The sequence below is a fragment of the Monodelphis domestica genome, chromosome 5, assembly GCF_027887165.1.
Source record: "Monodelphis domestica isolate mMonDom1 chromosome 5, mMonDom1.pri, whole genome shotgun sequence".
In the NCBI taxonomy this organism is placed as follows: Eukaryota; Metazoa; Chordata; class Mammalia; order Didelphimorphia; family Didelphidae; genus Monodelphis; species Monodelphis domestica.
In genome coordinates, this window is record NC_077231.1 from 312,171,871 (window position 1) to 312,313,240 (window position 141,370).

The following is a 141,370-nucleotide window of genomic DNA, read 5'->3' on the forward strand; positions in this document are numbered from 1 at the left end:
CCCGGTCCCTCAGTTTCTCCCTGGGCAAGTAAGAGGGCCTGGTCCTCCCCCACGAGTACCCCGCCCCTCAAGTCCCGCACCCACATTCCACCCTCTTTCCTAGATTCCTGCCCTCCCACCGCGGTCTGGGGCTCTCCCTCTCCCCTCCAGAGGCCCTTCTAGGGCCCGCCTGGGGCCCCCAGCGTCCCCCTCTCCCAACACAGCTGTCTCTCCCGCCCACTCCAGCTGCGGGGCGGGAGTAAAGTTTCCCACCCCGCCCCAACTCCTTCTTGGGTCCGCCCCCCACGCCCTGTGGGGCCCAGATAAAAACCTGTGGCTCTCGGCTTCCCCTTTCCTCTCCAGTCCGTCCCCCACCAGGAGGAAGGATCCCAGAGCCGTGAGCCTAGGCGGGGAAGGCGGTCCGGGGACTCCAGGAGGCATCCCCTCCGGCTCCTCCTGGACGCTGCACCTTTGTTCCTCTGGGGCTCTTCCCCGGAAGGGCTCGGGATCCCCGGGAAGCGGCTCGGACGCTCCCCACTCCTCCGCCTCTGAGGAACTCCGGATCCGCAGCTGCCCAGCTGGTAACCCCGGCCCCCCACCCTCGCCGCCCCCGGCCCGACTCTGGCTTCTCCTCCTCTTGGAATATCCCTCTGCCCCACCTCCCCACTAGGTAAAGGCGGGGAGGCTTGCAGCGGGGCTCAGGAAGTCCGCTGGGACTGCTAGAATGCAAGGCGGGAAAGGCTGAGCCCAGGCCCTGGAACTGTCACTGGGGGGAGACGGAGCCACTGGCCCGACCAAGCCCTACGGAATGGGTGCTGAACTGCTTCTCTTTAGCGCTGAGACCTGTGGGGGGGATACTCAGGTGACGTCATGTAGTAACGGGCTCAGCCTCGTGCCTGGCACATGGGGAGGCGCCTAATAATTGCTTCTAACCTTTCCCTTCGCCGCCCTTAAAACAAACAACAAACAAAGGAGAAGCGGGTTTCCTTGGGGATCTCCTCCACCCTTTCCCTTGACTCCTGGACACTTAGTCACTTCTCCATTGCTCCAGCCAGGTCAGATTTGGTGTCTTGAGGATTTGGGCCCCGCCCCCCCTTCCCAGTTTTCCAGCTGATGAGCCTCAGCAGGCAGCCCTTCTGCTGCTGTCAATGAGGATGCTTGACTAGATGAGCCAAAAGGTGAAAGCCGGGCTTCTGGAGTGGAAAGCACTAGCCATAGAGGAGAAGGACCTGAGCCAGGATAGGAGCTGCCCAGGAGACACTTCCTCCTGCCTAGCTAGCAGTTTCCTTATCTGTAAACTGAAGAATTTGGTCCCTTGACCAATTAGCATTTATTTAGCGCCTACTGAGTGCCAGTCACTGTGCTAAGGTCTGAGAATACAAAGAAAGCTCCCTAGAGGAGCTCACAGTCTAACACACTGTATGGGAACACCTGTAGAAGCAAGAGAAGGCACCAGAATTGAAGGGGTAGGTGACCTGTATGTGTGTCACAGGCAGGACTAGAACCCAGCCCTTGCTGATGGTTCAGGTCAGAACTCCAAACTTCCAAATACAAAGGAGGGAAACTGAGGCAGCAGAGGCTTGTAACACAGTGTAAATGATCAGAAAAGCAGTTGATGTCATTAGTAAAGAGTTCCAGATTTGGAGTCTGGGTGGGTTAGATTTGAACTCCTGCTCTGCCATTTCTGTGGCATCAACTAAGTCACTTCCTAGTTCTTTGATCTATAAAGGAAGATATTGGTATAGATTGCATGAGTGATCCCATTCAAAACATCCCACCTAGAACACCCCCCCCACACACACTTTCCTTTTAGAAATATAATTTCAGTCCCAGTGTCCATTGTTGTAGGACTCTCTCCTTATTGGTGGAGACCCCTCCTAAGCACTTTGCAGATAAGAAAACTGAGGCTCAAAGGGTAAAATGATTTGTTCAAGGTCACAAAGGTAGAAAATGGCAAAGGGGCATCTAGGTAGCACAGTAGATACACCAAGCCTGGAGTCAAGAGATCCTGGGCTTAAATCTGGCTTCAGATACTTCCAAACTGTGTGACCAAGTCTAAATCTGAAGGGAAGGGTCAAAAAAAAAAAGAGGAGGAGGAGGAAAAGAAGAAGAAGATGATAAATGGGATTAGAACTCCTTCCTTTTGACTCCAGATCCAACATTCTTTCTACTGTACTGGTCCTGCCTCGTATACAGTCAAAATTCTCTGATCCTTTTATTTATTTATTTTTCTTCTTTCCAGTTCTAAATCTATGATCTTGTGACCTTGAGACCAGACACTTAATCTTTCTGGATCTCCTTCCCCCTATAAAAAAAGGGGGCTGGATAAGCTGTCTTTCCTAAAAGACCCTGTGACCTGCCTGGGGCTGGAGCTCCTACCTCGGTCTCCAGCCTAGGACTGGGCTTACTTGAAGAAGCTTCCAGACTTCCTTCTCTAGTCCTTGGGCACTCACGAGACTCTCATCTCTTTTCATTTTTAATCATCTCTGGCTTGCTTCCTGTCTTCAGCTTTGCTGTCTCTGCCCTTGTCTCCTTCTCAGGCTGACTTCTAGTTTAGGGGAATTATTTTGTTTTCACTCTACACCGGTTTTTGTTTTCCACTTTTTCTTCTTCTTAAGAATCAACTTGGCTTAACCGCCTCTCCTCCAGATCTGACATTAGCAGTGTCAGGGCTAGAAGGAGGGTGAGATGGAGGGTGAAAGGATGGCTTTGGGAGTGCAGCTGTCCAGCAGACATGTTGACAACTTTGACTTGCCTTCCAGAGAACTGGAGAAGACTGCCCACCGAAAGGTCCGAGGTCTGGGGCTGGAAGGGACCTATCCAAGCTCCCCCACTCATTTTCTAGAGGAAGAAACTGAGAAGCAACCTAAGGCTACACAGCAAGTAAGTTCCAAGGCTGGGAATTGGTACCCGTGTCTTCTAACTCCAACATCCAGCCCATTCTTTCTCTGCTGTCCCATGCATCTTCCCTAAGACAGAGTGCTACCCTTGATATAATATTCCAATGTTTGCAAAGGGTTCCCCCCAAAACTACCATAGCATCCTTCTCTACCAAGAGCTAGAGTGGGATGGGAAAGCAATAATGGCTGTGGAGGGAAGAGCATCAAATTGGAGTCTATAAAGTGGGGACAATTAGAATTTCTTTTCTTTCTTCTTTTTAATCCCTTACCTTCTGTCCTAGAATCAATACTGTGTACTGATTCTAAGGCAGAAGAGTGGTAAAGACTAGGCAATGGGAGTTAAGTGACTTGTCCAGGGCCACACAGGTAGGAAGTGTCTGAGGACAGATTTGAACCCAGGCCCTCCTGTCTCTAGGCCTGGTTCTCAATCCATTGAGCCATCCAGCAGGCCCCCCTCACCCTTCAGTTAGAATTTCTTAACTTATCTCTCCAGGTTGATATAAAGAAGGCATCTTATTTTATTTTTTAAACCCTTAGCTTCTTTCTTAGAATCAATACTGTGTTGTTCCAAGGCAGAAGATTGCCGCCAAGGCAGTGGGGGTTAAGTGACTTGCCCAGGGTACACAACTAAGAAGTACCTGAGGCTGGATTTGAACCTAGGACCTCCCATCTCCAGGGCTAGCCCTATCTATTAAGCCACCCAGCTGCCCCCAAAGGGTCTCTTCTAATGGGACTACTATAGGTCATAGATTTAGAACTGGAAAGGACCCATGGAAGCCATTGAGTCCAATCTCCACATTTTACGGCTGAGAAATGGAGACTCAAAAGTGATGTGATGAGGTTGTATTTGAACTCAGATCTTCCTGAGTACAAGGTCAACTTTCTTGTCTTCCTCTCAAACCTGGAAAGTGATTTGTAAAAGTGAGCTGTTAGTGTAGACAGGAACACTGAGGCAGCAGACAATAAAAGCAGAGTGTAAACCAAAAATTAGGAAGCTGATGTAGATGTAGAGTGATTGTTGCTGTTCAGTCATGTCTGACTCTTCATGACGAGATGGACCATGGCTATTCATGGGGTTTTCTTGGCAAGGGTATTGGCGTGGTTTGCCATTTCCTTCTCCAGTGGATCCTTTTGTCAGGTAATCAGAGTTAAGTAAGTGACTTACTTAAGGTCACATAGCTAGGAAGTTGTCTGGATTAGATTTGACCTCAGGTCTTCCTGACTCCAGAGCAGGGGCTCTATACTACTATCTACTACTATCCACTTAGCTGCTTCCTTGTCAGGTAGAGGTTAAGTGACTTGTCCAAGGTCATCCAGTTAGGAAGTATCTGAGGCTGGATTTGAACCTAGGTCTTCCTGATTCCAGACATGGTGTTCTTTCCACTGAGCCACAGTTGGCTGGCTCTATAGAACAAAGTCACATTTTCCACTTATTCCTGTTGTGACTTGAATTTGTTGACAAATTCTGGAGCTATAAAACAAGGGAGAACATTGAACTAGAAGACCTCCAAGGCAATTCTTGCTCAAAAGTCATAGTCCTGAACCTGCCGCTTACTATCCACATGACCTTGGACAAGTCACACCCCTCATTTGTTTTGGACCTAAAGTTCCTTTCAGCTCTTAACCTTGGTGCTTTGGCTTGGGAAGTGGTTTTCTCACTTCTTCCTTATGCTATATAGTGTATTGGCTTCATTTTCCTGATGAGGAAACTGGAACTTAGTGTCTAAAACACATTTTTTGGTTCTGGCTTGGTGCTTCTTCCTCTCCATTCAGCTTCTGAAAGGAAATCATTGACTTTGGAGAAAATAGCTTCATCTGACATTTTCCAGGATTGTGCATTGATGTCTGTTTCCCAATTGCCTGGCTCTTCACAGGCAGCAAAATATTTGCTTATATTGGGTAAGCAATGAGACCACAGGGGCAAAAATACTTTTGGAGAGGAGTTGAAGGAAAGAAAGAGGCTAAAGGCACTGTTCCGGGTATTAATATTTTATTGTTTTGCCCACAACTTATTTCTCTTGCTGAACTACAAAACTAACTAAAAACACCCCTAGGCTGTAAGATGCTAGTATCTCTAGACTCTTTCCTCTGTTGTCTCTTGCATAATAGCTAGGATTGGCTAGATAATGGGCACGAAGGAGAATGCATTCCACTGTCTCCTTTCCTTCCTGAGTCATCTCCTGGCCTCCCATGCCCTGGGGGTCACACCTGTCATTTCCCTTACCTTCCTGAAGTTTACTCTATTATAAAGTCCAGGGTGCATATCTGATTAGACCTAGCTTTCCCTCTTTGGGCTATTTCAAACTGCATTATGACATGGTTGCTTTCTCTCTAGGTTTCCAAGGCTTGCAATTCACCATCTGTTATTTCTTTTGGTTCAGAATTATTCCCAATGACTTGGTTCCCCTTACTACTTACTTTCTACTTTCTGAATGAATAAACTTTTATTAATGGCCCACTATATGCTTGGCATTGTGCTAAGTGCCCAGGATACAAAGATCAAGTGAAACAATCCTTGCCTTCTAGTAGCTTACAATCTAATGGAAGATTGTCAGAAAAGTAGTGGGAACATTAGATGTTCCACTTTTAGTGGAAAGAGACCATAAATGGATGAGTAGTTGCTGTCTTCCCCCCCCCTCTCCCCCATCATTTTTGTGGTTACTGTTATCTTCACTTTACAGTTGAGGAAACTGAGTCAAACTGAGTTTAAGGCACACAGGGTCACACAGTTAATATTTGAGACTTTCTCTCTTGTCCTTTCTCTCTTTCATATTTGAGACTTTCTCTCTTGTCCTTTCTCTCTTTCATCAGAATACAGAGAGGGAATGTGTACAAAAGATATTGTGAATGTAGGAACTATAAGATTTGGCATCAGATTGGCAGTGTGGGGTAAAAGTGAGTGTGGAGTCAAGGAGGACTCCTAGCTTGTGAATCTGGAGCCTAGGAGAATGAGGATGCCCAGGATGCTCTCCCAGTCAACCTACTCAAAGAAACAATCACATCCCCAAGGCTACGTATGTTCTTTCTGCCTCCTGACAGAGGCAGCTGATGGCACAGTAGACTCTTTCTCTACAAGAAAGCAAAAGTCATCCACTTCTCTTTTTGTCAAATGTGAGATCAGACAAAGTGTTAATAGTTCCCTTTGGATTTCCCTTTTCAAATCCTCCTTCTCCTGATGGGAAGAAATCAAATCGTCTCTGATGTTTGAGTCCAAACCACATGGGGTGTGTGTGTGTGTGTGTGTGTGTGTGATAGTTTATTTTTAGATAGTAATTCAAATGGTAAATCCAAAACCAATGACTTGGTTTTGTGTAAATTATTTAATTTGAACACATTTCTACTTGGATTAAAATGTAAGGAAAACAATAGGATCTGATGGTATCTTGATTTTTAAAACCCCATCCTTATTTTATGAATGGGGAAACTGAGACCCAGAGAGACTATGTAAAAGTCCAAGGTCAATGGGGATTCAAGCTCCTTCAATTTAGTGACTTGACCATCCTACCTTGCTGCCTCCCTTCCCCCTTATCCTTGGTGTGTGGGGGGAGAAAATTTACATAAACTATGCAGAATGCCTCATTTCTTTCTCTTATCAACTAAAAACAGCCTCTCTGGAATGGAAAGGACAAGTAGGGACACATTTTTCTCACAGCCCAAGGCTTTATGACTTATACTTCTTCTAAGGTCCCCATATGGGAACCAAAAAAAGGATGGCTCATTTTTCAAAATCCCAAGAGACAGACTTGTTTGGGGTAAGTAGCTTTGGGCGATTGAGAGATTGGGGTTTACTATTAAGAAATAAAATTTCCTTTGTCAGATGAGGAAATCTCAATTGCCTCCCCCTGCTTGCCCTTCGATTTCTTGTTTTGTGCTTTGTTTGTGACACTTTCATTTTTTCTGGCTCACTTTCTGACAATAGAAGGAAATATCTTTCCCACCCTCCCACAAATAGGGAAACTGAGGCACTCAGAAAGAAAGTTGACCTGTCAGAGGCAGAATGGGCTGCCATAGCTCCTAATCTGTTGGTGTTACTCTTGTTTTCACAAGACTTGGCATTTCATTGAGATGAAGTGGGAACTCCCCCAGGGGGGGGGGGGTTTCCTCTACCACCCTTTTCTGGTCTTCTGACTTCTAGTGTTAGATGGCTTGAAGCATGGAGAGGTTGTGACTTGTTCCTCTGAGTCAGAGGCAAAACTCAAACCCAGGTCCTCTTGATTCTGAGATTTATTCTGCCCATTATGCCATGATGCTCCTCTTCAACCCCACACTGCACTGATATGCTAAACTATGGTGCTTCCCAATGAATCTCAGAATTCCAGGAGCATAGGAGATCTCAGGTCATCTCTGGACTGGCTCTGCAATTCTCTCAACTACGCCTCTGCCAGAGGTTATTCAGTAGCTCCTATCACTCAGAACTCATTTTAGCAACTTTCTCCTTAAACCAAGCTGTTTGCTTTTATACACTTTCCCCCATTGTTCCTAGTTCTGCCCTCTGGGGCCAAGCTGCACAAGGCTGATCTTTCTTCTGCAGGACAGCCCTTCAGCTTTTAGACTCTTCTTCCTTCTTCAGGATTTTCTCCAGGATAAACATCCCTAGTTCCTTTACTCGAACCTCCAAGAGCATAAACTCCAGTTCATCCAGCCCTTTTTAGGTGGGCTCCATGTTATCTAAGTACTGTTCCAAGATGTGGCACTCAGAAGCCAGAGGGATGAATTGCAAATACAATAGCCAGTGGTTTTACTTTCCATTTTATTTGCTCTCCCCTCCTGCTGCCTGTCTCTTTCTCTCCCTCCCTCCTTCTCTGTCTCTGTCTATCTTTATTCCTGCTCCCCCCCCCCCCCATCCCCTGTAGTCACAGTCAGAATGTTCCCTCTTCTCTCTCCTGGGATAATAACTCATATAAGAGCTGACTGCTTCTATCATATGTGGCCAGGACAAGCCAGTGGTACATGAGGGAGAAATAACAGTTCAATTCAGAGAGAAATGGGGATCAGTTCAACCCCTGGCATTGATCCAGCTCAAGCCAAATTTTGGAAGCTTCTCTGATGCCAAGAGTAAGAGGGGGGTACTGTGCAGTGTAATCTGTGGCCAGGGAGGGCAGCCTCTCCAGATGAGGCATACAAGAAGCCCCTGGGGCTTTCTCCATTCCTTATTTGCTGATGTAAAGAGGGATTCCTCCTTCTAGGTGAGTCTTCAGGATGTTCGCCAAGGCCACCAGGAATTTTCTCAGGGACACTGACCCAGGAGGGGACTTGATCCCAGTGTCAAGCCTGAATGACTCAGACAAGTCACAGCTTCTGAGTCTGGTGGTGAAGAAAAAGAAGTTTTGGTGTTGGCAGAGACCCAAGTACCAGTTTTTATCAGCCACCATCAATGACATCCTGACCGAAGATCAGTTTCTGAACCCAGGTAAGGCCCTTGCTGGGCGTTTCCATGATGCTTTTCAAGGATATGCCTCAGCCACAGGGATGGCGACATTCCTAGAGGAGAGGTCGAGGTCCAAAGGGAAGGGAAAGCCTTCAGCCAGCAGCTGTGTGGCTCTTTGGCCAGTCACCAGCCTCCTGTGCCTCCATAATGTATTTAGAAAGGACCTTCTCTGCAGAGGCTGGCCAAGGCTCCAAGGGAGGTACCCAGATCAGGAATCAGATGCTGCCTCTGCCCTCAGGGAGTGAGAAGAAGCCTTTTCATTCCTCAGTGAGGCAAGAGCAGCCACATCATCTCCTAAATTGGATTTTTTAATGCTAAGAAATATACACACATGCATATATATGCACATCTATGTAGATATATAAATATGCATGCATTGTTTATACGAATACATAAACAGTTTTTCTTTTATTTCATTCTCTAGGACAGGGGTTCTTAAATGTTTCTATGTCATAGACGCCCTGTGGAAGGGCCTGATGAAGCCAATGGATCTCTCTCAGAATCATGTTTTTAAATGTATAAAATATGTAAGATTACAAAAAATATCAACTATGTTGAAATATAAGTATTAAAAACATTTTTTTTAAGTTCATGGCCCCCAGGTTAAGAACCTCTGATTTGGGGACTTGCCTCATTCATTTTTTTTTAACCCTTTCCTTCTGTTTCAGAAACAACTTGCCCAGGGTCATACAGCTAGGAAGTGTCTGCTGCCAAATTTGAACCTAAGACCTCCTTTCTCCAGGCCTGGTTCTCAATTCCTCCCTTCCTCCCTCCCTCCCTTCCTCCCTCCCTTCCTCCCTCCCTCTCTCCATTCCTTCCTCCCTCCCTCCCTCCCTCCCTCCCTCCCTCCCTCCCTCCCTTCCTTCCTTCCTTCCTTCCTTCCTTCCTTCCTTCCTTCCTTCCTTCCTTCCTTCCTTCCTTCCTTCCTTCCTTCCTTCCTTCCTTCCTTCCTTCCTTCCTTCCTTCCTTCCTTCCTTCCTTCCTTCCTTCCTTCCTTCCTTCCTTCCTTCCTTCCTTCCTTCCTTCCTTCCTTCCTTCCTTCCTTCCTTCCTTCCTTCCTTCTTTCCTTCCCTCCTTCCTCCCTTCCCCCCTTCCCCCCTTCCCCCCTTCCTCCCTTCCTCCCTTCCTCCCTTCCTCCCTCCTTCCTTCCCCCCTCCTTCCTTCCCTCCTTCCTTCCCTCCTTCCTTCCCTCCTTCCTTCCCTCCTTCCCTCCTTCCCTCCTTCCTTCCTTCCTTCCTTCCTTCCTTCCTTCCTTCCTTCCTTCCTTCCTTCCTTCCTTCCTTCCTTCCTTCCTTCCTTCCTTCCTTCCTTCCTTCCTCCCTTCCTCCCTTCCTCCCTCCCTTCCTCCCTCCCTTCCTCCCTCCCTTCCTTCCTTCCTTCCTTCCTTCCTTCCTTCCTTCCTTCCTTCCTTCCTTCCTTCCTTCCTTCCTTCCTTCCTTCCTTCCTTCCTTCCTTCCTTCCTTCCTTCCTTCCTTCCTTCCTTCCTTCCTTCCTTCCTTCCTTCCTTCCTTCCTTCCTCCCTTCCTTCCTTCCTTCCTTCCTTCCTTCCTTCCTTCCTTCCTTCCTTCCTTCCTTCCTTCCTTCCTTCCTCCCTCCCTTCCTCCCTCCCTTCCTTCCTCCCTTTCTCCCTCCCTTTCTCCCTCCCTTCCTCCCTTCCTCCCTTCCTCCCTTCCTTCCTTCCTTCCCTCCTTCCTTCCTTCCTTCCTTCCTTAATCTGGGGGAGGAAGAACTGATTTCTGGAGGCCACACAAGCACATGCTAGCTCCCTATCTTTTTGAGCAAGGGAACCAAAGGTACCAAGAGAGAGGCTGCATGGTGCCATGTACACAGGACTAGACCAGTAGTGCTGTAACATGGAGTTCAAATCTGGCTCTGCTACTTTCTACCTATGTGACTTTGGGCAAGTCAGTTCCCCTCCTGGGCCTCAGTTTCCCATCTGTAAAATGAAGGGATTGAACCCAAATGTCTACAAAGATATCTTTTCACCTTGAATTCTTTGAGCTTATGACTTCTCCAGGCTCACGCCAGCAGGTGTCTCCTTGTTACATATCCAAATCTAGTCCTCTAGTGTTCTAGGTTCTAATCTGGGGGGAAGGAGGAGGTCCCCTTTGTGTTCAGTAGAAAGTTTTTTGGCCATGATTTGTTGCCTGCCAGTCATTGCTCAGTGATCTTGGGCATGTCACTTTTTGTCTCCTCATCTGTCAAAGAGGCAGCTGGACTAGTCTGGGCCCTTCCATTCTAATCTCTTGTCCTATGCCTTTAGGCTGCTTACTCCAGGCTTTTCTGGGTTCACTTGGCATATTTGTATCAGGGACATCCGGGAAGGAAGTTAAGACATGGAGCCCCGGATGCCAAAGAGGTCGGCTTCTTCTTTGACTCATATTTCTTAGAGCCAAGGACACACCAGGCACTCTGCACAGTGTGAGCTTATCCTCTAGCCACACGTCTCTCACACTTTGGCCTGGTCGGTCTGTTCGTCCACCCGTACAGACTTCATGCACATTTGTCATTTGTGCTCTAAGGCTGGGGCCACATCTTGTCTTTTCTTATGTCTGGAAAGCTGAAAGATGCTGGCAGAGGCACAATGAGACATCTCCAGCTCTTGATCCCCTGAGAAAGTCTTCTCAGAGGAGGAGAGATGGGAGAAAAGAGAAGGGAGACTGGCTCATGTGGAGGCTGCTTGAAGCCAGTGGAATTAACTGAGAAACAAGAGATGGTCTCTAGAACTAGAGGATGGAACTGAGTGATGAGGCCAGAATGAGAGACCAAGGAAGCTGTGGGCAGTGAGGCGTGGGAGATTTGGAATGGGAATGCCTGGCTTTGTGTTCTGATTCAATCACATATTACATGTCCAAGGCTATACTTCTCCAGGACTTGGTTTCCCCAATGTATAAAAAGAGAGGGCTGAGTTAGAGGACATGTGGTCCCTTTGAGCTCTAATGTATATGGTCCTGTATCAGACTCTTCCAGGAGGTAGCCAGAAGATCTCTGGGTCTTGGAAATTCCACTTAGTTTCATGCAAACCAACACTGGTGCTTTGTGGAAGTGGTTTGATCTTGGTCTGAGAGCTCATTTTCTTAACTGCAGTAAAGAGAAGTTAGGGAAGATGTGGTAGATGATGCAGGCAGGACTCCTAGGACCAGAAATGTTCCTCACATCCAGGAAGGAGCTTCATCCTGCTGCAAAATGCTACCAAGTGTCAACAGAAGCTGCAAAGGGATTGATCTTCTTCTGCCTGGCCCCAGAAGACAGAGCTAGAAGAAATGGCTGGAAACTGGGAAAGAGGCTAGTTTGGGGCTTAGTGTTAGGAATCATTTCTGAATGAGCTTTCCCAAGATGGAATGGGCTGTCTATGGAGGGAGCAAGTAAGTCCCCCCCGCACTGGGAGCCTTCAAGCAGAAGGTAGATGGCTATTTGTCTATGAGTTGGAAGGAATTCTATCCCTAACCCTCCTAGTACCCAGAGCCACTGAGTGAAGGGAGGGGATCTGTCCCATTTCTACCAGAGAGACTGACACCTCCACCAAAAACAAAGGCTCTTCTATCTTAAGAGACCACTACTTAGAGGGTAGCTAGGTGGTGCAGTGGATAAAACATTGGGTTTGGAATCAGGAAGACTCATATTCCTGAAGTCTAATCTGTCCTCAGACATGCACTAGCTGTGTGTCCCTGGGTGATTCACTTAACCATCTTTGCCTCAGTTTCCTCATATATTAAATGAACTGGAGAAGGAAATGGCAAACTGCCTCAATATCTTTGCCAAGAAAACCTCCATTAGGACACAATTGAAACAGTTGAACAAGAGAGGAGAAGCGATTTGCTCAAGAACATATTGCTAACAAGCAGCCAAGTTGGGATGGGATTTGAACCCTGGTCCTTTGCTTAGAAACAGCACCCTTTCCACTCTGTCCTGCCTCCACTCCTTTGCCTCAGGAGCAGTTCAGCTGATGACCACTTGAGTAGAGGCAGGATATTGATATCATGCCTGATAATCTATGCCTGAGATGACCAGAGAGCCTTCTTTAGGGCCCAGAGAGCTCCAGAGAGCTGCCCTGGGCACATGGGGAGAAGATTGGGAGAGGAGGAGCAAGACAGGGACGTGGCTTTTCTCCAAGCTGAGTTTCCTGCAGGAGTGAAGGCTCAGCAGGGCTTATCACCCAGATTGGTGGAGATAAGAGATGGGCTCAGGGGCAGAGGTCTGGCAGATACAGATCTGGAGCATATTCCTCCCTGGTGAGGTGTTTGTGAAAGTCAGGAGGAAGATGGCCTCCCTGTGATCCCAGCAGGAGCTAGCTAGTGCCTTCCTTTCTCCCTCACCTATTCCCTGGTATTTTTTCTAGACTCTTAGAAGAATCAGTCAGCCAGCATTTATCCACAATTCCCATTTTGAGCTGGAAGCCATCGTAGAGGCCTCATTTTACAAGGAGGAGGCTTAGGCAGGCAGCCAGCCTGTGTGAAGTGCCCCGTGTGTGCCAGGTGCTACATATCCGCAGCACTCTGGGAATTCAGAGAGAAAATGAAACTGTTCCTGCCCTCAGGGAGCTTACCCTCCAGGGGGAGACGCAGGGATGTCAAGATGAGCTCACACGTACATGGGACGTTTCCTAAATATGATCTTGTTTGAACTTCATTAAGAGGTCAGTCTTGTTAGTACCCCCATTTTATAGAAGAAACTGAGGCCGGCAGAAGTTGGGGACTTGACAGAATTACCCAGCAAGTAAATGTTTGAGGCAGGATTTAAATTTGGGTCTTCCTGACTCTAGCCCCTCTCTCCACTGAGGAACCTCCCACCATATTCCTATGTAGGCTATGTACTAGCAGCTGAAGGAATTGGAGAAGGCTTCTTCCCATTGGAGGTGGTGCTTGAGAAGGGCTCCCTTGCTCCTCTTCTTACCACCCATTTTACTCTGCCAATCCACCATCTTGCTGTCTGCCTGGGGCTCCTGTTCACAGGTGGCTGTACAGAACTGATGGGCATCATGGAATCCTGCTGATCTGATCCCCAGAATTAACCTTCCTTCATCTCTCCTGGGCCCTCCCTGCAGCCACACTCTTTTACACTTCCCCAGCTGATTCCTATCTATCCCAAAGGCTGCTAGTCCTGGTGCCGAAGCTCTGAAGAAGCGCTTTGGAGAAATGCCAGGCGGCTGTCTTTGACCAACACCATTTCTCCTCCCCTTCCCAAAGCCAGCTGTAGCACTTGGGAGGAATCTTGAAGGGAGGAAAGGATTTTAAGAGGCAGAGATGGGGGGAGAATGTATTCTGGGTGAGGCGTGTGTGGGCACCAACCTGTGCCAAGACAAGGAAACGGGATGGAAGGTGGCAAACATCTAGAGGATGGCCCAGCAGCATGAGGTTCCAGGGTGTCAGGCAATGATCCTTCCTTTCTCCCTGACACCTTCCCTGGAAGTCTTCTACCTAGACCCTCTCCACCTCCCCCACAGAAGATTAGCACCCGGACTACCTGGCAGGTATCTGGATGTCCATCGAGGTAGATAAAAGGAGAAGCGATGGGGCTGGTTCTTTTTAGTCCCAAAGACTCAGCTGATGGGCATCTATGTGGATCCCAGGCTTTTATCCACTTCAAGGCTCTTCCTGCCATTGGAAGGAGGGAATAAGTTAAAAGAATGACCAAGTGCTTGCTGCGTGCCGAGAAGCATGTTCCTGAAGCACTGGGTGATCCTTTCTTTCCTTCTAGTTGTGCTTGAGTCCGACTTTGTCAAGTATGAGGGGAAGTTTGAAGACATGGTGAAGGGCACCATTGAGACCGCCTTGGGGAGGATCACCCTGAATGCTGGAGGAACCGGCCTGGTAGAAAGCCAGTCTTCCTTTGGGACGCTGCAGAAGCAGGAAGTGGACCTACATCAACTCCTCCGGGAGTCTGTGGATAGGTAGGTGAGGAGGAATACCCTGGTGTGGGGGGAAGGAGGGGTCCCCAAGCCTCATCAGAGACCCGGCATTCACACTAACCTGCTGCTTGCTACTTGCGAGACCTTGCACAAGTTGGTTAGCTTTCCCACTCCTCAGTTTCTCCTTCTGTCAGTCTAGCAGGTTGGGCTGATTAGATGATAGCTGAAGTCTCTGCCAGCTCTAGGTCTGTGGAGATAATTTGGGAGTTACCCGAGTAAGAGCTCACGTTTTCATTGTGGGTTTTTTTTTCTGTTAGAATCTTAGGGTTGGGACCTCAAAGGTCGTCTAATTCAACCTTTATTAGAGTAAGAATTTTCTCTACCATCTATCTGGCAAGCAAGCTGTCATTCATTCAGTCTTCAAAGACATTCAGTGATGGGGAGCTCACTACCTCCTGTGGTTATCTATTCTACTCTGGGATTTTCTTAACTGTTAGGAGGTATTTCTTCACCTAAGTCTCAGTTTACCTCTTTGTAACTTCCACTGCTCTTGGTTCTGCTCCCTTGGAACAAATAGAACAAGTCTAATCCCTTTCTCACGTAATAGCCCTTCCAATACTTGATCAGCTTTCATGCCTTCCCTGTGTCTTCTCTTCAATCTCTAGTTGATCCTCAGGATGTAGCCTTGAGGTATCCGACACCTTGGATGCCCTCTAGCATTTATACCTACTTTGTGATCTCAAAGCAATATTGCAGACTTGGGCCAGCTTGGGCTCTCCTTTGTCTAGCCCTGGGTCTGAAGGCTCCCTGCTAGGGACTGGTGGCAGAATTCTATTGGAAAGAAGCACCACAAATGCCGACAAGGAAATACAAACTATTTCCAGTCATTTGGGAGGGAGGGAGGGAGGGAGGGAAGAAAGGAGGGAGGCTGGGGATAGATTGGACTAAAAGTGGAATCCCTCTCATGCAGGAGGTAGCATTGGGGGAATTCTGAAGGGAGGAGGCAGAGATGGGAAGAGAATGGATTCCAGGCACAGTATGTGGGGGTGCCAGTCTGTGCCAAGGCTAGGAATGGGTGGATGGAAGGTGGGAAACAGAGAAGACCGTGTGGCCATTTTGTCTGTGCGTGGAATGAATTATTTAATAAGCCTGGCAAGGTCAGCGGCACCTCCCTGAGAAGGAACTGAAATGCAAAATAGACATTTTATCCTAGAGATGAATCGGAGCTTCTTGGGCAGGGCAGTGATATGGGTGTGGCTATTTGGAAGTTGGCTGGAGGCTGGTGATTCAGGGGAAACTGAAGCAAGGAGGCACCCCTTAGGCACCCCTGTAACAGCATCATCCAGTACCATAGTCTAGAGCAGTGATGGCGAACCAATGACACATGTGCCAAAACGGCACACAGAGCCCACTCTGTGAGCTTGCCTGCAGAGTTTGTTACTAGAAAGCCAGTATGTAGCCAGCTATATATCAGTAAGGGGGGTTCAGGGGGGCAAGGTGGGGGGGGGCAGGGCATGGCCCTTATCTCCATAATCAGAACTAGGTGTGTACCTATATTTATTTATACAACCTGCTCTCCGTACATCTCATCTGATAAGAGTCCCAGGGATGGGAAAATGAAGACAAACACAGGACAATCCCATAGCTCTGGGCCCCGTTAAGAAGCCAAGGCTGCAAACGAGATAATGACCTCCCATCTGTGGGGTGGAGCTCATCCCAAGTGGGATTCACCTTGTGACATGATGGGCAATAAATTCTTTTCTTCCTACGCTGCCCACCTGCCTGCCATTGAACTCATGGTGCATCCACGGGATTTGGGAAGCAAAGCCTGATGCACGGGTGGCCTTGAGACTGCTCATTAGTAATGTGTAAGTACTGCCTGTTCCCAAGGGTTATTTCCCAGACCTTTTTATTCCAGGTAATTTAGATAAGTCGCTGCTCCAGAACACGCAATTTTTGCTTTCAGAACTCAGGATGTGGCTGTAACAGGGAGCTGAATGCATCTCAGAGGCAGCTTCTGACACCCTCAGTTTCCTCAGCTGTCAAATGGGAGGGAATTGCATCTGTGCTGCCCACCTCTCAGAGCCACTGAGAAGAGAGCATTGTCTTGTGTAAGGTGCTCCGGATGATGGGAGCTGTGAGTGTAGACGCCCAGTGGGGCAGTGGCTAGTGCAAGGCTCTCCGGAGTCCTTCCTCTGGCATTCCTTAGCCAGCTGATTATGTGTGGGTCCCTCAGTTTTTCCATCTACAAAATGGGAGGAAAAGACTTTAACCTTAAAGTGCTCTAGAAATGTTTTGTTTTGCTCCACCTAAGTAGAGCTTCCAGATAACTGAAGCATGTTGCTTTCATGTGCCGGTAGTTATCATTAAGTACCTACTGTGTGCTCGGCACGGGGGATACAAAGAAAAGAATGGTCTCTACTACCGATGAGCTTCCAGTCTATCAAACACACATAAAAGTATATGAAGTGCAAATCTATAGTTTGGAAATACAAATACATCCAAAGCAGTTAGAGAAGGTAGTGTGGCAGGGCAGGAGAGGGCACGAGCCACTGTGGGGAGAAGAAAAATCTTGACAAAGAAGATGATGTTGGGGCAGAGTTATGAGGGAATATAGTCCAGACTTGGGGGAAACTGCCAGTGCAAAAGCTCAGAGGTGGGAAATGAAAGTATCGGGTCTGAGGATGTGAGAGGCCAGTTGGGCTGGATGGCAGACTAGAGTTTAGCCATTTTTGATGGATCTGCTTCTTTCTCCTGATCTGCTTCTCTAGCTTGTAAAGGGGGATATTAGACAAAACTTTTCTTGGTGTCTTGGAAAATGATGATGATGGCGATGACTGAGATTTCTATGATGTTTTGAAATGGGTAAAACTGTCTTTATCTACTATTCCACTACAACTGCCTGTAAAGGAGGGACTCCAAGTTGTCTCAACCCCAATTTGTATCGAGGTTAGGTTCTTTGCCCAAGGTCACTCAGCTAGCAAATGTCTGAGTTGAGATTTGAACCCAGGTCCAGCACTCTCCGCTGTTGTAGGCTGGCAACAGTCGAGGAGTTCTTTCTGTCGCTTTAGCTCTGGACACTACAGTCCACTGTACATAATTCGAGGTCCTCCTCCCTTTGAGCGCCTTCCCCGTCTCCTGTGAGCTTGGGACTGGACAGGGAAGCTTGCCGAGGATTGTGCTTTCAATGGGTCTCTCGAGCTTCTCTGACTGCCACCAAATAGGAGGAATGCCCTGGAGCCCCGAATCATCCCAGGGGCCCCCCTTCTCTCCGGCGCCTGGAAAGAAGCTCCCCTCTTGGCAGTGGCCTTTTGTAAGTTCTAATTCAGATGAAGAGGATACTCGCTGGCAGGAGAAGGGTGGTTTCTGCTGCCTTAAAGCCGTACTTTCTCTCTTAGTGTCAGCTCTGAGACAGAAGGGCAAACGAGGGTGAGGTGTTAAATGACTTGCCCAGGGTCACCTGGCTGGGAAGTGTCTGAGGCAACATTTGAACCCAGGACCTCCCAGCTCTAGCCCTGGCTCTATCCACCAAACCACTTAGCTGCCCCAAGTCCATCCCTTTGCCAGGAGATGGGCAACAGCTTTGCTCCTGGAGTTGGTGGAATCCGGCCAGATAGTTCTCTATATTTCATTTTGCCAATGACACGTAATAACCATTTTCCACGCACTTTTCCCGAGGTTTGGTGATCCAGATTGTCTCCCTCCCTCCCCTCCCGGAGCTGGGAGCCATCCAGAGTCAGCCGGGTCTCCTCCTGGCTCCCCAGCAAGAGTCTTTGCTTTCCACAGCCCGGGCAGCAGGTCCTCTTCCCATCTGCTTCCATCCCGAGGGCTCCCCTGCCATGGCTGCCCAAGAATGTCAGCACATGCCCATCCGTCCCTCCCCCTTCCCTGCCCCTGAAAGGAACAGAACGTGGACCCTGGCCAGAGGCACATCATCGCTCTGAGAGCGTCCGCAGTAAAATTTAAAAATAGATATTAAATTAATGTATTATAATATATTTATATAATAGATATTATCATATACTTTTTAAGTAGAAATATTTATATATTATATAATATAAACATTAAATTAATATACTATCAACAACAATAAATATAATTATCTTCTATGATAATTATAATAAAGCATATCTTCTATAATTATATTTATTAATAATTAGCAATATGCTTTATTAATTGTTAATAACATGTGTATGTAGTTTTAATAAATCATTGATAAGTATCATATATATGCATATATACACACCCACCCCTCCTGAGCCTCAGTTTCCTCATCTGGAAAATGGAGTCAGTGGTAATCTGTCTCACAATGCTGCTGGGAAGAAAGAAGATATAGATATAGATATATATAGACTATATAGTATGTATAGTTTTAATAAATTAGAGAGAGAGGGGGAGAGAGAGAGGGAGGAAGGGAGTGGGAGGGAGAGAGAGAGAGAGAGAGGAGGGAGAGAGAGAGAGAGGGGGGGGGAGGGAGGAAGGGAGTGTGAGGGAGAGGGGGGGAGAGAGAGGGGGGGGAGGGAGGGAGAGAGAGAGAGAGAGGGGAGAGAGAGAGGAAGTGAGGGAGGGAGGGAGAGAGAGAGAAGGAGAAGGAGGGAGGGAGGAAGGGGGAATGTGGGGTGGGTAGAGACAGTATTAGATGGAGAGTTAGAAACCCAAACTGAAATCAGAAGACTCTGGGTAGTTGTAGAGTTGGAAGAGACCCCCTGTACAGTCTAGTCCTCTCATCATGTGCATAAAGTAAAAAAATCTGAAATCATGGAGGTCAGATGTGGCAGAGGTGAGGTTTGAACCAAGGTCCTGACTCTAAAGCCAGCCACAGTACTGTCCTACCTCCCAGGCCTAGTGCTGAAATTTACTAGCTGCATGACTGGACAGACTGCCCATCCCTCCTGAGCCTCAGTTTCCTCATCTGTCTCAGTGCTGCTGGGAAGAAAGTGCTTTGCAAATGAAAGTGTTGAGGAAGTGGGAGTCACTCTGAGAGCACTTGGAGGAGTCGCTGCCCTCCCCTCCCCTGCCTGGAAGATGCACTCCCTGTGGTCAGAGAGCGGCTGGGGTGGTCAGCTTGAGCCCTCCTGCTTTGGGGTTACATCCCAGGCTTGTGCGTCACTTTCCTTGGGCTTCTCAAGGTGGGCCACTTCACATCTGGTGAAAAGGCTGGATGTCTGGACTGCTGCTTTTCTCTTCCTGTCCCAGCGCTTGTGCACAGAAGAGACGAGCTCTCCCAGCCAGGGCTGCAGAGGACTATGGCCAGTGTGGCCAAAGGGCCTGGGGGGGGGGGCGGCTTTGGAATTTCTGGCCCTGTAAGTGACCTAATCCCATCCAGTGCCATGTGGGAGGCAGGGAGAGTAGAACCCCCCCTTCCCCCCCAAGACTGAATCCTGAGCCTCAGCTAGTCCCCTCTAGCTGGGAACAAGAAAGCTGTCTGCAGCCATCTCCGATGACCCAGCCTTTATTTACAGCCCCCCATGGAGCAGGGGCCCATGACTTCCCAGGGGAGATCATTATACTTTGCCACATCTCTGAGTGGTAGGAAAATTCTCTCGACCTCAAGCCTCAGTTTACCTTTTAAAAATTGCCTCTCATTGATCCTTGTTTGCCTTCAGGGCCAGCAGGACCAGATGCTCTTCCTCCCCAGGCCTAGGTTGCTGTCCAGCTTAGTCCTAAAGTCCCTCCAGACCAAAGGATTTTTGCATTTTGCCCAGAGAGTATCCAGTGATAACAGCCAAAGCAGATGCTTACTTAACTCATTAACACCTGGTAAGGGCTGCCCAATTCCCTATTGGCTCAATTACATTGAAATATAATTGTGGGAGTGGCCCCAGGACTGGTGGAGTAGCCCAGACCATGGATCAGGGTTTCCATATTTGTGGAATAGTCCACCCCTGGGTGCTTTGGGGAGGAGAAGCCTCCATATCTCCCTGGAATGCCCTTATCTTGGTGTGACACTTAGAGAGGGAACAGTCCCATAGGAGACTATATATATGTATACTATATATATGTATACTATAAATGCAGAACAGAACGATGCCAGGCTATTATAACTAATTAATAAGATGCTGAGCAATACCGATTTTGTAATTGATGCTTCGCTGAGGCTAACTGGTGAAAGATATAAGACTTCAGAACATGGGGGTCCAAGTCTATCACTGCCCCCCTCCATCAGAATCTGGCCTCAGACACTTCCTAGCTGTGTGACCCTGGACAAGTCACTTCACTCTGTTTGCCTCAGTTTCCTCATTTATAAAATGAGCTGGAGAAGGAAATAACAAAACACTCTAGTATCTTTGCCAAGAAAATCCCAAAGGGAGTCACCAAGAGTCATTTCAACAACAATGGTTATCACATCATTAAAGACTGGTCCACAGACCATTCTCCTGGAGAGAATGTCCCTCTTAGAGATTACCAAGTACTTTATCTGCATTATCTCCTTTGAACCTCAAGGTAGCCCTTGGGCTAAATAGATGCAAGTATTATGATTGAAGATTTGTAGATGAGGAAACTGAGGCATGTTGCTAGCTAGTGCCTGAGGAGGGATCCTGACTTCCCTGTACTCTGCTCTAGGGCTCAGACTAAAGGCTAGCAGTGGAAACAGTATGTGGGGAGCAGGATTTGGAGAGACCCCTCCAGAAGTGCCAGCCCTTCTTCAGGGGGTTAGTGTAGGGTGTGGATCCATCCCCAGATCAGGAGGTTTTCCTTAAAGGGCTCCACAGCGAATCTTGACCCAAATAGTTCCCAAATAGAGTTGGCTTTATTTCTTTTAAAGGATATTCCCAATCCATCCAAAAATGGGCTCTTCTCTATACATAAGAGAAGAGAAAAGGAGAAAAATGAGTCTCTGTAGCTTTTTCTTAAGTCCAGGCACTGCTCCTTTTATGGATATCCCAAGTTCAACATGTCAGAGATGGCATTTCGAGAGACCCCAGAAGTCTCTAACTTTCCTACCCTCCCCAAATCTCTTACTGGCTAGACTCTTTACCCTTCTCTCTAGTGCCTCATACTCTAGTACTTGGTCTTTAGGCCACACTGGCCCTGGGATGAGACAGAAAATCTCATCTTGAGTCCTGAGTATCAGTATCAGGCTGGGAGATGTTGGAGAAGTCATTTCCCTTCTCCAGGCCTCAGTTTCCTGAAGTGTGAAATGGGTGAATAGGATGAATGGTCCCTGAGATCCTGGCCATCCCCAACTCTGTAGATCACTGTCACAAACAATATAACCTAGAATTCATGTCCATGGTTCATGGTTCCATGATGTCCATGGTTCTCTTGTTTTCAGACATTTGGGGTTTGGTGATAGGTGCAGGGTAACTAAGGTAATACCAGTCTGATCTACTCTAAATGGCCAATGGCCACTCCCTGATAGGCTGCCCCCATTTATCCATCTGTATCTAGTCTCCATTTGCCATCTGTTGCCTGGGACTCCACCCTGCTTCCACTCAGATCCCAGATGGACTTGAGCTGGTGTGTGCCAGCAAGCTTGGCAATAGGATGGAAGGAGGTTTGGGAAGACCTCCAGCTCTTATCTCCTCTCCCTCCCCAACTGCATGTGGCTATTCCTATCTCTCCCATCACCCAAATCCCCACCCCTTCCAGGTGCGGGATCCCATGAATCTGGCTTTATTTTGAAGAGTTGTCTTTAGTTCATGCTTTTTGAAGGATGTGCCACCATTTGTCGTCCATGTGTGACTTTGTCCTCACATTCCATGGAAGACAAACCCCTTGAGAGTGAGGATGGCTCTTTTTTCCCCTTCATATCCTGGGTGCCAAGCATATGATAACAACTTGTCAATTGGCTATTTATGAGTCTCAAGCAGGAATTCTTAACCTGGAGTCTGTGAACTTTTTAGTTTCAGTGTAAGTGGTTTCCTTGGTTACCTTCTGTATTTTATTTTCTGTATTTAAAAACATGGTCTGAGAAGGGGTCCTACTTAGTCTGAAGGAAGAAAGGAAAGACAGAGGCTAGAAGGGAGCCATCTCTTCTAGTCCCCTTCCTTGTTCACAGTCAGCTAAGAACTCTTCCCAAAGTTCCAAAGGGCCAAGAGTCAGGAAGGAGGGAGACTGGTCTAAAGAGACAAGAAAAGAAAATGGGGAGAGGAGTATTCATGACTGCTCTGGGAGAAGGGTCCTCTAGCTGAGTGATCAACCTGGAGTTGCAGAGACTGGATTCAGATGATGTTGGGTGAATGACTTGACCCTACTGGCCCATGTATAAAATGAAGGGGTTGGACTGGATGATGTCCAAGTTCCCTTGGCTGTTGAGATCTACAATCCTCTGAAATTTCAGGGGCACAGGGAAAGGGATTTATGTAATGGAGTGGGGTTTAAGAGGAAGACTCAGGTCTCCATGAAGATTCATGTCACTGGAGTTTTCATGGGAAGCAACTGATCAGAAATGAACAAGGTAGCCCTCTGACATGATTGTCCATTTTAAAAAAATAAGAATGCTTATACACAGTGGCAGCCTTCCTAGAGCAGTACATCCTATTCTCCTTTGGCCAAAGAGTTGGATGGTGGGATAGATCATGCTCAGGAGAACTGAATCTGACCAGATGCTAAGGGGGAAATGGTGGGTCCAGTGGGGTATAAGAGAGAAGGGCACCGAGTAGGGAAAAGGCCAGGGTGGGCAAGGCAGAACTGCCAGAGAGGCTGACAAATATCATTTGATATTGTTGGGGTTTGGTGATGGAGTTTTAGGACTCTGGATTAAGGAGGATTTCCATGCAGAAAGAGGATTCTGTCCATGGATAATTACAAGAGGCACTGAGAGAAAAAGGTTGTACCTGCATACCAGTTGGATGAGGTGATGCCATAGATGAGTCACAGGCAGAGGAAAGGACATGGGGCTAGCTCTGTGGGCTTTGGGGTTGGAGGGTTGAAATTTTACAAGGTTGAGATTCTGAAATTTAGGGGGGAAAGAGATCAGACTGCAGCCTACTCACTGTCTAGTCTTCGTTGCTGAGCTTCTCAAGAAGAGAACTAGAGATCAGCATGTTGGGGAGCCTCCCTAATATGCAGCTTTTAGGTGGAGGCATACTGAGGGATACCTCCAAATAGTTATGTTCTATAAACAGACTCTTTTAATGCCAGAAAATTGTATTCCACGATACCTCGGGATTTATTTTGTGATATCCAGCCTTCTGGGTTGTTGCCCACCTGAGACTCTGAAGGTTTTGGTTTTTTTGTTTTATTTATTTATTCTTAATTTATTGAGTCAATTTTGAACATTATTCCTTGGTTACAAGAATCATTATTTCCCTCCCTCCCCTTCCCCCACCTTTTCTGTAGCAATTCCACTGGGTTTTACATGGGTCCTTGATCAAAACCTATTTCCATGTTGTTGGTGTTTGCATTAGGATGTTCATTTAGAGTCTACATCCCCAACCATATCCCCTCGACCCATGTATTCAAGCAGTTGTTTTTCTTCTGTGTTTCAACTCCCACAGTGTTTCCTCTGAATGTGGATAGTGTTCTTTCTCGTAGATCCCTCCAAGTTGTTCAGGATCATTGCATTGCCACTAATGGAGGAGTCTATTACATTCAATTGTACCACAATGTATCAGTCTCTGTGTACAATGTTCTTCTGGTTCTGCTCCTTTCACTCTGCATCAATTCCTGGAAGTTGTTCCAGTTCACATGGAATCCCTCCAGTTCATCATTCCTTTGAGCACAATAGTATTCCATCACCAACATATTCCACAATTTGTTCAGCCATTCCTCAATTGAAGGGCATCCCCTCATTTTCCAGTTTTTTTTTTTGCCACCACAAAGAGCACAGCTATGAATATTCTTTTTTTTTTTTTACAGTTACCAATTTTATTAATACACCTTTTGTTAACTTCAAAGGAGAGATACCCTGGCATAGTGTTATATTTAGCAGCACTGGCTTCAAATGCTAAATCCAACATATTCTAGTTGTAAGAACATGAACAAATGGTTTTACAGCTATGAATATTCTTGTACAAGTCTTTTTCCTTATTATCTCTTTGGGGTATAAACCCAGCAGTGCTATGGCTGGATCAAAGGGCAGACAGTCTTTTATCGCCCTTTGGGCATAGTTCCAAATTGCCCTCCAGAATGGTTGGATCAATTCACAACTCCACCAGCAATGATTTAGTGTCCCAACTTTGCCACATCCCCTCCAGTATTCATTACTTTCCTTTGCTGTCATGCTAGCCAATCTGCTAGGTGTGAGGTGATACCTCAGAGTTGTTTTGATTTGCATCTCTCTGATTATAAGAGATTTAGAACACTTCTTCATGTGCTTATTAATAGTTTTGATTTCTTTAACTGAAAACTGCCTATTCATGTCCATTGCCCATTTATCGATAGGCTCTTTGTAAATTTGAGTAATTAGACCTTTGTCAGAGGTTTTTGTTATGAAGATTGTTTCCCAATTTGTTCTTTCCCTTTTTATTTTGGTTGCATTGGTTTTATTTGTACAAAAACATTTTAATTTGATGTAATCAAAACATTTTGTGACTTTTTCTAGCTCTTGCTTGGTTTTAAAGTCTTTCCTTTCCCAAAGATCTGACATGTATACTATTCTGTATTTGCCTAATTTTCTTATAGTTTCCTTCTTTATATTCAGGTCATTCACCCATTCTGAGTTTATCTTGGTGTAGGGTGTGAGGTGTTGATCCAAACCTAATCTTTCCCACACTGTCTTCCAGTTTTCCCAGCAATTTTTATCAAATAGTGGATTTTGGTCCCAAAAGCTGGGATCTTTGGGTTTATCGTATACTGTCTTGCTGAGGTCACTTACCCCAAATCTATTCCGCCGATCCTCCTTTCTGTCTCTTAGCCAGCACCAAATTGTTTTGATGACCACTGCTTTATGGTACAGTTTGAGAGGCTTGGGTTTTTAAACAGTAACTGGAGGCTTTATTTTCTAATCTTACCTGAGACTCACAAATATTAGCTTTTTTTGTCTTCATGATACGGTTTTTATTATGAGGGAATCATAGATTTGGAGCTACCCTCAGGAGTTATCCAGCCCAACCTCCTCCCCCTTACATGGGGGAAAGCAGCGGCCCAGCTGGAAAATGATCATAGATTGAACTCTTAGGGGCTTCAGAGATCCTCTGGTTCAACTTCTTCATTTTATAGATAAGGAAACTGAGGCCAAAGAAGATAAGGGATTTGCCCATGGTCACAAAGTGATAAAGTGGCAAGGCTGGAATTCAAACTTGGGTCCTTGGACTCTCATGTTTGCCTCTCTCATACTCCTTGTCTCTTGTTAAATTGGAAAACCCACTTCCCAAGGTTAAAGGACTGAGCACTCAGGGACCATGGATACCATCTCACCCAACTGTGAACTGAATTGAGTTGGCTAATAAGTAGCCAAGCCCCAGACTTTCTTTCAGCTTTAGCCCCATGGCCCTTCATGGTCTGCTGGGTGTTACCCTTGGGTATCATGTCATGCCTGCCTTACAGTACTGTGGCCTCTGTCCCTGAGTTGCCATTCTTTGGTTTGATGTTCTCTTCACTGAAGAAGTTAGAGAACTTTGCCCTCACCCGGGGTGCCTCCTGGGTGACTACGGTAGGCTGGCTGTTTATTTACTCCTAGAGATAACTTCAGTCTCCAGGATACTGTGCCTAGGTCACTCCCCAAGAATCTAAGGGCATTGACATTGGGGAGGACTCCACATCCTTGATCATGTCTTTAAGAGGTGGTGTGTCCAGAGTCATCCATTCAGCCAAGACTGAGTGCCCACTAGAGATGCAGTCCAGAGAGCTGGGCAGAAGGAGGAGTCATTAGCTGAGGAGGACGTCAAAGTCATCTCAGAGTATTGCTTCTCCAATACATAGAGTGACGCTGCCAACTTTCAGGAATCCCTGGGCACCCTTCAGGCAGCCAGAAGGGCTGCCAAGGGAGTGAGGGTTTCCTTTGTTCTGCCTTTCCCCATGGGCCACAGGTAGAAGCCATAAAGAGGTCTATTCAGGCTTAATGTCTGAAAACCTTCAGAGTAGTTAGAGCCTGTCCCAAAGGGACATGGGACACATTTGCCTGGAAGTCTTCAAGCAAAGGCTGGGACCACTCATCACAGTGTGGCAGTAGATGGTGCCTTGTCCTGTGGTAGAATCCCAGCTCAGACAATCTCTAGCTGTGTGGCCCTGAGCAAGTGAATTTATCACCTCTGTCCCTCCTTGGAATGGCATGGAAGTCCTGTTAGCAGGGATCAAGAGAAGGGAGCATCCTCTTAAGAGGAACCATGTTGTGTTGTGGATAAAATGCTGGACCTGGAGTCAGGAAGACTTGAGTTTGAATCTCACCTCAGACATTACCTTGGGCAAACCCAGTTCTGTTTGCTTCAGTTTCCTTTCCTCACCTGTAAAATGAGAACTTTGGAATCAAGGACCCCTGTGAGGTCTTCTGGTTCTAATTCTCTGAAATGGTCACCATGTTGACTGGGCAGCTTAGAGTACATGGGGGATAGCTCATCCATAAATTGATTTCTCTTGGGGTTTTTTAACCCTTTACTTTCTAGCTTCATAACAACTCTAAGACACAAGGGCAAGGGCAAGGCTGATGGGGTTAAGTGACTTGCTGAGGGTCACCCAGCTGCAGAATGGCTAGATTCCAACCCAGGTCCTCACAACTCTAGGTGTGGCACTCTATCCAATATGCCACCTAGCCTCCCACCTTTCATATTGTTTTAACCTCAGCTTGGTTTCTGTGAAGAGAAACTCCATCTCCCAGATTTGTTCATCATCCTGAACTTCCAAAAGGTGGCAGCACCATCCTAGGGAACAAGACTCAAGTCACCCTGAGCAGGGAAGCAAGAAGGCTGCCAGGGCCCTTTAGGAGGGGATGGAATAGCGACTTTTGCATGTGGGCAGCAGCGGTAGCAGCAGCAGCAGGCACATCCCGGCAGCCCCACCAACCCCGGGAGCCCAGGGGATGAGCCCTGGGGGTAACTGCTTTTCTCTTTCCTCCTGGTCCTCTCCCCTCCTAGCCCAGCCATCCATTACAACCTCTGGAGGGTATGTAGAGACTCAATTGGTCGGCATCGCCGTGTAATACACGCTCTGTTTTCCATGCTGCTAATTACCATGATGGACTTAGCCACAAAATGATTGGTTCTGGGATCTCTCCTAGCCATCTACTGCAGCTTTGCAGGGCCAGACAGAGCCTGGAGAGCTGGGGCCGGGCTCATCAATCTCTCAGCAGTGACCTGAAATTATCTATCATGCTGGAAGAAGGCTGTTTGCTTCCTTGGCTTCTGGGCTGGCTGCACCTTGTCCCCAGAGGGTACCTTCTCCTTTCATCCCTTCAGGGTTGACGTTGCTGAGGGATCTGGCACTCGTGGAGAGCAGATCTGTGTGTGGTTCATGGATTCAGAGCTGGAAAGGATCTTAGGGATCATTTAGTCTAACCTCATCTTACAGAAGAAGAGACTGAGCCCCAGAGTTACATTGGGTGGCTCAGGTCCCTAAGTCTCAGAGAAGTGACTTACCCAAGGTCACCTAGATACTGAGGGGCAGGACCAGGATTAGAAACCAGAAGTCTTCATAAAAGCATTTCCAGAAGCACAAGATGTTTGTTCTTTCATTTGTTCTCAAATGGTCCAAAATAGCTGGAAGGTTTGGGGTAGATTCTTTTTAACTCATGCAGAATAAAGAGAGCCCCACTGAGTGATGTCCTTCTAAATTCCCAAGAGAAAACTCCCCATTAATTTCCTTGCCATAATTTATGTGTACTCAAGGCAAAGCTTGTCTTAGAATTGGGCTGTCTGTGAAATACAATTTTTCCCCCTCTGCTGTGGGATTTAGAAGGAAATAAGACTGTAAAAATGACCGAGGGGAATAAATGCTGAATAATGAGTCAAAGGATGGAATTGGCTGTGACAGAAGGTGGAGCACCTTCTCTGAAGCCAGCAAAGAGAGGTTTCGTAAAAAATGGATACATTTGGCTGGTGGTTTTGATTGCTGTTGTTACTTTATGTTTTAAAATCACCTTCATTTCCAAAGATGCAGCCCCCCTTCTCCCCTTCCTCCCCTTCCCAGAAAATCACCCCTTGCAACAAAGAGCAGAAAAAAAATGGCAGGTCAGCAAAACCAAGCAAGGCATCCACCGAGTATGACAGTCTATGCAGTATTCCACCTCAGTAGTCCTCTAGCTTTATAGAAGGGAAAGAGATCTATTTGTAACTTTTATAGTTTTAAACAAATGAATCATGTTATTTTATTTTTTCAATTAATAGGCATTATTTGCTCTCCCTCTCTCCTTTCTGCCAAGTGAAAACAAATCCTTCATAACAAATATGCATAATCCAGCAAGACGAATAATGCCCAAATTGGCCAGGTCCAAATAATGTTTATCTCATTCTGCACCTTAAATGGATTTCTTCTTTGCCAGGAGGCAGCTAGTTCCTTGTCAGGCCTCTGGAGGGCACTGTAATTACACAGCTTTGCTTCCTTTCTTTGGCGGGTCTTTCCATTTACATTGTTGTAATTCTGTATACTATATTTTTGGTCCAGCTCTCTCCCTTCTGCATCTGTCCCTCTATGCTTTCCCAGGTTTCTCTGAATTCTTTAGGCTTACCATTTCTTACAGTTTCGTAACAGTCCACTATGGTCTTGTACCATGATTTGGTTGGACTGATGCCGGCATATATGAAAATATATCTGCTGTGCCTCCCTACTCACTGTTGGCCGTTTCTCTGCCTGTAGGGTTAAAGTGGTCCCTTTTCCTCTAGGTGGGGAAGGACAAGATCATTTATCTGGCCCAGGAGAATGTAAGCTTCCCGAGGGCAGGGGTGGCTTCTTATTTTTGTCTTGGTAACTCTAATACACAATGAATGTGCATTATCTTGGCTTGCAGTTTAGGGAGCTTTCCACACCAATCTCTAATGCCCTTGCAGTCTCCCCAGCCCCTTTCTGCCAGCTTTTCCGACATCCAGCCTCCCCCTCCACAGAAACTCGCATGCAGACCAGCCTCAAATGGATCAAGTCACATCTGCTGCAAGTCCTAACTGGCAGGAATTCAAATTGCTTTTTCCATCATTGTTGTTCTGGGGCACGATAAGATATTTTTCAAAGAACTCTATCCTGGCTGTTCTTTTCCCCTTCATTTTCAACTGTCTTGTCTTGATACTGACAGCCTCGTCTCCTTTGCTGCTCTTCATTTCTGACCATCATTTTAATTAAATCAGACTATTTTGACTTTGTTTCTGGGGAAATAAAAAGAACAATAGGCTGGGTTTGGAGTTCCTGAATCTCAGGGCTAGGCAGGTTCTAGTTCAACTTGGACCTGAATGCCATTCGGCTCAGTAAGCATTGCTAAGCACCTACCCTGTGCCAGGCACTGGATGCCAAGTCAACAATGAGGCAATCCTGGCATCCTAAAAAATAATCACCCGGCCTATGCTTGAATATCTCCAGCAGTGAAGGTGGGAAGTGGGAACCCATCATCAGCCCATTCCATCCAGGGACAATTCTTATTGTTAGGAGTCAGAGAAGCAAGTTTACATTGCATCTTTTTTAAAAAATCCTTACCTTCAGTCTTAGAATCAATGCTGTGTATTGGTTCCAAGGTAGAAGAGCAGTGAGGGCTGGGCAATGGGGATTAAGTGACTTACCCAGGGTCACCCAGCTAGGAAGTATCTGAGGTCAAATTTGAACTCAGGACCTCCTGTCTCTGACTTGGCTCTCCATCCACTGAGCTCCCTAGCTCCCCCCTACATTGCATCTTTATGACTTCTAATCATGGCTCCTGGTTCTCCCCTCTGGAACCAAATGGAACAGGTCTAATCTTTTCCATTTGGTATCTCTTGAGATACCTGAAGACAACCATCATGTCCTCACCAAGTTTTCTCTTCTATTAAAAGTATTCATAGTCATAATTCCCAGTTACTCAAAGGATCCTCCTCTGGCATGAATTCCAGGCTTCTTGCCATTCTTTGCCCCTCTCCAGTTGAGCAACGTCTGCCCTAAAACATGGCTCCTACCATTAAACAGGGCACTCTAGCTGTGGTGTGACTGAAGCAGAGTCCACATTGTCGTCCTCTCTTCCTCCAGCTTGAGATTGCCTTAGAGAACTCAATTGGACCTCCAAGATCATGTTCCTTGGTACCAAGAGGCTTTGGCTAAAAGATTAAGTCACTTAAGACCCTGATTGCTGGGTGACTTGATGACTTCTCAAGATCTCTGACCCAGACTCGGTGCCCCAGTGTTACTTATTTTCCCTCATTTTGTCCTGAGAGTGGATGAGGAATTCATCTTCCTTTCCTCATCCCTCATTCACATGACGTCCTCTTGGAAGATGGATGTTATGCCATCGCTCAGCCTTCTGTTCTTTAGACCAGATTAAGTGGGAGTTCAGGAACTTGGCTGTATGCGCAGGCCTGACTCACACAAGAGCTGTTGGGGGCAGATGACTGAATGTTCTAGAACCAGTTGGTTGTCCTCTGCCTTCCTCCTCCATTTGGTTGCCTGACATGCCTGAGCCATGCCATCTGAGTAGAAGGATCCTGGGAGCCTTCCCAGGGCATGCTGGGGGCCAGGGTGGGGGTGCTGAAGAGTGAAGCTGCCCAGTATATCCTCCACTTGCCTGGGAGCCCGGAATTGGCTTCACTAAATTTTGGTTTATGTTGTTTCAAACTGGATTGCCTCTCCTGGAATTGCTGGCCCATAAATTACTCTGGCTATCATAGGCTTGCTCCCAAGACCCCTTGCTCTGTCGAGGGGGAAGATTCATAGGGCCATCAGCCTCCGGTGAGCCTCTGGGACACTCACGCTCATTTCTCTTTTTCAGGATGATAAATCTGAAAAGTCCTTTGCTGCAGCAAGTGCTGGAGAGGAAGAATGAGGTCCTGTGCATCTTGACACAAAAGATCGTGACAACTCAGAAGTGTGTGATCTCTGAGCACATCCAGATAGAAGAGAAATGTGGGGGCATGGTGGGCCTCAAGACCAAGAGGGTGAAGGTAGCTCCCTGATGTGGACCACCCGGGGAGGGAAGGAGAGGAATCAAAGGGCTCCAGAGCCATGGGGCTCCCTGAGTCAGTGGCTGCCCCAAAGGGGAATGGGCGGCATCAGGAGCAAATGAGATCCTCGAGGGAGTCCTGGGTTAGATGACTCCAGACAGAGGAGGGGCTAGATGGACTCCTTGAGGACCTTTTTATTCCTCCATCCATCCATCCAGATTCCTGTCTATCCACCTTCAGTTCTGAGTAATGGGCAGAAGGCAGGGGGAGACAGCCTTATTTAAGTGTTCTTTGGCTTCATAGCACCCTTCATGCCAAGCACTCAAAATCCTCCCTTCTTGGCTATAATGCGATCAGCCAAAGAAACCATTCAGAACCATGACCAGTGATGGCTCTAGGCCTACACCAGATAGACAGCTGCTCACCTGGTGTGACTAGTCATGCCTGGCATCTAATAAGTGCCATGGGAATGCTTTTCCCCCCTCTGCCTCCTATCCCTTCCCTTCCAGCCTACCATGGGCCTGATGTGACATGCTTAGACCCTCAAAGACATTTGTTTTTGATTGGAGCCATATGATTGGGTCCCGTGCTCCTAGAAGATAGAGCCCAAGGGCCAGGAGCTGGGTGCAGCCCAGGGCTCTTCTGACTGTTCGGCAGAGTTAGAGGTATGGAGTTTGGATTCCTGATTATGGTGAGACAGCCCCCAGGGCACCCATAGAAGTATTGGTTAGGATTTGGGGGTTGTGTCTTGCCCAGATATAGCTAGAAAGTGTCTGAATCTAGATTTGAACCCAGGACCTCCCATCTCCAGGTGTGACTCACTTTCCACTTATTCACCTAGCTTTCCTGCATTTTTACAGATGAAGAACCTGCTAGTGATTGTCAAAGGTCACCCAAGTAGTAAGTAGCAGAGTCCAAATTTGAACCCAGGGCCTCAGAGTTTCATCTTCTCTTTTGTCTACCCCAATATGTTGTGCCACTGACTTTGGCTTCAATAATCTCTCGGAGACATGGTCCCATCAAATAATTTACCTTTCATTGCTTAAGCGGCAGTGTGGCTCAGGGAATAGAACTGGGTTAGCCTCAGAGTTGGAAGTGCACAGGATCCCAAGCCTGGAGGTAGAAGGATGCTCACAGACTGTCAAGTCCAACTTCCTCAACTTACCAGTGAGGAAACTGAGGCCCAGGGAAGTTGAGTGACTTGGATTTGAAACCAGATCCTGTGACTCTTGAGTCTATTCTTTCTGCCTCTCTACTTTGGTTTCAGTCCCTCATCTGATCCACCAAGGATGTGGGACCCTGGACAAGTCACTGAACTTGTCAGCACCCTGGGCAGCTCTTAAGACTCAGGCTATGGGTGCCTTGTCAACCAGCTATGGTGGAAGGAGTTTCTGTACCAGGAGGGCTTCTGGATGATGATGAGATCAGAATTCTGGCCCCAAAACTCAATGGCTTCATGTTTCTGTAATGCTTGAGGACTTAAAAGTGTTTACTTTCCCCCACACACAGCAGCCCTGTGAAGGAAATCCTCACCCCCATTTTAAGAGCCCAGCATGCTATGTATCAGGGACAGGAAATGACCTGCCTGAGGTCACACAAATGGCAAGTGGTGGCCAAAGTCAGTCATCTTTCCACTGCTCAAAGCAGCATCTGTCCAGGAATCGGGAACCCAGGCTCTTTATGGAGGGAGCAGCCTCCACACTGGCCAGGGCCAAGCTACTTAAACACTCTTAAGTCCAATGAACATTCTATAAATATGGAGATTATGGAGCTTTGGGAATGTATATAGCAATGACTTGACCAGGATCACACAGTCTATACATGTCAGAGGTGAGCCATAAACCTAGATTAGAGAGAGAGCATGGAAAGAATGACACTGAAAAGAACAAGAACTCTTGAGTCTGAAGGACCTGGGTTCAAATCCCACTTTGGATACTTCCTGTATGATTTTGTCCATATAAAGGCAAACTTCCCAGCAACTACATATGTATGTTATGGAAGCTTTGACAGGTATTGAGCTCCCTGTTAGTGAAGGTATTCCAGTGGATTAGATGGTACTAGTGCTTTGGGTCCAGGTTGAATGAAGTTTCCTGTGATTCTCTGATGAGCATGGATGCTTCTTTGGTGATTTAGCATTTGCCAAGGGGTTTTCCATGCCTTATTCCCTAGGAACCTCCTCCCAATAACCCTGGGAGGCGGGCATTAGGACTCTCATTTGCCCCCAAGGAAACTGATGATCAGAGGGGTCAAAGAATTTGGCCAGGGATCTGGGCAGTGAGGATTTGAACCTGGCTCCCTGCCTGCAAGTCATGCTCTCCTGCCTAGCCGGAGTAATGATCCCTAGGCTTATCCAGCCTCCTACTCTTATACTCTGCCTCTCCAGTAGAATATGGGCTGCTGGAGGGCGGGCTCTGCTGTTTTTGTCTTCTTATCCCCACCAGCGCTGAGCACAGAGCCATGCAGAAATGGGCATCTTGTAACTGTTCAGTTGGTGGAACTCCTTACAGAATCCCAGCCTGGTGGGTGAGCCTTTCTTCCCTCCCCTGCCCATTACCGATGATGATCAATCCCTGGCCTTGCTTCCCTCCCCCTCCTCAGTCTGCTTCTCCCTGCAAAGCTCCCAGCCTCGGTTAGGATTTCATCAGGGCATTCAAGGCTGTTTCAATCAACCTGGCCAAGGGAGCCACGCCACAGAGCGCCATCTCATCCCTTCAGAGCTCCAGGCACAATTTCGGCTTCCTGTGGGCGCTGAAATCTCATTTTTGGTGCCAGCAGGGCATTAATGAACTTGAGACCCTCCCTCACTGCGCTCCTCCCTCTCAGGTTTCCGTGAGTGAAGATGGGAATGTGACGAGAGATTCCAATGTGGTCCTGGAGATCCCGGCACCCACCACCATCGCCTACGGGGTCCTGGAGCTCTACGTCAAGCAGGACGGCCAGTTTGGTATGTTGCTTGCCTCGTGGGTGGCCTTGGGGCACTGGCTTCCGTCCAACACATGCTTAGTAAGTCTCCTTGCTGGGGCTGGCAAAGCTTTGAGCTCAGGATACAGGATGCCTGGCGACTATTTAGACAAGAGAAGGAAGAAGCGCTTGCTGAGTCCCGATGTGACTGGCTACACTTTGAGTCAGGAAGACCAGAGTTAAAATCCAGTCTCAGATACTTACTAGCTATGTGACCCTGGACAAGTCACCTAGCCTCCGTCTGCCTCAGTTTTCTTATAAAATGGACCCATGAATAGTATCTCCCTTTTTTAGCCAGGCTGATCCTGGGCTGGTCCATCTAGCTTGATGAGACAGTCCAGTGCTTATGAGTCCCCTGGGATGGCTTTCCATCTCCCAGACTCATTTCCATGACATCAGAAGAGGAATTCCTTTTCATTATCTGTACCTCCAAAGCATCTTGGCTATGTGACCCTGAGCAAGTCACTTGACTGCTAAGTGCTCTAGGCAACCAGAAGTTACAGAAAAGATGCCAATCTGCATTGGTAGAGGGGTTTCTATCCCTGGGAGTTCCTTATATATTTATGAAACCCCTGTCTTTGCTAGAGAGGCAGGAAGCAACCTAGCAAGAGGAGACAGTATTGGGCTTGGAGTAAGGAAGATCTGGGTGTAAATCTTCCCTCTGATGGTAGCTGGGAGATTTCTGAGCTTCAAGGAAATCTTTAGGACTTGTCTTCTCTGTCATTGAGAGAGTGGTGGCAGGTGTTTCTTCATTGATCCTTTGTGTTGTGGCATTTGTAGACTGGCAGTGGAGTCCATAAAGGCTCTGAATCTGAAGTCACAAGTCCTGAAATCGAATGCTAACTCAGCTGCTAACTAAATCCAACCCTCATGTGATAAAATGGCCCATCTCATTCCACCCACACCACATATCAGAACATGTCACAGAACTGTCACCTTTGTGATGAATCACCTCATCTCTCTGAAGCATCAGTTTCCTCATCTCTAAAATCAAGTACAGTTGAGCCAAATGGTTCCTAAAGTGCCACCTCTAAGCCCTAAGATCTGTTGTCTATAAGCCCTTCATGAATTTGGAAAGCATCTTATTGTTCTTTATCTCTTGCCTCCCATCCCCAGTGCTTGGCACAGTGTCTTGTCCACTATAGGTGGTTAATTAATATCTGTGGAATCCTATTGAAATCCTAGACAGCTCTGATGAGTGCCATGTTCAAGTTGTTATCTTGGGGAGAAATCTTCTGTTCCCCGAGGACCCTGTGGCTCACACCATCTCTAGACCTTCTCTCCTGGAAGGGAAGTCAACAGTGCTTGTTGACTGACAGAGCTATTCTGAGCCCTTTAGGAAAAGAAGACACCTAATTTATCAGTATTCACACCTGCTGTTTCCCTTCTCTCTTCATCTCCCTTCTTCCTCTTTCATTTTCTTTTTCCTCTTCTTTTTCTTTCCCTTTTTCCTTCCTCCCCTTCTTCCTCCATTCTAAATCATTCTAAATAGTGTATCTCCCAGTTTGATCCCCCTTCTTATCTGCTAACCTCGGTTTCCCATTTGGATATTTTCCCAGAACTGGATCCATTCCTGGAGGTTGCTGATTTGTCTTAATTGAAGCTGTTCCTCAGGATGGGCTAGAGCATTTCAGAGGCTGCCTGGAACTCTTTTGGAAAGGATGTCCAAGCCTTGGAGGAAAGCATAGCCCACTCAGGTTGCTCCACTCTAGCACATGCTGAGGGAAAACAGCAGAGAACCCACTACATCTGTCATCTCTTATTGATGCAAGTCAAGGGACTTCCTTTCCTTTGAGAAAGCTTTTCATTTGCATTATAAGACCATTAGTTTTGTGGGATCATGGGTATAGATCAGGGAAGGACTTCCCAGACCATCTAGTCCAACCCACCCATTTGACAAAGGAAGAAACAAAGAACCAGGGACAGGAAGCTATTTACCTCACTCTGGTCACTAGGTAACAAGTGGCATTGATGGGATTTGAACTCTGGCTGTAAAGCTAGTGCTTGCTATTACCCTTGACTCTCCTTCAAAGACTTTCTTTGCCCAAAGAGTCACTTCCTCATATGAAAAGTCTTTCATTGATGACCACAGAGTCATCCTTGCTGGGAGGCAGTCTGAGGACAACTCTGTCCTTGTCATTTTGTCCCGATCCTCTTGAATCCTGTCCCCCCTCCCCTCCTCCAGGGGCTCTCAAAGCTTTCCCAGCTTCATGTGGGGCTGGTCCCCCGTTTCCATTTCAAGTTTAAGCCTTTCTTCGCCTTTCTCTTTTCTTTGAAAATAAACTTGTCTTTGTGCTTTGGGGAGGAGGTCCCCTGGGGACTTCTTGCCTTTCCTTGGGCTCCTTTCTCATGCCCTGGACTCAGGAAGAAGGTTCTGTTTTTCGTGTGGGGTCGTTGCTTTCCCATTGCTGAATCGCCTGTTTGCAAGCAGTGTGCCCAGAGTCTTTGTTCCGAGTGACTGGTGGCTGAGTTTTGGCATCCTCTTTTGGGTTTTGTCTATCTGTGTTCCCAGTCACTCTTGCCATGGAACATTCTCAATAGTTCCTCATTATATACTATGGTCTTTGGACTGGACTGGACCACCAGAGACTACTTCATCCCCCTGCCTTTGGCCAGAGCTGATCCCAAACCATCCTGGGAAGAGGCTGCCTCCCCTTTCCCAAGCCCTAGAGCTGAGCGTTCCCTTTGGCACTGTGTCCTGAGGTCCCTCAATTCTGACACTCGAGCATTCTTCCCAAGGTTTCATCTCACCCACTCAGCTTTGCTGCAATTGCCCCACCTTCTCAGATGGCCATTCCTTTATAGAAATAGAACACCTGCTCACCACTGCTCCTGGTGCCCCCCTGAGAAGCCCTGCAGGTTTTATCATAGAGATACACTGTGATGTTCACTGGCTGGACTTAGAGCCAGAGATACAAGGGTTCAAATCCCAACGCTGGCATTTCCTAGCTGAGGGACCCTGCACAAGAGACTGAACCTATTTGAGAATTGACTTCCTCATCTGTGAAATGGGGATCACAATAGGGTTGCTGTAAAGACTGGATGACATAATTCATGGAAAAGCATCTTGTTTCCTGGCCTTTCTTTTTGATTTTGCATTTGGGTTGTTTGCTTTAGGCCTTGTCCTTTTGAGGAGGCCCTCCCTTTGGTTCCTAGACTTATTACTGGCGCACCAGCTGGTACTTCTCAGGACTACATGGGTATAGGATCATAGAAGCAGAACTGAGAAGAAAAAGACCTTTGCTTCCACTGAATCCAATTCCCTCATTTTACAAAGGAGGAAACAGATGGTTGTTAAATGATTTTCTCAGTCACACAGCTTGTCAGTGTCTGAGGCAGGATTTGTACTCAGGTCTTTCCCATCCAGGCCATCACCCTTTTCACTATTTCACCTAGGAGGTATCTCTAATCAGAAGGAACACTTCCCAGAAGCTCTGGCAGCTCCCACATCCAGAAGATTCCTTTGGGCTAATGGGCATTTTCTTAAATCCTCTAATCCTTGCCCACCAAACTGGTTGATACTTCTGCTCTGATGCTCTTGACATTCCAAATCCATTTCTCCCTCCCACTGTTTACTGACTGATTCCTGGCTATAGTCCTTCCTTGCTGGGGACTCATCAGGTGCTTCTTCTCTGCTTCTTCCTTGGGAGTCTTTGCTAAACTTCCCTCCCCTGGTCAGCTAGGTGGATTTCCTGATTAGCCCATAAATGTGACTAATCCCAGCTGATTTGGACCACATGTGCCATGATATCCTCCCTGGGGCTGTTCCAGACTTTCTTCTCCCTCCTCAAGTTCAATCCCACCCTTCCCCTGACCCCAGCTCATCTCACTCTTAGCAAATGACTTTGATTTCAACTTTACTAATAAGATAAAAGGAACATAGCCATTGGAAGTCTCCTTGGTCCACCCCTGCCATTTCTCTATGCTCTTATCCATGGTCTCCTTGTCAAGGTTAAATACTCAATGCTCTCACCTCCAACCTTCTCCAAGATCCATAATCCAGATTATATTCATCTTCAAACTAATTTACTGCTGACTGTTTTTCCTTAGCCCACACAATCTCCTTTGTCATTAAAACAAAGACAGACCTCCTCTTGAAACTGTTACCCCCTCCCCCTAATTATAAACCTAACTGCCTCCTCCCCTTCATTGCCAAACTATCTCCATGCATTCCTTCTATTCTGTCTTTGCTCACTTATCCCCACATAATTCCTTATAATCTGATACCCACCCTCATCACTACCTAAACTCACTAATGACTTCCAGGGGGCAATTAGAGCTAAAGGGGACTGTGGATGTATGAATCCACTCTGCCATTTCATAGATAAGGAAACAAAAACTCAGGCTTGTTCAAAGACACACAGTTGGAATTTCTTTGGTAACATTTGCTTGAACCTTCCTGACTCACCATTTGATTCTCCTTGATTTTTCTGCCATTATGGTTGTTTGTGCTCCTATCTTATCTTCTGTTAGATTGTAGAGTCAATGTAGGGAGAGGCAAAATTGAATAAGATGTGGTCTCTGCCATCTAACAGTGGTGTCAAAGTATATTGAGTTAGAAAACCACAAATTAACATTATCCATGTTGTGTTGTATTTTTATTTATTTTAAAAAATATTTCCCAATTTCATGTGGCTCAGATCATACTCAGGAGTGTTGTGGGCCAACTCCTCTGGGCTAGTAGAAGAGAAATACACATAAAGATAATATCTGTTACAATAACTACAGAGAGGGTGTTTTTTTAGCTTTTGAAATTTTTTGTTCAAAGATATTTTATTAATTACACATAATAGCAATTTTCAATATATGTTTTCTAAAATTATAAAATCCAAATTGCTTCTCCCTTTCCCTTTCCCTTCTTGGAAATGGTGAGCAATTTGATCTAGATTATCCATGTATTATCATGCAAAACATATTTCCATATGGTCACTGTTGTAAGAAAATACTCATACAAAACCAAAATCCCAGAATCAAAGCAGAAATAAACTCATGTGAAGGATAGTCTGCTTTGATCTGCATCTGACTCCAAGAGTTCTTTCTCTGGAGGTGGGGTAGCATTCTCTGTCAAAATCCTTCAGAATTATCCTGGACCATTAAGTCTCACAATTGATCATTGTACAATATGGCTGTTACTTTGGGCAATGCTCTCCCTGGTTCTGCTTATTTCGCTCTGCATCAGTTCATATAACTTTTTCCAGTTTTTTTCTGAAAACATCCTGCTTATCATTTCTTATAGCACCATAGTATCCCCATCATTGATCACAATTTGTTCATCCATTACTACAGAGAGTGTTTAACTACAAGCAGTTTTGGGCCTGTACATGTAGTACAAGGACTACATGTTGGCAGGAAACACATCTTCAAATCAACTTTTAGAGCTAAATTTAGTTTGTTTGGAGGCAGTGGAGCACAGAGCTGACAGGAGCCTTCAAGCTGTTTCTATCCTGCAGAAGGACGATGAGTGCTAGCAATACCCTTTATTTACATTCAGCATCATGGGGCAAAGCCCCAGGTCCCTCCCACCCCCTTTAGTTAGGAGTGAGCACATATATCCTGTGTATTCACAGGAAGAAGTGGAGAAGTGACAGCTGGTCACCAGCCCCTAGGAGAGCCCCCATAGAAATTGGGTTGTTGCAGCAGTCTCCTAATAATGTCTTCCTGCCACCAGCATCTCCTATTTTTAAGTTTCCTGTCCTTAGAATTCTAAGTCTGCTCTTTCTTAATGCACTCATCTGTCTGTATCATTCTTGCTCCAAAACCTTCAGTAGCTCCCATTTTTATCTTCTGAGTAAACTTCCTTCCTCTGCTGCCTGGCATTCAAGGACTTTGCTACTTTTCTAGACAGTCTGTAAGTGCTGCCTTCTAAGGACCCTGCTCTGCAACCAAATCATAAGCTTCTACTGGTCATGTCCTTCCTGGAGTCAGGAAGATCTGAGTTCAAATTTTGAATTCGATGCTTATTAGCTGTGTGACCCTGGGCACTTAAGTCACTTAGCTTTAGGTTGGCTCGATTTTCTCAACTGTAAAATGGGGATCATAATAGAACCTACCTCACAGGATTATTGTGAAGATCAAATGAGATGATATTTATAAGTCACATAGCCCAGCACCTGGCCCATAGCAGGTGATTAATAATAAATGCTTCCTTCCCTCCCCCTATTTCCCTTCTGGACTTTCCTGATCAGTCATCATAATGACTGGTATTGATAGTTTTTAAGGGTTTTTGAAACACCTTACATTCATTATGCCACTTGACTCATAACCATGCATGTACTACAAACCCATTTCACAGATGAAAAAACTGAGGTTCAGAGAGGTCATAGGATCATAGATCTAGAAATAGAAGGGACCTAAAAGACCATCTAATCCAACCTCCTCCTTTTATTGATGAGAGTCCCAGAGAAGGGAGAAATTTGCTCAGTTGGGTGAATGAGAGGGGGAGAATTTGAACCCAGGATCTTCTGACAATGAAGGGATTTACCTAAGATTATATGTCTAGTAAAGTGAGTGTTGAACACAGGTCTCTGTATTGAATCCAGCCCTCAGTGTCTTTCTTGGTTCTTGAATAGCCTTTCGTTTTTCAGCCCTTGTGTTCTGTAATTTGTTATTTACTGATTAGGGTTGGGGTCTTATCCCCGTACTAGATTGTCAGCTCTCTCCTGAATCTAGGCACTAGATTAAACCTCCCGGCTTCCCTTTCCTCCCTTCCCATCCTCCCATGTCTAGCACAGCCATCAGGGCATCCAGCATCTGTGATTACAGAAACTCAGTCTGTCCAAAACTTAGTAGCTAGTCCTCAAGAGCTTCCTGACATTTTGACAGAATACAATAAATCTTTGCTTGCTCCTGCTCAAATTGGCAGAGAGATCTGAACTCATGGCTTTCTGGCATTAAGTCTGTTCCTCTATTCACTGTATCACGTCACCTCTGCAAGCAATCAGATGGATGGATAGATTGTTATGGTCAAGAAAAAAATAATATTGTACTTTAAGCAAAAGTTGTCAGAAACAATTTGTGTTCATTTAGCTTCAGGAGATATATATCAAGGCCAGCATAGTCACCCCATGACCCTCAGTTATCACTATGGCACCAAGATAATCTGAGGCAATATTTAGAGAGGGCTCTGGAGCAAGAGAAATGTTACAATATGTCAGAACAGCTGTGTGACCCTGGGCAAGTCACTTAACCACCATTGCCTTGCCCTTACTGCCCTTCTGCTTTGGAACCAATACACAATATTGATTCTAAGACAGATGATAAGGATTAAAAAAAAAACCAACCCATCAAAATGTAGTTGGGTTAAGAACTTCTTTGACCACTCCCTTCATGGATTAACTAGGCTTCCTCCCAAAGATCAATAGCTTAATCTTTTCTGAAGGGAGAAGGACACTCTGAATTTTGTTGTTCAGTCATTTCAGTTGTGCCCAACTCTTCATGACCCCACTTGGGGTTTTCTTGGCAAAGATCCTGGGGTAGTTTGTCATGTCCTTCTCCAACCCATTTTATAGATGAGGAAACTGAGACAAAGAGAGTTAAGTGACCTATCCGGGGTCACAGAGCTGATAAGTGTCTGAGGCCAGTTTTGAACTCAGGAAAATGAATCTTCCTGACTCATAGGCCAGTTGCTTTACCATCTAGCTGCCCAAGGAGCAAGGGAGACCAAACAATGTAGATTCGTGACCCTGTTAAAAGTCCTTAAGGGCGCTATTAGCCAGAGATATCCTAATGGTCTTATTTCAAGGCGAGGAGCTGGGAATGGGGTGGCAGCAGGGAGATGTCTAAGACTATGACCAGAGCCCAATTCAATTTAGCCAACATTTATCTAACCAAGCCCAGAGCTTCCATTATTATTGGGGAGTGTGGGGGTGGGACAGGCAGTGTACATCCTGAGTTCTTCCTTGGCTAGGATTCTGTCTGATGGCAGCCTGCATTGCTCTTAAACCATGCCTCCTTCTTTGCTCGTTGAATAACCATACTGGGATGTCCACATAGGTGGATGGATTTCTCCTAGCAGGAAGGGGCAGCCAGGTGAACACTATAATGCCCCACCTTCCTTTCCCCTAAGATGCACCCATTAACACTAACCCCACTGACTTTCTTCTCTTCTATCCCTTTGCACCAGAATTCTGCTTGCTGCGTGAGAAACAAGGTGGTTTTGAGCAAGAGAGCCCGGATGGCCCCATTGACCTGGATACTGGAGAGCTCATCTTTCCCTTCATGGCAGACTGTGTGGACGGGAATTCAAAAGCTGGAGAGCTCATGCCTACTGAGGGACCATTAAGCTCCTTAAAACACGGTACTGTGCACAATCCCTGACTTGACTTGTGTCTGGCTAGGTGAGCCCTCAGCCAAGAATGTTGCCAAGTGACTTAATGGTGATACTTGACTTGACTTTTCTTTTTGAAGATGGAGATATTTTAGGGATGCCCTCTTCAAATGAATGGGTTGGCCCATATGGCCTCCAAGGTCCCTTTCCCATTCTCAGTCCCACCCAGAGATCTTGACCAAGCCACTTCAGTCTCCTTTTGACCTTGGTTTGCTCATCTAAAAAATGAGAGGACTGGATTCTATGGCCCCTGAGGTCCTTGGTAGTTCTTAATCTGCGATCCCAGAATTATGAGCTTTCAGGTCTTGGATTCCTGATGAAGGAAGGATGGGAAGAAGGTTTCTTTCTTTTTTTTTAATGAAGTCAGCTTAACCCCCCCCCCCCAACCCCCTCCCCACTACCATTTTTTAATCCATAGAAGCCTTGCTAAGAATAGCTAGTCATCAGCAGGAGAGGCAATATAGGCTTGTGCATCTGTTTTTCTTACATTCCTGGTCTCGCTGCCAGTACCAGCACCAGCACCACACTGTCAGCCTCACAGAGCGCCCTCTCAGAATATTTACCACCTGGCAGAGAAGTGTCTGGCTGGGGGGATTGGGAGAGGCCAGGCAGCCATTGCTAAGACTTCTTGTGCCTCCAACCTTTCCTATCTGGAGAGCTTTTGAGTGGGGGTGAGGGAAATGGAGCTGGAGATGGGACAGAGTAAGGAAGGGCAGAGGATCTTGGGATGTTGGCATCTGAGCCTACTCAGACTCATGAGAAATATGATGGGTCTTAAGACCAAAACAGTGAGAGGAAATTCCTAGTTGGCCAGGGTGGCCAGGAGAAAAGTCTGGGGCGGGGTGAGGACAAGAGAGCAGAAGCTGAGGGTTTCCCCAGGCCTATGTGCTGCCCCAAGGTAGAATGGACCACTTAGGGAGAGAGGAAATTCCCCCTCACTGGTGGCCTTCTTGGGAAGGCTGGTGGAGTGAAGATTCTCACCCAGGAAAGGGTTGGGCTAGAAGGCCACTGAGGTGCCATCCAGCTGAGAGATTCTGTGATTTCAGCTTGAACTGGGCAATAACAACAGCTGGCATTTTTTTTGTTTTTTTTTAAACCCTTACCTTCCGTCTTGGAGTCAATACTATGTATTGGCTCCAAGGCAGAAGAGTGGTAAGGGCTAGGCAATAGGGGTCAAGTGACTTGCCCAGGGTCACACAGCTGGGAAGTGGCTAGGGCCAGATTTGAACCTAGGACCTCCCATCTCTAGGCCTGGCTCTCAATCCACTGAGCTACCCAGCTGCCCCTAACAGCTGGCATTTCTATAGAACCTTTATATCTGAATAGAAAACCCCTACCTTCTTAGGAGCAGACTGAATGCTGGTTCTAAGGCAGAAGAGTAGGAAGGGCTGGGCAATGGTGGTCACACAACTTGCCCAAGGATGGGTTAGGATTCGATTAGCAAATGGATTGTTCTGTATGGCTCCAGATACCCCCAGCACAGCATAGAAGAAAGATGGTCCCCCCTTGGGGCCTCTGGGGACGGGAGCTCAGTTTCTACGGAGAAAATGCCAGCATTTAAGGCATCCGAGGGGGAGGCTAAACTGTAGAGGATCCCACAACAGAGTGAGGCTGGCCTCCTGGGTATGGATTTCCATGGCTGCTTAGATGAGGTAACAAGATCCAGTCTCAGCAGTGGGGGAACTGCAGTGACCTGTGTGTGAGAAAGGGCAGGACCTCCCCAATGCCATGCACCCCTTGGGTAGGATCACAAAGGGTTACAGAGGATGTCCCCTTTCAGAAGCCCAACAAGTCAGGCAGGCAGGGGAATGGACTTGATGACCGACCTCAAGGTCTTACTCCCTTGCCACTGCATCTCACTAGGGAAAATCAAAACAAACAAAACCGCCTTCGCTCTGCAGGCAGACGACTTGGGTTCACACTCCATCTCTGACACCTTCTACCTGTGTGAACCTGGGTAAGTCACTCATCTCCCTTGGCCTCAGGTTCTTGATCTGAAAAATGAGAGAGCTGCTGTAGATCCATCCATCTCCTGAAGGCCCATCCCAGCAGAATTTGCTTGGCGCTCTCCTGGGTGCTGAAGACAGAAGGACAAGCTGAATTGTCTCTGCCCTCCGGGAGTGTGTTTAGGGTGTTCCAAAAGTGTGTCCTTTTAAGCTAGGAGAGTGGAGAAAGCACTAAGTCTTTTGGGACACCTTGTAACTTGCTGGGGAAATACAACATGTGGACAAAAAGTACAAAATATGTGTGAAGCGAATACAGAAGTATGCATGTGTGTGTATAAGAAGAATTATATATACATTTATGTGTGACTATAGACATATACAGATGCTTGCATATTTTAGTGATGATAATAACTAAGCTTATATACTGCTTATTGAGTGCCAGATTCTGTGCTAAACACTTTACCATTATTCTCTCATTTGTACCTCACAGCAACCCTGAGAGCTAGCTAGGTACTATTATTATCCCCATTTTTTAGATGAGGAAACTGAGGCAAATAAGTTAAAGGACTTGTCCAGGGTCACACAGCTAGTAAGTCTCTGAAGCCAAGTTTGAACTCAGCAATTCCTGACTCCAGGCTCAGTCTTCTGTTGTGTGAGTGTGACTGACCATTGGAGGGATTAGATGCTTATGTGTGGAGGCAGGAGATGCACGTCATGTCAGGAGGAGCAGCAAATGGACACGTTTCGCTGAAACATAGATTGGATAAGGGAGATGTGCAGGAAGCCTAGAAAACTGAGCGCCCCAGATAAGGAAGGGCTTCGACACTGAGGAGTCGAGGCAGTAAGAGTGCCCCTGCCTCTTCTACTTTGGTAGGGATGGTGCTAAAGGAGAGTCCAGCTTCCCCAGAAACCATAGCTAATTGATTTGACCCAATTAATGGCCATGCAGTGGCTTCTCACACAAAATAATGAAGCTTCACAGCCAGTCACCCCTCTCTCTGCCCTGTGGGAGGGATCTGGCCATACTCTCAGCTTCAGAATGCTGCACACTGGCAAGGGGCATTTGGCCCAAGGCTATGTGCTCACTGTGGGAAATGCCACCCACTGAGGGGAAAGATGACAAGGGGCTGTGTAAAGCCAGAGCCCCCGTTCTCTCCTGGCTGAAGTTGCTGGTGGGCTGCGACCCAGAACACGTGCTCTTGTTGCCTCCACAGGGATGCTGCTCATGGAGAGGAATTTCCGTCCCTTTGTGGAGCTGTCAGGGCAACACCAAGCAGCACTGTGGGAAATCCTCTGGGAAATCCTGGTCGAGGATGAATTGCTTATGGCCCTGGGCACCGTGGTAAGTGAAAGGGCTTTTCAGCCTCACGACTTCTTACACTTTCTCAGCTGTGATTGGCATGAAGTAGGTGCTTGGAAAACGTCAAACTGGCAGACTTTGGACCTGAGAGGAAAGGGCTGTGTAGCCAGAAGGGAAGTCCCGAGGGTGGATGCACCCTCCAATTTCTGGCTCCGAGTCATACAAGTAGAGAAGGACAGAATCAAACCCCAAACCTAAGTTTGCTCATCTGCAAATTGGGGCAGAGGGTTGGACTGGATGATCTTGGATGTGCTAGACATTTGATTATTTGATTCTCCACACACACACATCCCCACCTGAAATCCAGGATCCTTTCCCTACTGCCTCGATGGCCTGCTTTGGCTAACACTGCCAGGAAGGTCCCAGGCCAGCTCTCCTTCACTTCCAGTGACTGACAGGCAAGAAGAAATGAGTCTCTGTTTGAATTTTATTATTATTATTTGCAGTGGCTGCTGGCTCTGGGTTAATTCCTTCCTTTCCCCCAAAAGACTTGCCATGTTCTCTTTCTGTTGAGAGAAGACTATGCCAAGGAGCCTGGCAGCCACCGGCCCCTCAGCCTGTGGCGATGGCTGTCAGACACCTGCCAGCTAAGCAGAGCCATACCTACCCCATCACGCTGAGCACGGGAGGCAGCCCACAGCCTCAAATAGCTCTTCTGGGAAAATGAAATGTCAGGCAGGCTTCCTGCCATGCCCCTCCTGAGCACAGAACATCCCCTGCCCTGCCAGGTGCTGGAAAGCAGAGAGCTGGGGGGCTTCATGTGCCTGGGCCAGGACCCCCCCCTTCTGGAGAACAGGCTGTTGGGCACCCATGAGGGACTCAGAGACTCGGCGGGAGAACTGGCTTTAAGCTATTCGATTCCACTTCAGGGGTGCGGGCTAAGCACGGGAGCCAGAGGCTCTTCCGTCTGGGCTCAGATGGCACCTCACAGGTTACTGGGGCCAACTGTGTCGTTTTGCAGATTGAGAAGCACACCGATAAGGGTAGGGATTAGCCTCGTGATTTCCCTGGTAGAGGGAGCTTCCTCCATGAGTTCAGGTGGGCACCTTCTCTGTCCTGTGGAGGTTGGTCCAGGGCACTGTTTACTCACAGCATGCCCAGGGTCACACCCGCACTCGGGTTGTCCCCGCTTTGAGACCGGCTCTCTTCATTATGCTGCCTGTGAACCAAGAGAAGCCTTTGCAAAAGTCACAGAATAATTTTAGGGGGAAGAACACTACCGAGCAGGGGAGTCCAGGAAGGCTTCTTGTAGGAGGGGGAGCTTGAAGAAAGCCAGGAATGCCCAGAGGCTGAGTCCCTGCATTTAGGGATGGGGGAGGGGGGATGGAGCTGTGTACAGGGGACCTCCAGGGACCAGGGGCCGGAAGGAAGCCCCAGCGTGAGGGGAAGAGATGTGACGGTTGATGAGTGAGTGGTTAGGGCTGGGGTGGACTCCAACCAGCTTCCCCCCCTCTTTGCCCTTTCTCCAGAGGAGCCATTAGCCCGACAGCTCGGAGCCCTGCGGCGGAGGTAGGCAGAGCTCTGAGTTCGAGGCCCAAAGGCAACAAGAGAGCCTCGCCTTGGCCCCCGGCAGCCCTGCCTGAATCCGAGGTTCTGGAGTTCTAGAAAACTGGCCCCAGCCCAGCCCAGCCCAGCCTTTCCTTCCCTCCATGGGGTCGTGGGGAGCCTTTCAAAGCTGCTGTTTCCACGCGGGAAGCTCCTTTCCCGACGCTGGGGGGTTAAAAATAGCGAAGAGCGGCTCGCTGGGGGGGGGGGGGGGGGCGCAGGGCCGTCCCTCCATTTCTCCATCTCCAAAGCTGCCAGGCGGCCCCTCCCCCACCTGGTGCCCGGCCAGAGTTCCCAGCTGGCTGGCGCCAAGCGAACGAGCTCCGCTTGCCAACCCCTCTGCGCTCTCGCCTTCCTTCAACTGCAGCTCGATGACGTCTTCACCGGCGGCAGCCCGCGGCTGACGGCGCTCCCGGAGCTGAGCCGGGGCCAGCGGCGGCGGCTCGCCACCTTCCTGGGGCTGGCCGGCCTCCAAGTGCGGGAGGACCTGCTGGTGGCGAGGGAGGCGCGCGGCGCTCTGGACCTGCCGTCCGCCGTCCACTTCTTCATCAGTGCCCTGGCAGGTACGAGGGCGCCCGGGCTTCAGGCGGCCCCTTCTGCCAGCCTGGGTTCCTGGCAGAGCGGGCTGCTGGGGGCGGATCCCGGGGCGGGGACGGACCTGCGTCACAGGGAGCAGCGCGGCTGGTGATCAGGAAAGGAACCATCCCTGCACCTTAATCTGATGAGGCCCAGAGCCGGGGTCCTGGATTCCAGTCCAGCCTCAGACACCTCCCGGCTGGGTGACCCTGGACAAGTCACTGCACCTCATGGCCCAGCCCCTCCCGCTCCTCTGCCTTGGAGCCAATCCACAGGATGGATTCCAAGACGGAAGGGGCGGGTTTACACAAGGAGGGATAGGCGGAAGTCTCCGCTTAGTTCACAGATGAGGAAGCGGGTCCAGTCACTGGACTTGTCAAAGGTCGCAGAGCCGTAAGTGGCTGCTGAGAGCCAGATCTCTGCCTGCTTCGTAAGAGACGGACAACTGGGCGGCCTCCGCCAGGCCTTTAGGGATGGGGAAGCCCGGCCGGGGCTGGAGTAAGTCCCCGTGGCGCCCACAGGCAGGGAAGAGCCGAAGGGCCTGGCCCGAGTCGGAGGGAGGCTGTTTCCTGTCTTCTTCCAAAGTGGGAATCTCCATCCCTGCCCACGGGGGAAAGCAAAGTTCCTGCGGCCGGACTATTACCACGCGTGGCCCGAGCCGTCCCGAGGAGTTCGTCCCCCAGACCCCGGGCTGGGGGCTCCTCCCTTAGACCGTTACCTTCCAGCTTAGCGTCAGAGGAGTGGCCAGTTAGGTGATTGTGGTTAAGGGACTTGCCCAGGCTCACACGGCTAGCAAGTGTCTGCAGCCGGCTTTGAAGGCGGGACTTCCCCTGTCCTGGCCAGACGGGGCTTCCTCGCTGCCCCTCTCTGTTAGTGCCTCAGGCGGGGCAGACCTTGTTCGTCCAGCCAGGGAGCCCCAGGGAGAGGCACCCAGGACAGGGATGCAGTCGGCCAGTGAGTACCTCTTCAGGCCCGCTTTGTACCCAGCGCCCTGCTCGGTGTTGTGGGTCCGAGTACAAAGAACAAAGAGATTCCTCCTCACTGGGGGCTCGTGTTCCATGGAGAGGCGCCCCGAGCGCGTAGGAATAAATGTGCAGCTTAAACCTCCAGGGAAGGGGTAGAAGGCGCTGCTGCTTTGGGAGGGAGAGCAGGCCCTAGGGGGGGGGGGGAAGCCAGGCAAGGCTTCATGGCCTGCAGCCCCTGGCAGGCTCCCTCCTGAGAGCCTGTCCTGGGTGGGCTCCCTGGCACGGAGCGCCTGCCAGGCCCCCTGGGCCCTTTCCCAGGCCACCGAGAGAGCTGAGGCACTGGGGGCCGCCTCCCGCCCTCAGGAGCCTGGGCACCTTCTAAAAGGAAGCCTTATTCTCTTTTCTGCCCCCTCACAAGGGATGAAAGGAGCACAATGGACCTCATTGGGCCCCTTTGCTTTCCCCCTCAATGGTATCAGTGGGGAGGCGGCTTGGGGAGGCCTTCCCCCCCCCCCCCCCCCCCCCCCCCCCCCCCCCGCCGAAAAGAGCCTCCAATGGATGGGCAAGAATAGAGGCGGCGGATGTGGTGCACCCCCCCCCCCCCCCCCCCCAGGAATTAGAGAGCTGAGGTCTAGCCAGGCCTGCTGTAGTGGCGTGACCTTGGGTAGGTCCTGCCTCTGACGTTCTCACAGCCGTCCAAGATTTCCCTCTCCCTATTCCCTGTGTGGCATTCGGGAGCTTCACCGTCCCTGGAGATGCAGCTGATGCCCCGTCTTGTTCCCTAACTGCTCGGCTCCCTGGACCTCTTGCCTGGGCTTCGGCCACTCAGGCTCTGGGGGCATCGTATCCAAAGGCTGACCATTGGCTCCTCCTCTAAGAAGCAGACCGAGCTCTGACATGCCCCTCTCTGCTCAGACTCCCTTTTAAATCTTTTCATTCTTTAAAACAAACAATGAAAAACTCTTCACTTTGGTCTTAGAACCAGTTGAGACAAGAGCAGCAAAGGCTAGGCAAACAGGGTTAAGTGACTTGTCCAGGGTCACACAGCTAGGACGTAGAAGAGGGTAGAGTTGAATCCAAGACCTCCTGACCCCAGGCCTGGTGCTCTACCTACTGTGCCACCTAGCTGCTGCCCCTAACTCCCTTGTCTTCTTGCCCCAATCCTCCCAAGCCTAGTTTTGAATCCTCATCAGCCTTGACGCTCTGGTCCCACTATTCAGTCTTTAGCCAGTCTTCAGGCATTCTAACCAGCCACTTTCCTGTCCTCTGGTGTCGGTGCCACTCAGTGTTCCATCTTTTTTGCCCCCTTGATTTCTCAGCTGTGAGGAGCTCATACTGGCTGGGTGGTGCAGTGGTGAGAGCACCAGATCTGAAGTATGAGGGCCAGGGTTCTCTCGACCCATCAGCCTGCTCCGGGCTAAGTGCTGGGGGCAGGAAGTAAGACAGGCACGGTCCCTGTCCTCAAGGAGCCCCATTCTAATGGGGGAGACCATGTAAGCCACTCGGTCCATTCCAATACACACAGAAAAAATGGGAAAGGAGCCTTGCAGAGAAAGGCACCAGCATTTGGGGGAAGCAGGAGATGGAGGGCACAGTAGAATAAGTGCTGGATCTACAATCAGGAAGCCCCAAATTCAAATCCATCCTCAGAGACTTATTAGCTGTATGACCTTAGCTGGGCAAGTCCACCTCTCCCTGCCTCAGTTTCCTTATCTGTAAAATGAGGATAATAATGGCATCTAGCTTGTTATAACTTGTCCCCAGGAACGGTCTCTTCTGGAAGGTAGAGTTTGAAGGGAATCTGGGAAGCTAAAGGGGTGCAATGGGGGAGGGAAGAGCATTCCAGGTATGGAGGACAGTGAAAGAATGAAGGGGGAAGGAGGTTCCTTTTGGGTCCAGCTTAGCCCAGGCAGCCACTCTGAGGTCCCTTCCAGAGTCAGGGGTTTCGTTCCTAGGTCTCTTGAGACCTCTGTTTCCTCTTCTATAAAACTTACTAGATTAGGTGGCTCCCAAGGGCCCTTTCAACCCAAATTTCTTAGCAGTTCTCTGCTCTGGCGAGGTCTACCATGCACCCCATGATCTATGAAGCCACCCCTGGGTCAGACCAGCTCTTTCTTGGCTTCTCCTCCTCTCCTTATCATGCCTTCCACTCCAGATTGTTTCTCCCTGAGCTGCCACACTGTGTCCTTCCCACCACTCCCAGTGAGCCCTCCAAAGTCCATCTTGCCCTTGGTTCTCTGTCTGGGCTGCTTCTGTATGTTTATTTGCCACACTCTGCTTTGTGGCAGTGCCTTGGGTCCCCTTCCCTGTCCCCAAACGTCACTCCTTTGCATCTCTCAGCTCTCCCTGAATTCTGCCTCTTTCCCTTCTTGTCTCCATGCTAGAGGCATCAATTATTTTAATTTGTGCCTTCACATCCCCAGCACAGGGTGGCACATAGTAGGGGCTTAAAGAATTCTTGCTGAATTTGTACATAATTTGGGTTTCCTTTGGACACAGTTTCCTCCCCTGTAAAATGAAGACTAGATTTCCTTTCAGTTCTCCTTCTAGCTCCAATATCTGTGATGTCCCCTCTTAGGAGTCCCCTGACTCTTCACTCAGCTCACTCATTTCTCTTTATTTTTTACTTTTATTTTTTTTAAACCCTTACTTTCTGCCCTAGAACCAATACTGTGTATTGGTTCCAAGGCAGCAGAAGAGTGGTAAGGGCTAGGCAATAGGGGTGAAGTGACTTGCCCAGGGTCACACAGCTGGGAAGTGTCTGAGGCCAGATTTGAACCCAGGACCTCCTGTCTCTGGGCCTGGCTCTCAATCCACTGAGCCACTCAAATGTCCCCAGAGGCTTAGAATTTTTATTGTTTAAATGACTTTATCATTACATGATGAAGCTTTGGCCATGAGAGAAAGGCTTAAGTGAGAGAGTAATACTGGAGCGTAAATGAAACTTGGGGGGCAGGATGGAGGGGATTTTTTTCATGTGTTCAGAGAAGGAGCCCCATATTATGTCGCTGTTAGTGATTCTGAAGCTCAGTCCTGGCTTAAGACTTTGATTAATGCTCATCTCTTCTGTCTCGGCTTCCCTCTTACCAAAGTCCTTTGGGTGCTCCGTGTCTTCCTGAGGTACACAAGAAATGTTGGAACAACTTGTTTCCATTTCCTAAATGATGTCACCTCCTGCTTATACATGAAGCACAGTGCAGAGTGGGGAGAGATGGGTGATCTTGGCATTGGGAAGAGCAGGGTCCAGGGTCTGCCCCAGACAGCTCCTGGCTAGGTGATCCCAGGCATGGCACAGGATCACAGCTTTACTGCTGGAAAGCACTTCAGAGAACAATTTACAGAAGAGGAAACTGAGGCATGGAGAAGGTGCCTGGATGCTGCCAGTAAGTCGTTAGCTCCTCAGAGCCCCAGGCAGCCCTCTGCTGAGGAGACCCTGGGAAGGTCTGATGTCCAGGTGAGGAGGGAGTGCCAACACCTCTGTACTGGGGGTCTCTGGGAAAAGGCAGTCACTCTTAACTCTTCAGAGTTCTCCCTTTGCTAACTGAGCAAGTGGCTTTGGTCATCATTTCATGCCTCAGCCTCCAGTTTGCTTAGTTGTCAAAACTGGAATATTGACAAATTCATCATCATCCCCATGATTGTGCCTAGCATGTGCCGGGAACTGTACCTAACTAAGGGAAGGGCTTGATAGCCAGTGAATAGTGTTGGGCCTAGAGTTCCAATTCTGCCTCAGATATTAACTGGGTGACCTTGGGCAAGTCACTTCACCTGTTTGCCTTAGTTTCCTCACCTGTAAAACATATAATAAATGCTATAGAAAACGTTAGTTATTATCTCGTTTGGTCCTCCCAACAAGCCTGAGTCAGGTCCTGAATGGCCACTAATTGCCAAGCCCTGTAGAAGGACCAGCAGTCTGTTCCCTGGAGGAGCTCAGTCTAACGGGGACAACTATTCTGCCTGCTTCCTTTCATCATGAGGATGCCATGAGATCACGGGTTGGAAAAGAGCCCTGGGAGCTGTCCGGTGCTGCAGAAATTGGAGATAAATGGCAGCACGAATGGGCATCTCTTCTCTCCTTCACAACTTAGCCCTGCCCTGTAAAGAAGAAGAAGAGCGATTTCTGCACCTCGAGGGAGGCTGTGACTTGGCTGAGCAAACAGTCCCAGAATCCTTTGCTTCTGCCTCCTACCATGTATCTGTTCCTCCAGACAACCCGATGGTCGCTGCTTCCTACCTGGGGGCACGTGGTGGGCAGAGCTGGTACTAGAGGAGGCTTCCTAGGGCACCACCCAGCGTGGGCTATGACGAGCAGACGCAATTGTGGTTTTAATGTCTTTATGGTTGGATGCCGGGGAATTTCTCTCTCCACCATCTTGCTGTCTTGGTTTTGGGACGAGCCAGGCAGCATGACTTAGAATGAAGTCTCATCACCTCTGGCGGAAGGCTGGCCCACTGGGAGGGGGTGAAACCCTGCCCGAGGCACGCCAGGGTTTCTGCCAGCTCTGCTTTGGGCTCTCTGACATAGCAGCAGGAAGCCCACTTTCCACAGACGCTCCCAGAAGGGGTTTGGGAAGAGTGAGCTGCCACAGAGCAGCTTGGGAAAGGTCTCTCCTTTCTCTGGCCCCTGCACCCTCCCCTCAGCCCCAGGAATCCAGAGGAGGGTCTACCCACACCGAGCAGGAAAAGGTGGCAGGACCTTCCCTCTCCCCCACCTCCAGGTGTGTGTCCTGGCTTGACACCATCCCCAGAGAAGCCACCTTTTATAAATAAACCTGTTAATGATTGTAAGAGGATGAGAAGCCACAGGTGGGGTAAGCATGTCACCGTGCAAAAGATGGCAAGGAAACCCATTGCTGTCTCTTTCCTCTTTTTCCCTTTGAGCTTTTCCTTTAAAAAAAAGAAAAAACTAAAACTAAAACCCCTTCCCTTCCATCTTAGAATTAATACTGTGTATTGGGTCCAAGGCAGAAGAGTGGTAAGGCCTAGGCCATGGGGGTTAAGTGACTTGCCCAGGGTCACACAGCTGGGAAGTGTCCGAGGCCAGATTTGAATCTAGGACCCCCCCCCCCCCGCCCCCATCTCTAGGCCTGGTTCTCAGTCCTCTGAGACACCTAGCTGCCCTCTCAGTACATTTATTTTTTTAAGTTCATGAAACCCAGTTTTAGAATCTCTGATTTCATGATACCTATCCTGTGTCCTCTAATAGCTGCCCCCATTTCTTCAGGGCTTTGAGGTTTGTCAAGCACCTTAAATACATAATTTCATTTGATTCCCACTGATCCTTTGCAAGGTGGGTGCTAACTTATACCCATTTTATAGATGAAAAAATAGTCCAGAGATTTTAAGGGACTTGCTTGGGGTTACACAGCTTCTGAAAGCATGTTCAATTCAAACTCAGGTATTCTTAATTCCAAGCCCAGCACCCTGTCAACCATGCCAAGCATCCCAAAGTGAGCCTATCATTGACCCAGACATTTGTACGCATGGGTACAGGCATCCCAAGTTCCAGTATTAATTAATGTCAGCGTGTAGGTATTTACAGATCAGGTGGCCAGGTGGAGCAATGGGTAGAGGGCAGGCCCTGGAACCTGGAGGTTGTTGTTCAGTTGTTTTAGTCATTTCCAACCCTTCTGGACTCCATTTGAGGTTCTCTGGGCAAAGATACTGGAGCAGCTTGCCATTTCCTTCTCTAGCTCTTTTTATAGATGAGGAAACTGAGGCGAACAGGGTTAAAGGACTTGCTCAGGGTCACATAGCTAGTATGGGAGGTCAGATTTTGGATCTAGCTGTGTCACCTTGGGCAAGCCACTTAACCTGAATTTCTGAAGTTAGAATTCAGCAAAACAAATCAGCCCCTGGCCACATCTGACATTTTCTTCCCTTGCAGCCCACCCCTCTGCAGAGAGGAGTGAGGCAGAGATTTTCTGGCCACAGGCTGGTCCTCGTGTCCATCCAAAACCAAATGTGGAGCGTCAGTGGCTTCTTTACATTGCGGTCACTCTATCTGCTCTCTGCATCAGTTCATACAAGTCTTCTCCCTCTCTAGTGGCCAGTAATCCTCCATCTTAAGGGACGTGCCCAGGCTAGCCATGCCTTCCCTCCTCTCCATGCACCCCTCCTGACGCAGGACGCCTGAGTCCCTCAGGGCGGGTACTCATCCTCCCTGTCCCCGCTGCTGCCTTCCCTCCTTAGATCGGAAGCCTCTGGAGGGCAGGAGCTTCCTGCTCATATCCCAGAGGCCATAGCGTGATGCCTGGCACTCAACACACACTTCTTGGGTTTGCCATTTCCAAAGCGATGGGCACTAGAGCTGCTATAACTCTGTTGGTGTGGGAGGCCCGTCTGTCCATTCAGCTGGGCTTGGGGCCGGATCTTCTGGCCCTCGGGCTGACCCCAGGACATGGTGTTCCTCTGGCAGTGACTCTGACTTCTGTCTCTGCAGAGATGCCAGACAAAGCCCCAGCTCTGATGGGCAGCTGCTGCAAGTTACACATGGTACCAGCCTTGTGCCACTTGGTGAGTAAGGAACCTCAGGGCAAAGGGGGTGAAGGAGGCAAAGGCTGGGATCAGGAAGGACTTTAGAGGCCGCCTGGGTCAACTCCTTCCTATGACAGCCCTTGCTGGAGGTCAGATAATAGGTGGCAGAGCCAGGATTTGAACTTGGGTCCTGTGGCCCCCAATGAGTCAGACGGACCCTCTGTGGGGCCAGAGATCTGGTCTGGCAGGTCTGCCCTGCTGAAGCCCAACCCACGCTGAGGACCGGCCGGCTGGTTGGCTCTGTTCCATCCAGACCTGACAAGGGCATTCAATTAGAATGGCTGGCTTTTCTTCCCGAGCCGCAGAGGGACCCATCTTCCTCGTTCTCATTAGCCCGCTCCCCGCAGGAAATGTCATCCGATGAGAGTGAGTTAGTTAGATGCTCAGCCCCAGGGAGGCAAGGTTAAGTTTGTCCTTTATTAAAAACAAATTGGATCATTAATAAAGCAGCATCGGCAGGCGGCCCACGTTAGCGGGGTCCACTGGCTCCTTCCGTCGGAGGGATGCACTGGAACAGCAGAGCTCAGAGGGCACCCCGGTTTAAGTGCCACCCGCAGAGGGCCAGGGCTGGGGCGGCTGAGGAGGCAGGCAGGGAGGAAGGGAGAGGCCAGATTTCCGGATTGTTGGAGTTACTGCCTAGAGTGGTAGGGGGGGTTCTTGAGTCAGTTTGACCCAGGGAGAAAAGGACAACTTTGACGATTGCATGGAGAAAGCCATGTGCTCAGCCCACCATCTTTTAGCCCTGCTCTGTGCCGGCTTGTGTTCTACTTGGGCTGGGGGAGGATGCAGCGGGTAGGAGAGTGAATCTGGGCTCATCTGAGGAAAGCAGGAACACTGGCCCCTGCCGCATGGTGGGGTCTGAGCTCGGAAGCCAGTGACTTCCATCTTCCCACTCTTTCTCTTTCTAGACTTAAGGCCACAAACTAGCTCACTAATGGGGGAATCTAATTACAGCCTCAAGCGACATCCCCCGATGGCTTCTTGGCCCTGGGAGACCCGAGCCTGGCTGTGCTGGAGGACGCCCAGAGATTCGAGATCGTGCGGGAACTGTTTGCGCTCTCCAACATCAGCCTGGAGCGCGCCGGCTCAGCGGTGAAAGCCGTCATCATGGAGAAGCCGCAGTACCTTCCACTCCTTCTCTACATCATCCTGAATGGACTCTGTGCTTTAGAAAGAAGAGACGAGTGACACCGTCCGAGAAGGTCCAGGGACCGTAGATGGCGGCCCACAGAGAGCCCTGTTTTCAGAAAAGAGAACGCTGACTGCCTAAGACTGGGGAGCGGGAGGGCTTCCTTTTTGGGTTAAATGCTGCCTAGCTTTTGTTTTTAAACCCTTCCCTTCCATCCTAGAATCATACTGTGCATTGGTTCCAAGGCAGAAGAATGGTCAGGGCCAGACCAGGGGGGTTAGGTGACTTGCCCAGGGTCACCCAGCTAGGAAATGTTTGAAGCCACATTTGAACCATCTCTAGGTCTGGCTCTCAATCTGAGCCCCCTCACTGCCTCCCCTAACATTTTAAATGTTAGAATCACAGAAATTCAGCCACTAAAAAATCTGTGGCAGAGCATCATCTCTGCCCTGAGATGCCTCTGGGCATCACATTCAGGGTGCTTGGTCCAGCACAGAGGGGGAGCAAGACTGAGAATTCCAAGACTATAATCAGGTCTCTGCTGCAGCAATCCCGGCCCTTTGATAAGGCTGCCAGCTTGGCCACCTTAAAGGGGAGGCTGAGGAGGCTTTGGGTTCAAGTACGTTTTGAGTAAGTGCTTTGGGAGGGACACGGGGTCTCTCTGGGGGGACAGACCAGGGGCCGTGCCAGGCCTGTACAGAACAACCTCCCCCACAAGCCCCATCTTCCTCTGCTGCTCATTTACTGTTGATCTTAATGCTGCAATGCCTGGGAGACCACTTGGGCCAAACGTCCCGTTTACAGCAGCTCTCCTCTTCCCCTGGGCCCAGATGCTTAATTTATAGTGTGGGACCTCAGAGGAGAGGCTGAACTCTGCCCATTCCTGTGCCTCTCATGAGTGGTCCCTGACGGCAGAGGCTGCTGTTCTGGTCCCTCTGGGGACTCCCTGCCTCCAAGGCACCAGGAAGATGGAAGACCCGTTCTTCCTTTCTCTGTGTCCCTGAGCGGGGCTGCCTTGCTCCCTGGCCATTCCCGACGGGCAGGTGGGCACAGAACCTTGTTAGAGTGGAGCTGAGGCTGTGTCAAGCGGCAGCCGCGAGGCGGGTCTCATCTGACCCCGAGTGCCCAGGCTCTGGTCTAGCGATGAAGAAATGCTTCCACCGAACAAACGAATGGCCCCATTTCTGTGATTATGTAGGAACAGATTAAAAAATGCTCGTAGCCTCTCGCAATAGTAAGTCTTTATTTATTTATATATACAAAAATATCTCATTGGAGTCGATTTGTACATTTCTGCAATTTGCGTTCTGGACAACACATGGACAGGACAGGAAATGACCGAGAGGACAGAGAGGGACTTTGGTTACAGGGCAGCCAGCCCGTCCTCGGACACAGATTGCCTCGGCGTGTCCCTTCTCTAGCAGCTCCCAAAGTAGCAGCACTTTGTTTTTTTAACGCGGACAGATTTCTGCCACCTGACTTGAACTGGTGGCGGCAGCAGCATTTTGCAGGGTGTTCAGACATGGGTCTGGGGGCTGCTGAGTGTCTTGCCCTCTATTTTTAAAGCCGTTCTCCCCCACCTATGTGTAAAAGACGGTTCTATGGAGCATGCATTTGAACGCCCAATGTAAAAATCTATGGGATGGAACAGAAATGGCCAGAGAGGAAGACAAATCCCAAAGCTTTTGCCTGAGCCCTAGATGAACCTCAGAACCACACTGCCCTGCGTCGCGTCGGGTCCCAAGCCTTGGGAAAACAGAATCAAAGCTATCCGCTTTCCAACCAAGCTCGAAGAAACATGGCAGCAGGGGCGATAGAAGCATTTTTGGTTTTTAAGTGGAAATCTGTAGAAATCTTTTGAGCTTTGGGTCTTTTAGACCCAGTTTGCAAATGGGTTTGGAGTCAGAAAGTCGGTATTGACTCAGACGATATACTGCTTGATTTAAGGTCAATTTACTCTTTTTACCCTGGTTTCTTTATCTGTCAAATGGGATGAGGAGCAGCTTATCTCAAAGGTCCCTTCCAGTCCTAGAGCCAGCAGCCAATGAGCTCCCCTCTTCCTCATGGGGACCAGGTGAACCTCAGTTTATTCACAGGGTTTTTCTACTGACCAGATTAATGCACCTTCAGGGTTTAAACAGTCTCTGCATTCTCATCGCTCTGTTCAGAACCAAAAACAGGTCCATACATTTGGAAGGGGCAACAATGCATGGCTGAGCTTTGCACTGACAATTTGGGACATCCACACACTAAGGACTGCCACCTATTTTAGGTCATTCAAGTGGAAAGGTGCAACTCATCTAACGTTTATTGGAAGCTTCTCTCATGTTGCTGTCCTCAGGAGAGAATGCTCGGTAGCCCTAGCCAGTGCCAACACGTTTAAGCACTGACTATGGGGAGAACGCCTGCAAGAGCAGAGTGAAGCGACCCAACACCCTCGCCCTCCTGCCTGACATGCCAAAAATAGGTCCTTGTGACTCGAGACCAGAACCCGTCCCCCCCCCCCCCCAGCTCAGCCTGAGTCATTCATGAGCACCTTAATGTCGCCTGTGGGTGGCTTCCCTCAGCGGGGCCTGGGAGGTGGGAAAGGAAAGTGATAAAGCTGGTTCTGAGGACCATTGAGCCAACCCATGACTGGGCCTTATGGGCGGCTCCCAGGAGGTCTGAAGAAGATCTTGGGAGAAAGATGCATTTTAGGCACGAGGTCCCAGCATCTTTCAGGAGCCACGTGGGAGTCGGCAACTTTTAAACAGGGAAATCCTGGCTGCTGGCCTTCGGACCTAACTTGCTGCCAATAAGCTGCCCTGGAATGTGAAACTGCTTTTACCCAAGTGCATGGCGGCACTGATCCCTGGGGCATTGCTGCACGGCTCCAGAGGAGGAGCTCGAGGGTGAGGATGGACCCAATCCGCAGAGGAACCCCGAGTTCTTCACTACCATCCCAGAGGATGGAGGACTTGGGCTCCTTCTAGGGTGAAGGCTTTGACTCGAGAAGGGATTGTGCATTAAGGGAGTCTGAACTTGGGCCAATTACGAGCTCCTGAGCCGGGCCTTTGGGGCTGCTTTGGGGTTTACACATGGGCGTCCAGTTGCTGCGTCCTGGGCTCGGAAAGTCACATTTTGGGAGAGTGAAGGGATGAGAGGAAGAACCCCGTCCCTGGGCATGGAGCGAAAGCTTTGTGAACTGACTGCTTGCTTCAGAGGGTCTGAGGAGGATGAAGGAGAACATCAAACCTTCTTGCTTTCCTTGACAGAAAGATTCGGGATGACGGGGGAGCCACAGAAAAATTCAGAACTCCAAACCCACTGGAATAGGCGAGACTACCGCCCACCTCTGGGCTGGAACAAGGCGGGATGGGGGGGCCGCCCCATCTTCCTATCCGAAGTTCCTCCTGGGAGTGCCGGAGCCGGATGGGAAAGGGCAGGGAGAAAACCAGCCTCCAACATGGTCAAAGGACAAACAGATAGACGTGGAACCTCCCTGGACAAAGCGGAACCCAGAAGAGACACCCCAACAAACTGGGACAGCACCTGGTCAGTTGGTTCTGCCCCCCCAAACTGTGGGTGCCTACACCGTAGCCCAGACACGGAGGGGGCACCATGGTTCTCCCTGTGTTCACAATGCCAGTCTGGGCAGCAAACTTGACTTGGACTTGACTTTGGTGCCCAAGAGAGGGGGGTGCCCCAGAGAGCCCCCCCCCCCCAGCTCCATGCAACACGAAAAGGAGCATTTCCTAGACAACGCAGGCTGGCTGTCGCTCTGCTCTCCGCTGCGGATCAGAAACCAGAAGATTGGCGTTCAGCAAAGATGGAATGAGGTGGGACAGCGGCCCAGCCCGGGATGAGATAGAACACGCCTGGCTTTATTGTGCAGGAGAGCCTTTAGGGGGCGTCAGCTCTGAGCGAGGGGCGACCATACAATCCAATGGGGGGACACGGATGTAGAGGAAATAGGGCAACAGCGGAAGCCAGGCACCTTCATCCCTGGACAGAACTCCTCTTCCTCATTGCCATCAAGGCTCATGAGCTCGAACCCGAGGCAGATGTCCTGGAGCCTCTGTGACCCATGGCCAGAGCCCGTCCCTAGCACTGGGCTGCCCTGAGCCTCGGGGAAGCGATGGAATGCCCGTGAGTGACGGAGACCCAGACCCACAGCCGGTCTTGCTTCCATCACCGCAGGCCGCCTGAAGTGAAATTCAGATTGACAGCTGGCCGTGCTGGGGTCTGGGCCGCGAGGCCATTTCTATTTTAGGGGAAACGACTGAGGGCAGCCCCCAGGCTCCCACTTAGACGGCCTCCTGTCCAAACATGGCTCCGGGCCAGCGTCTTCCAGGATGGCCCTTTCAGAAGATGCAGCGCTCCTGCCTCTCCTCCTCCGGGCCAGTCCCCAGGCGGGCCTTTGTCTTCTCCAGTCTTCCAGCCCAGAAGGCAGCGCAGCTCCCTCCGCCTGTCGGTCCTCCCCCCAAGGGGCGGCCCTACCTTCCAGCCTGTCTGGCTATCCTAGGCCAGGAGTAGAAGGTCGGCCTTCGCCTACCCTCTAGGGTTCCCCTCCGTGTCACGTGGCCCTGGGCGGGGTTGGCGATCCTCCGGGAAAGGCTGGGAAGCCAGGACGTGGCTCACTTTTGCTCTTTGGGGGCCCTTAAAGGCCTCTCCTGGGACGAGGGTTTGGGGCGAGCAGGGCACAGTCACTGCCCTTTGGGCCCGGCCTCCGCATTCCCAAGGCCACTGAGCCCCCCGTGTGGCCCTTCTGCCCAGAAAGTCCACGTTTCGGGATGTTCCATCCCCGGTTCTGAGTCCGCGACAGTGGGGAGCAAAGGAAGCCCCGGGGGTGGGGGTGGGGAGCCAGCTGCCCCGCCTCTCCTGACGGACTTTCTCCACAGGCACGCAGGGGACGCACGCGCAAAGGCAGCCTGGCCGCCCCTCTGTCCGCGGAGGGACCTGCACCCCCGCCCCTCCCCCGCCCCCTGTAAGGCCACGATTTCCCGAGGGGGCAGATTCGAGTCTCGCCTAGGGCGAGGGTCACATTCAGAAAGTGGCCGAGATCTGGCTTTCTGCAACCTAAAGCAGCCACCCTGAAGGCCCCGTGACCGCGAGGAGCAGGGAGCACTCGGACGCGACTCTGGACCCCTCTAGACTCTCTTCCGGTGATACAAAATGCCTCTGCTAAGGCTAAGGAGGGTCCGGAGTGCGGGCAGAGGCGGAGCTGTCGCCTCGGAGCCCTGTTAGCTCAGCACGCGACCTAAGGCCAGCATGGAAGGGAGGGGTCCCCTCCCGGAGCCCCCCAAGCTAGATCCAGGCCCCAGCCCCCTCCCGCCAAGTGCACAGATGGGGGGGGGGGCGGCGCATTTGGAGCGGATGATGGCAGTGATTCGGGCCGAGGCCAATGATAAACGCGGGTCAGAGCATCCTGCGAGGCGGTCAGGGACAGGGAGCCGAGCTTCCGGGAAAGCGTCTTGCCCTCCCGCGGGGCTGACAGATGTTGAAGAGAACGGCTGGCCGCATAATAAAAAGCTTTATAAATTAAGTACTTTTCTCGTCAGTGACATTTTCACGAGTGAAAATAAATACTTTGCTGCGAGTTTCTGGTTCCCCAATCCTCAGGTGCGCTTCCTCCCTCCCTCCCTGGGGTGCCTCTCGGCCCCGGACGCGGCATCTCTGCAATGCCCTGGCCGGGAGGGGGGCTCTGGGGCCGCGGGGAGGCCCCTCCCCCCCACGGCTTCAGGGTCCGTTATCACAGTGAAAAGGAGGCCCAAATGCCCTGGGAAGGGCGCTGGGACAGGAGGAGAAAGGCAAAAACGCGAGTCAGGACAGACAAAATGCTTCAACGCATTTCTCTCTGGGCGGCCGGGTAGAAAGAGATCTGTAAAAAGTTACAAAAATTAAGATAAATTACGTATCCGAGTCCGCTTCCCGTCTATATTTTCTATAAAAAGTCAGTCATCTACTAGTTCAGTCTAGAGTAAAAAGGCGGAGGCGGGGCCGGCTGGCGCCCCGCCCAGGGAGGCGGCCCTTTATTTGCAGGTTCCTGCGGTTGGCCATCAGTACACCCAGCTGATGGGGACCCACTGCGGCTCTGCCCTGAGCCTCTCGATGGCGGCCTGCAGCTTCTCGAAGGCCTTGTCCAGGTTGTCGTTGACGATGATCAGGTCGAAGTAGTGGTTGTAGGCCCTCTGGATGCGGGCGCTCTCGTCCACCGTCTTCTTCAGGTTCGTGTCCTGGGGGGGAGGGGAGGGAAGGAAGATGGTGGTTAGCGGCTGGCCTCGAGCTGGAGGGGACCCACCTTCCAGCGGGCCCGCAGTACCTGACGCAGAGGCTCCTGGGAAAAGGCACGCTGGCTGCTCCATCGTCCCTCTACCTGCCACCTGGGAGGCTTACTGGACCCCCCAAGGGCCTTCCTGAGCGCCTGGCTGAAGGCAGACTCCCTGGAGAAAGGCTCCGGGTGCCCCAAGGGAAGGCTGGGAGCGTGTCCTCCGTGGAGGCTGCCTGGGGGGGGAAGAGCCTCCCGCCTCCCGCCTCCCAGGAAGGCCTCTGTACAGGCTGGCACAGCCGGTGAGGGAATGATGATTCTCAGCCCAATCATCCCGCTTGGAGCAGGCCTTGCCATCAGGGCTGTTTCTGGGGGTGTCTGGCTCTTTGGGGACCCCCCAGGGGCTTTTCTTGGCAGACACTGGACTGGCCTGTGGCTGCCTCTGGTTCATTTTACAGATGAGGAAACCGAGGCCTGTCAGATTGGGGGGGGGGGGGGGGACTCGGCCAAGGGCACCCTGCTGGTGCACAGGGATCTCCCTCTGAGCAGTCGGTACTGGGCCGAGCGGGGGTCGAGCCTCGGCCCTGCCCCAATGGGAGATGAGCCGGAGACACCCTGCTTAAACCCGGCCCGATCCCCCCTCTGGGTGCAAAAGGGCCTCAGAACCAGAGCTCGATGGCATCGGGGCAGAGCCCCAGGCCGCAGCCCTGCCCTCTCCTGCTCCGGCCTTCCCTGGAGTGACCCGGACAACAGGAGCGGCTCGGCTCGTGGCTGGGCTCTGGGCGTGCCACGTTCCGGCCCTCCCGGGGGCCGCCCTGGCCCAGGCCGTGCCGGCAGCGCCGCCCGCAGCCCCCCGAGCCGGGAGCCACTCACGGTGAGCAGCTTGGTGGTGATGCCGGCGTCCACCACGGCCTTGTGCATGGCCCGCAGCGTCTCGAGCTCGGGGGCGGCGATGAATACCACATAGGGCATGAACTCGGAAGTCCTCAGGACCTTCAGGGCCTGCGGGGAGGAGGGACACGCTGGAGGGGCTCCAGGGCGCCAGGGGAGCCCGCGGAGCCCAGGGCCGGGGCCGGCCTCACCTGCGGGTTCACGTCCAGGATGCACGTCCTCCCGGTCTGCGCCACCTCCAGGATGGAGTCGATCCTGGTGCCGTAGAGGTTGCCCTCGTACTCGCCGTGCTCCAGGTACTTCCCGGCCTTGATGTCCGCCTCCATCTCAGCGCGCGACACGAACTTGTACGCCTGCCCGTCCTTCTCGTCTTCCCTCGGCTTCCGGGATGTGACTGTGGAAGGCCGGACAGTGAGCGGCGCCCAGACAGACAAGCGGCCGGACGTGTCCATCAGAAAGGTGGCCGAAGCCCGGGGAGCCCCTCTGGGCCGGGCCGGGCTTTCTGAGGGCAGGAGTAACTGGCAGGGTCCCCTGAGAACCCCAAAGGCCGTGACGGTGAACCAATGGTGCGCAGAGACCCCCTGTGGGCACGTGCCTGCCCCATTGCCCGCCAGAACTCATTCCCAGAGGGCCGGGGCACAGCGGTAGCCCCTGCCCAGCCCGGGGGGGCTCCGTCCTCCCAGGCCCTCGCAGGGCCCCTTCCCTCTGCCCGGGCGGCCTTAGCGGCACTCACACGGCACGGTGGTCCCAAACCGGGAGGGGTTCAGCACGATGAACCTGTTCTTCAGGCTCCTCCGGCCGACCCCCTGCGCCCCGATCAACACCAGCGTCTTCCTCTGGAAGGGGGGCATCTTGGCCACCTCCTCGTAGATCTGGATCTCGTGTCGGTCAAACTCTAAACACGGAAGGAGACGGGTCAGACCTGGCCCCCGCCCTGCCCGGCTGTTGGATGACCGGCCCAAAGGAAGCCCCGGGAAGCCTGACAGGACCTACAGCAGCCCTGGGGGGTCTGTCCGGGGGGGAGGCGGAGAGCACGGCTGTGGGGGTGCCCTCGGTGGCCACCCTGGAAGCGACTCTCCTCGTCGTCCTGTCCAGCAGCCTCGCCTCGGGATCCGGGCCTGAGCCTAGCCCTGCCAGGATCCAGGCCCTTCTCTCAGGCCAGAAAGTCTCTGGGGGTTGTGGGCAAGTCCAGCAGGAGCAGGAGAGACCTTGGACTGTCCTTTGGTCCAGGGAAGGCCCAGACCCCCTGGGAGGCCCTCACAGACCTAAAGAGGCCGGCACGGGCCTGCCTGGGGGCTCTGACTCGGGCTACCTCCCACTGCCCCAGAGACCAAGGCAAGGGGCAGCCCTCGAGGCCCAGGGGACAACTGACCCGGGGCTCTAGTGGCGGGCCGAGGCTCCAGCCAGGAAGCCAGCCAGCCTCCCCAGCAGGGTCTGTAAAGCGAGAGGAGCAGCTCTGGCCCCGAGGCGGCCCCCCAGCACTTGAGCGGGGCGCCGGCTATTTAAAGAGGTGCCAAGTCCCCGGCCAGCAGGCACAACCGCAAGAACCGCTTCATGGGCTCCAGCTTAATTCCCTAGAAATCTTCCAAAAGGGAGGAAGAATTCCAGCAGAGGCGGCAAACGAAGCCGCGTCTTTCGAAGAACCTCAGAAGGCCGTGTGGACAAGCTGGCGGGCGGCCAGGCTCGGAGCTGCTCGGGCACTTCCTCCCTGACCCAGGCACGGCCCAGAGAGCGTCTGCCCCCTCCTAACCTTCACAGAAAGCCCAGTGGCCCAACTGACCGAGGCGCAGCGACTTCAACAGCTTCCACGTGCCCAACCCCTCCTTCAACAGATGGGGGGGGGGGGTGGAAGCCGCCACGTAGTGGCAGGAGCAGGTCAAATCTCACACATTAACCAACAGAGAGAGAGACAGAGAGGGGGAGGGGGGAGGGGGGGGAGAGACAGAAAGAGAGAGAGAGGGAGAGAGAGACAGAGAGGGAGAGAGAGAGAGACAGAGACAGAGACAGAGACAGAGAGACAGAGAGGGGGAGGGGGAGAGAGAGAGAACGAGAGAGACACAGAGAGGAGAGATGGAGAGACAGAAAGAGAGAGAATGAGACAGAGAGACAGAGGGAGAGAGACAAAGAGACACAGAGAGAGACAGTGACAAAGAGAGACAGAGACAGAGAGAGACAGAGAGACAGACAGTCAGAAAAATAGGGAAAGAGGGAAAGAGACAGAGACAGGGAACAAGAACATCCCCTGACACTGCGTCCTTGTAAAAAATAGACTCGAATACAGGACGACAATCCCCACAATTCTTTGCTCCACTTCCCCAGAATGCTTTGTAATCTTATGCAATTCTGAGGTGGGCGGAGATCGAGGAAGGCTTTAAGCTGATGGCAAAGGCTTTTGGCGCTCTTTTCTCTTTTTGGACTTCTGTTTTGGAGCAGACGTGGCTCTTTCCATAATGTAGGTGAGGTCTTGTCTAGGCCTCTGGCCTAGGCACGTTTTCCTTATCCTGTATTTTCTTTAATCCTTAATAAACCTCTAAAAAATATAATACTCCTTGCAGAGAGAAACTCATTTCTACCTGCCTCAGTCTCCCCTACATTTTAATCTTTACAGTCCTCCTCTTCTTTCTTTAAATACACCTGCTCCTTCTGAGTATGGCCTCCAAGACAGAAGCGTGGCAAGGACTAGCCAACTGGGCTTAAGTGACTTGCTCAGGGCGACAGAGCTGGGAAGTATCCAAGACCACCCTTGAACCCTGGACTTCCTGTCTCCCAGTTACCCAGCGACCTACATTTCTTCTTAATTACACATCGGAGTTTGTGCTCGATAAACAACGGCGGAAAACAGTTTCATTTTTAAAATCATCTCGAAATACCTGCATTTCGGGTCGTGAGATACATCATCTTCTTCTTTTTCTTGCTGCTTATAGTTCCACAAAAGGGCCCTGGACACAAGGAGACAAATGGGTTTAGGCAGCTGGCTGGGGCACGGGGAGACGATGGCGCAGAGTCGGGGGGGCGTCTCTCCTTGAGCAGGTAAAAAGGGGAACCCCGGCCCGAGCAGATGGTGGTTCCCCCCCAAGGCTCCATAGCTAGCTCCAAGTGCCTGGAGGGACAAACCACCCCCAACGCTGTCCCCAGCAGCCCCTGATGGGGTCTCGCTCAGGAGGAAGAGCTGCCGGGGACAGGCAGAAAGGGCCAAAGCCACGGAGGGAGGGAGGGAGGGAGGGGGCCGAGCTGGACTCTGCATGCTGTTTCCTGGGGAGTGGAGGAAGGCAGGCGGTCGAGAGGGCCCCGGGGGCTCACCTGGGCTGTCCCAGTCTCTTCTCACAAACGCCTTCCTCTTCTCTTCCAGGAACTGGCTGGGGATGAGGCCGGCGCTGCCTCCCTCTTTCACATGGTTCGCCTGCAATCAAACCAAGGCCTTCGGATGCCCAGAGGCCCTCCCCCAGCCAGGGCCCCCGGCAGCCAGCTGGGAGCTCGGGGGCTCTGGAAGGGTCTCTCTGGGGAAGGCGGGGCAGCAGCGAGGCACCGACTCCTGCCCCCCAGCCTCAGCCAAACGCTGAGCTTCCAGACGCACCAGTGTCTGCGGGCTCTCTTCATTCAAGAAGCCTGACCCACTGATCACAAGGACAATGAAGGGGTGCAGAGGGTGGGGCCCGGGGCCAAGAGGCTCGAGTTCACAGCTGATGTCGGACACTTGCTGCCTGTGGGACCCTGGACGAGTCACTGAACCACTCTCTGCCTCAGTTTCCTCAATTGTAAAAGGAGGATAACACCGACCTCACAGGTTATTTGGGGGATAAAATGAGGCAATGTCTGTAAAGTACTCTGCAAACCTAAAAGGATTACATAAATGCTAGCATTATTGATAGCATTCATTATTCTACTTCTATGTTAACTTGTGTTTTGAGGTTATAAATAGAATCCTGTAAACAACATATTTTATTCACATATTAGCTTTAATTACCCACGACTGCAGCTAATGATGAGGATCATCTCCGAGAGGAACATGGAAGGAATGACAGAAAAAAGAACCGAGGGGAGGAAGTCCAGGAAAAAGGGCAGAAAAGGGGAGCAGCTCTGCAGAGGGCTCACTGAAGAGCAGACACTGTCTACGCTGAAGGGAGGGTTTGCGGAACTGCGGCTCGATTCTCATCTCGATCGACTCCTTCCCGGCTCACTCGCTGAAGGCAGAGGCTGCCGCTTAGACGTTCGGGGACCATTTTAGTGCGTCAATACGCAGCTTAGGTCACGTCGCAAGGCTAACCCTCTTACTCTACAGCCTGGCACCGTTTGAAATGGAAATGAGTGGGAGGACGGTCTTAGGGTGTTTGTCAGTGGAGGCCTACCAGAGAAGGAACATTTCCCATCTCAGTGACATTTTGTCCAATGGAAAAACCCTTTGGGGCACCTTTTTTGTCTTCAGTGAGCCCAGTCCGATGCTGAGGCCTCTGTGGCACATACGTCTGTGTACTCGCCCTTCTCCTCCCTCCCTCTTTGTGTCTCTCCCCCTCTCCCTCTCCCAATATTGGTTTGCTGGCTCTTGCCAGGTGCACGAGAAGGAGGCTCCCATCGCAGCACCCAGAGAGTGAACATGAAACCCTAAGAAACAAAAGGAGGGTCAGGGGGGATTGGGCTTGGGAAGAGCCCCCGGCGCCCTCTGCTCTTTCTAAGGAAAACCACCCCGACTCCCTTCCTGGTAGGCCGAGATGGGGTGAGTTAGAAGTGGGTGCCGGCTCCTGAGTACCCAGGAAGGAGCCCAGGTTCTCTCCTGACCATCTGTACACCCAGTCTCCCTCCCTTTCCGGGTCTCAGTTTCCCCCTCCGTCAAATGGCAAGAACTACCTCCTGGCTAATTTATCTAGACTGACGTGAGAAGAAAATGAAGGAATGTATAGGTGGAGGGGGAGGAGATGAATGCTCCTGTGTAGACCACACAAAACAGCCTGAGATAACGGAAACATTCCAAGAGGGGCTTCCGGGTGCCTCTGCAGCCCCTCCGGGGTGAGGGTGCCAAGGCGGGCCAGAGGGCCTGCCAAGGAGAGCACGGCCGGGCACCCCGGGGTCCCCCTGCATTGGCAGCTGGACGCGCTCTGCTGCTCTGAAGACCCCCGAAGGGCAGAACCCCGGAAACAAACCTACTCACCTGCCACCAGTTTGGGTCTTCGCGGTTGACAATCTGAAGAATTTCTCCTTTGGAAAACTTCAGTCCGGCCTCTTTGCAGGGAATCAGGTTGTCATTGTAGGGATCGTAATCGAAGTGGCACTTGACAAACACCTAAGAGGACATTCGGAGAGCCTGACGCCAGCCGCAGCCACAGGCCGAGTCTGGAGGCGTTTCTGCCTCCCGATGCAGCTGAAGGCGCTTTGGAGGCCCTTTAAGAGCCCTTGGGCAGTCCGAGGGCCAGCTGAGACGTGGGGTGGGGGGGCGCTTGAGCATCTGGCCCAGCAACCCCCCCCAAATATCCTTTCCTACCCCCGGAGCCGGCGGTCTGGTTTACGGGCTGGGATGACGCCGAGGGGGGCCCAGCGCACATGCCGGGCGACGGGCCCTCGCCAGCAGGCCCTGCAGATCGGAAATGTCTCTTTCCTCGGCATCGGCTTCACCCATTTTCACTAGCCATGACAGGCACCAAGAAGGCGCCTCCCCCTCATTCAGTAAAAGGACAAACAGGCTTCTGCGGCCATCCGTGTCACTTAGCTGCACGCACCGGGCGTTTCCCTTCTCTAGGCCAGGATGACAGCAGTTACCCGCCTCCCTCCCCTCCCCCCTCAGCCGGTTGTGGCAAAGAGTAAACTTCTCCACATCTGAATGGCTACAGAAAGGCTCCATTAACAGACACGGAACGACTGATCGGGAAAAGCCCTCCGCGCAGAGCGCAGGTTAAGGGCTCGATTAGTATCTAGCCCCGGACGAGGCTGTGAGCGAGCCCGCTCCGACCAGGCCTTCCCCCGTGGGCCGTCCCCTAGGCGGGAGCGCCTCGTGAGCAGGTCCTTTCCTGGCCCCAAGAGGTGCTGCCTGACTCGAGCCGCAGCGGACGGCCGAGCCGAAAGGGAGGCTGAGCATGACCCGCCGAAGGGCCTTTCTGTCCGGGACACAGACGGCTCCTGCCGCCACGAAGCCGAGAGCTTTAGGACTAGAGCCGAGTCCTGATGGGCCAAAGAGGCAGAGAATGGCAGCGTCCAGGCAGGTCCCGTTCTGGCAAAGGCTCTGAGGCTCAGCGAGGGCTGCATGGAGGCCCATCACCCAAAATCCAGAGCTGTGGAGCGCCGGCCCGGCCCGATCTCCAGGACCGACATCCTACTGCCGTCCGACGGTGTGAAAAACAACAACTGGGCCCTCTGCCGGCGCCCGCCTGTCCTCATTGGTCTGTTAAGGCAATACTCGGGCTCTCCCCTCCGCAGTCTCCTGAGGAACACGACAGAGTCCGGCAGATCTAGAAAAGGGTCAAGAATCCGCAAGGTGCTGGGAAGCGTCAGGGGAAGCTGGGCAAGGACGGCATCCGAGCTGGGCTCTGAAGCAGGGAAGGCCGATCCGTGTGGAAGACGGCATGGACAGACAGACAGATCTGTACGCAGTCAGAACACGTGGTGGGAGGAGGGGAAGTTGCGAAGGAGGCTGGGCCGATGCTGAAAAGCCTTCCTGGCTGGCTATGAGAGGGTGGCCTGTCCTCAGTGGGCCATGGAGGGCCAGGCCATATGGCAGCACTGCCTCAAGGAGGTTACTCTTGAACTGGCATGAAACATGTTAACAAGTCTGGATGTGGAGAGGCAAGGCTGATGGGAGGAAGTCTTGAATGAGGGTTGTAGTGACAGCAAAGGATGGGTGGGGGGGGTGGGCAGAGGATCACAACAGAGAAGCCATGAAGAAGGAGCAGGAGACAGAAGTTAAAGTTCAGGCTGGAGAAGCAGGCCTCTGGAGGGGACAGAGAAGGAGGGGGAGGGAGGATTCTGGGGAATGACCAAGGGTACAAGAAATTCAGGCCCGAAGGGGGAAGGATGGAGAACTGAGGAAGGAATGAGGAGCCAGGCTCGGCAGAAGATGCCATCTGGAGACGTATCCTTGGCTCTCTCTAAGAGGAATCAGAGTCAGCTGTTGAGAGCAGAGGCAGCAAAGGTCACAGCTGAGGAGTGAGAAAAAAAAGAAAAAGTCCAAGTCTGAAGAGACCCAGACTGCCCGAGCCTGGGCAGTGGAGAGGCATTGAGGTGTGGCAGCAGGGAAAGAGCCTACTGGAAGTGATGCAGGGTTGGAGCTTGGCCAGAAGGGCATGGAGGCCAGGGCAAGGGGGCAGAGATCACAAGTACATGAAGCAGGACTCTCCATTCCTGGGGTCTGTTTTACAAGCTGCTTTCCAGCAGCCTAAGAAGGAGAACCACAGACCCAGCAGAGTCCAGTACTTTCCAGGAGGGGCTCTACTCTGCCCCCCCCCACACACACACACTGGCCCAGTCCCTCTCAAGCTCTCTGATAATAGGGAAAAAGACCTGTACAAAAATATTCATAGCTTTGTGGTGGCAGAAAATTGGAAAATGAGGGGATGCTCTTCGATTGGGGAATGGCTGAACAAATTGTGGTATATGTTGGTGATGGAATACTATTGTGCTCAAAGGAATGATGAACTGGAGGGATTCCATGTGAACTGGAAAAACCTCCAGGAACTGATGCAGAGTGAAAGGAGCAGAACCAGGAGAACATTGTACACAGAGACTGATACATTGTAGCACAATCGAATGTAACTGACATTGCTACTAGCAACAGTGCAATGAGCCAGGACAGTTCTGAGGGATTTATGAGAAAGATGCTCTCCACCTCTAGAGAAAGAACTGTGGGAGTGGATACACAGAAGAAAAACAACTGCCTGATCACATGGGTCGATGGGGACAAGACTGGGGATGTAGACTCTAAATGATCACCCTGGTGCAAATATCAATAATATGGAAATAGATCTTGAACATTGATACGTGTAAACCCCCCCAAAATGGGGCAAAGTTCACAAAATAGGAGGCCTTAAAAACATGAACTTCAGATAGTAATTAGTGGGTGACTGGGCATATGTCACAAGAAACTGAATGAATAAATAAATGACAGTTGTTCTCTCTTTTAAAAAAAATTTCCTTCTTTCAAAGCAATGACATTTGAATACTGTAAAGATGTGCAAATGTCTTGGAAAAAATTTTTATGGTCACAGATTTTGAAATTTAAATGTATTTTAAACATCCACTAAAAACCCCCTTTGAAGCCCCATTTAGGGATGAGGAGGTTGAGAAGAGAAGGGGAACAAGAGATAGGAAAGAGGAGAGACAAGAGATAGATATAGAGAAAGAAGATGGAGATAGAGACAGAGGGAAGAGGAGTGAGACAGAAGAAGAGACAGACAGAGACAAGAGACAGAGAGGGAGGGACAGACAGAGACAGCGACAGGGAGGAAAAGAGAGATAGAGACAGACAGGCAGGGAGATGGTCAGACAGAGAGCACTTTTCCAAAATGGACCCTAAGCACATATTTTGGGTTTGAGTTTGCTCTCTGCTGGTTTGGCTGTTGGATCGTGTCAGCTTAAAGAGGGGTTCAGATTTGCATTTCTGGAGGGACTCGGCCCCCAGGGATGGCATCGCAGCCTCCAAAATGCTCAAGTCCTCTTAGAAGAGACATTTTGGGCTAGTCACAGCCCGGAAGGGTCTGAAGCCGGATTGGAAGCAGCTTGTCCTGTTCCAGGCCTGCCTCTCGTTGTGCCCTTAGTGACGAGGGCGAGGCCTCACGGACCCCACGAGCCCGGCTGCCATGGATCCCTCCTGACCGTGTCTGACGCACACACTCCTCGCTCTGGCCCAAAGCTCCCGAGTGACCGCTGAGCCTGGGTAAATCGGGTCTTCTCTGTACAGTTTTGCGCGGTGGGGGCTTTCGTGGACTCCCGAGCGTGTGGCAGGCTTGTCTCCCAGCACGCCCCCTGCTCTCCTCCTTGCTCCCCCCACAGCTCTGGACCCTCAATAAACATTTGCCCCTTGCGTGGGCGACAGCAAGCCGGAGGCAGTGACGTTCGGGTTCGTCTCGATCCCTCTGTTCTGATTGTCGACTGGTGGCAGCCTGGCGTGTGACCGCCCAGCCTGCTGCATCGGGGGCAGAGCCAGGCCTCGGCTCCCCGACCAGGGCTGTCCCACCCATGAAGGGGCGGCTGGGGGCCTCCAAGGGGCCCCTCCTCCTCCTCCTCCAGCATCTCTGGGATCCCTCCCAGGCTCGAGCCCTGCAGACTCCAGGCTGGCTCCAGGGCCTTCCCTCAAAGTCAGCACCCGTCACTCCCCTCTGCCGGGGTGAGGCCCCCCTCAGTGCTCTCCCTGCTCCCACGGCCAGTCCAGGGCAAGAGTGAAGGGCACCCATGTCCACGCTGTCTCCAGCCTCCCCCCGCTGCCCCTCCCCGGGCCGCCATTGCCACCTACCCAGACAGCCGTTCCCCCTCCCTTCCCCCACTTCTGTCTGTCCTTCCGCAACTGCCCGTCCAACCTGGGGAGGCCAGAGCGGCCCTTGGTCCTCCTGTGCTCTGGCCACACTCCCTGGGACTGGCATTTGGGGCCTGCCGATCTGGCTCTGGGCCCAAACGGCCCTCCTCGATCCCCTCCACCCATCTCACAGCCGCTCCCCCTCACCACAACCCATCAAGGCCCGGCTGATGGCTGCGCTTCCTCCAGGCAGCCCTCCCTGATCTCAGCCGTGGATCCTCACCTGCTGGGGGGTGACGGCGTCCCGGTAGCTGGGCAGGATCTTGAGGGTGACGCTGCCGCTGATGCTCCGGAGCAGCTCCTGCAGCTCCTTGGGGTTGCTGCCCACCTCGTGCCCGTTCACCTCCTTGATGACGTCCCCCACGTGCAGCAGCCCCTGGCGGTCGATCATGCCTCCGTGGAGGATGCGGGCGATGACCAGGTCGTTGTTCTCCACCCTGAACGTCACCCCCTGCGGGAAGGAGCAGGATGGGCGTGCTGAGGCGGGGGGGGGGGGTGAGTCCTGCCCCCGCAGTGGCCCCCGAGAGCCGCGACTCGGCTGCAGAACCCAAGGGCAGCCCCCGAGACTCACCAGGGGCTCCCCGGCTTTCTTGTGGATCCCCAGGATGCGAATGGCGTCCACCGGCAGCAGCTGGTTATTTACCGAGGCGTGGTTGGCCTCCGGACTGGAGGGAGGAGAGTCGTAGCACTTGGAGGCCACGATGTCATGGGCCTCCAGCAGCGACTGCAAGGGAAGAGCAGACTGGTCAGCCGGGACCCAGAGCGCCCCTGCTCTGCCTCAGCCTGACCCGACGGGGCCGAGGCCTCCCCCCGCAGTGCCTTCCCGCCTCTCACGGCACCGCTGGGGCTTCTGGCTCGGACGAGTGACGGTTTTCTCCTGGGGATCCCGGCCTCCCGGCCTCCCAGCCTCCCCATGGGATGTCTCTGCGGCCAGCGCCTGCCTGGCAGCTCCGCAGGGCGTTAGAAGCACGGCCACATCGTCCAGTGCGTCATTCGGAGCCCTTCTTGGCCTCCTTCCTCTCCTCTCCCTGCGCATGGGGCGGGCGGGGGCTTCTTCCCCAGACTTCCGGCCCCGCAGCTGCCCTCCCCCCCCCCCCCCAGCCCCTTCCCGGCCCTCATCACCCTCAGGCTGGGCCAGCTGGACCTGTGCGGTCCCTTTGGGCCCAGACCCGAGGCCCAGCCCGGGCCTCCTTTATCCCTGGCACGCCGCTGCCTGGGGGGCTTCCCAGAGGCTGCAGTCCTGGAGGAAACTAGGGAAGAAGGCCGAGGGCTGCCCACTCTCGGGCCGGGAGGGGGCGAGCTCAGGTCAGGGCCTGGAGTGTCCCTTTGTGGGCGCCCTAAATGCTGTGGAGGCCATGGGAGAGCGAGGGAGAGGCCGCTCCTGCTGGGCCCAACGGCCACCCTCTGCAGGAGGCCCGGAGCCCGGGCAGCAACCTCCGCCGGGTCCCTCTGAGCCCAGGAAAGGATTCAGAGGAAGGAAGGAGCTGGGCGCAGAGGAGGGAAGGGGAGGGGGTGGAGGAGAGGGTGTGGGGGAGGGGTACAGAGAGGAGGGAGAAGGGGGCACCCGAGCGGTGTACGATCAATGCCACACAGAGGAAGCCTGTGTCCAGTCTGCCCAGATTAGCTCCTCAGGCCGAGGCAGAGGCCCCTGGAGGCTGTCCGGCGCCCCGTTTAGCTCCAGAGGGAGACTCTGCGGTGATGGGCGGAAGAGCCAGGAAGGAAGCCAGGAGGGAAGCCGCAGGCCCGATACCACCGGGGCACCCCTCCTCCGGCCCGAGGGGCTGCGCCGCTTTGGGGGAGGCCAGGCGGGAGGACGAGTGTCGCTCAAATCGGAACTCCCTGCGGACGTCCCACGAGACAAGGTCCAGTGAGTGCCTCCCGCCGGCCGCGGCACCTCTCAGGAAAGGGGTGGAAAGCCGGGGAGGCCGCCAGGGAGGCAGGCGGGGACGGCGGCCCTGTGGCGAGGGCCGCCGGGGCTCCGAGAGCAGATGCCGGTCCCGGGAGGCAGGGCGTGGCGGTGGGGAGACTTGCTGAGGAGTGGAAGCGGGTCAGGGTGGAGCAGCCGCACGCCCAGAGCGGGTGGGGCTCCCCTGGGAAGAGGGCTGCGAGCCAACGCCCAGAAAAGGGGTGCGGGGGGGGGGGGGGGGGGGGCGGCGCCCCGAGCGCCGCGGCCAGGAGCGGCTGGGCCTTCGAGAGGACACAAAACGGGAAGTGGAGGCGCAGCCCGGAGGAGTCAAGGGAAGAGGGAGGCAGGACCCGCCTTCACAAGAGAGCTGCCCGGCTGCCGCTGCGGGTCGAACCCTCCAAATCAGGGTGGAAGAGCCAGCTGCGGGGCTGCTCCAGCTCCAGAAGGCGGGACGGAGACGACACGGCAGCGAGGCGCCTCGCGGGTCCCGGTTCTGCCGGGAGTCTTGGCCTGTGCCGGCCGCGCCTCAGAGCCAGAAGCTGGGAGGACGCCTGAGCCCTGCCTGCCCGCAGGACGGGGCCTTCCGGAGCCAGTGGGGGGCCCCGAGAGCAGGTTCGGATCTACAGAAGGGAGCCGGGGACCCCCGTCCACGCTGCCCGCGTTTGGGGCTGGATCGGCCCGGACGTTCCCCAGCGAGAATCCGGCCGTACAATGTCATTGGTGTAAAGGCCGGCGTGTCGGGAGAGCAGCCGGGCCGCCGCGCACGGAGGCCGGCCACTTCCCAGGCCGTGCACGGCCGTTCTCAGTCTCAGCTTCCCGGCTTGGCAGACGAGCTCTTCGGCCCTAAAGCACGAGGGCGACGGGCAGGGAGAGGGCAGCTGTTCAAAGCCCGAGAAGGCGCCTGTCCACCTGCCCGAGGAAGGCCCGGCCGTCCTTTGGGCAGGAGCCCAGGCGCTTGGACGCCGTGTGCCGAGGAGGACGGCCACAGGTGGGCAGAGACGAGCGGCCTCTGGGCCCGTCAGTGAGCGCCCACTTCGGAGGCAGCTCCCGGGGGCCGGGGACCCCAGGAAGGCCCACGGGGGAGCTCCTGCTCAGAGGGGAGACTTCAGGCCACTCACAGGGACAGACGAGGTATCTGTGGAGTGGATGGACGGGCAAAAGAGAGGCAAGACCGGAGCAGAGGGGGGGGGGCTTCCGCAGAAGGGAGGACGGAGGGAGCCAGAGCCGAAGAGGCAGAATGGGGCGTCCGGGGCGAGGAACAGCAAGAAGACAGAGACGGCAGGGAGGGAGGGAGGAAAGAGGAAGAAGGCTCCAGAGGGAACTTTCTGCCTCTCACTCCATGACCACAGACTGGGCTTTTCTGCTTTGGGGGAAGAAAGAGAAGGAACTTCTTTGTAGCTAGAAGAAAACCCTCTTGATTTATATTTAACTAAATATGGCCATTGGGCCGCTGGGGTGAATAAGCTCTTTCTTCAGCAGAGATGGAGCAAATTCTTTTCAGTTTTTTAGTTTTGTATGAACGTTCATCCTGGCTTGCTGGAGGACACTGTGATCAGGAAAGAAACCAGCTCTCCGATCCAGGTAGCCAGGCCACAGATTGCGCAGCAATCTCAACTGGTCAACTGGAAAATGGGTCTCGGGACGCAGAGATTGAGAAAAAGAGGAAAGATGAAAAGGGACAAATCTGGGCTCACTCGGGGAAATGTCCTTAGGGTCCAGCTCCCATGGGAGCCAAGTAGGGCCTTTCTTGTACTCAACAGGAGAGGCCCTGTAACTGTCATCATGCTTTTTACAGAAAGATTAGGAGAAATCCACTGAAATACTTTTAAGATAAAAATAAACCGAAGGTCAAAAGAGAATGACTTTCCTTTTCAAAAAAAAGATGAATCAACACAAACATTTCAAATATTTAACTTGCCAGACTTGGAATATATCTCACATGAGCTTGTCTGGAGGAATATTTACAAAAAGAGAAATTATCCAGACTAAAAAAAGAAAAGAAAAGAAAATAGGTTATTTAAATAACCCTGAATGAGAAAAAGAAATTGAACAGGATATTAAACTCCCAAAATAAAACAGTCCAGGACTGGATGGAATTAGAAGTGAATTACAATAACATTCAAAGGAAAATTAATTTCAATATTTCATGAAGGCTTTATACAAACAGGAAAAAGTAGGGCCTTTCCAATTTCTTTCTTTAACACAAATATGATCTTTGATATCTAAACAAGAGACAAAGAAAAAGGAAAGAAATTCAGAGACCAATATACCTAATGAAGATTGACCCTAAAATCTGAGATAAAAAGTTAACAAAAAAGGTCCAATAACACATTCAACAAGATCCTTTCTATAGTGTATTTTCACAAAATCCAAGATTTAAAATTTTTTTTGAGAAAAATTTTTTGGGGAAATCCACTGCTAACAACTCCTGAAATCCAGAGAATGAACTGTTTGCAGAAAGATGCCTGCAAACCTCTACTGCATCGAGAAGATCCAGAATGGACTTTGGGGTGCAGCTGATTGAACTGACGGGGGTTGAACATTTACTTTGAATGTGTACTCTTATGCCACAGGGGACTGCCCCCTAATTGGTTTTCATCAACGCACCCAGCAAAATGTTGGTTTTGCTTTCTCTCCCATCTATTTCCCTCTTATCTCTAACTATTGTAGTTTCCTCTTAGAAGGTGCACTTTTGTATGCATCTGTAGTTAGAAGATTTTTAGAGGTACAAGATGACTATGTGTAGTGATCAACTGGGAACACTAGTCTCCCAAATGATCATCAGGGGGATTGTGAAGATGGGATTAACTCCACCCTACTTATTCTTTAGATTTTAGCCACCAGGAATGTATACACCCCCAGTGGGGGTGGGGGAAGGTCTATGACCCACGTGTGCTAGCAAGTGACAAATTAAAAACAACTGACTGCCCCTTGGGCAGTCCAAAGCAAAGTGAAAGCCGCCATTGGTACATGTAAAGGTGGACCACAGCCACAGGAAGTGATGCAAAGAACTGTCTTAAAATTTGATGGTAACTTCCTGTGAAGGAGTCTCCGCCTTTGAACTTGGCCTTGGAGGAGCTTGGGCTTGAGACCTCAGACTGCTTCCCCTTTGGATTGACTCTGGCTCTCTCTGACTCTCTTTCTCTCTCATTTTCCTGACTTTCTTTCTCTTTACTTGTAAATAAAACTACCATAAAAGTCATTCTGACTTGAGTAACTCAGTGGCATTTAGTCATTAAATTCCTGGCGACCATACTCTTAAATATTCAGCCCAAACATAATTTTTACCCCTTACAATAATAGGTTGGTTTTCTATCAGGAATTCAAGATTGGTTCAACATAAGGAAGACTATCAATCTAATAAACCATGTTAATATTACAAACAAAAGGGGGCAGCTGGGTGGCTCAGTGGATGGAGAGCCAGGCCTAGAGACGGGGGAGGGGGGGTCCTGGGTTCAAATATGGTCTCAAGACACTTCCCAGCTATGTGACCCTGGCCAAGTCATTTGACCCCCATGGCCTAACCCTGACCACTCTTCTGCCTTGGGGCCAATACACAGTATTGACTCCAAGACAGAAGGTAAGGGCTAAAAAAAAATTAAATAAAAATTTTATAAACAAAAACTTCTATCATTAGATATGAAATGGCTTTTAACAAATTGTTACTAAACCTCATCAGAAATAATGGAACTGTTTCTTTCTTTTTTAAAAACCCTTACCTTCTGTCTTAGGATCAACTCTGGGTATTGTTTCTAAGGCAGAAGAGTGGTAAGGGCTAGGTAAGGGAGGTTAAAGGACTTGCCCAGGCTGGGAAGTGTCTGTGGTCACATTTGAACCCAGGGCCTCTCGTCTCTGGACCTGGTTTTCAGTCTACTGAGCCACCCAGGTGCCCCTGGGACGGTTCCTTAACATAGTAAATAGCATTTACCCAAAATCAAGAGTCAACATTACATGTAAGAAGGAAAAGTGAGAAGACTTTCTAATGCGATCAGGGGATAAAGCACGGGGATCACGATCGCCATCACCGTTTGACAGTGGCAGAAATGCTGGCGCGGCGCTGGGATGAGAACAAAGAGAATAAACGCAGGCAAAGCAAGGCGAGGCTCGCACTTTCGAGAGTCCCCCTGTAGAGACCTCTAAAGAGGTGGCAAAAAGTGACAAACAACGAATGACTGAACTCACAAAGTTGTGAGCTACACAGTAAGTCCGCACACGTCAGCCGCACCCAGCTGGAAGAAGCCGAAAAACAAATTCCATTTGAAATAACTACAGAAAGCACCAACTGTTGGGGACCAGCCGCCAGGTCCCAGTCGGGCCATAGCAAGGCCCCTCTGAGGCGCTCTGGCCAAAGGAAGGAGGGACTCCCTATGCGGCATAGAGGCCGCTGAGCAAACCGGAAGGCCGTCTGGCCAAGGGGCCTGGAGGAACGTCTCACCCTTTACACGAGGCAAAGATGGCCTCCCCCTGCCCGAGAGGCCACGCGGAGGGCTCGGATCCCTCAAACCGAGCTCTTTGGCCAACTGACCGGAAGAGAAGAGGGCCAGGAGGCGGGCGGGCTGACCTGGAAGTGGGGCTCCTTGAGGATCCTGACCAGCTCGGCCACATTGGCGTCGACGCTTACTAACGGGCTGATGTCTTCCAGAATTTCATTCACGAGTTCCAAGTTGTTATCACTGACCGCTTCCAGTTTGGAATCCTCCAGTCTCTCGTGAGCCTGAAAGACGACAGTGGGGGGGGGTTCTGTTTCACGTGCTTCCTTCTGACCCCCCAGCGCTCCGGTGTCCCCCCCAGCGCTCCGATGTTCCCCCCCAGCGCTCCGATGTCCCCCCCAGCGCTCCGATGTCCCCTCCCCCCAGTGCTCCGATGTCCCCCCCAGCGCTCCGATGTCCCCTCCCCCCAGCGCTCCGATGTTCCCCCCCAGCGCTCCGATGTCCCCCCCCCCAGCGCTCCGATGTCCCCCCCAGCGCTCCGGTGTCCCCCCCCAGCGCTCCGATGTCCCCCCCAGCGCTCCGATGTCCCCTCCCCCCAGTGCTCCGATGTCCCCCCCAGCGCTCCGATGTCCCCCCCAGCGCTCTGGTGTCCCCCCCCCAGCGCTCCGATGTCCCCCCCCAGCTCTGATGTCCCGCCCCAGCGCTCCGATGTCCCCCCCCAGTGCTCCGATGTCCCCTCCCCCCAGTGCTCCGATGTCCCCCCCCAGCACTCCGATGTCCCCCCAGCACTCCAAATGTCCCGCCCCCCCAGCGCTCCGATGTCCCCCCCAGCTCCGATGTTCCCTCCCCCCCAGAGCTCCGATGTCCCCCCCAGCTCCGATGTCCCCTCCCCCCAGCACTCCGATGTCCCCCCCCAGTGCTCCGATGTCCCCTCCCCCCAGCGCTCCGATGTCCCGCCCCCCCAGCGCTCCGATGTCCCCCCCAGCTCCGATGCCCCCCCAGCGCTCCGATGTCCCGCCCCCCCAGCGCTCCGATGTCCCCCCCAGCTCCGATGTCCCCTCCCCCCAGCACTCCGATGTCCCCCCCCAGCGCCCCGATGATCCCACCAGGAGCTGGCCGGGCCGCCAGTGCTGCCCAGGGGCCGTAGGCGGCCTGCTCTCCGGGATTCACCCCCTTCTAGAGAGCCGCCAACGCCCCTCACACATCAGCCCCGGCCTCTGGTCTCTCCCACGCCAGGAAAGCACACAAGAGAGCGGCGCCCTGAGCTGTGGGCCGGGCAAGAAGCCTGGCGGGGCCCTGGCTGAACACAGCCTCCTCCAGGGAAGTAAGAGAAAAGGAGGTTCTGGGTTCAAATGTGGCTTCAGGCACCCCCTCCAGCGCGGGACAAAAGGCAGAAAAGGAGCAGCAGAGGACTGGCACTGGTCCTGGGCCCGTCCCAAATGCCCCAGCCCAGGCCCTCGGGGGGGGGCCCAACTAGATAAAGGGGGATTTGGAAGGAAACAGGAGAATAAAACAAGGAATAACTGCAATAAAGGGAAGGGTGGCCCGTGGGGATCCTGGGAGCGAATCAGGCACAGCCACTGCTTGGAGGGAAGGAAAGCGTGAAATGCTCCCGCAGCGGTTCTAGTCCGCCAAGAAGGGGGTGGCCAGAACCCAGGAGAAAAGAGCCGGAGCCGCCGGGACGCCTTGTCGTCCTGCTCCCCGCGTCTCAGAACCCTCCCGGAGCCCCGGTTTAAGGCAGAAGAGCAGGAAGGGCCAGCCGCGGGGCGAAGGGACTGGGCCAGGGTCACTCAGGCCCCATCTGAACCGAGGCTTCTTGTCCCCGGGCCTGGCTCTCGAGGCCGCCAAGCGGCCCCTTTTATGTTAGAGAAATGAGCAGCGAGGAAAACAAGGGGAAAGCGCGGCCATGGCTGCGAGAGGCCCAGGGTCAGCCGGCCGTCAGGCAGCCACACTCTAAGGGCTCCTCCCAGTCCATCAGAGCTCAACCAGCGCCGACTGCTGGCAGAGCGCCTGAGCCATCGGAACCCCCATGGACGGCGCCTCTCATCGGGGCTGGGGATGGCTCCCAGGCGCTGCCTCCCTGCGCCCTCTGATTGGGGTCCCCGGGCCCCGCAGGGCGGCTGAGGCCCCCCCCCCCGGCACCACAGGGCGGCTGAGGCCCCCCCCCCCCGGCACCACAGGGCGGCTGAGGCCCCCCCCCCCAGCACCACAGGGCGGCTGAGGCCCCCCCCCAGCACCACAGGGCGGCTGAGGCCCCCCCCAGCACCACAGGGTAGCCTGACCTCCCCCCCCCAGCACCGGCGGCTGAGGCCCCCCCCAGCACCACAGGGTAGCCTGACCTCCCCCCCCAGCACCACAGGGCGGCTGAGGCCCCCCCCCCAGCACCACGGCGGCTGAGGCCCCCCCCCCAGCACCACAGGGCGGCTGAGGCCCCCCCCAGCACCACAGGGCGGCTGAAGCCCCCCCCAGCACCACAGGGTAGCCTGACCTCCCCCCCCAGCACCACAGGGCGGCTGAGGCCCCCCCCCCCAGCACCACAGGGTAGCTGTCCCCCCCGCCCCCGGCACCACAGGGCAAGGCAGCCTGGAGAGTGGGATGAGCCTGGGATTTGGGGTCCCAGGACCTACATTCAAGTCCTCTATGCTCCGCTCTGGGGGCCTCGGTTTCCCCATCTACAGACGAGGCACTGAGTGGCGGCTGCCAAGGGAGGGCTGTTTGGCTCTGACTCCAGGGCGGGGTGAGCCGGGCCGGGCTCAGAGGGAGGCAGGATCGGACTGGGAGGGACTCTCTCCTTCCGTCCTGGCACCATCCCGCAAAGGGCAGTTTCTAATTCAGACTAAAGCGGAGCCAAAGCCGCCTCGGCGTTTTGGCGTGTAAAGAGCCGCGCGGGGGGCAGCTCCCCCTCGACCCCCTCTGGCCAGGCTCTGCTGAGGAGCCCCTCCACCCCCCCTTTGCCTTTGAACCCTTCCCTTCCGTCTTAGAATCCATGCTGGGGACAAGGGGGGTGAAGGGACGTGCCCAGGAAGCATCTGTGGTGGGACTCGAACCCAGGACCCCCTAAGTCTCCAGACCTAGCTGTGTCCACTGAGCTGCGCCACCCCACCTCCTTTAACCTTCCCCCGCTCACGGCTCCCTCCTTGATGCCTACACACGGGGTCTCCCCTCCCCCTCCCGGCACAGTCCCCCCAAGCAGTGGCTTCCTTGTCTCCCCGGGGCATCCCCTGCTGGGAGTCCGGCAGAGCAGGTTTTGGTTTGGGGGGGCTAAATCCAGTGAGCCCCCTCTCGTGCCTCGGCCATGGCGGCCTCTCCCGCTTCGGCCCTGAGCGGAGGTGGCCGCCGGGGCTCCGTCCCGCGTCCTCCTCTCCCCGTCCTCTCCTGCAGAATGACGCCCGGACGGAAGGCCGGCCCTCTGCTGGCCTCCTCCTGGCCGCCAAAGACAGCCCGGCCCCCCGCAGGCCCCCGGACGGACGCCAGGCTAAAGCCTCGCCAGCTGTGCGCTCACATCCGTCCCTCCTCCTCACACGGCCCTTGGCCAGGCCCGGCCCCCCCCCCCCCCCCCCATGAGCCTCTCCCCTGGAGAAGGCTGGAGAGGAGCCGAGAACCCCAGGAAGAGGGAACGAGGCACGGGCAGCCAGGGGGAGGCCATGGACAGCCAGACGGACAGACGGCTCTCCTCGGGGGTAAAGAGCGATGCTGCGGCTCCGAGACAGACAGAAGGGCGGCGGGAGAGGCGGCGAAGGACGACCGGCATGTTCCGGCTGCCTCAGACACGTCCCCGTCCCTCCACCCTGCTGCCTCAGTTTCCTCATCTGTAAAGGGAGCCAGAGAAGGAAATGGACGCCCCTGCGGTGTCTGCCCAGAATGTCCCCCACACCGGCACAGGAGAAGCCGCCAGAACACCCAAGGCCCAAAAGGTTCTGTTCCACAGCCCGGCCGGGTTTTGGGGGGCTGAAAAACGGGGACAAAACCACCTTCTTCAGTCCCAGCCGCCCGCGAGGCACCCGAGCCCCTCCATTTCCCCAGCTGTAACATCGGAGGATGGGGCCAAAGGACCCCCGAGACCCCTGCAGGTCTCTGACTTCTGGGTCTACGTCCCCCAGGCAGAGCGGCGGCCACGAGTTACAGGCTGCCTCTAAGTGGAGGAGGAGGAGGAGGAGGACTTGATCTGAGGGAGGGATTATTTACTGAGGGACACTGTCCTGACTGCTGGCACCCCAACACTGCAGAGCCCCCCAAACTGCTCCCCCGTTTTCCCCTGCCCCCAACACCACAGAGCCCCCTAAATGGCTCCTGTTTCCCCCCACTCCCCACACTGCAGAGCCCCCTAAATAGCTCCCCCATTTCCCCTGGCCCCCAACACAGCAGAGCCCCCCAACACCTCCCCATTTCCCCTTGCCCCTCAACACTGAAGGCTCCCCTATTTCCCCTCGACCCCAACATAGCAGAGCCCCCCAACACCTCCCCATTTCCCCTTGCCCCCCAACACTGAAGAGTGCCTTGAATGGCTCCCCCATTTCCCCCACCCCCAACACCACAGAGCCCCCCAACGCCTCCCCGTTTCCCCTGGCCCGCACCCCGAGGCAGTACCTTCGCGAGGGACTTCACGATGGGGTTCTCCATGATGCCTTTGAGGAAGATGAGGTCTATCTCTCCGGCCCCTGCCGCCCGGGGCAGCTCGGCGAGGTTGTCCAGGACCTGCTCCATCTTGGCTGCCTGCGCTGCGGAAGAAAAGGGAGGAGATGAGGCCGGGCGAGGGACGGGTCAGCAGGAGGCCGGAGCCGGCTGGTCAAACATTCACGGGCCAACAGGGCTGGGGAGGTGGCCGGGGCGCTCACGGCCTCGTGCCTCGCCTGGTGCCTCTCCGGGCCTGGCACAGCCCAGGCTGCCCAAGAGCCCTTCCGGACACGGCCTCGATGGGCCTCCAGGTTCGCCCCTGGACGCCGGGGAGGGCCCGTCTGGATGCTGATGTCCAGGGTCATCAGGGGAGGCGGAGGGGGTCCTGCGGCTGGGAGGCCTCGTGAATGCAGCCCGAAGAATATGAGGCGGTGCCGGGCTCCGGGGGGCCCCGCCGCCCCTCTGCCGCACGAGATGAGCCCCCCCCCCCGGCATGGATGTGCCATCGTCCGGCTCTCCCCCCGCCGTGGCCGGGACGTGCAGAGCCAGGCTCCCCACGGAGGCAGCTTCGCCCCTGCTGCCAAGGGACCGGAAGGGTCAGAGCAGCCCCGCGAGCCGCCCGGGGCCCCGGCCCAGCGCAGACCCCGGGCCTGCTTCTGGCCAGCTCTCAGGGCCCGACTGCAGCGAGAGAGCTTGGGACGGTGCCCGGGTTGGTGCCGCTTCAGCGGAACCCTTTGTGCCCCGAGAGGCAGGTGGCGCTCGGAGAGCCTCGAGGGCTGCCCAGGGCCATGACGTCATGGTAGCCTGGAGGGGTGACCCCACTGGACAGAGGAGGACCCCAAGGCGGGGGAAGCGGGGCTGGTGGCTCCCCTCACGTGCCAACACTGGCCCGCTGGAAGAGGCCACCCGAACGCGCGGCTGAGGCCGCAGGGCCGGACGCCTCTCCTTGCTGCGGGCCCGCGAGAGGGCTACAATGGGCTCATTAGGGGGGCCCGCTGGAGGCAGAAGCCGGAACGCCGCCCCCTCCCCGCCGCACAAGGCTCCTCTGAGCCGAGACAAAGGAGGGCCGGGGAGGGTCGCCTCGTGGTCAGCCTGGACGCATCCGCGCGGGCTGCCAGAGCTGCTGCTGGCCCGGCATTTCACGGGGGTTAAATTCCCCGGAAACCCCGAGGAGGAGAACGTCGCGCCGTCGGGCTCGGCGGAGCCAGCCTGGAGCCCGCTTGCAGAGGCCGCGCTGCCCACCTGACATGCCCACGAGGCGGTGACGAGGGCCTGCCACGGGGCTCTCGTGCAGAGACCCGGATCATAACGTGCCCCGACACGCTCGGGAGTCCCGGGCCCGGGACGCCGGCTTGTTCCCCCACGGCGGCTGCCAGCCTGGGGCCCCAGAGGAGGCCTCGGGGTCCAACCACCGTCCTCCCTCCCAGGTTCAAGACTGGGGGGGCTCCAGAGGCCCCGTCTGGGCCTCCGTCTCCACAGCGGGGCTCTTTCCAGGGCACCAGGCTCTGGGCTCACTGGGTCAGAGGCTCCACCGAGCCCCCCAGGCAGCCCTTCTGGGCAGGGTCTGTTTACAGCCACTCGGGCCCCAACACAGACAAGGCGTCATCTGGGCCCGGCAGCACCGAGGGTCTCCCCGAGTCCCCTGCAGGGCGCCAGACCTTCCGCACCGCTAGTAGCACTCGCTGAAAGCTTCAGACCCCTCCATCTGGGAAGCAGGCCGGCGTCGGTCTGAGGCAGAAGGGCAGTAAAAGCCGGCCCAGCGCCCCGCCCGGGAGGGCGCACCCGGGGCCTCTCCTCTCAGGGCCTGGCTCTCCACCCTCCCAGCCCCTGCTGCCCTCTGGACTGCCAGGGCCTGGGTCTGGGGCAGAATGCCACGAGCCAAACGAGCGGCAGGGGCGTCCCCTAAGTCATGCTCTAAATAACTCTATGTCGAGCCGGCTTGTCCCCTGGAGGACAGGGGCTCCAGTTCATAAGGGGAGATCCGGGAGCCCAGGCTTCTGGGGAGGGACAAGCTGGAGAGCGGAGAAATGAGAAGCAGCATCTCCCCCCCCCCCCTTTCTGTCCTTTCCTTCTATTCTTCCTTCCCTCCTTCCTTCCTCCCTTCCCCCTCCCTCCCTCCTTCTGTCCTTTCCTTCTATTCTTCCTTCCCTCCTTCCTTCCTCCCTTCCCCCCCCTTTCTGTCCTTTCCTTCTATTCTTCCTTCCCTCCTTCCTTCCTCCCTTCCCCCTCCCTCCCTCCTTCCTTCTGTCCTTTCCTTCTATTCTTCCTTCCTCCCTCCCTCCCTCCCTCCATCCTTTCCTTCTATTCTTCCTTCCCTCCTTCCTTCCTCCTGTCTTTTCCTTCTATTCTTCCTTCCTTCCCTCCTTCCTCCCTCCCTTCCCCCCTCCCCTCTCCTTCACAGGCCATGGTGGTCGCCACCTCCTGTGGCGTGCTCAGCATGTCCAAGGCGTGGGGCTGCGCGGACTGGTGGGAGAGGTCGGCCGGACGATGCTTCGTTTCTGCCAAACTGCTTTCCGCTCTACCGGCCGCTGTGGCCACAAGCTGAATGCAGGCACCAACGCGTGGATCAGACCTTAGAGGAAGCCGGCCATTCTCTGTGTCCGGGGGGTCCTCCCCCGCACCTGGCTCTCCGGGACCCCATTTGGCTTTTCTTGGCAAAGAGGCTGAAATAGGTGCCGTCTCCTCCATCTTGTTTTGCAGAGAAGGAAACGGGCAAACAATGACTTGCCCAGGGTCACCCAGCAAACCGGGTCTGAGGTCAGATTTGAACTCAGCAAAACGAGCCTCCCTGTCGGCAGGGCTGCCGTCCATCCCCTCCCTGTGCCCCCTCACCGGGACGGACACTCGCACCGCTGGGCCACCTTCCTGGCCCTCTTTTTTTCATCGATTCCGGATCTTCGTGGCCTCCTCTTGCTGCAGACTGAATTCTCGCGTTTATTCTAGTTCCATAAAGGAACTGTTGGCAGTCTTGATGGAAACGGCATCGAGGCGGAGAACTGGAGGCGGACGAGTCCCTTTTGCTGCACTGGCTCAGCCTAGCGATGGGCAACCACTAGTGTCCAGGCCTTAGTAACCAGCGCAGCAGGCGGGCCCTGCCGCACTGCGCGGAGCTTCTCTCGCGCTTGCCGCCGGCCCTTGCTGGGGTGACTTGGGGATGCCCGTCTGCCGCCCCGAGACTGCTGAGGGGCTTCGTCGTGCCGGCGAGCAGTGTGGCGTTGGCTCTCCCAGGCCACCGGCGCAGGCCAGGAGCTGGGCCTCCTCTGGCTCTCCTGCCTCCCACTCCTCGTACCGTCCAGTCATGACTGACGGTGGTGAGGAGCACCCCCCTTGCTTCGTGGCTTTCCCGCTCTGACAGGCAATGCCACCCTCAGGGAGGATGCTCTCTCCCCTGCTCCTCCCTGGGTGCCCCCTTCAGCAGAGCCTCAGTCTGAGCCCGTCCCCCCTCTGTGTCACGAGCAGCAAGACGAGGATGCGCACAGCCCCTTCGAGCTCTAACCCCCAGGATGCCAGCCAGCTCTCATCCACTGACTTTGTAGACAAAGCGGGTAGCTGCGGGCTGAAGGGGCCTTCGTGCACATGACCTCCTCTCTGGGCTGTGCTTCCTTCTCGGTGGAATGCGGGGACTGGCCCACACGGCTTTCAGGCCTCTTCCCTCTCTAGAACCTTCGGTCCTACCATGAGATGAGTGAGGGGAGAAGGGGAGAGAGACGAGGAAACATCCTGCCTGACTGGCACAGGCGGCTCCGGGAAGGGCTTTCTGTGAAACAATCTGATGAGGTCGCTGGGGGGGTCTTCTCTTTACTTGGAAAAAGGGGCACCCGGGCAGGGTGGGGAGGCGGTTCCCCGGGGCCCGGAGCAGGACTAGAACCCTCGGCGCCGGATGCCCCTGGTTTTGAATTCACATGAGATATGACAGGGCGGCAACGTGTAACAACCAAACAAGAAGAGATTCTTTTCGCCGTGGCACTTTGGATTCTTTGGCAAGGAGAAGCAGGGGACGGGAGGGGAAGTCACTGCTTTAATGTCAGAGGTCTTCCCCAGGGGCTGAGCCAGGGGTGTGGGAGGCTCTGAAGATTCTAGGCCCAAACTCCATTCCCCAACTACTCCAGTTGGAGCCAGAGGGCTAAAAGCACAGTATTTACTTGCTGCCTCAGCTCGAGCCCAGGCGAGGGGGTTTGTTCCAGAGAAGCCACACATGGAATGAGCAAGAGCTGACCTGAGACAGGGAGGCAGGAGAGAGAGCTGTTCCTTAAAAAGGGACGAGGGGAGGGGTACAAGAGCAGCCTGGGGCTATGACCTGACCCCTTAGAAGGGAGCTGAAAGGACAGAAAAAGTACTAAAGGGACTAGAATGAGATCCCAGGAGGAAGCGCTGGAGGGACATTATTTTGACTTTTTCAAAGGGAAAGGCGGGCGGCTCTGGGTCCATTTTATCTTAATGTCGAGGCCAGAACAAGACAGAATAACTTCAAGTGCCAAGAGCATCATTTTGATTTCACTTCATCGAGAACACCTCAGGGGTAACAGGAGTGAAGCGGCACCGGCCACACAAGGACAAGCATGAAAATCGGAGCCTGTGGGGCTCAAAGAGGAGACAAGCTTTCTGCGGATGGAGCTCGGCACTCGGCAAACAGCTGTGGACTGACTGACTGAGACTTTAGTTGAAGAAGCCACGTGAATACTCTGAGGAGGAAAGGAGGCTTTTCTACTAGCAGACAAGGGAAAAGAGAAGGAAAGTCCGGTCTTCCTGCTTTCAAGGAGCTTCAACGTTCCAGAGAGGAGAGGGGAGTAGGGCCACGGGCGTGATCCGGGCATGAATTAGTAAAGAAGATGAAGGGATTTTAGCAGAGAGCTCCTTTTCTAAATAAAGACAAAGAAGGAGGCTCCTGGGCTCCCCTCATCGTGCCATTCTTCCCATCAGTCCCTGAATGCTCTTACTGGCCCCAAGTCAGCCTTCTCTGGCCAGGGAAGCCCATCCACCCAATGTCTGACTGCCGTATTGTGACGAGTTCTCAGTGCACTTCCATTTACCCTGTGCTCTTGACTGCCTTCTCTCCTTCCCTCTGGCTTTACTGCCCTCTTATTCCCTGACTCTGATCCTGTTCATTTCACCTCCCTCTCCCTCTTCTGCCTGCCTACTCTCTGGCTCCCAGGCCCTCCCAGGCCCAAGAAGACATAAAACCCAGTTTATTTCACCCACTCTACATTGATGGCACCCACACGCCTCACCAAGCCTCAGCCGTCCTTCAACTCTAAATGACTCCTTCATTCTCCACAGAAGCTCAGCTGAGCAGCCTGCCCCCACTTCTGGCAGATCATCTAACCTCCTACTCTTTAAAGAGAAAGCCCAGGTCATCCAAGGGGAGCGCCTCCTCGCCCCGCTCTCTTCCTTCCCAAGAGTCTCCGAGGGGCTGCTTACTAAAGCTCATGCCTTAATCCCAGCTTCTCCAGGACCTGCATATTGGTCAGCCACTTTTCATTCTCTTCCTTCCCACCTACCCACCTGTCCCATCATGCTTAGGGATCCCTCATAAAACAAGATCCAAACCTCCCCATCCTGCTTCCATAGTTCCTTTCTCCCCCTCTAAAACCAAAACTTACGTGATACCTGACACTTCCACTGCCCCAACATCTCATCTTCTCTTAGGTTTCTGTCCCCACAACCCAACTGAAGCAGCTTTTCCATGAGTCCCAGATCCATCGTCTGCTGCCCTGCTTTTGCTGGAACACCGCTACCCACCCACCCATTTTCTTGGCTCTCCTTCTACTTCTCTGACTGTGTCTTCATGGTCGCCTTTGGTGGTTCTTAGTTCTCTTCTGAAGCCCGGATGGAAGCCCTTTTCTCTCTCTCCAGACTTCACAATCCCATTCTCTCACCCAGCTTCCAGCATCATCTCCTTAAAGATAGAAAGGCCCTTCGAGATCATCTAGCCCAGCATTGGTGAAGTATTGGCACATGTGCCGGGCCGGCACAGGGGAGCTGCTCCATTTCCCTTCGTCCCAGTCCCTGAGGACATTTTTTGCATGTCCAGCCACCCAAAGTGAGAACTTTCTCCCTCCTCTCTCTGGGGGTAATGTAGGGGCTCATGGACAGCTTGAAGTTGCAGTTTGGGCATGCAAACTCGAAAACAGTCTCCAACACTGCTCTAGACCGACCCTCTCATTTAACAGGGGAAGAGGCAGAGGCCCAGAAAGGGCAGCTGATCTACCCAAGGTCACATGTTAAGCAGCTGAGCTTCTTGAGCTCTCTCTTGGCTTTAAACCAAGGGCTCTTCTCACTTCTCCTCCCTTCTTCTCAGACAGTTTCTCTTGGTACTTCTGAGTTTCACACATCCACAGAAACCTTTGATCTTGAGGGGAGGAGATCCCCACACTCTTTTCTCACTGCCTCCCTCCCCACTGCCACCATTGGCCAGCATCCTCTCTTTTGGGGTTCACTCCATTCATCAATATCCTGCCTATCCTCCAGGAGTTCTCTGCTAGTCTCCGGGTCATTCTCCTTCCTTTCTCTAGGTCACTACTTGGCACTGGGCTAACACTTTTCCTTTCTACCCAACACACTCACTGCCTTCATACTTAAGAATTTAACACTCACCGGATGTCTCCTGTAACACCCTTGCATCCCAGTTCCTTTGCCTCTGAAATCATGACTTTTGGGAAGCAGCTGCCTTTAGAGGCAGACGACCTCAGCTGCAATCCTGACTCTGTCTATATGCTATTAGGCCAGTCATTTAGTCTTTTGGGGTCTCAGCTTCCTCATCTACAAAGTGGAGAAGATGGTTAGACTCTAAGCTTGAGGAAGTTGCCAAAGTCCACTCAAGATTCCTGTTATTGATGACCAGCTGAGCCTTCATGGTATAGGCCAAGTGATGACGAATCTTTTAGAGATTGAGTGCCATGCCCCATCCCCCACCCCCCCTACCCCACACAGGGCTGTTGGGCGGAGGGGTAAATCATGTGAGAAATGTCCACAGTGCAGGTGAAGTAAAGGAGGGGAGTGGCCCAAGCACTCTGCTCCCTTCCAGCTCTGCTGCCTATGAGCTACCCACCTTACCCCCTGTGCACTCCCATTGGACAGCTGGGCAGAAAGGCAGGGGATGTGAAAAAATGTCATCAGGCAGGTGGAGAGGGGGAGGGGAACAGCTTCTACCAAGTCCCTCTGACTTTCTAGTAACAAACTCTGTCTGGGACCTGTGCCTGTGCCCACAGAGAGCGCTCTGTGTGCCCTCTTTGGGCATAGGTTTGTCACCAAGGCCTTGTGGGCCCTTTTTATTCTTCAGTGGCTGCCTGATTCCCACAGCCCTCACCTCACAGGATCCCTGGAGTGGAGGTCTTTTCTAATTCTCAAATTCTGTGCTTTTGGGACCTCAAAGCTTTGAAAATTGGGCTCCTGGGATTCCCCCCTTTCCTCTTCCTAATCCTATTCTTCCTCCCATTCCCTCCAGCCTTCTCCTTATTCTCCCCAGACCATCCCCCTAGAACTGATCTCACTTCCCTCCCTTCAGTCTTGATCCTTTAACCAGGTCAGTCACACATCTCCCTTCTTGACCCTCCCCCCTCCACCTTTGTCATTCTGCTATTCACACCCCAATCATCTCAAATTTGGGTCGCCTTCAACCGTCACCCTCTCTAGAGTTATTGCTGGAGGAAGTCACTGATTCCACCAGAGATTCATACGGCTGAATCTCAATGAAGTCTTCACTTTTATTCCTCTAACTCGTAATTGGTTCTTTATCATTGACAAGATTTCTAAACCTTTCCCTCTGCCAGTTCTGCCCTCTTTGGGAGCAAAGACTCAGCAATGTCCAGTCTTGCACCTCCATCTGCCTTTCTGACCCTCAAACTGTTCCCTCACCTCCCTATTACTGTAGGGGGGACCAACATCCTCCCAGTCCTTCAGGCTCAAAATGCAGGAGCCATCCTCGATTCCTTACTATCTCTCACCTCCCCCCCACATCCAAGCTGTTGCCAAGGCTCGATGATGCCACCTTCACAATCTCTTTCCAATACACCCCCTTCCCTCCTCTGGTTCTGCCACTACCAGGGTGCAGGGTGTCCCCACCTCACATCTGGACTGCTGCCAAAGCCTGCTGGGAGCACTGCCTGCCTCAAGTCTCTCCCCACTCCAATCCCTCCCCCATTCAGTTACCAAAGTGATTTTCCTAAAGCACATGTCATTCCCCCCTACCCATACCTGCAGAGGCCTTCTACCACCCCCAGGATCAAATGCAAAATCCTGTTTGGCATTCAAAGCCCTTAGTAACCTAGTTCTCCCTGCCTCCCCCCATCCCCCCAGCCCTTTTCCACCTTACTCCCATGGACAGCTCATGAGCTCCTTAATGGGCTACGCAGGAGATCCTGCAGAGTTTGGCTCCAGGCCCCTTCTCCTGGCTGTCCCCTCTGCCTGGAATACTCTCCTCTCTCATCCCTCGGTCCTGACTTCCTTAAAGCCTCAACTAAAATCCCACCTTCTACAGGGAGCTTTCCCAATCCTTCCTATTCTGGGACCTTCCTTCTGGTAACTACTTCCCATTCATCCTGCACGGAGCTGTTTGCATATAGTTGTTTCTGTGCTAGTTATCTCTTCCATGAGAGCGTGGGGTCCTCCCGGACAAGGACTCCTCTGAGCTCCAGGGCTGAGCACGGTGCCTAGCCCAGAAGGGATGCTTAATAACTGCTTGTTGACGGACTGCCTACTCTACTGACAAAAGGGAGGCCCCCTTCCAGCCTCAGTAGAGAAGCCCTTCTCCCTACTTCCATCTTTTTCTTAGGCTCATCAAGCCTCATCCACTATCTCTGCTTGAATCCCATCTTCTATCATCTCTTCTGATACAGAATCTTCCTTCTTCCTCTACGTCTGCTCCTAAGTGGTACCTACACACAAGCTTCATCAGCTTTCAAAAGAAGCCTGTGGATCCAGAGGCAAAAAGACCCAAGTTCAAATCCTACCTCAGTCACTTACTAGTTGAATGTCCACAGGAAAGACACATAAGCTCTGCCTGGTTCAGTTTCCTCATCTCCTCTCAGGCTTGTCATAAGGATTCCAATGAGATGGGAGTCCTAGAAATGCTTGTAACTAGTGCTCAGTAACTGAGCAGCTCACTAGTTTTGCCTCATTTCCATTCTTTGTTAGACCTTATGGACACAAAGTTCTCACTCCAAGAAAAATGAATCTTTAGGTCATATCCTGAAACAGATCCTCACAAAGCCTAGGAAAGAGCTTGAAATCCATGAAAAGCCCAAGAGTTCCCCCTGAAAACCTGCTCTCTAGTCACGCCTACCCACTTGTAGGTCAGTCAGTGTGCATTTGTGACGGACTTGGTCCTTGCTGGGCATTGTGCCAGGTGCTGAGGATGCAAAGAAAATCAGCCATACCCTCATGTTCCAATGGAAGAGACACGAGAAAAATAACCAGGACCAGTCATTGTACATGGCAGGTGGCCTTGAGCCATGTCTTGAGGGAAGCAGAAAGGCAGAAGAGAGAGCAGCCCAGGAGAGAGCAAATGTCCCCAGGCACAGAGATAGGGGATGCACTGCCATTGTGTGAGAGGGGCAGCAAGGAGACTGGAACTGCTGGAATGGGAGAGATGATGATAATGATTAGTAAGCAATATTCTACAACAGTATTATTACTATTACTGATGATGATGGGTGAGAAGACTGGAGAAGCAGGAAGGGGCCAAGTGTCGAAGACCTTTCAAGGCCAACGAAGGAGCTTATGTTGGAACCTGGAGAGAAGGAAGTTCAAAATCTCAATGCAGAGGGAAAGACCCACGTAGAAGAAGAGGAAAGATTTTCTCTAGGAGGTGGGACCTGAGCAGAAATCTTAAGGAAGAGCAAGGACAAGGAGGAGGAGGAGAATCTTTCAGTCAAGTGAAGTTAGGAGTCAGAAAAGACTGGAAGTGAGAATGTCCATGGCAAACTGAAGGGCCAGGTTGGACTGAAGGTTTTGTATAGGAGAGAAACTGAGAAGGGCTCGAGCAAGTCCTGAAGTTTTATAGCCTCCACAAATCTACTAACGATAGGTCAAAAAGGAGTTTTTGATTGGCTAACTTCTCATCTGGAAGTAGCTTCCTACTCCCTAAATTACATTTCCATCCGTTCCCTAATTTATCACATCTCATTCAAATTATAAATCCATTCAGCAGAGACCATGTCTAATTCATTGTTTCTGTATATTATTTTATGGTGCTTAATAAATGGAAATTAGCATTAGTCATAACAGTGATAAAATTTAATTTTCTTTTGTATGAGTGGGCAGGAGTTCAGGGCTGAACATCAAAAGAGATGCTAATTTAGAAGACAGTTTCTTCCAATAGCAAATTGAAATGACTTTTCTGCTGAATGTGATCACCCTGTGAGGGTAGAAATATATGCAAAACGATATTAGCAGATAGGGCAAATTCACTTCCACTGGAAGCTCCATGGTACTTCATGTAGGCTAGCAACAAATGTTTGTTGACTGACCTACAAGTGTGGGTAGGCATGACTAGAGAGCAGTTCTTCAAATTCTTGGGCTTTTAATGGATTTCAAGCTCATTGCAAATCCCTCCTTTTTCCTAGGCTTCAAGAGAATCAAGTATGTGACCTCAAGACTCATTTTTCTTGGAGTGGGAATTCCGTGGCTGAAGGCATCCCTTCCCTAGCAGAAAGCTCACTTTCCAGATCTTCACTGTCATTTGAGGCTCAGCTAAGTGAAGTTAATGCTGAGTTTGTAGCCCTATAAGGACTCTCTAGCTTCATTCAGTTATGGGACAGGGTGCTTTCCTCATCTGTAAATGACAGGACCAGCCTAGACCTCCCGCTCAATCTGTATAGACAAGACCCCATCCCACCCCAGAAAGGGCACTCATTCAAAATTCCCTGAAAGTGAAACTCGTTTTGCACAACCTAAAAACCTTTCCTTTGCAAGTCAAGATCATTCTTTGATAGAAGCCACGACAGAAAAACGAAGATTTCTTTCATCATCGACACCCAGCCAAGCATGAAACAACAGGTCAAGCTCTGCCTGCCAACTGCGCTCTTCCCACATCTTGGGAAAACGTGCCGGGTCCAAATTAAAGAATGTGTCCGCCTCCCAAACACTCAGGGGGGTCCTAGAGTCTGAACTGACCATCCAAATGGGCAAACCCAAGGCATTAAGTATAGACAGGGACCTCCTTCACAGGTTCCTCAGTATTCTTAGAACCCATTTGTGTGAATTCGTCTGCTCACTTCACTGAATTGTTTTTTTTAAATGACTTGCCTACGTCAACATAACTACTCTTTGTTATTTTTTATTATAATCCACCAGTGACGTGTAAAAACAAATTTCTACCCAAGTTTTCCAAAAATCCCAATGACCTTCCTCCGCACTCCTGGAACTGGCGAGCACTTCAATCCGTGTTATGGGTTAAAACCCATTTCCAAACTGTTCGTTTTTTGTAAGAGAATAAGCAGGGGAAACCGAGGCCCCAAATAAAAACCCAAACCAACTAGTGCAAAGGCGGACCTTGATTTGCCTTCTGATCCCATTCTCTGGAGGTGCGGGGCACTCTGTCCCAGGGCTCTCGGAACTGTCCCCCACTGGTCGGTGGGCCGTGTGTGAGCACCCGGTTGGGGATTCTGACTTTAAATGATCGCTCTATTGCAAATGTGAGCAGCAGGGAAATAGCTCTTGAACAACGATGCACGGAGAACCCAGTGGAACTGCTCATCGGCTCAGGGAGGGGGAGGGAAAGAACCCGATCAGGTGACCCCGGGAAATAGGAATTACTCGAAAAATAAAGAAGAATCGTCCCAGATCCCTGTATTGCCGGGAGTAGCGAAGTGTGTGGCGGTGGGTCATTCCACCACATTGCTGCGACTGTGCACAGTGCTCTGGTTCTGCTTATTCCACTCTGCATCCGTTCGCGGAGCTCCTTCATCATTCCCAAGAGCAAGCATATTCCATCTCCATCACGTGCCACAACCTGATCAGCCATCGCGCATGTCCAATGCACTGCCACCACAAAGAGCAGCCGTGGAAGCCCAAACCAACACAACAAGAACCAGCCCCCACGTTCCCAGGAGCCGGCCTTCTGCCTTCAGCTCTGCCACCTGGGAGGGGGGGGGGGGGATATTCCTTGTCTAAATAGCCCCAGGCACAGCGTTCCTAAGCCCCGGAGGCCCTCCCATGCACCCTTAGGCGGAAAACATGCGTGTTAGACGGTCAGGCCCCCACCCGCGATCACGTGATCACGGCCGGCTGTGAATCAGTGCTAAAGAGTCGGTAATTCAGGCCACCCAGAGAACGGAAGAGGGCAGGAACCACGTCCAGAGGCGCAAAACCTGACCTCTGGCTGCCCCGAACAACGTGCTGCCCCTCTGGCGCTCCGGTGACTTCAGGGAGTACAATTGCCACTCGGGGCTCGGGATTGGGGAGGCACGGCAGCCCCGGAAGTGAGTGGGAGGGAGCACTGAGAGCCCTGAGCAGCCCTTACAATCATCTGCCTGCAGACTGAAGAAAGAAGAGCCCAGCGGCCGAGGACGCCAGGCTCCCCTCCGGCTCCCTTCTGGGGACGAAGGGCTCCGGGCGGCTCTACACAGGCTGCCGCTTACCACGAGGGATGATGCCCGGCGGGCATGACGCCAGCACAGGAAAAGGAGTGTAAAGGATCCCAAAGCACGGCCAGGAAGAACAAGGGCTGTGGGGGGAGGGGAGCCGCGCCCTACGGTGAGAGCAAGTGGCCACGGGCTCCGGTCTGCACGACCTCCCAGGAGCAGAGGACTCCATCCACTGAGCCACCCAGCTGCTCCCCCTGTGGTTCTTCTTGCTGCCCCTCCCCATTTCCCTCTTTCTGGTGAAAAGCCCCCCACCAGAGCCCCCTGCTGTACTCCCCAGACCCGGAGGTCACATGGGGCAGCTACCTTCCAGCCCCTTCCCATGCAAGGCTTTGCTCCTATTCAGCAGGAACAAAGGCAGAGAGAAAACCTGCCCCAGGGGAGAATGGCCAGAAGGGAGAATGAACTGGAACATTTCCTTGGGATCTGGGCACTGAGGAGGCCAGCAGGGGCCTGGGGGCTGGGACAGGGGCTGAGGAGGCCAGCAGGGGCCTGGGGGCTGGGACAGGGGCTGAGGAGGCCAGCAGGGGCCTGGGGGCTGGGACAGGGGCTGAGGAGGCCAGCAGGGGCCTGGGGGCTGGGACAGGGGCTGAGGAGGCCAGCAGGGGCCTGGGAGCTCAGACAGGGGCTGAGGAGGCCAGCAGGGGCCTGGGGGCTCAGACAGGGGCTGAGGAGGCCAGCAGGGGCCTGGGAGCTCAGACAGGGGCTGAGGAGGCCAGCAGGGGCCTGGGGGCTGGGACAGGGACTGAGGAGGCCAGCAGGGGCCTGGGGGCTCGGACAGGGGCTGAGGAGGCCAGCAGGGGCCTGGGGGCTGGGACAGGGGCTGAGGAGGCCAGCAGGGGCCTGGGGGCTGGGACAGGGGCTGAGGAGGCCAGCAGGGGCCTGGGGGCTGGGACAGGGGCTGAGGAGGCCAGCAGGGGCCTGGGGGCTGGGACAGGGGCTGAGGAGGCCAGCAGGGGCCTGGGGGCTGGGACAGGGGCTGAGGAGGCCAGCAGGGGCCTGGGAGCTCGGACAGGGACTGAGGAGGCCAGCAGGGGCCTGGGAGCTCGGACAGGGGCTGAGGAGGCCAGCAGGGGCCTGGGGGCTCGGACAGGGACTGAGGAGGCCAGCAGGGGCCTGGGGGCTCGGACAGGGGCTGAGGAGGCCAGCAGGGGCCTGGGGGCTCGGACAGGGGCTGAGGAGGCCAGCAGGGGCCTGGGGGCTGGGACAGGGGCTGAGGAGGCCAGCAGGGGCCTGGGGGCTGGGACAGGGGCTGAGGAGGCCAGCAGGGGCCTGGGGGCTGGGACAGGGGCTGAGGAGGCCAGCAGGGGCCTGGGGGCTTTCCAGCCTTTCCAGGGCAGGCAGCACCCCAGCAGAGGGAAAGTGCATCCACACACTGAGGAGTTTACAGGCACTGAATGGGTGGAAATGCCTGTGAGGCCCCCACAGAAAGGCAGGAAGACCCCAATGAACAGATGGCTGAAGTGGTGCTCCAGGACACAACTACGGAAGAGAAAGTGCCCCGAAGGGCCTGTTATCCAGCCATGAGGAAGCCTGCCGGGCGGCCCCACCTGCCTCCCTCCCTCTCCCCTCTCTCACTGCACCCAGAGGCCAGCGAGTCTTCAGGGCCCCTGAAGAGGCAAAGATGGGCTGTGCGGTGCCTTTGGGTGAAGCCCCCAAGCAGAGCAAATAAGCTTCCGTGGCGGGTGGGGGCCTCCGAATTCAGTCAGCCGCATGGGGGGGAGGGGCGGTGCCGGGGCGGGGGGGGGGGGGGGGGGGGCCAAGGAGGCTCAGAGACCGGCCGGCATGCAGCGTCCACTTGGTGACTTCATTAACGCGTTTGAGCCAAGTCTAAATCACATGGCAGGAAACCAAGTCAGGATGGGAAGGAGGGAAAAGGCTTGCCAGGAGGCAGCGGGTCAGCGAGGCAGAGACGGGCCGCGGCCGGATTCTCATTCCACAGAGCCGTTCAGGGCCTGGCGGGCCCTCAGTGGGCTGGGAGAGCCCTTGGAGGCCAGCGGCCCGATCCTGGCCTTTGGAAGATGAGAAGCCAGGACGATGGTGGCGGGCACGAGGCAGGCTGGCCTCCCCTCACAGCCCGGGCCGGTGTCCGTGGGACGCCTGGCCTGGAGCCTGGGAGACCCCCCAAGAAAGCTGGGCCTGGAGTGGCCAGAGCCCGCATCTGCCCCCTGCTGGCAGGCGAGCTCTTGGAGCAGAGACGATTTGGCTTTTCCATGTGCTAACAAGTGACTTGTCCAAGAGCATCAGGCAGGCCTTGAACCCTGCTCCCACGACAAAGAGCCCCACCAATACTCTGGCCAGCAAGTCCTTGGCGGCCGAAGGCCCGACTGGACTGCAAACTGGCTGGTCAAACCCCAAGAGAAGGAGCCTGGGGGCGGGGGAGGGAGGGAGGGAGGGAGGGAGGAAGGGAGGAAGGAAGGAAGGAAGGAAGGAAGGAAGGAAGGAAGGGAGGGAGGGAGGGAGGGAGGGAGGGAGGAAGGAAGGAAGGGAGGGAGGGAGGAAGGAAGGAAGGAAGGAAGGAAGGAGGGAAGGGGTACTTAGCCAGATTCCCTCCAATCCTGCAATGGGAGCAGGGATTCCCCCTCTCCTTTTTCTCTAGGGCTCGGCATCCTTTATCAACCCTCCTCCTTCCCATGATCCCTTCACATCACCTCCTTCCTCACTCGCCCATCATCCTGCACTCCAAATACTGCCCTGTAGTGGCGATAACACAGCATTAGAACAACTGCAGCTGAAAACCTTTGAATCCCCCCCCTTTTTAGCTGGAAAACAGCGTGTAACCCAAGTCCCATCATTCCAGATGACATGAAAGACAAGCTGAAGGTGCCTGCGCTGAGTAGACATGGAAAACGCCACCCAAGTTCCATTCCTTTGTGCCGGATTTCCTCATCCGCACGTGCATGTGGTCACCTGCTCACTGACACGCGGAAACTGCCTGGCTTGCTCTGGGTGCAGCCAAACTGGCTCCATTCTGGGCTGTGGCCACTTGGAATTAGGAGGGAGCAGGACCAAAGGCGACAGAGGCAGGAGTGAAGTGGTGGCAGGAAGCATGAGGGGAGCACGAGGGGAGCACGAGGAGAGCACGAGGGGAGCACGAGGGGAGCACGAGGAGAGCACGAGGGGAGCACGGGAGCACGAGGGGAGTACGGGAGCACGAGGGGAGCACGAGGGGAGCACGAGGAGAGCACGAGGGGAGCACGGGAGCACGAGGGGAGCACGGGAGCACGAGGGGAGCACGAGGGGAGCACGAGGAGAGCACGAGGGGAGCACGGGAGCACGAGGGGAGCACGGGAGCACGAGAGCACGAGGAGAGCACGAGGGGAGCACGAGGGGAGCACGGGAGCACGAGGGGAGCACGGGAGCACGAGGGGAGCACGGGAGCACGAGGGGAGCACGGGAGCACGAGGGGAGCACGAGGGGAGCACGGGAGCACGAGGGGAACACGGGAGCACGAGGGGAGCACGGGAGCACGAGGGGAGCACGAGGGGAGCACGGGAGCACGAGGAGAGCACGGGAGCACGGGAGCACGAGGGGAGCACGGGAGCACGAGGGGAGCACGAGGGGAGTACGGGAGCACGAGGAGAGCATGGGAGCACGAGGGGAGCACGAGGGGAGCACGGGAGCACGAGGAGAGCACGAGGAGAGCACGAGGGGAGCATGCAGGGAGCACAAAGGGCAGGCGAGGGCGGCTGGGGCCAGGACCTGCCTGCGGGTGTCCCAGCTTCCATTCCCAAGGCTGCTGCACTTGGTCAGTCAACAAGCGCTTATTCATCTGCGACTGTGCCAGGAAGGGGCTTCACAAAGGAAGGCTCCCCCTGCTCCGTGGGGAGGGACAGAGGAGCCACTGAGGGAGGGGCGAAGGCCGCGGGGGATGCTGGGAGGTAGAGGAGGAGGGCCAGGGGCGAGGTGAGGAGACCTGCGAGGGGGCCGGTCACACCAGACTGACCAGAGGAAAGCGCGAGAGGCCGGACGGGACAAGGGAGCAGCTAGAAGGCGCTCCAAACGCAGAGCAGGGCCTTCGGGCTCTCCTCCATTCTGTAGGAATCCTCGATCCCCGCAGCACCGGGATGGGGGGAGTGAATCGGAGCAGGGAGCCCGGCGTAAGGGCCGTGCGTGGTCCGGGGCGGGGAGGGCCTGGCCAGGGCATCTAGGCTGAGTGGCTGGGGGGAAGCGTTCTGCCCCCCCATTCTGGGGAGGGCTCACGGCCCATCGCTGGCTTCCCCCCCCCGCACCCCCACTCCAGCCCTGGCTGCGGCTCTGTCTGACGAGGGAGGAGGGAAGAGGAAGGAGGCTCCGCGCAGGCTCCTCGGGGCGCCCTTTGGGGTCGGCCTCCGGAGACAAACTCAGACACGCGGAGGGAGGAGGTGAGCGACCCGAGAAGAGCCGAGCTCCCCCCGCAGCTATCGCGAGGCGCCAGGCAAAGCCGATGTGGCCGAGTCGCCGGGCGAGCTGGCGGGGAGGCCGCGGCCAGCCTGGCTCGGCGGCCATTGAGGGGGGAACGGTGGCATCTCCTAAAGGCGCGGGCCGGGCCTCCCGGAGCCTTCCTCAGCACCAGCGGCGCCCCGATAACTAAAGGGGATGTGGGGGCGGCCGGCTCCGTCCTGGGGACGCTGCTTTGCCTCGGACTGTCACTGGAGCCGGGAGGGGCGGGCGGGACGCCCACCGCGCCTTTCCTTCTCCTTCTAAATGTTTAAGCTTCGGTCTGGGGGGTCTCCAGGGGCCCCGTGGATGGGGCCGGGCCTGGCTCCTGGCGGTGTGACCCTGGACAAGTCCCTGCAGCCCCACGGCCCAGGCCTCCCGCGCTTCTGCCTCAGAGCCACAGCACGGCTAGGGCGGGGAGGGAAGGCTGTGCTGGAGCCCCCCCATCTCCAATTCTGGCCCTCGCCGGCAGCGCGGGGCCACCCGGCCGGCCCTCACTTACTTTTCTTCCTACAGAACTCAAAGGAGCGCCACGTCATGGCTGCTCTCTGCCTGTGAGCCGTCTGTGCTGAGGAGGGGCTGGCGAGGGACGCTAGGCCCGCAGGGCCCCCATGATGGTCGGGGCAAGGCCCGGAGCGGCCCTGGTCAGCCTGAGGGCAGAAGAAGAGGCCGCCCGAGGCTCAGAACCATCCTGAGCTCGGGGCCTCGCTTCAGAGACCCGTCCTTTGTGAGGTCACAGCCGGCCGGCCGGCAGAGGCCAGGAGGGCCCCGCGGCCCAGGGAGGGGGAGAAGAGGCCGGGAGGGCCCTGCGGCCCAGGGAGGGGGAGAAGAGGCCGGGAGGGCCCTGCGGCCCAGGGAGGGGGAGAAGAGGCCGGGAGGGCCCCGCGGCCCAGGGAGGGGAAGAAGAGGCTGGGAGGGCCCCGAGGCCCGGGGAGGGGGAGAAGAGGCCGGGAGGGCCCCGCGGCCCAGGGAGGGGAAGAAGAGGCTGGGAGGGCCCCGAGGCCCGGGGAGGGGGAGAAGAGGCCGGGAGGGCCCGGCGGCCCGGGGAGGGGGAGAAGAGGCCGGGAGGGCCCCGCGGCCCAGGGAGGGGGAGAAGAGGCCGGGAGGGCCCTGCGGCCCGGGGAGGGGGAAGAAGAGGCCAGGAGAGGCCTCTCTCGTGAGTCACGTCTAATTCCGCCGTCACGTCACCATCACCGTCGCCTTCACAGGCTCAAATCGGACGGGCAGACACTAAAATCCGCACATCGAGTCCCCTTCTGAAAGGAGAACTTCCGCCCGGCCCGAAGCCAAGGAGGCTGCCAGGCCGGGCTGTGGAGCCGAGAACCCCGGGGCCTGGGCGGCGGTGAGCACAGGCGGCAGAGAAGGCCTCTGGGGCTTGGGAAGGGGCTGCTCCGGAGGGTCTGGTGTCACTGGGAAGACCAAGGCCGGAGAGGATCCGAGCTCCGGCCACGAGCGTCTCGGGGGGACCCTGAAGAGAAGCCGGGGGAAGGGCGGCGGGACTGGGGAGAGGGGGGCCGGGGGGGCTCGGCGCGGGCTCTGTCTGGCTCTCTGGGACCCCATCTGGGGGTCTCCTGGCCAAGACGGCAGAGCCGTTTGCCATTTCCTTCTCCAGCTCGCTTTACAGGTGGGGAAATGGAGGCCCAGGGGGTGACGGGACTCGCCCAGGCCCCAGAAGACCAGGTCTTCCTGGCTCCGGGCCCGACGTCCCCCCCCCCCCAATCTCGGAGCCCCTCAGGCAGTGCGGAGGCGGGCCGAGTGCACTCTCGCCGGGTGACCGGTCAGACACCTCTGGGCGGTCGTGAGGCCCCTGGAGTGCCTGGCAGCCGGCAGGCCCGGGGGAGCCTGGCGGTCACCCCGAGGCCCCAGGGACAAAGGCAAGGGGCAGAGCGAAGCGGAGGCCTTCGCTGTCCTGTGCCGGCTGCTCTCTCGCTCGCTTCCTTCCCCGACGGCCCCCCAGCGGAGCAGCGGGCAGGCCCTGCCCCGAGCCCCCACCCGGCCCTTCACGCGTCCTCCGAGGCGGCGCATTCGGGGAGAAAAGACTCCCCGAGGCCCAGGCCCTGGGAAAGGGCTCACAGGAGCACAGGGAGCGGCGGGAGGGGGCTCGGGTGCGCGGAGACACCCCGGGGGCACCCCGGAAGACGAGCATGAAGCCAGGCCGGCCTTCGGACATGGGGTGGGGGTGGGGCGGGGGGGCAGGGCAGAGGCCCAGAGAGGGGGCCAGCCGGGAAGCCCGCTTGGCTCACGGGTCAGAGAGCGCCAGGCAGCCTTGGAGGCTTCCACTGGGCTGCCCCGAGGGGAGGGGCGCAGCGAGGCCCCCTCTAAGGGAGCCCCCTCGGCGGCCCGAGCCCGATGCTGGAATCCAATCCAATCAGGCACCTGTAAAGCGCGCCATCCAGGGCCGGAGGCGCACCGTAGGCCCCAGGCAGACGGCCGTGGCGACTGTCATTCTAGAATGGGGCGCCGGCCGGAGGCTGCCGGAGCTCAGGGGGCTGGAGAAGCCCCGCACTGCCGGGGAGCCGCTCCTGGCCCGAGCCCGTCCCCAGAGCCAAATACTCCTGGGGGAATTGGAAGAGCTTTAGGAAAAGCTCCGGCCTAGCCCCCCGGGGGGTAGAGCTCCCTCACTGTCTGCCCCTCGCCAGCCCCCCAGGGGAGCCTCCACAGCGGCCGCCCATCCACGCGCTCCCCAAAGAACGCGGCGACCCGGCTCACAGGGAGCGGAAGGGGCAGAGAGGGGCTGGGGGGGCCCTTTCCAGGCACCCGGAGCGGTGGGCAGTCACAGAGCTTCTCCGGGGGCGGGAGGACGGGCAGCCATGTGGTCAGATGTGGCAGCGGGCTACGGGGGAGGCTGAGCTGTCGCGGAGAAGCCTTGAAGCGGGGGGCCAGGAGAGCAGACAAGGGCGGCCCCGGACACCTCTGGCTCCCAACGAGAACAGCGGCATTGAGGGCGCGTCTGAAGGTCTGCAAAGCCCTTTACAAGGGGTAGCAAACTCTATTCTCTCAAATCCCCCGGGAAGTGGATGCTCTTGTGCCCATTGTACAGAAGAGGACACAGAGTCAGGCGAAGCGACTTGTCCCGGCCTGGCAATCTTCCTGAACTCCAGGGCCAACGTTCTGGCCACCGCGTCCCCTGGCGGCTTCTGAACGGGGCTCGGGAGGAGGAGCCTGGGCCCCTGAAGGGGCAGCGCGGCCTTCCACAGAAACAGGCACGGGCGCAAGAAGGGCAGCTTTCCAGGGAAAGAGACCCGGCTGGCTTGGACAGCTCGAGTCTGACAGGACTGCCCGGGAGAGGGAGGCGCCGCAAGGCAAGGCTGTGGCCTGGCAGTGAGTGGCCAGGGCCCCTTGTCCTAGCAAGGACAGACAGACGGACGGGTGGATGGACGGCGGGAGGCAGAAGTGCAGGAAGAGCTGGGGGCTGGAAGCCGGCTTCTGAAAAGGCTCTGCCCCCAGAGCCAAGGCAGCCCTCGGGCAGCCAGGCTCAGCGTGAAGGCATGGCTGGCTCTCCTTTCCAAGCGGCCTCTCTTCCCACCTTGCCAGTCTCCTGACAGCTGACTCCCCTCTGTGCTCCCCGTCTCTGTGTCCCCTTCACCTCTGCCTTCTGGCTTCTCTGGCTTTGAGGCTCCACTTGAATCTCATCTTCTGTTCAGGGCCCTTCCCGGTGTCCCCCCTCCAGGATGGCCCTCCAGCTGCCCGATGTGGCCTCCCTCCTGGAATAGAAGCTCCTCGAAAGCAGGGACTTCTTGTTTCTTCTTCATACCTGCAGAGCTGAGCACAGTGCCTGGCACACAGGAACCCCTTAATAAATGCTTGCTGGCTGACTGAAATCCTTTGAATGGGGATGGCCCTGGGCAAGGGGCTAAGAAGACTGCCAGATAGAAGAGGTCGACGCCTCTTTCGGCACCGAAACTGCTCAGGACATTATTTCCAGCAAGAATGAAAAGGGGACCGTCAGCTCCCTGAAGGAGAGCCCGGTGGGCTTGGCTTCCAGAGGCCCCACAAGCTCTGCCCCATTTGCCTGGCTTGCTGAGAGCGTGAGTCAGAAACCAGTGCAATCCTCCAAGGAAATTCTCCTTTCATGAGCAAGGACGATGCTCCAGACGACAGCCCGATCATCCAACATTATCCAAGGATGATGCTCCAGACAACAGTCTGATCATCCAACATTATCCAAGGACGATGCTCCAGATGACAGCCCGATCATTGAACATTATCCAAGGACGATGCTCCAGACAACAGCCTGATCATCCAGCATTATCCAAGGAGGATGCTTGATGACAGCCCCATCATCCAACATTATCCAAGGACGATGCTCCAGACGACAGCCTGATCATTGAACATTATCCAAGGACGATGCTCAATGACAGCCCAATCATCGAACATTATCCAAGGACGATGCTCCAGATGACAGTCTGATCATCAAACATTATCCAAGGACGATGCTCCAGATGACAGCCCGATCATTGAACATTATCCAAGGACGATGCTCCAGACAACAGCCCGATCATTGAACATTATCCAAGGACGATGCTCCAGATGACAGCCCGATCATTAAACATTATCCAAGGACGATGCTCCAGACAACAGCCCGATCATTGAACATTATCCAAGGATGATGCTCAATGACAGCCCAATCATCCAACATTATCCAAGGACGATGCTCCAGATGATAGCCCGATCATCCAGCATTATCCAAGGAGGATGCTTGATGACAGCCCGATCATCATTATCCAAGGACGATGCTCCAGATGACAGCCCGATCATCCAACATTATCCAAGGACGATGCTCCAGACGACAGCCTGATCATTGAACATTATCCAAGGACGATGCTCAATGACAGCCCAATCATCCAACATTATCCAAGGACGATGCTCCAGATGACAGTCCGATCATCGAGCATTATCCAAGGACGATGCTCCAGATGACAGCCCGATCACTGAACATTATCCAACGACGATGCTCCAGACAACAGCCCGATCATTGAACATTATCCAAGGATGATGCTCAATGACAGCCCAATCATCCAACATTATCCAAGGACGATGCTCCAGATGATAGCCCGATCATCCAACATTATCCAAGGACAATGCTTGATGACAGCCCGATCATCCAACATTATCCAAGGACGATGCTCGATGACAGCCCGACCATCCAACATTATCCAAGGAGGATGCTCCAGATGACAGCCCGATCATCCAACATTATCCAAGGAAGATGCTTAATGACAGCCCGATCATCCAACATTATCCAAGGAGGATGCTCCAGATGACAGCCCCATCATCCAACATTATCCAAGGAGGATGCTTGATGACAGCCCGATCATCCAACATTATCCAAGGAGGATGCTCTAGACGACAGCCCCATCATCCAACATTATCCAAGGAGGATGCTCCAGACGACAGCCCCATCATCCAACATTATCCAAGGACGATGCTCCAGACGACAGCCCAATCATCTAACATTATCCAAGGACGATGCTCCAGACGACAGCCCGATCATCCAACATTATCCAAGGACGATGCTCGATGACAGCCCGATCATCCAACATTATCCAAGGAGGATGCTTGATGACAGCCTGATCATCCAACATTATCTAAGGAGGATGCTCCAGACGACAGCCCCATCATCCAACATTATCCAAGGACGATGCTCCAGACGACAGCCCAATCATCTAACATTATCCAAGGACGATGCTCCAGACGACAGCCCAATCATCTAACATTATCCAAGGACGATGCTCCAGACGACAGCCCGATCATCCAACATTATCCAAGGACGATGCTCAATGACAGCCCGATCATTGAACATTATCCAAGGACGATGCTCCAGATGATAGCCCAATCATTGAACATTATCCAAGGACGATGCTCGATGACAGCCCGATCATCCAACATTCACTCCAATGATTCTTCCACAAAGACCGCTGGTTCTGGCTGGGTTTGGATTCTGGGTAAACAGTCTATAAACAACACCTTTTGCTTGCTGGGCTCTTCCCACAGCACAATTAGAAAGAAGGAGATTCAAAGCAACGTATGGCAAAGAAGTTTGAATGTCTCCCAGTGGACTTCAGATTTGTTTTGCCTTTGTAGCGGCATGACAGACAGCTTGCTGCTCCAAGCAGTTGATGGGCTCTAGTAGGGTAAGGGGGAAACTTGCTCATCCGGTGGGTGTCCCACAGAACTGGCAGAATGAGGAGGGATGCTTCGAAATCTCCTTCTCCAGAACCCTTAAAAATTGGTTCCCCATGGGGGAGAGGTTCTCTGGAAGGAGGGAGGGGCTCTCGAGCTCCTTCCAGGCTGCCTCTGCCCCATCAGGCTCCTTGTGGGCTCAAAAGGAAGCTGTTCCCAGCCAGGGCCAGTATCTTGAGGCAAAGCCTCAACGGAAACAGTCTGAGCCTTGGGAGAGGCCGCTGGGCCGGTGGGGATGCTTGAAAGAAAGGGGAACGGCCAGCAGACGCCTTGGTGGAACCATGGGGCTGGCCACTTCCTCAAGCAGCCCAGTGCCAGTCATTTGGCCAAGTGCCTGCGAACGATTACCAGCTGCCAGTGAACGATTACCAGCTCGTGGAGGTAAGCGAGGCTTATGGTCCATCCAAAATGTAACATCTCCCCCCAGTGGCTCAATGTATTTAACAGGGAGCCAGGAACACGCTGTGTGTGTGTGTGTGCTCGTGCAGCGACAGGGAAGTCAGGCTGCCCCAAGTCATACCAGGGGGGAGGGGACCCCAGACAGGAGAGCAGTTTCATTAGGAACATCCTAGGCAGAGACTCTCAGGAGGGCCACTCAAGTGGGGAACATGGGGGGAGGGGCACCCACAAGTCAAGAACATGAAAAGGATTTTCCAAAGCCATCACGAAGCCACTCGGCAACCTGATTCCAGGCCGAGCTCTCAGGGCTGGCCAAGAGGGGATTCTGCAATCTGGCTGGAAACTCCCAGAGCCCAGATCCAAACTTACACTTATTTTAGACTCACCTGCCAGAGGAAAAGTGCTGACATCAGCACAGTGCAGCCCCCCCCCCCCCCCCATTACAACCGAGCACGTTTTCACATTGCCTAGAAATACAAGCTCAGGCTGGGGGGGGGGGGGCAGGGGGGCCGGATGGGTTCTCGATTTTCCGCCATCCATTCTCTTCCTTACTTATTCCAGAGCTTTGGGATCCCAGGAGATCGGCTATTGTTCCAGAAAAGAGTTCTGGAGGCTCCCCGGCCCTTCTTTGGGATCAGCAGAGCCCCGCAAAGGCTCCACGACCGCCCTGGAGGGATACTTTTCCCCCAAAGTCATGCTTGCTACACTGTAGCTCAAAACTGCCATTCTCTGGTGAGGCCACAAGAATCCGAAGCCAGAGTGCCAGAAGGGGGCTGGCCGGAGCCCCTCGCTCGGGTTTCTGGATTTTTCCAGCGATCATTAACTCTAGAACAGACACCCAGCGGGAAAGCCCGCCCCCCCCAGGGAAGAAGTGGAATTGATTGGGGGCCACCCGCCACGGCAGCGGCCGAGGCCGAGGCAGGGCTCGTCCTGGGGGCCGCTGGCTGCATTGGCCCGCTCTAGGGGAAGGCCGGTCATTGGGCACCCATGTGGCCACTGAGGCAGCCCCGGGCTGGGCTGGGCCCGGGAGGGAGAAGCACACCGCCCGGCCGGCGCTGCGGGTTATGTAAGGGCTGACCTCGAAGACAGGGCAAGCCCCAAAGTTCTGGCGGGTCCGGGATGGAGGCTCCCCCCGGGGTCAGTAAAGTGGGGCCTCCCGGGCACCAAGACGGCGGGGATCCCAGGGAGAATCCCAGGGGCACGCCGGACGCTCAGGGGCCAGTGCTCGCGTGCCCTCACTGCAGCAGTGTGGGCGCAGTCAGCCGGGCACCGGGCAGCGCCCCCAGGGGCACGCACGTAGCCGGTTGGGCTCCCCACTAACTCCGGCCGCCCCCACCCCAGCTCGGGACCCAGCCCTCCTCCCAAGCAGACGTCGGGGGTGGGGAAGCTCCCCGGGGGACCAGCCCAGACCCCCCCCCCACCCCTTCCCCCGGGAGCAGCTCGGCCCCCGGCTGGGGAGGGGGAAGGGGGAGAGGAGGGGACCCCACGCTCCGCCCCGACCGGGGGAGGGGGCGCGGGGGCGGGGGCCCAGCCCGGGCAGCCCCACAGACACGCGCGCACACGCACGCACTCACTCACCGGCTCGCGCCCCGCGCCCCTTGGCCGCCGCCGCTCCAGCCCCCGCGCCCCTGGCCGCCGCCGGTGCCCCCTCAGCTGCCGCCGCCCTCCATGGACCAAGTCCCGCGCCGGACTGGAGGCGGGCACACGCGCCGCGGCTGTGCTGCCCCGGCCCGGCTCGGCTCGGCCCGGCTCGGCTTGGCTCGGCTCGCGTGTCCCCGCGCCGCGCGGCGCCCGCCTGCCAGCCTGCCCGCTGGCCCTCCCTCCTGCCCCGGCGCGCTCGCTCACGCGCCGCCCCCCGCCCCCGGCCCCGCCCCCACCGCCGCCGCGCGCGCGCAGCCGCCCCGCCCCCGGGAGCCCGCGCGAGCCCGAGGGCCCCTTGCGCTTGCGCCGGCCGGGGCTGGGATCGACGACTGCCCTCGACTGCTCTCTGCTGCCCCCTGCCGGTCTCATGCTCCCTCCGCGCCCCCGCCCAGCGCTCCGCGTGGCCCGGGCCGGCTTCGGGAGCGCGGGCGGCCACGTGGGACCCCGGGGCGCCCTGCCTCCTCCCTGGGGCCCCGCCCCAGTCCCGCAGGGCTGGAAATTCTGCCCTGCCCTCCCGCTTGGCACCCAGTAGGAGCTGCTCCTCAGACCCAGGGTGCCTCGCGGGGTGGGGCGGGGTGTATGACTCCAGCCAGCGGTCCCATAGTAGACTTGGAGTGTGCCAAGTGCCAGAAAAAGAATCTCAGCTGACGCTCACAAATGAATTGCTGGGCCAGGTCACAGGCAAGAGTTCAGTTTGGGTCTTTCTGACTCCGAAGCAGGCCCGCCATTCGCTGTCCTTCCAAGCACTGAAGTGCGTCCTATGGGGGAGGGGAGGAAGGAGAGAGACAGAGACAGAGAGAGATACAGAGAGGAGAGACAGAGACGGAGACAGACACAGGCAGACAGACAGACAGGCAGAAAGACAGAGAGACAGGCAGACAGACAGAGAGGAGATAGACAGACAGACAGACAGACAGAGACAGAGAGACAGGCAATACCATCCCAGCCTTCTTTCTGCCACTGAGAGAACTGGCTGTCCACATAGAACTAGAAATAAGAGAAAAGGAGAAACCAGGCATTTCTAATGTCATCTACTATGTGCAGGCACTGTGCTAAGTGCTTTATAGATGTTCCTAGGAGACAGGTGCAATTTAAATGGCTTGACCAGGGCCACATAGTTAATCTGAGGAAGGATTTGAACTCAGGTCTTCCTGACTTCAGGCCCAATTGGTCACCTACATGCTTCAGATCTGTTCCTGCTGAAGGAATGAATTGAGGAATCGGGCATTTCCCAGAATACCCGGCAGCGCCACGTGCATGGGTTTCCTCTCTGGATCCTCTGTGCTGACATCTATGACTTTGGGTGCATCGCAGTCCTTCTCGGGACATCTCTCCGCACCTCCTGCGGGGCTCCACGGCCCCCAAGACCCTTTCCAACTCGGATCTAGACTCCTAGGACAAGAGAAGCCCCAGGGGAGAGAGCGGCCGAGCTTGACTGCGGGAGGCTCCGGAAGGGAAGGACTTGTCCATGGTCCTGGCGCCTCCCTCTCATCGTAGCATCCGACATCTTCGCTCCAGAAGGGACTTCACGGTCCCCTGGTCCAACGTCATCGTTTTCTAGGTAAAGAGACTTGCTGGGGTCCTTATGCCCAGTGGCCGAACTATGGAACGTGTGAGCTGGTCTTCTTTCTAGAAGAAAAGGCAAAGGGATTGGAATAATGCTTGTCCGTCCTCGGGTTATTGGCCAGTATGGAGCGTCCCTTTGAAAGAAGAAGGACTGGAAAGGGAGGAGAGAAGGCTGCTGGGAATAAAATGCTCAGGATGATAAGTAGAGTCAAAGGGAATCCTCTCTGATTTGAGGGAAGCCCCCAGTGCACTCAGTAATTGTGAATAATGATGTCCTCCTCAAGGGGGCTTCAAATGAGGTCATCCAGTCAAAGGAAAAGGGGGGGAAAGACTGGTGAAGATTATTTGTACTAATTAGAATCTAATCTCTTTCAGAGTAGGGCTTGTCTCTCTTATTTATATGCCCATAGATTAGCACAGGGCAGCCAGATAGCACAGTGGCTAGCACCCTGGGCCTGGACTCAGGAAGACCTGTTTTCAAATCTGGCTTAGGACACTAGCTGTGTGAGCCTGGGCAATCATTCTACCCCATTTGCCTCAGTTTTCTCATCTGCAAAATGAGCTGGAGAAGGGAATGGCAAACCACTCATATCTTTGCCAAGAAAACCCCAAACGGGGTCACAGAGTCAGATACAACTGAAATGGCTGAACAACAAAACAGATCACCACATTTAAGGGATGATGAACTGTTTGATTTCTATAAGAACCGGGAGACCTCCATGAACTGATGTGGAGGGAAAGGAGCAGAACTAGGAGAACATTTTGCACAGGAACTGAAACTTCATGGGACCATCAAATGTGATAGACTCTGACACTAGGAGCAATGCAAGGACCCAGGACAATACCAGGAGACTAATGAGAAAGAACACTCTCCACAGCTAGAGAAAGAACTGTGGGAGTAAAAACTCAGAAGAAAACATGATTTATTACTTGTTCATTTGGGTATAGGATTTGGGGTTTGGGTTTTAAAAGATGACTCTTACAAACATGAATACTATGGAAATAGGTGTCAAATGATGGATGATATGTGTACAAACCAGGGGAATCACTTATCAGTTGGGGGGGGGTAAGAGAAGAGGGAGGAAGACAACACGAATCATGTAACCTTGGAAAAATTCTTAATTAATTTAATTAAAAAAACCTAAACACTATATTTAGAAAATGGATTAGCACAGTATCTGACCCATAGCAATTACTTAATAAGTATATTTTCAGTCACTTTAGCTGTACATATTGGAAAAAACCTCACAAGACAAAATCTCAGAAATGAGTCAACAATAAAATCCATGACCACATATGTCTATACAGAAATGCACAATATATATATATATATATAAAGCAATCAAACTGGAGAGTCAGTCAATATTTGTAGGCTCTGGGAACATAGAAGACAAAAGAAGACCAGTTCTTGCTCTCCAGAAGCTTATGTTCTATCAGTGGAGACAAGAGGCACCTGCAAAAGAAAATAAGAATAGGGGGCAGCTGGGTAGCTCAGTGAATTGGGAGCCAGGCCTAGAGATGGGAGGTCCTGGGTTCAAATGTGGCCTCAGACACTTCCCAGTTGTGTGACCCTGGGCAAGTCACAACCCCCTTTGCCTAGTCCTTATCACTCTTCTGCCTTGGAAACAATAAACAGTATTGATTCCAAGATGGAAGGTAAGGGTTAAAAAAAAAGAAAATAAGAATTAGATCATTATAGGAGTGGAGAGAAGGGACTAATAGGAATGGGACAGATCAATAAAGGCCTTGTGGAGGTGGTGGTGCTTGAGCTGAACTTTAAAGGGGACTAGGACTTCATGGCAGTAATGAACATCTCCCTTGGAGAAGGGTGGAGGGGAAGAGGCTAGGAATGTCTATTCTGGCTTTCTTTGATCCACAGCTCCTTTGAAACATGGAGAGCCTTGTCACACTATGGAGCCCTCTCCCCACTCTCTACTGTCACAGGTGGCACTGCCATCCTTATGGGCACAAAATCTTATATGCTCTTCTAGTCTCTCTCTTCCCCTTACCTCAACCCTCATTTCTAGTCATTTTCTTTTTTATTTCCTTTTTTTTAAACTCTTACCTTCTGTCTTAGAATCAATACTGTGTATTGGTTCCAAGGCAGAAGAGTGGTAAGGGTTAGGCAATGGGGGTTAAGTGACTTGCCCAGGGTCACCCAGCTAGGAAGTATCTGAGGCCAGTTTTGAACACAGGACCTCTCATCTCTGGGCCTGGCTTTCCATCCACTGAGCCACCCAGCTGTCCCTCCAGCCATTTTCTAAGATCTTCTATTTAACCTCCAACTCTAATACTTAACCCTAATATAAATTCTGCCATCCCTCTCATTCCATCGTTTTGGTCTCAACCACCATGGTGGTCCATGGCCACATTACCTTTCATCTAGACTTCAAAGAGCTTCCTGGTCTTCTAGCTTCTCCTCTCTCCCCTATCCAATCTTTGCAGTCCATCTTCCTTCATTGTCAACAAACATTTATTACCACTGAAGTGCTGTGGATTCAGAGGGAGGCAAGGTCTGACAATGATATTCCCTTCTGTGATTACTCTCTATTGTCTCTAAGAGAAGAAAACTCTTCTCCGAAGTTCTCTGCAATCCCTTAATGTTAAGGCCTTTTCCTGCTTCAGGCGAGCTTGTATTTATTTATTTGGGCATGTGGTATACATTGCCAGCCCCTTCCTCAGTCCCAGTAAGCTGTAAGCTCTGTGAGATCTCAAGTAAATCAATTCATCTCTCTGAATCTCAATTTCCTGAACTGTAAAACAAGGGGGTTGGGTTTGATAACCTCAAGGGTCCCTTTAAATCTTTACTTCTTTTAATCTTTTTTTTTAGATTTTTTTCCTTCTTGGTCTTTGATTACAGTAAGTAGTTTATAGATGATGGATGAGTTGATATGGATTGGTTAACCCCACTCCCCGCCAAAAAAAAAAAAAAATTAGAGAACAGTCCGGAACTCAGGTCTCTCCTGATTCTATTTACAACACTTGTTTAAAAAACTTTTCTTGGGTGCTCCTCCACAGCAGGTGTTAATAGATGGGTTTGGTTTTCATTTAATTGAATCCTGTTGAGAGATTTTTGTCAACCGTAATCATCACCAAATCTTTTAAAACAGGACATGGCCTGCCATCAGACCCAGGTTGCTCTGCTGACCCAGCCTGGACACCCTACTCAGCCAGGAAAAAACAAAACAAGAATTCCCAGCCTAAGATCTCCTTTCCTGAATACACTCAATCCTCACCACTCAACATATTTTCATTGAGTTGGTTCTTCTGTTTATCTCCTGAATTTTCTTCCAAAAATAAAACTGGGCAGGGGGAGGTAAATAAGGAGTATTAGGAGTAAGTAAACTAAAGTGGAACACTGGCTCTCTTCATCCATAAAGCCTTCAGAGAAACTCTGGATCCCACTTCCATGGGACCATCCCACCCACCCAGGTCACCAGCTGGGTGGATCTTACCTTACACTGCCTCCTCCTTCAGCTCCAGCAGAGAATTGGAGCCTGGAAGACTAGAGGCATTGGACATCATGATGAACACAGAGACCACATACATAGATGAAACATTCTGATCCAGAACATAAATCTGTTTTTTCCCATGGAAAAGCTTGAGTGAGGCAGCCAGCTTTGTGGCATCCATCTCTAGTTACATGAACTTTTTTTAAGCAGAAGAAATTTTGATTCCAATTAAAATTTACAGAGACCTGTACAGTTCTGTGGGATACAACTTGCTTAAGTATATACAGGATTCATGCCCTTTAATAAAAACTATGCTGACAGGTTTGGGGAACTACTGTAAATTTCTTAATGCTGAAGAAAATCAAAGAGGACCTGAACTAATTTTGACGATATATCTGGTTTTGTAAAATGTTCTTTTTCAATAGATGAGCAGTTTTTGTCCCTCTCATTCCCTTCCCCACCTCCATTTAAAAGAAAAAGACACCCCTTGAAACAAATATGCATAGTCAACTAGAAGAAATTCTCACCCCTTGGCAGTATCTAAAAATGGACACCTCATCCTACTCCCTGAGCTCATCCATCACCTCTTGGTAAAGAAGGGAGTAGCATGTGTCAACACTGGCCCTCTGGAATCCAGGTCAGTTGAATATAGTTTTTATATGCTTCAAGGCTGTTTGCCTTTATTGTACAGAATTCCTCCTTTCCAAGACATCAAAATAAAAGAAATCCACATCGCAAAAGGCAATCTATGCCATTTGGTCATCACTGCTGATAGTATTCAAAGATGATATTACTGTATAGTTATAATTGGAACAGAAACAAATTCCTTGATTAGCAGTCCTGGCCATAGTCTGTAGCTATTTGTGGTCTCCAGATTGTCATTAATCTAAGTAAGCATTCCTTGGGACTTACTCTTCAGGAACATCGAAAGGGAAATAAGAATGTGGAAGGCAATGCAAAACAGGAGAGGACCCGCTCCGAGGAGGAAGCTGCACAGCCCCACACATTCATTGTGCCAGCTCAGTTATCAGTGGACTGGGGGAGCTGGAGTAGAATTAGCCTTGGTTTGTTTCCACAATGATTTCATGGAAATTTACCTACCCATGCCCACTGCAGGATCCTCATTCCCTGCTTGACGCCAAGCACCCTTCTGTTTGTCATCTGAAAGCCTGCCCACAAACCCAATGCAGCATCCCACCCTTTGTGTCTTTGCTCCCCCAAGCAAACAACTAAGGCAGTATCCCTTCTAACTCTGTGGTTTTCACCTAGATTCTGCTACTGTGCTAATGACAATGGGGTATGTTAGGTACTAATTACTCCTATTTACATAGGGTCTAAAGGTTCTAAAGTACTTTCCTCCAGGTAGGTAGTGCTTAATAAGAATAGCTAGTATTTAGAGTTCTAAGGTTTGCAAAGCATTTTACATGCTATTATCTCTTTTGGTCCTCACAACTACTCCTTGAGGGAGGTAATATTATTATGATCACTATTACTATTATTATTAATCACTATTTATATGGGGTGCTCAGAAAAGACTAGCACCTCTGGTGTGAGGGCTTGCTGAGCCCTTTTCAGGGATGCTCATCCACCTTTGGTTTCTCCTTGCCACCCAACTCTCTCTTGTGGTTCTAAGAAGCTGTAGCTTGTGCAGGGGTCAAACCCCAGTAAATCGACTAGGCAGATGGGTTCAGCCAGGTTGAGGGTCACAGACAGGCCTCAAACCTAAGGGTGAGTTGGGGGGGGCAGGTATCTACACCAAGCATGTGAAGACTTTCCCCAGTGAATGGCCAGATGGGAATGATTTGTTCCAATGGCAAGTACTATGGAGTGCTTAGAACTTGATTAGACATGGAAGGTACCATGGTCATCCACTTCATCCTAAACCATTGCTGATCATTCTTTTGTCATGCCACTGGCCTTGGATGACTTTGGAAGAGAGACTGAGGCTGATGATTTCATACAACTGTTTCACTTAAATTCAATTCACTCATCATGAGTCAACATTTCAACTCTGGTCTTCCCAATTCCAAAGTCTGGTCTTCTGTCTATACCACCACCTAGATTGTCTTAGTACTGGAATGAATAAAATGAACAAGCTTTTATTAAACATTTTCTATTTGTGAAGCACTATGCAAAGTGCTGGGAATACAACTAGAAAAAAAAAAGTTAAACCAGCCCTGCTGTCTGGGGGCTCAAAGTCTAATTAGGGGAGACAACACACATAGGAAGTTTTAGCTGTTAGTCAGAGAAAGGGCTCTGTGGTCCATAGGAGGCAGCAGCAAAGCAGACGGTGATGTCTTTTCTTCAATGGCATTTCCCCTGATAAAACAACATCTATTTCTGACATTGAACCATTTAAAAGGACCCAGGACTTGAGCTGAGAGAACTTTATTTTCCCAGAAGGGGATCAGTTGGGTTTTTTAGTAGCAGTAGGAGGTGAGGGCTATAAGCACTTGAAGAGTGTCAGGTTCAGACTGGGGGAAAAAAAAACACCTACTAGCCTCAAGTATATTTTTATGCCCATTTGTTCAGGTGAGATAACAGGCTGATCCAGACTTGCAAGGCCATCAGCACTAGATCTTGGCTCCAGAATCCTTATCTTTTCCCAAGATGCCATTGTATTTGCATTTATGTAGTGTTATTGAAGGCAGCTGAAAGGGAGCCTGTTCGGCTCCTCTTTTTTACAAAACTGGAAACCAAGTGAGAAGGGAAGTGGACTACTCCAGGTCACCCAGGCTAGTTGGACTGGCACAGAACCTTCCTGGCTCTGATTCTGACTTTCTGGGTCAAAGATCATTCTGTAGCTGCTATCTCACCCAGAGAACTTCCTTCTAGTTAGGAGGTCTCCTCCACTTGGAACATCCATCAGACCTTGAAGACTACTCCCCTGGAACATCCCTCCCTGGTGCTTGTCGTTTTCTCTCATTCGTGATGTCTTCCCAGTTTCCATTTTGGGGTTGGTCCAAGTTATCCAACCTTCATTCCCTTCTGGCCTTGGGAATCTTCCCTCCCCCCCTTTTCAGCTCCCTTCTCTGTATGGTTTTCCTCCATTGGAATGTAAGTTCCTTGAGGGCAGGACTCTTTTTTTTTTTGTTTGTTTGTTTGTGCTTCCTTCCCCCCCCCCCCCCCCACTCCCCACTTGGCACAGTGTCTGAGACATGTAAGCTCTTAATAAAAGTTTGTTGTCTTACCTAATTCCCTAGTAAAAATCAGCACAAAAATTCAAACCCCGAATTCCACACTCTTTCTACTTCATCATTTTAAGACCTTCTTACAATAAGAGCTTAACCATCAGGGCTTAACTCAAAAGAAGCTTGAGATTTTCAGGGACTCAGGAAGCTAACAAAAGAAGTCAGTTTGGGTGAAAAAGGATATTTTTGGTGCCACTCAAATCATTGTAGGTGGTTGCCTATTTCATCAACCTATAGGAACAGCCCAGGCTGGTCACGAGTGACTCAGTTTTAAGGAGGGACTACATTAGTAGCTTTTTTTTAAAACATAAAAGACTAAGAAAAATCATATCAGTTCTTCAGGTAGTAAGTATAACAAACACACCAGGTATGAAGGACTTATGACTTATAAAACAGCTTATTAGAAGCCTTAGCTGGGGCAGCAAAAACCAAGCTCCTTTTTAACATTTTCCTTCAGGACAGCCCACGGCAATGATTAGTTACTATTTTAGGGGAAAGAAATATTTTATTATTCTTAGACTTTAAGACTACAAGAATCTAGATTCTTCACCTCTACCGAGCTCAATCTTCAATAATTTAGTTAAATAATAAATCACAGAATTAAAGATCTAGAGCAGATCTCAGAGGCCATCCAGTTCAATATGGTTATTTTATCGATGGGGAAACAGGCTTTGAGATTATAAATGACTTTAAACAACTTGCCCCAAATCCCCCAGTTGGGATAGTACCTACTATGTCTCAGGTATTGTGTTTGAAAGAAAGACAACAATGAAATAGTCTCTCCCTCCACAAACTTCTAATTTTACTTTCATAACCTATCTGCCCTCTTATGTGGTCTGACACTGCCCCCAATCTAGAGTAGACCCTTACCACCTCACACCTGGACTATGACAATCACTGCTTGGGGGGGTGGAGGGAGTTCTGCCTGCGTCAGATCTCTCCCCACTCCAGTCCATCCTCCATTCAGCTATTAAATGAGTCTTCATAAAGGATAGCCTAGATCTTGTCACATCCCCTTGCCATCCCCCCCACCCCTCCCAGTATCTTCTTATCTCCAGGATGGAACATCAAATCCTGTTTGCTTTTTATTTATTTAATTAAATTTTTTAGTGATTAAATTTTTTTAAATTAATTTATAATATTTTTCCATGGTTACATAATTCTTTCCCTCCCCTCCTCCCACCCCCTCCCATAGCCAATGAACAATTCCACTGGATTTTGCATGTGTCCTTGATCAAGACCCATTTCCATATTATTGATGTTTGTACCAGGGTGATCATTTAGAGTCTACATCCCCAATCCTATCCCATCGACCCATGTGATCAAGCAGTGGTTTTTCTTCAATGTTCCTGCTCTCACCGTTCTTTCTCTGGATATGGATAGCGTTCTTTCTCATAAGTCCCTCAGAATTGTCCTGGATTATTGCATTGCTGCTAGTAGAGAAATCCATTACATTTGATTATCCCACAGTGTATCCATCTCTGTGTACAACATTCTCCTGGTTCTGCTCCTCTCACTCTGCATCAGCTCCTGGAGGTCTTTCCAGTTCACATGGAATCCCTCCAGTTCATCATTCCTTTGAGCACAATAGTATTCCATCACCACCTGTTTGCTTTTTAAAGCCCCTCATAACCAGTCTCATTCATACCTTTCCAGTATTACTATTCCACCCAGCTCTCTTCATCCCCTATCTGCTCTGTGATGTAGTTACACTGACTTCCTTGCTCTTCCTTGAACAAGGACTAGAAACTCCATTGGCTGGATTTTCCATCTCCATCTCCTGACTTCCTTGGCTTCCTTCACATCCTCCCTTTCCTGATCTCTCTTAATGCTAAAGGCTTCTCTCTGTTGACTACTTCCAATCTCTCCCCTCTATAGCATGTTTGCATGTAATTGTTTGTCTGTCCTTTCCTGCAGCCTTGTAATCAGGGACTATTTCTTGTCTTTCTATGTATCCCAAGCATTTAGCACCATGCCTGGCCCTTACTAACTACTGATTGACTTCCAATCTGGAAGAGAGAGACAAAAGCGAACAGAGGGTTCCTCCCTGAAGCCAACTAGGATTAGAGGAATGATCTTTGAGAAGACCTGTGGCCAAAAAATACCCTGACCCTTGGCTAGCCCAGCAATAAGCAGAGGGGAATTTGGCTAGGCTTGTCTTCAGAGGACAAATCCATAGCCCATCACTGGGCCTTCCTCACTTTTTAGGGCTTGTCAGAGCATGAGTCCTCCTTGAAGAGATATTACCCGATCTCTCCACCCCCAGGTTCCACCCACATCATAGTAATGCATCAGAAAAAGATTCTTGAAGCTGCATATACTTCCATAGGGACTGTGACCTCAAATGCCTATTTTTTGTCCCATTTCAACTCTTAAATGGTGAAGTTCTGACCCAGGTATTACAAGGCAGAATAAATTTTAAAAAGAGATCTTCAATTTACCCCGCCCCCCCAACCTCACAGTATTTATTGCTTGCTATTTTGGCTTGTGGGAACACCATCTTTTCTGAGCTGCTGCCTGCCAAGTGTACACCCCTGTTACAAATCCCTTCCTTCCAAGAGAGGGGAATATTATGATAGAAGGTGATGGATAATCACTCTCGTCAGTGTCCTTAATAATATTTTGACTTTTCTATTTCCTTCAAGGTTACTCTTAACAGGATCATAATTTTACTGGTCCCCAAAATATCCTCATCCTAACTCAGTGGAAAACCTAAATTTCAATCCCATTGCTGACTTACATTTTTTTAAAAGTATAAACACTAAGAAGCCTTTGAGTGGCCAGATCCATGAAGCTTCAAGAAAAACTGATAATAATGTATTTTTTTTCTTCTTGAATCTCAGCTAAAACCAGGCATGCTATGAGAATCCCAAATTTAGCCATAGCAATTACAACCTGATTTTCCATAAGATTCATAAAAATAAGGTCAGTAAAGATACTAAAAGTATTACTTTTTGAAAGTGTGAAAATGAGTCACCACTTTATTTTTTTTATTTACCTCCCTTTCTTTCCATTCATAAGGCCATAGGGAGTGTATTAGATGAATTAATGGATTAGTTGAATTCAGGGATTGTCAAAATATAACCCTAGGAGCCTTAGAGGTCCCCTAGATTCTGTCAAGGGGGCTACAAGCTCAAAAATATTTTCTTTTATTTTTCTTTAAAACCCTTACTTTCCATCTTAGAACCAATAGGTTCTAGAGCAGTTTGGGCTAGACAATGGGTGTTAAGTGACTTTTCCAGGGTCACATAGCTAGGAAGTGTCTGAGACCAAATTTGAACCTAGGACCTCCTGTCTCTGAGGTTGACTCTCAATCCACTGAGCCACCCAGCTGCTCCCAAAACTATTTTCATGCTAATACTAAAATATTTTCATTTCTGATTCAGTAAATATCAACTCACATAACCACTGTAAACTAAAGCTCTTTGCAGGGTCCTCAGTAATTTCCTTAAACCCTGACCTTCTTTCTGTCTTAGAATGAATACTGTCTATTAATTTTATGGCAGAAGAGCTGTAAGGGCTAGGTAATGGAAGTTAAGTGACTTGCCCAGAGTCACACAGCCAAGAAGTATCTGAGCCCATCCTTGATAATTTTTAAGAGGGCAAAAGGAGTTTTCAGACCAAGTCCCCCACCCCCACCCCCGTCCCTCCCCCCTTTTTAACCATTCAAGGGGCAGGAATTGTTTTTGTCTTTGCCTAATGATGGTGGAATTGGTTTGAGGGTTGTTGTTGTTTTTTAACAATTCCCTGGAATGTTTCACTATGTCCCTTCTTTCAAAATTCTGCTCAGAATTCACTTCCTCAGTGAAAACTTCCCACAGGCCAGTTCTCCCGGATGGATATCGTGCCTCTCAGCCTTTCCACCTCCTTCATTATTCCCTATAACGGCTGTTGCTATCCCTGGGGCACCTGGGCTGCTGGGGTCTACACCTGCTTCAGGCACGTAGCTATAGAGAGACTTTGGGGCCCTTCCCTACACTCCCACTGGGGCACCATAACAACCGAGAATAAAGCAGAATTCCATGCCCAGCAGAATCGATTTCATTTCTAACGGAGCTCCATAAAAGACTGCTTGCTGAACTGAAAGGAGAGCTGGCCACGCTGTTTATCATTTCCATTCGATTCAACAAGCATTTATTGATGAATGAATGAACTAAGGAATGGAGGAACAAAAGAAAAAGCACCTCGGAAGCGCTTGCTTCTGGGTGAAGCCCCGACGATCTCTGTTCTCCAAAAGCTCACCGGGTTCTTCCAAGGGGAGACACTTGCTCGTCAGGTGGAAAAGCCCTTTGTTGTGGTCCTCCTAGCGTGGCAACAAAGAGGACGCTAATATGCCTTCTCCGGTGTCCTTTCCATTCATTCAAACATCCCCCCTCCGCCCCCCCATCATTTAATGGCAATGAAACTTGCCATTTCTGGAGCTCCAGTAGCCCCAGCTGCTTGGGGTGAGGGGAGTGGAGAGCTCTGGCATCTACAGAAGCAGATCTTGGGGGATTGTGTCTCCATAATCCCCGACAGGTGCTGCAGGTACAGGGCTGTGGTCGCAGAGGAGCTGCTGTTCCCAAGGCCATCGGTGCTATTATGGGATGTTGTGGGAGGGATCCCGATTGGAGGGATGAAAGTGAAACAATCTCTGCCTTAAGGGAATTTCCATTCTACTTGTGGAAAACATCATATAAGAAGATAAATTAATCAAGGAAAATAGCTACAAAATAAATGAAAGGAATGGTGGGCGGGGGAGGAGAACAGGAACAAATAAACAACAAATACAAACCCCACAGGCTCTTATTTCTTTAATTACTTTTCTTGAATTTGCAATTTTATCATCTGGCTAGATACTACCTTGTCTCTACACATGCAAATGAAAGTCAAATCAACTGAGAAAGGGAAAGGAATAAGTTTCTAGATCTCAAACTAGTTGCCAGGCACTGTCTTAAGTACTTTACAGATATTATCTCCTTTGACCCACACAACCACCCTGGGAGTCAGGTGTGATGATCATCTCCATTTTAGAATTGAGGAAACCAAAGCAGAACAGAGGTTAAGTGACTTGCCCAGGGTCACACATCTAGTAAATGTCTGAGATGGATTTGAACTTAGGTCTTCTTGACTCCAGGCTTAGGAGTCTGTCTACTATGCCATCAGCTGCCTCCAGGCAAAGTAAGAAGTACAGCCTGGAGAGAAATGAAGATATGTGAGGCCTGGGCATTCTCCTTTAGAACTAGACAATGAGAAAGAGGTGCCCACCCTAATGGACAGTTTTGGAATTACTGTGAGAAAAACAAACAAACAAAACAAAACCCTAATAGTTTGATGCCTAGGGAAGATGATGCTTGGACAAGAGATACGGAGCCACTCCGGGTCGGTGTTCCAAGCTTTTCTAGTTGGCCCTACCAGAACTGGTGTAATCCTAGCAGGATCTCAGAACCCAAGCCAGTCTCAGTAAGGCACCAATGGAGGGACTTTGCCAGGAGGGTTACTGGTTGCAAATTATTGATGTTAAAAGTGGCAATACTAAGGATGCATGTGTTCTTTTGACCAGGAATAGGGGTCTGACTTTCTCAAATCAAATGGATTGGGCTGTTAATTGTTGTGCTTTTTTTTTGTGGTTTATTTGCCAGGAGGAAGGAAACCGTTTGGCAATATAGCCAGTGAGGGGTCAAGGCTGAAAATGAGGAGAGTTATCGTAATGTCCACAGAATGCAGAGAACGAGATCTCTAGCACTATGGGGCAGTCTTCCCTGGGAGATTTATGGGATGATATTGGAAATAAATTTATAGACTCATTAGGCTCAAAGAAATTAGGATTTGCACCATGGAAAAGCATATCCTTATCCATGAGATCCCAAATCCACCAATTTATTGAAGGGAAAGAAAAAAAGTAAAGCTGATGCTTGGAAAACAATTTTTAAAAATCCTTACCTTCTGTCTTAGAATAGATACTAAATATTGATTCTAAGGTAGAAGAGTGGTAAGGGCTAGTGGTAAGGGTAAGGAAAGAGGATTAAGTGACTTGCCCAAGATCATACAGTTTAGGAAGTCTTTAAGTTTGTTTTCAATATCATCCTATAAATCGAGACTGGCCCTGAGTGCTAGAGACCTTGTTGTCTGCATTCTGTGGGCATCAAGGTAACTCTCCTCATTTTCAGCCTTGACCCCTCACTGGATATATTGTCAGACAGCTTCTTTCCAAGGCAGAAGAGCAGTAAGGGCTAGGGAAACAGGGTTATATAATTTCCCAAGATCACACAGCTAAGAAGTATCTGAGGCCAGATTTGAACCAATATCCTTCCAGATCCAGGGCTGGCTTTCTATCCCTGTGCTATGTAGTTGCCCTTCCTTGAAAGCTTTTACAAAATCAGTTCCTGATTTGATAACATATCTCTGTCCACAAAGGAAGTCATTTTCCTGAAAGCTTCACTTCAGACAGGGGCAATAATGTCTGATGAGTTTTTGTCTTGCCCCCAACATGAAGTTTCTTGAGGAAAGGATCTAGTTTTGTCCAGGAGGGTAGGAAGGGATCTGCAGAGATGAAGGTCAGACAACAGCAGGAGTTGCCTAGGGTAAGTTGTCTTTAGATATCACAACATGTATACCCAGTGGTTAGAGACCTCTAGTAAACATAAAAATAAATTGACAAGTAACTGAACAGACACTTCAGGAAAAATACTTAAACTATATAGTTAATGGTCTTCTATATTTAAAAGCAAATTTCTTAAGTCATTCTAACTTAAACTCTAATCCCTACTCTCTCATTTACTCTTAAGTAAATGGGCAGATGGATAGCCCATTTTTTTCTATTCTTTCTTTTTTTTGGCCTTTTTTGTTGTTATTCTATACTTAAGAGGCATCATCAAACATAAGCATTTCTATATTTAGGAACATAAAAAAGAAGATTACATAGTAAGCCATGAAACAAAAATATAATAAGTTCAACATGGTAGTTTCAAAATTTACTGCTTTATAACTCCCATCTCCCGCATTAGGATGTAAGCTCTTTGAAGGCAGAAATTATTTTGTTGTCTGGCACAAAATAAGCACTTAAATGATTTGTCATTCATTCCCTCATTTATTCATGTGACTTTCAAAGCTCTTGTGGGTGTCTGTATTTTTTTTTCTTCTGTGCATTAGAAAAATGTATCACTAACCTTTTCTGTCATCTTATTTTGGGCAACATTATAACTGGATCAAGACAGGGAAGGGAGAAGAATGTGGCCAGGGCAAGAGTGATGGGTTTCCAAAGAACTAGGGGATGTGAAGGGAATGGATGTCAATGAAGAGGATTAGAGGGGCATAAAGCAAAGGGGAGAGATGGAATGAAAAAAAGATACAACAACTGGTATTTCCCTGGTAGAGCTTCTGAGAATTCAGTCATCTCCCTGGGCATATACCATTATTGGTTCAGCCATTTCCCAGTTGACAGACAGTATCTTCCCATCCCTGCTTCCAAGCTTCCAAGTCTTTGCTACAACAGAAATTTCTGCTATAGTCACTTGACCCCCATTGCCTAGCCCTTCCCACTCTTCTGCCTTGGAACCAATATTGGTTCCAAGATGGAAGGTAAGGGTTTAAAATAAAAAAAAAAAGAAATTTTTGCTATGAATATTTTCTGAATATGGCAGTTTCTTCTCCCTCTCTTTGACCTATTTGGGATATTGACATAGTAATCAAAGAGTAGACCCAGTTCAGTCACTTTTTAAGCATACTTCCTCATAATTTAATAGAATCATTGAATCAACTTATGGCTTCACTACAGTCTATATATGCCTGTTTTCTTGCAGCCCCTCCAACAATTATCTTTTTTTTTTTTTACCATCAATATGAGGGCTATGTGGTAGAATTGTAGAGTTTGTTTAGTTTGTATTTTTCTCATTAAGGAATAAGTGAACAGAATAATCATTTTATATAGCACCTACTATATGCCAGACAGCACTAAGCACAACTATTTTTCTTGTTGGGTCCTCACAATAAATCTGTAAGGTGGGTGCTGTTGCTATTTTCATTTTACAGTTTAGAAAATTAAGGCAAATGACTTGCCTAGGATCACATAGCTAGTAAGTGTGTGCAGTTGGATTTTAACCCGTCTTCTTAATTTCAAATCCACATTTCTATCCACTATGCCACCCTCCAGCATAATTGTACACATTTTGTAGGTGATGAAGCTGAGGCTCTTAGGGTTTGATTTGCCCAAGGTCACATAGCTTGTAGGTTGTCAATTCAATCTCAGGTTGTTTTTGGTTTTGTTCACTCTTAAGCCCAGTGCTTTTTAAAAAATAAGACGGCAACACCTGTCTGACACGAGAACAATATATATGATGCCCTACATGGCACCTTAAAATATCAATTGCCAAAGGAAGGGACAACCTATTTTATACTGGAAATATAGAATTTAATAAATTGGTTATATCAGCACAAGAGCAATGATATAAAGACATAACATGGGAATATAGAATCTATGATAATTTTGAAAACAGATTCACGTAGTAGGTGACTCCATTCTCCCATCCATTACATAGGGCAATTCCTCAATGAGTTGGAAGACTTCAGAGAAATCATGAGAAGGCATGAATAGATGAAAAGTAATCAGAACCATCGGAAAGAGGACCCCAATGTGAGTAGAAAGAAGCAAAAACCTCTCCCTCCTTAAAAGAATAGAACCCTGGGTAATTAGAATAATCAAGCTTGGTCTTGGCCAAGAGCTGAGAACGTTCTCCTCTCTCTCCACCCTGCAGGAGTAGGAGACTATAGGTGTGTAATTGTACTCTGCCCATCTTAGTTGATGCATTGGCTGAACTGCCTTCCCCCCACCCTTTCTTTTACAATCTTTGTTACAAAGGAAGGCTCATTGGAGACGGGAGGGAGGAGGGAGGATACATTGGAAAAGAAAGGTGAGGGGGAAACAAGAGATATCTACGAAAAATAAAATTTTTAAAAAATCAATACACTTGCTAAAACATCCTTTTTGTATTTTTTAAATGGAAAAATGATTATTTTTGTCAGATTGCTTCCACTAAATCTACCATACAGGCAATAACAAACTCCTCTGTTTTGTTCTGTTCAGAGAATAGGAGAATTATGTGTATTCTTTGAAGTTGCTGCTTGTTTGTGGTACAGACAACTATTAGGTAGGGATGGAACTGAGGCCATCCATTATGTTTAAAATGCAGTACTGTGACCGGGAAAAAGGACACCACTCTCTGACATCACCTTTTAAAAAAGCACACTCATATGGACTGTCTACATTGATCGTCTGCACTTAGTCCAGGGTTATCCACACAGCCAACAGTTCTGTACCTACCCCCAACAGGATTACTCTGCACTTTTCCTGTAGATTACCTGGTCAAGTCCTAGGGTCTTAATCAAATTGTTTACTGGGCATTCTATTTCTGCCTCAGGCTTGATTCATTGATTTTTTTTTCATCAGATAATTTTCAAGTGCCTCTCAGGCCATTGTGGGGAACCCTTTGGAGGTAGAGAGGAAGAGTGCATGAAGCTCATCTCATCTAGAAATACATCTCTGAAAGGAGAAATAAACATTTATTCAATCACCACTTATTAAGCTTTCCCCACGTGCAGAACATTAGGTTTTGGGGACGACACAATGCTTGGGTAAGATATAGATCCTGTCCTTGTGGAAATCACAATCTAGAAAAGATTAAAATGCAAAGACATAAGCACAATGCATAATGTTCCATGAAAAGTGTATTAGAATATTGAAAACAAAGTACTGTATTAGGTTGGTGAAGGAGGATACTAGCATCTGGGAAGGGAGAGGGGGATGGATGTGTTGGAGACGGGCCAAAGAGAACAAGGAAGGATTCAATGAAGAAAACCCTTAGAGTTGACCTTTAGACTATGGTTAGTAAAGAGGGTGGGCATTCCAGGTCTTACAATGATAACATTGCTGGGCCATAGGGAATCTTCTCTTCTGGAGGCATACGTATGATCCAACCAGGTTCAGTCCTTGGAGGAATCTAGACCCCAAAGAGAGGAGTTAGGCACTCTTTCTTCTTATTCTTTGGCTCATTAAGTTTCCCACCCTGATGCCTCAAGGAAAATTGTGTAAGGTTTATTTTTCAGCTCATGACTCAGTGTCCCCAAAGCAAGAAAGTAAAAAGATATTCCAAGTATAATCCAAATCGGATATGGAACCTATATACAAAAGAAATGCTAATAGACACAAAAATACATTTTAACAGAACAACTTAATATAGGATTCAGGAACAACTTAAAACTAATGTTATGTCATCTTGGAGGGAGTAATTGATTGACCCAATTAGAACAGAAAACCACTTGTGGGACTACTGAAATTGAGATTCCACATTTCACGTCAGCTCTGCATTGTCTACACAGTTTCCATTTTATGTCCATATTAAATGGGCCATCTTCACTAAGAACATCTGAGTAGCTGCTGGGAATTCTCTTTTCTCTGCCACTAGTTAGCTGTGACCAAAAGAATCCAGGACCTCTGGACCTCTTAGATTCAAAAGGTCACCTTTAAGTTTGGACGATCCTAGCTATAGCTATGTATTCACCCAAGATCAGGGGGAAAAACCATGGATAAAGAAGGAAGCTGTCTAAAATCCAAGTTGAGTCTTTTCTTGGCAACACATGTGATCTAGAAGCCTTGTGCTCATGACTGCAGTGTCTGAGATTGGGGAATAGCATGAAGTATCCTGATGTCTCTTGGGAAGTGGCTCAAAACAATCCATTCTCTCCCTCTACCTGATCTCAAGGAGCTGAGATGACAATGAGTTAGAAGTGAAGGAATTATGCAGATAGAACTTTTTTGAAAAGTTTTGTTGTGTTTGGGAAGAGAGAAAGATGAAACTCTGTATGAGAAATCCCTCTATTATGTTTTTTTATTTTGTTTTTATGGTTATGCAAAACCCACTTCCATATTGGTCACTGTTGTAAGAGCAAAGCCATCCATAACTTAAACCCCCAAATAAAATCAGATACACTGATGTGAAAGATGACTCCCACAGTTCTTTCTCTGGAGGTGGACAGCATTCTCCATTGTAAGTCTTTCAGGATTATCCCAGATCAGATGTGCATTGCTGAGAGTAAAATCCATCTACTATGTGTTTGAATAAATGAGTGAATGAATGAAGGTAAACGGGTGAAGGAAAGAAGTTTTAGGACTGAGAAATACGAGGATATTTGTAAGCTGACAAAGAGAAGAAGTGATGGGTGGCACATGGGAGAGATGAGAGGTAGAGAGTGTCCCCAAAGTTGTAGTACAGTTTAACACAAATTGAAGCTTTAATAGCAGGATTTTGTCAGCTCTTGGAGGAAGTAAGAGAGAACAGGATCAAAGGAATGGGAAGAAGCAGTCACCGAAATGGAGGTGCAGGACAGGCTACATTTCCCCTCTGTAACCAGAAGATAGACGGGGAGTCAAGAATGGGTGAGGAATAATACCAAGAAGCTGTGAGGAGCAGAGTAGACAGCCTATGGCTTTCCAATGAAGGAGGCTATGTGCTTAAATGGCAGAGGCTAGAGCTTGGGTACTTGGGCAGAGTAACAAAGAGAAGGCTTGGAACAGACACTGAGAGGAATGAGTCACTAAGAGGAGAGCGGAAGGTCTGTTGAGCAGCATCAAAGCGCCATGTTGGGCTACACAAGCTGGCCTATGATTAAGTTCTCAATGAGTGCCACTGATACCAAAATGAGCCGTGCAGGTAGTCCAAGTTAATAATGAAACAAATATGGCATCCGGCATGATACCTTTCATGTAGCAAGTGCTGGATTACTACGTGGTGATCATTTATCTAACTGGGAAGCAAAGGGACTAATTCACTGTATTCTGAGTCAACATATTAATTCTTCTAAGTCAAGGATGTATTTAATATGTGTCAGATGTGAGTGTTATAGCTCCAGTCCTCTTCAGATCATGGTAGCATTCAAAAGTCACACAATACAGATGTCTGTTTAAATGATCACCTTGATGGAAACAACATTAGCATTAATTAATAATGATACTTAAAGAAACCAGGTGGCACTTTCCCTGAATCTCTGATTTCCAGCCTGTGTGCTTGGGAAACTCTATGGGGGAACTCCCTCCACCATGTAGATGAATAAATGAGTGAATGAATGAATGAATGAATGAATGAATGAATGAATGGACAAGCATTTATTTATGAGGCACAATTTATTTAAGGGGTACAATGGATAGAATGCCTGACCCGGAGTCGGGAGGACCAGGGTTCAAATCTAGCCTCAGATACTTTCTAGCTGTATGATCCTGGGTGAGTCACTTAACCCCAATTGCCTAGCCCTTGTCAGTTTCCTGTCTTAGAACTGATACTAAGGCAGAAGGCAAGAGTTGTTGGTTTGTTTTTTTAAAGCATTTATTTAAACTTTAAGAAGCACTGGGTTAGTCCCAACAATAAAAAACACAAAAGTAAGACAGTACCTGCTCTTGAGGAGTCTGCAGTCTAATAGGGAGAGGTGACACACATAAGGGGATGCTGGACAGGGAAGAGTATTTTGATTTGGAAACTTATAGGACTGGAGAGTGGAGCCTTAGGGGAGGAGGCTGAAGCAACCACTCTTTCCAGTATGTTGTTGTTCAGTTGTGTCTGGCTCTTTGTAACCCCATTTGGAGTTTTCATGGCAAAGATACTGCAGTGGTTGGCCATTTCCTTCTCCAGCTCATTTTACAAATGAGGAAATGGAGGCACAGGGGCCAAATTTGAACTCGTGCATGTGAGTCTTGGTGATTCCAAGCCCAGCACGACCACTGTGTCACTTAGCTGCCCATTCAGCAGTGTCAGTATTGATTTGACTACAATTCTAGAAGTGGAAGTTAGAGAAGGGCACCAATGCTTTCACCAAGGTAGCTGGTCAGTAAAGTGAGGCATTTAAGTTGAGGAAGATTAAAATAAGAATTCTCCAATCAGAGCACCAGGGTTGAAGGATAAGAGTTTAGGAGAGGAACAGGTTAAGTCTGCCAAGTAAAAAGATGGCCAGGGTAAATGGATCTTAGGGAGTTGCTTGAGGCACAGAGGTTACATGGGTATCTCAGAGTCACAAATCTTATCAATGTTAGAGGCAGGATTTGAGCCCAAGCCTTCCAGACTCCAAGCTTAGCATTTTAGCCATTACATCATGCTACTTCCTGGCATTGTATGATACTGATATTTTGTGAACTTAATTGAACTATAAGGCAATAGTCATTTATTTATTTGCTCCCAATTCATTGCTGAGGGCCCAGACAATCAATCAATCAAGAGAAAACTAGATGTATATTACTCTTTAATAAATCTGAAAGGAACACAGAGAGTTGGGTCATTGGGTGAAAGATGAGGTTGGCATATGAGAAATAACTTGTGATTGGTTGAAGAGAATCACTCTTATGGGTAAAACAGCAAGCTGGGCAGAGCCATTCAGTCCAGTAGTGGTCAGATCCAGAGATGAGGGACTCCCAAAAAGGAATTCCCTTTCCTCAATGTATCTAGTTTTTCCTGGGTTTGTCGCTGAGCTGTCTTGCAGATGGAACTGCTGCTACTCCAGGGATACTCATTACTGGCTCTAGGGGATATTCCCAGTCTTCCCAAAGAAGTTCAAAAAGCCATGACCACACAAGTGGTGGGGGTTGGAGGAGGAAAGAAAGAAACCCCGTCAAGATTCTGCTCTGGACTCTCTTTTCTTCTCCCCTTATGTTATTTCACTAGATCTCACAGATTCAATTACCATCTCTATGCAGATATTTCTCTGATGTATTTATCCAGCCCTGACCTTTCTCCTGCCCTCCAATCTCACATCTCCAGCGGCCTGTTGGATATCTCAAACTGGATATCCTATAGACCTTAAATGCGGCATGTCCAAAATGGAACTTGTCTTCCCAAAGCCTCTTCTCTCCCTAATTTTCCTGTGGCTGTCAAGGGCACTGTCACCCAGGCTTGAAATGTGTCATCTCAACTTTTTACTCTCATCCCAACTCCAATAAGTTGCCAACTCCTATGGATCCTACCTTTGCCCCACTTCTCTACAATAAATACAACCTCTGACACTGCCACCACCATGGTACAGACTCTCCTCCCCTCACACCTGGACTATTCCAATAGCCTGCTGGGAGTCTGCCTGTCTCAAGCCTCTCCACTCTCATCCTTCCTCCACTCAGATGTCAGACTGATTCTAAGGAAAGGGTTTGATCAAGTCATTCCCCTCCTCTCCTATTCTTACCCTCCGTCCAATAACCCTCAGTGATTCTCCATCACCACGAGGGTAAAATAGGAATTCTGTTTGGCATTCACAGTCTTTATGACCTGGTTCCCTTCACCCTTTCCAGTGTTCTTATGCCTTACTCCTATATATTCTGTGGTCCAGTGGCACAAGCCTCCTTGCTGTTCCTCAAATAAGCCATTTCATGTTCCCCATGTCCCAAATGACCTCCCTTCTCAGCTCTGCCTCCTGGTTTCCCCGGCTTCCTTCAAGACCTTTCTAAAATGCCACCTTCTCCAGGATGCCTTTCCCCCTCCTCTTTAAGTTTGATGTCTTCTCTCTATTAATTACTGCCAAGTTATCCTAGGTACATCTAGTTTATACATGGTCATTGACCTGTTGTCTTTCCTATTAAACTATGAGTTCCTTGTGAGGAAGGACAGTCTCTTGCTTTCTCTGTATTTCTAGTGCTTAGAATGCCTGGCACATAGTAGGAACTTATATGTTTGATCAACTGACTGACCATAAACACATATACACATAATGAATGCTCCCTTGCTCCTTGACAACCACACAAAAACAGGTCCCTTACTTTTGTCTTTTTATCAAATTTAGAAACATTCACTTGCAGATCCAAATAACCGGCATATTTATTCTACATGATCAGTAAATAACATCCAATTTTGGTTTTGTTTTCTCTTTCTTTTTCTTTCTCAAGAGTCCATCCTGAACTTCCCAATAGGACTTTAACACAGCACAGCTTCAGCCCTCTAGGAGGACTTGAGCAATAACTTGGCTGTCAGTAGCTGATTCTTCTTTCTTTGATTTGAAATGGAAATTTAGTTTTTAAAAATATGATAAATGTAAACATTTTCCTTTTTCTTATAAAATTGTTTTATTGATACATTTTGTTTTTACATTGCATTCATTTCTAGATATATCCTTTATCACCTTTTTTATCAGTGAAACTTCCTTTGCAACTCTATTTTAAAAAAAGAGGACAAAATGATTGAGCAAAACTTACTTACAAATCAACCTATATGTCAGTATATATACCATTTCATATCCATAGCCTCCCACTTCTGCAATGAATGGAGGGAGTGTATTTTTATAAATCTTCTCCAAGTCCACATTGGGCATCATTATTATACAAGATCATTTTACTCTTTCTTTCTTTCTTTCTCTTTCTTTCTTTCTTTCTTTCTTTCTTTCTTTCTTTCTTTCTTTCTTTCTTTCTTTCTTTCTTTCTTTCTTTCTTTCTTTCTTTCTTTCTTTCTTTCTTTCTTTCTTTCTTTCTTTCTTTCTTTCTTTCTTTCTTTCTTTCTTTCTTTCTTTCTTTCTTTCTTTCTTTCTTTCTTTCTTTCCCTCCCTCCCTCCCTCCCTCCCTCCCTCCCTCCCTTCCTTCCTTCCTTCCTTCCTTCCTTCCTTCCTTCCTTCCTTCCTTCCTTCCTTCCTTCCTTCCTTCCTTCCTTCCTTCCTTCCTTCCTTCCTTCCTTCCTTCCTTCCTTCCTTCCTTCCTTCCTTCCTTCCTTCCTTCCTTCCTTCTCATTTATTTATTTATACATACCTTTACCTTCCATTTTAGGATCTATAGTAAAGAATGGTTCCAAGGCAGGAGGGTGATAAGGGATAGACAATGGGGTTACACAATTTGCCCAAAGTCACACAGATATAATGTATAGGGGCTGAATTTGAACCCAGGACCCTTCTCCAGACCTGGTTCTCTATCCACTGAACCATCCAGATGACCTCATTTCTTTTTGATAAATACCAGTTTTCAGGCTCTTGTGAATTATACTCCTCTTCTTCCCTCAGATCTTAAAATCTCATTGAAAGAGAATTATTTTGCACTAAATGACGCTTCTAAGTACTTTGGGAATTGTTTGAAGAAAGGAGAAATATTAAGAGATGTAACACCCCTCCATCTTTATATAGCCTCATCTGTCAGTAGAGGTATGCCTCTCCTCTCTGTACTGTATCGTGTGACATTCCCTGGACAAATCAATTTTGTGATAAAGTGGCCTCGAGTTCCAGTTACCCCATTAATGTGCCCCTTTGCTCTGGTATAAGTGAAGTCTCCTTGACAAGGCATGGGCTTGTCTTTTCTTTGGTTTTCACTGTCCTGATGACACTGCATTGATGATGGTGATTGATGAGTGGGTTTCACCAAAGGGCTCCCAAGTCTCATGAACCCAGAGTTGCTTTCCCGTGGATCTGGGCAATGGGTTAAACTTAAAATGAGAGGGCTGTACCAGGTGATCTTGAAGATTCTTTCTAGCTCTCAAATGTGATGAGGCAGCTTCCTGATGCCAGTTCTAATTACCTCTGTCTCTGATTACAGGGCAATTTGGGGTGTCAGTTTTGTAAATCTGAGTGAGAGTCTCAGAGATTATTGAAAGCTGAAGAGGTTGACAGTGAAAAAGAGGCCAGATTCTCACCCAATTCTCTCTCTCTTTTCAAGTTGAAAGTATCAGGGGGAAATGGGAAATAAGTGGAGTGAATCTGGCTTCTAAATGGTAGGAGCTCAATTTGTTTAATTAACTTTCTTTGTATGGGGCCTATCACAGCACCTCACTCAAATGGCTGTTTAATGATGATGATAGAGAGGATAGCAATGTGAGCACAATATAGAAAAAATATTTTGTAATCATGCAAATGCCTTTATGACAGCAACGTGACTGATTAAATCAATATCATGGGTACATCAGAAGGAGATTGATATTTTGTATTCTCTTCTCTCTTAATGCTATCTTGAGAATAAAAACATTTAGACAAATTGAGGCGATTTTGCAGTTTCTTTGCTGTAGATTCTTTTGTGGAAATCCTTATAGTAGAAACAATCTCTACTGTTGCTTGCCTTTCTCTCTCTTCATCCCCAATGCTTGGCACACTGTAGGTACATAATCAAGGTGTATTGACTGAAATGGAAGCAGGAAGGGGGCTTCTGGGATCTCCACAGGTATATGTTGGGTCTTATTTGTTCTCTTGCCATTTTTTCCTGGGTCTGGTTGCTTTCCCTGACTTGACTGGAAACTTTCCAAGAGAAAGAACCCTGTTAGGTCTTTCTTGAGCATCTTTTCATAGTACAGGGCTCTGCACCCAGTAGGTACTCAGTAAAGCCTTTTGGGGATGTAGATACAGTGGTGTGCATCCTCAGGCATACTAGAGTAACCACCTCAGTATAATGAATAAGCTTTGCTATTTTTTTTAAAGCAGTGTCTGAAGCTCAGGGGATGGGGTTCGAATTGCTGCTAGTGAACCTCCTCAGGGCGGAGGAGGGCATGGTACTACTTCTCATTGGAGAGGTGACCTGCAAAGTGTTTCCCTAAGAAGAGGATGATGGGTCACTTCTTTTCAAACCCTGTTAGCTCCTTTTCTTAAGTCACTGCTTTCCTCTGAACAGGGCTTACTGACCAGCTGGACCCACACAAAACAACTCAGTTAAATCAGCACAGCAAAATTAACACACAGTAGCACTATAAGTCTACTGTGGTCAAACCTCAGGGCTGGGTACTGGGGGAACAAATATAGTATTGATCTAGTAATCTCTGCCCCCAAGAAGTCCACATTGTGTGTGTGTGTGTGTGTGTGTGTGTGTGTGTGTGTGTGTGTGTGTGTACTTACAATCTATACAGATAAATATAAGGTAGGAAATGATGGGGCAAAGGAGTTATTCATTCAGGTAGATCTGTGGCAGGAGAGAAAATTTTCATCAGGGAGAAATCAAGTAAGGCTTCAAGGAAGAGGAGACACCTGCACTGAGCTTTGAAGAAAGATAGGGATTCACAAAAGCAGAGTTGAGAAAGGAGAGTATAGGAATGGGGAGAAAGATGTTAAGTTGAATTCAGGGAACATTTATTTGCCTCTCCATGTACCCTTACTAATTATTATTTTCATTGCATTGTGATCTGAGAAAGTTGCATTTATTATTTCTACTCTTTTGCACTTGTTTGCAATATTTTCATGCCCTAGTACATGGTCAATCTTTGTGAATGTATCATGTGCTGCTGAAAAGAAAGTGGATTCCTTTCCCCTATTTATTTTTCTCCACATATCTATTAACTCTAATTTTTCCAAGATTTCATTCACTTTTCTTAACTCTTTCTTATTTATTTTTTGGTTTGATTTACCTAGTTCTGTTAGAGGAAGGTTTAGGTCTCCCACTAGGTATAGTTTTTCTATCTCTTTCATCCTTGAGCTCCACTAGTTTCTCATTTAGAAATTTGGATGCTATGCCATTTGGTGCATACATGTTGAGTACTGATATTTCCTCATTGTCTATACTGCCTTTTATCAAGATGTAATTACCTTTTATAACAATTAAATTAGTTTCTTTACTAAACATATTATATTTTTAGAGGTTTATTAAAGATTATTAGAATTAAGAAATAAAGAAATAAGAAAGCATGTGTCTAGGGCACATAGCCCATTCACAGACACTCACATCTTGCCAGCCTGTCCTTAGAAGTGGAAGCAGAGAAAGAGAGTAGGCAGTACAGTCAGTTTAAATACAAATTTTGTTCTCAGCCCAGGTGAGATTCAGGTGATATTATAGGGAATTCTGGGAACTGCCAAGGACTTCTGGGGATTGAAGTCTGGGGTTCAAATCTCCATTTTTACACTTCCCTATCTCTTTTGACTAGATCTATTTTTTATTTTGGCTTTGTCAGATATCATGATTGTGACTCCTGCCTTCTTTTTATCAGTTGATGCCCAATAGATTTGGCTCCATCCTCTTGCTTTTACCCTATGCGTGTCTACCTTCCTCATGTGTGTTTTTTGTAGACAGCATATGGTAGGGTTTTGGTTTCTAATCCACTCTTCTATTTGCTTGTGTTTTATGGGTGAGTTTATTCCATTCACATTCAGAGTTATGATTGCTAACTGTGTATTTCTCAGCATTGTGACTTTCACTCCTAGTCCTGTCTTTTCTTCTTTCACTATTTCCTTCTACACCAATGTTTTGTTTTTAATCAGTCCCCCTAATTCCCACCCTTATTTTACTTCCCTTTCTACCCCCTCACCTCTTATTCCCCTCTAATTTTCTTTACAGTCTTTTTAAACTACTCCCCACTCTCTCCCTCCCTTTTACTGCTTCCCTCCCCACCAGTCCATTTGTTACCCTTCTACTTCCCTATAGGGTGCAAATAAATTCTCTGCCCCAATGGATTTGATTGTTCTTCCCTCTTTGAGTCAATTTGAATGCACATAAGAATTGAGTATTTCCTATCTCCAACCTCTTTACCCTTCCAGTATATTGATGTTCTCCCCCCTCCTGCCATGTGCTTCTTTGTGACATATAAATTTACCCCATTTTGTTTCTTTTCCCATTTCTTTTAGTATTAACCTCTTTTTTTAGCTCTAGTTGTATATATATATATATATACACACACACATATATGTGTATTTATGCATACATATATTTATATACATATTTATGTCTTGACATGTCATCCTATACAGTTTGTTACTGTTCCCTCTAAGTATAATTCTTCTAGCTACCCAGGTGATAATAACAATTTTTAAGAGTTGCCAATGACCTCTTTTCTTATAGAAATACATATCATTTTAACTTATTGGGTCTCTTAAAAAAAGGTTTGTTTTTGTTTGTTTGTTTGTTTTGTTTTTCTTTTTTCCCTCTTCCATAATTACCTTTTGATGATTCTCTTGAGTTCTGTATTTGGTCATCAGGTCTGGTCTTTTCTTTACTTGGAATTCTTCTATTTTGTTAAATTACCCCTTGTTAAATTTTCCCCTTAAGAATATAGTCAGTTTTGCTGGGTAGTTGATTCTTGGTTGTAGACCTAGTTTCCTTGCTTTCTGGAATATTATATTCCATGCCTTTTGGTCCTTCAGTATAGATGCAGCCAGATCCTGTGTTATCCTCTCTGTAGTTCCATCATATCTGAATGACTTCTTAGCAGCTTGTAATATTTTTTCCTTGGTCTGATAGTTCTTGAATTTGGCTATAACATTCCTGGGTGTTGTCAGTTGGGGATTAAGTACAGGAGGTGATTTGTGGATTCTTTCAATCTCCACTTTTCCCTCTTATTCTAGAATATCAGGGCAGTTTTCTTGGATAATTTCATGTAGTATGATGTCCAGGCTTTTTCTTTTGTCATGGTCTTCCAGTAGACCAATGATTCTTAAGTTGTCTCTCCTGGAATGATTTTCTAAATCTTCTCTTTTGTGAATGAGGGGCTTCATATTTTTCTCAATTTTTTCATTCTTTTGATTTTGTTTTATAGTGTCCCATTGCCTTGTGAATTTGCTTGCTTCTAATTGCTGTATTCTGGTTTTTAAAGACTTGATTTCATCCCTGGCTTTTTGGTCATCCTTCTCCTTCTAATCTTCCATCTCCTTTGCCTCATTTTCAAGCTGATTAATTTTGGCTTTCAAGACACTGTTTTCTGTTTCCAGATGACTTATCTTGCTTTTTAAGTTCTTTTCCCAGCTGTCTTCAGCCTCTCTTAATTGTGTTCTTTTTTAAACCCTTACCTTCCATCAGAAGAATGGTAAGGGCTAGGCAATGGGGATCAAGTGATTTGCCTAAGGTCACACAGCTGGGAAGTGTCTGAGGTCAGATTTGAACCTAGGACCTCCCATCTCTAGACCTGACTCTCAATCCACCCAGCTGCCCCCTCTTAATTATGTTTTGAATTGCATTTTGAGTTCTTCCAAAGCCTGTATCCAATTCATTGGAGTTTCTGTTTTTTTGCTTGCTGTTCCTTCATCCGTCTCTGTTCCATTTGCTTGTTGTTCATTGCCTGTATAGAAGCTGTCAATTGTAATTTCTTTTTTCTTTTTCTGTTGTTTGTTCATATTTACCCCTTTTTACTTCCTTTAGTTGCCTGTGCTTTTGCTCCTCTCATTTTGTGTTGGATCTCTGGTTTGGGGCTTTTCTGTCCACCTTTGCCCTTGGAACTTAGTCAGCAAATCTCTCAGTGCAGTCTGTGGGGGAGGGATGTTGGAGCTTGAGCTTCACTGCCCTCTGAAGGCTTTGATGGGATTAAGCCCAGCTGAGTTGCAGAGCTGGATGTACCCTGAGGCCAAAACCTCGGGAAGGGGGAGGCAATATGGAGTGTCTCCGCTACTGCACCTAGATTGCCTGCTCTGTGCTTCTCTAACTGCTTCCCCACTGCCTGTGTTAAATGCTCTGAGCCTGGCACAGCTTTGCCCACAAGGTACTCCCTTCAGACCAGCACCCTTGCCTGCCCAGAAGTTCCAGCTACTGCTGGAGGCTCAGGACTCTAGGTGGGGTAGAGGTCCTAGGACCTTCCTTTTTCCTTCCCCTTAAACCCAAGTGTTCTCGAATTCAGGCTTGGGGGGAGGGTTACCTTTTAAGTTGAGTCCAGCAGGAGGGTTCCTTGACTCTGTCCTGTTGTTAGGTTTGATTTTCAGTCCCCTAGGAGCATTTAGTTTGTAATTGGTAAGGAAGGGTTTTCAGAGGTCTGAACTTTTGCTGCCTCTATGCCACCATCTTGACTTCACCTCCTCTCAGGGAACATTGAGCAAAGTCCTATTTAATAGAAACACCTAGTACCTGAAGGACAATAATGTGAGCTAAATTGTGAAGGGCCTTAATGATCAGGCTGAAGAGTTTTGGTTTTATCCTTGAAACAATAGGGAACCATGGAAAGTTTTTGAGCAGAGGAGTCACGCTCAGATTGCTCTGCTTGGGCTCAAATATGATTTGAGGATCCCTCCCCATACTCCTTTGCAATGGAAGGATGGGGGAGGGATAGAGAGTCCACAGGTGTGGACTATATTGCCTATAAAACCAGGTATTTTCATTATATTCATCATTTTTTCTGAATTTCTTCTCTTCCTCTTTTCTTAAAAAAATCCTTGCTTTTAGAGGATTGATAAGTCTATATATAATGCAAACACCTGGAGGTAGAAGATGGAATGGGAAGTTTGGGAAAGAGCAGGCAAGCCAGTTTGGTTGAAACCTTAAATGCTTGAGAGAGTGGGTACAGTTAACCTGGAAAAGTACATCAGAGGCTTTTAAAGGCCAAATGAGAATTTTGTATTTTAGTCTAGGGGCAATAGGGAGTGACTGGAGCTTCTTGAGGAGTGTCATATTGTCAGACTGATGCTTTAGGAGGCCTCTTTGGCAGGTGCGTGGAGGATGGATTGAAGAAGGATTGAGGAAGCTAGAAGCTGGGGAATTAATTAGTAGGCTATTTCAGTAGTCCAGGCATTAAGGGGCCATCTGGGGACTTGGAAGCAAGCCCCCAATTCTACTAGCCATTGGACCTATCACATCCCTAAATCTATAAGGGTTCTGGGAACTTTTGGCCTTGGCCTCAGGGTACCAGTAAATCAGAATCCACAAAATCTACACAGTTTTGCTCTAAAGCAAGAATATTTAACCTAAAGTCAAGGTTAGATTTTAGGAGGTTTGTGGACTTAGATGGGGAAAAATGCCATCTTTATCTTCACTTACCTCTAGCCAAAATGGAGCATTTCCTTCAATTATTTAAAAACTTGATTCTGAGAAGGGTCCCTAGGCTTCACTTGACAGACAAAGGGATCCAGGCCACAAAAAAGGTGAAGCAGCCCTGGGCTAGAGAGAAGGGTATCTGACAGGAACTCTCCCAATAGAGACTACAGGGGAATTCTTGGCTCAACAGCATCCCGATTGAGTTAGAACTGAACTATCAGGTCCTGGACCATCAGGGGAATACACTAACTCTACAGCATAACGAATTTATCAATAACGACTTCTGCATAATGGGAATACAGTCCTTAGCAGCTATCTGGAAACGACAAGGCGAGCAATTATTTCTATAAAGAGAGGGTATCTCTATCGCTTCTCCTAGAACCACCAGGCATTTCTGGGCATGGTCTATATGGGAGAGTGGAAGAGGAAGGAGGAGAGAGGGAGAGAGACAGAGGGAGATGGGGGTGGGGGAGGAGAGACGATGAGAGGGGAAGGAGAAACAGAGAGACAGGTGAAGGGAGGGAGAGAAGGGAGAGAGGAATAGAAAAGAGAAGGGAGAGGGAGGGAGAAGAAGAGGGGAAGGAAGGAGGAAGAAAAGAAGGAGGAGGAGAAAGACAGTTCTGACTTTCAGCTCCTTGGAGAGATTTTTGTCAAATGGAAAGTCTACCCCAAAATGTGTGATACCCGCCTATTTGGGGATACTAGTTAGCTGCTCTTCCAGCTGTTGGTTTTCCCACTCCCATCTCTGTTCCCTTAGGGCTCGAGCTTTTATGGGTTGGTTGTTCTTTTATGGTATTAGACAAAGCTAGTATTTATCGTTCTAACATTTCAGACAATCCTGCTGTGTCCAACTCCAGCCTTTGGCTAAACCCACACTTACATGATCCTCTAAAACAATACCCAACCCCCAAACCCCAACTGAACTTAGGTAACAGCTGGAGAGAAATATTTTCTGAAACTCATTTTTGTTCTCATTCAGTTCATGCATTCTGGAAATACTGCAAGTCAATCTAGCTTTGGTAAATGCAATCATATTTGAGTACACCAGGGAAACTAAAGGAACTCGGTCGTGAATACTTTTGTAAAAATCAGAAATCCTTTTGAAATGAGATCCAACACCCCTGAGTTGTACCAAACAGGTGCTCAGTAAATACTCATTAAGTTGTACATGAGATCAGTTTTTTAATTATGCTAGGTGTGTTTTTTTTAAACCTTACCTTTTGTTTTAAAATCAAGACTCTGTATTGGTCCCAAGGCAGAAGCCCCTAAAGGCTAAGCATTTGGGGTTAAGTGACTTGCCCAGGGTCACACAGCTGG

At 50.9% G+C, this 141,370-nt stretch overlaps 2 protein-coding genes across 6 annotated transcripts; one reads left to right on the top strand and one right to left on the bottom strand.

Moving 5' to 3' along the window:
• Positions 1 to 291: 291 nt before the first annotated feature.
• On the top strand, positions 292 to 57,660 carry GSDME (gasdermin E). Of its 2 annotated transcripts, none has more exons than XM_007505349.3 (11): positions 292 to 560; positions 2,742 to 2,862; positions 8,066 to 8,289; positions 14,005 to 14,197; positions 30,912 to 31,083; positions 33,907 to 34,027; positions 42,167 to 42,340; positions 45,531 to 45,658; positions 47,589 to 47,784; positions 55,205 to 55,278; positions 56,254 to 57,660. In XM_007505349.3, exons 3-11 carry the CDS (start codon positions 8,079 to 8,081, stop codon positions 56,485 to 56,487), a joined length of 1,503 nt encoding a protein of 500 aa, XP_007505411.2. In that variant the 5' UTR covers positions 292 to 560; positions 2,742 to 2,862; positions 8,066 to 8,078; the 3' UTR covers positions 56,488 to 57,660. The 2 variants fall into 2 exon arrangements, with proteins under 2 accessions (XP_007505411.2, XP_007505412.2); XM_007505350.3 differs by having other exon boundaries at positions 559 to 649.
• On the bottom strand, positions 57,657 to 109,374 carry PALS2 (protein associated with LIN7 2, MAGUK p55 family member). 4 transcript variants are annotated; one of them, XM_056800481.1, is made up of 12 exons: positions 109,167 to 109,374; positions 83,980 to 84,105; positions 79,524 to 79,676; positions 73,628 to 73,780; positions 73,280 to 73,507; positions 68,710 to 68,841; positions 66,867 to 66,966; positions 66,437 to 66,505; positions 64,300 to 64,461; positions 63,758 to 63,960; positions 63,549 to 63,677; positions 57,657 to 62,643 (listed from the first exon to the last, which is right to left on the bottom strand). In XM_056800481.1, exons 2-12 carry the CDS (start codon positions 84,094 to 84,096, stop codon positions 62,467 to 62,469), a joined length of 1,623 nt encoding a protein of 540 aa, XP_056656459.1. In that variant the 5' UTR covers positions 84,097 to 84,105; positions 109,167 to 109,374; the 3' UTR covers positions 57,657 to 62,466. The 4 variants fall into 4 exon arrangements, with proteins under 4 accessions (XP_056656459.1, XP_056656457.1, XP_056656458.1 ...); XM_056800479.1 differs by having other exon boundaries at positions 83,980 to 84,110; XM_056800480.1 differs by lacking the exon at positions 109,167 to 109,374 and adding an exon at positions 101,509 to 101,710.
• Positions 109,375 to 141,370: the final 31,996 nt, after the last annotated feature.

What these genes read in the sequence shown, in the direction of transcription:
- GSDME (XM_007505349.3), top strand. Translation starts at nt 8,079, where the DNA reads ATGTTCGCCAAGGCCACCAGGAATTTTCTCAGGGACACTGACCCAGGA. An exon ending in TCAAGACCAAGAGGGTGAAG is followed by an intron (nt 31,084 to 33,906) that starts GTAGCTCCCTGA and finishes CCTCCCTCTCAG; the next exon opens with GTTTCCGTGAGTGAAGATGG. An exon ending in ATTAAGCTCCTTAAAACACG is followed by an intron (nt 42,341 to 45,530) that starts GTACTGTGCACA and finishes TTGCCTCCACAG; the next exon opens with GGATGCTGCTCATGGAGAGG.
- PALS2 (XM_056800477.1), bottom strand. Translation starts at nt 101,545, where the DNA reads ATGACGTGGCGCTCCTTTGAGTTCTGTAGGAAGAAAA. An exon ending in ACGCCGTCACCCCCCAGCAG is followed by an intron (nt 68,842 to 73,279) that starts GTGAGGATCCAC and finishes ATGTCCTCTTAG; the next exon opens with GTGTTTGTCAAGTGCCACTT. An exon ending in TCTCACGACCCGAAATGCAG is followed by an intron (nt 64,462 to 66,436) that starts GTATTTCGAGAT and finishes TTCCGTGTTTAG; the next exon opens with AGTTTGACCGACACGAGATC.